The following is a 144,179-nucleotide window of genomic DNA, read 5'->3' on the forward strand; positions in this document are numbered from 1 at the left end:
TTAATGCATTAAATAATAAAAATTGTGTGTTTAACGTTTCAAAACCAAATGGATTGGTTGGATTTCTCAGGCAGGGTTGGGTCAGTGACTTCTCTGAAGGCATATTAAAAATAACAAAATAAATTCTTATCTGCCTTCTCTCTAATCAAGCCCATGCTGTCACCAAATGGAGCATCTCTCGCCATAAACATTTCTCAGATGAAATTCAATACGGCCACCTCTCAATTCATATTCAACGCAGCTAAACGTACATAGGCAGGAATCTAGATAGGGGAATATGAATGTCACAGGGAACATTTTAATCATTTGGCAGGGTTGGAAGCCCAATCTCCAAACATCCACATTTTGACACACAATCTCCCTCTCTCTTCCCGCCCTCCCTCCTCTCTATCCTCTGGTTTCATCATCTCATCTCACACCCTTCGTGTCTCAGGGACCTATTAAATTCCCCCTCCCAGCTTCACCAGTATGCCCCCCCTCCTCACAGTCTCTCTCTCTCAAATGTCACCTTCATTTTTCTGTTCATATTCTCGGATTGGCACTCCCTGTAGATAGTTTAATTTTTTTTGCCTCTCACCACTACTTTCACTGCCCACTGTGCTCACTGTGGTCTCTTCTGCAAGCTCACACTCGGCTGATGGCACATAGCAGGGGATGATGAGGCCTTTTTTTGTTTGTTTGCTTGGTTTTATTGCAGGTGTAACGGTGTGCATGCATGAACCTCTATAAGTAAATATTGTTGTGACTAATGCCATTTCTCCTGTATTTTTTAAATACATTTCTAATGTGGAGGTCATTTAGGAACAAGGATTGTGCTTGATCTTAATCCCTTCAATAATCAACAACAACAAAAAAATTTTTAAATTGTATCCTTGTTCGCCCCCAACTGGATCCAAGTTTTCTTAGCTACAATCTCATGTTGTAATGGATTAACTGTTCTTAAAAAAACATACAAACCATACAAATGGTTTGTGTTAGCGTGTAGTCTCGCAGGCTTGCACAGTTCTGACTAAGCAGAAGCCCTGTGTCACCAGGCCTTGTGGAGTTGCTAATACAGTCTGGTTTTGACCTCCACATTTAACAGTGATGCTAGAAAAATATTAAAATGAAAAGAAAAATGCCATCTGAAATTGCTTTTCTTATTTGACTGCAGCCTTTTGTAATTTCAGCACTGAAATTAATAGATTTTACATTGTAAATTCTTACTTTAATATCAATTTACTGTCATTTTTTTACTCCTCTTTTTTTACCCAATTTTCTGACATACAGAGGGAGGGGTTTTTTTTTTTCCCATGTCCTTTTATTGTAGCAAAAAATTTCTGTGCCTCGCTGGGTTCATGTTCGAATCCAAAGATTAGATAAAAACGAGGAGATAGCCGATAAGATATAACCTCGCTCTCCTGTTTTTTGTCGCGCTTCTCTTTCTGCAGGACACCGCTGTTGTTACCACGTGAGCCTTGTTTTGCCGAATAAAAACATATATCAGTGTACGGAGGCAGTGATACATCTTTCCGTTAATGCCCCTTGATAATGTCACTTCACCGCTATAGAGTATTGTAGCTTACCTTTACTCTCTCCCACCTCTCTCCGACACACAAACACACACATGCACACTCACCGCAGGCTTTGCAGACTCCAGCTGCTGCCAAGCCCTGCATGAGGGCATAAATTGTTAGGTGTTGGCCAGTAATTCTAAAATGCAATCTTCTCTGTTCCTTCCCTGCTATCTCTCTCTCTCCCTCAATTTTATTCCCTCTCTCTTCAGTGTCCCTCTATTCTCTCTAAAGCTGCCTCCTACCTTGTTTGTCTCTTTACTACTTGACCTTTCTTTCTATATCCCTAAATGTATGCTTCTTTGATTTTGGTTTTGTCTCTCTGTGTGTCTGTCCCATCTCACTCTGTTTCCCTCTGTCCACTTCCCCATTATCTCTCTCTCTCTCTCTCTCTCTCTCTCTCTCTCTCTCTCTCTCTCTCTTGCTGTATTAATGATAGCAGGGAAAGGTCACATGATAAACGAGTGGCAAACAAATCAGTGTGTGTTAGACTATAGCTCTGTTATCACACTGCTGAGTGGAGGCACACACGCCACTGAGAGACAACAGTGTCCCCATTCTGGACGATTCTGTGTTACATTTTTGCCAAGTGCGCGCGGTGAAATAAAGCACACAGAGAAAAACAAATGAAAAAAAAAAAAAGAAGACTGTGGAGTGGGATGTGACTGGAAAGGGAGAGCTAAAAACTGACCCCAAACAAAAATGACACAGTAGAAAAGAACGTGGGGGAGAACGGTCTGATTAAAGCATGTGAAGAAAGTAGGAGCATGAAATTAAAAGAGTGTAGGAGAGGTGAGAGGAAGGGGAAAGACACTCCTCCTGAACACACCGCCACCTCAACACCCCTGAAGAAATGGAGTCAGGGAGTATATGAAAGAGAGAATAAGAATGAGACAGAGATAGCAGGGAGAGAGAAAGACTATTTGTCTCCTCTCTTGACACAGTGGGATGATAATGCATTTTAATGACAAGACCTGCGACTGGTTTTATGAGGGGACTGACACACACACACACACACACACACACACACACACACACACACACACACACACACACACACACACACACACACACAAGCATGCTCACGCACACAACAAGGGCACGGGAGCAATCACCCCTCACACCCTCCCCTATTGCTCTCTTAGCACATTCTTCGGTCAAACACCAAGGAAGCAGCTCACCGGGCTCGACATCGCTCCCTGTTCAGAGAGACAGGCCAGGAGGGAAGGAGTTCACGGTGAGAAATCAGCAGGAAACTATGGGAGAAGGCAATTTAGAAGCAATCAGAGGGAAATTTGAGGCGGATTAGGCTGAGGGTTTATAGGAGCGGGGACCCGACGCCGTATCCATCTGTCTATGAGAGGCCTTCATCAGCAGTCATCTCCTGGCTGGCCAAATCAATCTCTCCTCCTCACTTCTCTCCTCTCCTCCTTTACCTCCATCCTATCTACCCACTCCGCTATGGTTCCCTCTCTTCCACTTATCTCCCACTCCCCTCTTGTCCCACTCCCCAACATTTTACACTCAGGTTCAGTCAGAATGCCTTATCAAGAGCAACCTAAAGAGACACAATACTAAGCAGCCAGTGTGTTGCTCAAGAGCACATCAACAGCCCTGTGCCCCGCTGATGCGCTCGAGAGCACATCAAAAAGCAGACTTTCAACCGGTGATGTGTGGGCCGATTTCCACATGGCCTCTTTACTATAACTGCTGCCTTTCTTCCATTCCCTTAGTGAGAAGAAAGAATCAGTGTATGTGTATGCACACGCTTGACCATACAGGCTAGATGTGTGTGTGTGTGTGTGTGTGTGTGTGTGTGTGTGTGTGTGTGTGTGTGTGTGTGTGTGTGTGTGTGTGTGTGTGTGTGTGTGTGTGTGTGTGTGTGTGTGTGTGTGTGTGTGTGTGTGTGTGTGTGTGTGAGTGACTTAGTATGAAATCTGCGGAAAAGCACAGAATGTACCTCAAAAAAATAGTAAGAGCCGCAGTAGATCTCTACTTCGAAATGAATTGATTCAGTCTCCAGACACTATTCGCCCAATTTCCTATATTATCTTCTCTCTATCATTTACCATACATCCGTTATCATTGAGACTCATTTATGAGGCCTATTTCATCTTTAGAGAATTCTCAGATGATAGAAAACTGATCTCTTCTGCTTTGGTATTACTTTTGACTGTGGCCCAATCTCCGAGCGGGCAGAGTTGAAATTGCTTTAATATTCTCTCAGTTTCAGCGTGTTGCTGGCATAGAACTTTGTATTACAACAGCACAGTCATAGGGTTGACTAACAAGAATAAAAAAAAAAAAATCCAGTTAACTTTAAATTTTTAAACTTTATAAGGTGGACCCCGTGACCTCGTGCAACTGAGTGCTCATGGGCAAAGCGTTCAGGTCTGGCGGGCCGATGCCCGGGCCGCTCACCCGCCAACGAATCACGTCTCTTCGGGTCGTGAGCCCACAGTGTGTGCATGTGTGTTTGATTAACCTCTTACATCAGCTGTTGCTCCAAGCACTCTTTCTTTTTTTAATCCTCCTTGTTATGTGAAACACTGACTAACTGACTTTCTCACTGTCCAATATTAATTGGAAATGAAAATGGAAAAGAAATAATAATACAAAAAAAAATAAAAAATGCACACTTCACTGAACTATGTTTAGCCATTACATCAATCCTTTGTACATTAAACATCTTTCTTTTTGCTTATTGGCACGAAGCATAATGCATTTCTGTGACTTTTGACACAACAGCACGTATTTTTCTGTCTCAGTTCCCATCTGGAGCTACAAAACAAGAAAGTAGCTCGCGGTGAGGCGTCATGAACAATGTTTATCCTTCTCTACATGAGTTCAGCTAAATGCTGGTGTCATTAGCAGATGTTGCCTCATAGCTGGGAGGCACTGGTGAAGCCTAATGGTTAGCATTAAACTGCTAACGAAGCGCATGTGAAGCCATGCATACATGACATTTATTACATTAAACAACAACACCCGGGTGCTGCTCAGAGCAAGACACTGATCCCTCGTTGGATAATGCATAATTACCCCAGATGCAAAACCTGTATGGAGACACGGTCAGGAAAAAAAAAAAAAAAAAGCTTTCACACAAGAGCAGAGGATTATGTATACACAAACATATATAGATGAGTTAAAACAATTAGATCACACAACTTTAAACTACTGTTCAGAATATTTGCGGTATAAAAATATCAACAATATCCTATTTGTCTCAAAAGTACAAACACAAAAATATGTTACTGGCTTTTTGAAATTAAAATGTATTTAAAAGATCTTCAAAGCATACATATAGTGCCAAACTCAAATAACACATGGCTGTTTTCCTTTTATGAGTTTGGAAGTTTCAAACTTTCTTATGAAAATAATGAGAAACTTTGAATTTGACTGTTTTTATATGCTCGACTTTATGCTGCCCCTCTTCTGTATGAAAAATAACATTTAAAATGTACTCAGAGCCACACGCTATTAAGTAGTAAACATTGTTCAGTTAACACACACACACACACACACACAAAAAGATCCAAAGCCAGCAGTCATACAAAGACTTAAAGAGATCCCTGTTTCTTTGTATGCCTTTGGGCTAGAGTGATAGTGATCTCCTGCTGAGATGGAATTAGCCATAAACTCATTTGCAGTGCCATGACCCGGATTATGTGAAAGGTGGGTCACGGAAGATATGACATTGTTCTTATTAATATTCAATAAAACAAAGGAGGGTGATACGCTGCAAAATCAAAGGCTCAGCAGGTGGGGACTCGTCCAAGTTCTGTTAGCGGTGGAGACGATAATAATTACGACGCTGATTATCACCACGACAAGTAGTGAAATAATAAACTTCAATCTTTTCGATCAGGAAAATACAAACGGTAAAAATCTGTGGCACAAATCCTTCCTGGATGTGTCTTTTTTCAACAGTAACAAGGAAAGTTTTTTTCTTTCTTTGAGGAAATGAAAAAAAAAAGTCCTATTTTTTTTTTCTCCCCACCTTATTCGCAAACCAACAAATCCAAAAAGTTAGCGGTATACCTTCTGAAAATGACAGTAACATGTGCCACCTCTTAAATGAGACAAGTCCAATGACTCTGAGAAGCAGATTGCTTCCAGTCGAGTCCTGCCTACAATATATTTGCGGCGCTGCGTTTTCATTATTAAAGAATCACCGGATGTTTATGCGAGACAGAGGACGGAAAATAAACAGAGAGGTAGGAGGAAACAGAGAAAGAGTGTGCATAGCATGTGGAGGCCATTATTTTTGGCGTGCTCCAAGGCTGGGAGAATTAGAAAATATCATTCTGTCAGGGTGATTTGATAGTGCGATGAAAAATGTCAGAAGTGGAGATGACAAATCATGGTGCTGAGGAGAGGGGACTGGGAGACAGGGGATGTCATTTGTCATGAGTGCCATTTGACTGCACCCCACCTCCTCCCTCTCCTCCTCCCTCCCTCCCATCTGCCTCCTCTTCCACATCTCACCCTTGTCCCTCCCCTCCTCCCTTCCCTCCAGCTCACTCCTCAACTTCCTCTTCTTCCACCTCCTTCGTCGTCTGCCCGTCTCTCCCCTCCCTTTCTCTTTTCATTGTAATGATCTATTTGAACACATTCTACCGCCTCTCATCTTTCTTCATCCTCCCTCTCGCGCGCCCTCACCCTCCCCGACTCGCCCCGAGATTACTTCAGTTTCCCACCTGCTCACATTAACAGCCGTACAGTATGCCTAACTTCGTAAAAAATTTTTTTTAACCCATTTCTGACTCAGCGCACAGGAAGAAAGGAATTCGATTTATTTGCACGTTTTGTTTTCTCCTCCTTGTCTCCACATCATCTTGTGCTCGCTCCTCCCACTTCTTCCTCCTCGCTAACCTCCTCCTCCTCCTCCTCCTCCTCCTCCTCCTCTCAGTAATCTCTGTTCTCAGTGAATGGAAAGGGATTCAACTGGCATTCAGTGGAAAACACACATACACACGCACACACTTGAACAAACAGAAACGACGCACACACCTACACACTTCATATAAATACATACATACACACACAGCTGCGGTCAAAATGTCAAGCCTGGTGACATTTAAGCATTTTATCTCCTGTGCCGTCTGCTTCAGATGTTGAAAAAGAGGTTAGAAATGTAAGCTGCGCCATAAACATTCAAATCAAACAGTCTTCATAAACGCTTTAAGGCCGCCGGTGAGATTGCGAAACATGAAAATAATGCGACAAGCAGCAATTGAGACCAGAATCCTTTTATGAACGGCTCAGGACACTCAAATCAAAAAACCCACTGTATTGCCATCCTCAGTCATTTCCAATGATTATTAGGAACACTTAAATCATCCACACTTCTTTTTTTTTCTTCCTGCTGGTGATTGTTTCTGTGCCCCTCATTGCCCTCAATTCACCCTCTTTCCTACAGTATCTCCTGCCCTGCCTGACTAACCCCTCCTCCTCCTCATTTTCCTTTCTTGGCCCATCAAACCCCTACTTCCACTGTAGCCTCAAGGTGCTGTGTATCTGTTTGTGTGTGTGTGTGTGTGTGTGTCTGTGTGTGTGCAAGAGAGAGTGATAGAAAGGAAAGAAAGAGCATACATGCATGCATGAATACACGACGACTTGGAGGCGTGCATGTGTGCATTTCCCAGTGAGTGTCTACGCGCGTACACGTATGTATATCTGTGCATTTTTGCATCTAATGCAGGCAGGCAGGAAGGGTGTGGGAGGGGGTAAAAGTTGGGGTTGCGGGGGGGGGGGAGCAGGGTGGGAGGGGGTCACTGCTTTGTTGGGTCTGGCCATCCTCAGTGTAGCGTGGGCTGTAGCGCTGTCCAGGGCCTTAATGCTGGGGTAATTAAGGAACAGCTTCAAGGTTGCATGGACACAAGACAATCCAAAGCCTAATGAAGTATCGATCGGCCGCATTGGGGCCCATGCTTGGACTAAGGCAAGCTGACATTCATTTAGAGCAGGGCCACTGCAGAGAGAGCAAACACACACACACACACACACACACACACACACACACACACACACACACACACACACACACACACACACACACACACACACACACAAACCACAAAAGCAAGCTGATGACAATATAAGAGACTCAACGGCACTCGGTTTTAATCACAGGGGAAACAATGAAGAGCCTCGTTTAGAGCTGCTGAGTTTATCTGCCTAGGTGTGTGTGTGTGCACGTGTGTTTCTCTCCATCTCCCTCTCACACTGTTAACAACCAATAGGAGACTGAAAGCAATCTCCCACTGAAAACAGTACTGATTATACCAATGATGATTATGGTGATAATGATCGTCCTGCCATCAGCACAGTCATTACTGTCTGTTGCATATAAAGAAATGTGTCACACCTTACAATCAATGTCATCACCATTTTTTTTTTCAAACAGGAGGGTAATAACCCAGTTCACACTATCTCACCCTATTATATTTATATTTTAATTTTCTCACATTTAGAAAAGTCTGACAACCTCATTCTGAGCAATTTAGTCTCAGCCAACACATGATATCCATGTAGGAGGTGCACAATGTTTGGATATCATACTGGTGCTGTTACAACATATGTGAAAAAAATATAATGAAAACACTACATCTTTCCCTGAGACATTTTTTTTTCACATAAAAACTTGTGTACAGCAGCCGGAGTCCGCTGCGATTATGTATGATAATTCCTGTACTATACCTTTAATTCAAGCTTATGCTAACAGCCATATTGATCTGCAAAGTTCATTTTACTTCCAATAATAATTGTCAATTATGTACATCATATTTGAATAAAATTTGTGTATAACAAACTAATTTTATGGCATTTAACGGCACAAACACCAGTAATCACAATTTTTTTTTCCACCGAGCATCAAACTCTGTGACCCTAAATGACTCTGACTGCATGCATGGTTTTGAATGGCCGTGTGTGTGTGTGTGTGTGTGTGTGTGTGTGTGTGTGTGTGTGTGTGTGTGTGTGTGTGTGTGTGTGTGTGTGTGTGTGTGTGTGTGTGTGTGTGTGTGTGTGTGTGTGTGTGTGTGTGTGTGTGTGTGTCCATAAGGTCCACTGTTCCACAGTTCCCACCTCAGCCAGAGGCTTGGTGATAATGTCTCTGATTGACATATGTTTGGATTCACATCTATTGGCCTACTTCTGCGCTGATTGAAGACTTGACTTCTCATCTCCAGACAACTTTATCAAGGCAGTAATGGTCAGACAATCAGACTGACAGACAGAGACAAAAGAATAAAGAGGAGAGACAGAGCCGGAGACACAGAGAGGACGAGCTCAACATGAATGATCTTGATTATAATGGGTATAAGTGCTGTTTTTCAGGAAAATCCCTGATGCAAAGGCTCTAAAGCTCCCTTTCTCTTCCTTTCCTCACTCTCTCTCTCTTTTTTCATGGACAGGCTGACAAACACTCATAATCCTAAACTACGCCAAAAAAATGTAAAAAATCCACGAGCATAACTTTGCCATTAAAACATTCATAATTGCGAAAAACTGCCCTGTTTGCACTCGTTTACTCCCACGACAATAGAGCTCCATGTTCAGTGCCTATTATTTTATGTCCTTGAATTCAAATATATTTAAATGAGAGATGTTTAGATCCACTCCTCGCTGGCTAAACAGTCTATTGCCGAGAGCTGCTCAAAGATGGGGTACTGTCGTCCAACTTGTATCCATAACCACGATTTTGAGGACGTAACCCCACTCTCACCCCCGCAGTCCAAGCAACTTTTAAACCTGCAGTTAAAGCGCTGACTTCACATTATCATGCCTCCCTCCCACCCCACCCTCCCTTGATCTGGCGGCGTACTGTGAATTTTTGAGCAGCGCCAAAATGCTCTCATTTTAACTGATCGCTCCAATCATATGCAAATGTGGCAGGCAGGTGGGGGGATATCTTTCAGCGGTAATTGGCGGTTTTCTAATGGAGACTTCGGGTGTCAGTTGGAAATATGTTTTAAGCCTTAATGAGTTTTGACGGGTCAGATCAGAAAGTGCCTGGCGTGCAACTGTGAGCATGCACGTGAGCGTGAGCGTGTGTGTGTGTGTGTGTGTGTGTGTCTACACTGCCATGCTGAACCTGATGCATTTTTAAACAGCACCAATTACCCCACATAGTGAGTTTTACTGAAACATTTTTATTGTGTAATATCTGTCACATATAGAGACATCAACATTCATTAGACTCACAGTCACAGCCAGGTGATATCCAAGGTAATCCAGAACAAAAGGGGCGAGCAACTCAAAATGGATGCTAAATGCAACCGACTCCGGAGGGTCAAACATAACCTTTCATATGATAATCACATGCACTCACACCAACTGCATGCAATTTATTTCTGATGTTTCATAAAAATGTAAAGTAAGGATAACAAAAGCATGCAGGATTAGAGTGTCTTTTGAAAAGTGAGCAGTTTGGTGTTCCAGAAAAATGGGACGGAACTTGTCATGAGTGTGAATCATGCCTACTAAAAACCAAGCTGCTATAGAATGACTCAAATATATCTGTCTGTTTCTGTCCCTGAAGGAAAATATCCATAGGCTAACCACGATACAAGTTTTGCGAGAAAACATTCAGCAATTATTCATTTTGCATTGATCAAAATGCAGGGACAACCGAAATCTCCCATTAATATGCATGTGTCGCTATCCTTGCAATTTACAAAGCAACTTATCATTTTGCCCAGCAATAAAAGTGCAGCAGAGGCAACAGATTGCTTTGACACTCCAAGTGGTTTTAGATTTATTGTGCATAATAAACACATGAGCAGGTTTTGAATGAAATCATCCAATGCATCTACATCGAGTTTTACTTTATCTGTAGTGGGTGCATGTATAAACGAACGCCTGAGTAGACGGCGGTACATCGGCACTCCAACAGGTCATAAATCATGTGAATTATAAATCACGGTTTGTTTGGACGTACAGGAGGGGGGCTGAGGAGAGAAACTGCTGTCCAGTTTATAAAAGTGTGCATTAATAAGAGATGTCCTCCTGGGTGGTCGTAAATACCGAGACGCGAGGTGTCAGCTGATGATTTGGGTTTGGAGTTTCGAATAGTGACTGATTCTGCAGAGGGAACGGCTGCTAAAGTTTCTTCTAATCTAAAACATGACAGTGTTGGACGCCAGGGGCAGCCCTTTCACAGATCTGCACCCCAAGGAGAAAAACAAGGCGGCTTATTGGACTCGTTTATTGTGAAGTTCAGTGTCATTGTTTCTGAAGGGTTCGCGTATAAATCACAAGGTCAAGAAACCTGTTCAGTCGGGTCTTTGTACAGTGAATAATCCATCAGTTTACCATCAGTAGAACATATGTCACATCCTCTTAGCAGTGTCTCATATTTCCATAATTAAGGAAGACCATTTTCCTTAATAATACACACGTTTTTTCTGAAATACTTGAATATTGTAAATGATCAAGCAATATTGTTGAGAAAAGACTTAGTTTCTTTCTTTATAGCATATAAAGAATATATATATATATATATATATATATATATATATATATATATATATATATATATATATATATATATATATAACACAAATTTCTTAATTTAGAGATACATCCACGAATAGACACTACTGCATTCTGACAATGTCTTATTAACAAGCAGGTAAATCACCATTAAGATTGATTTTTTTTTTTACATTTGTTTTAGGAAAGCCACCAGTGGTACATTAGCTATACTTAGTAGCATATGGAAGAAAGTTTGTTTGTTTTTTTAATCGAAAGCAGTGCAAAACTCAGAATATATATAGATAAAACAAAACATAGCTTGTCTTTGTCAGCAGTATTTTAGTTTTCTTCTTGAGATTAAAAACTTTGAGAGGTTTAGAAGAAATGCCAAAGTTCACAAATATGGCGGCTTGCCCAGTAAATGTTTAACAAGACAAAAAATACCAAATAAAACCCAAGACTCCTATTTAAGCAAAAATCCTCCCCTGTGAATATACATAACAATAACTGTAAATGAAAAACTGCTTGATATTATCCAGACAAGTTGGAGAAAGCTGAACGCGACAGCCTGCAATCAAATCCCTCTGTGCAAAGGAAGAGTTAAAAAGAATGTATTTAGCAGTACTTTGCTAAACAAACCTCCATGTCAATTTATGCCATGTGAAAAAGTAGGACAGCATAATCCTTTAGCACAAACCCAATCTGGGAAATCTGAAGAGTACGTGATTAATTCTTCGGTATTAATCATGTAATTCTTTCATATAAAACAAAGCTTAAGCCTTATTTGCTAAGATATTTGACCTTGGCGTAGAGTTAAGACATTACAGCTTGGATTTAAAATGCATCTAAAGATTAAAAATGATGGTTGACTATTACTGAGGATTATAAACCCAAGGAAAATTGCTTTTTCATTTTGAAACAAAACTGATTTTAGAAGGGAGCTGCGGGGTCAGGTGGTATGTGAGGTGACAACTTCAAGTGGGATATCGCATACTTTCTGAGAGGTGAGATTTGAGAACGTGCTATGTTCGTGAGCGTTTTATTTTTATATTTTTTTCATCATAATTTGCCCCCTGCATTTTCCCTTTTTACCCAAGCATCGAAATTAAAGTAATACCCTTGCAAGAGAAACAAGATTTGTTCTAAATTTATGCTTCACTGCTTCAGGCTACGCGGCACCTCAGACACACAGAGTTTATTTGATCTCTGCTCGTTGAGGGGAAAAAATCCTTTATGACTATCAAATGTGTCTCACTCTTTCCCCGTGAATCTTGTTTACCGATGCTGCCGTGTGTTTATCTGTGAATGAAAATGACTCTGGAGACACCATGCACTCCTTTGCCCCAACAACAACACATATTTCTTTCATTTCATGGTCTTTACAGAGAGCGGGAAAAAAGTAAAGTGAAAGTACAAGGTCGTTTTCAAAGGCATCGGTTTTATAATTCATGCTCAAGTTAGACGCAGGTCTTCAACTTGAATCGGGGGCCTTACTGAATGTTTTATTTAAATTCATTGGTCAAACAGTCCATATCACGGGGACCTTTCAGTTGAACCCCCCCCCCCTTTTTTTTTTCTAATCATATAAATTAAATAATGAAACTAATAAAATAAGTAAACAACTTCCTTTGCTACTCTGAGAGAAAGTAGTAAAGTAGTTCTGTGCAGGGGCTGCAACTGTCAATAATGTTATTGCTGTTAAACACCCACACACGAAACCACACTCATCATAACCTGCCTGTGATCAGGCCGACTGCATGTTGTATAAAACCACAAACACACACGCATGCATGCATGCACGCACACCTACACACACACACACACACACACACACACACACACACACACACACACACACACACAAACACACACACACACACACACACACACACACACACACACACGTAATCCATTTTATGTCAATACCATCTTCAGTGAAACTTGCGTTTTCATAAAAATGGCCAGCAGCGGCAGCCTGGTTTTTATAACATGCTCTCATTCATCTATTTCACAACATTAACACTTTGAAAAACCTCAATAAACTTTCACTTAATTCAACAGCATGCATTTTCCTTGGCTCCTCAATCGATGTCTTGAACATCGTTGCACATTAAATTTTTAGTGTGAGTCTGTATTTACCTCAAGACCAAAATAAACAAATTAGTCCCTCAGTGTCAAGGTTGAAGTGAGAATATTCAGTCATGTATCAGTCTGGACATTCTGTTTTTTTGGGGTAGGGGGTAATTATATATTGCATCCTAAAAATTATGAAATGACCAAAGAAAAAGCAGAATGTGTATAAAGTTTTATTGTAAATTCAAAGTAATGCAAGAATAATCAGAGTCAAAAAATATTTTCTAAAGTGTTTAGTTTTGATCATTTTCATTAAATCCTGAACTTTAGCTCATGGCACATAAGTATCTGAAATAACTGTTGAGTCTGGGGGTTACTTGTTATTAGGACCGAAGATTAACGTCTGAATCTTTACATGAACATATTAAATTTAGCTCAGCATTCAGCTGATGAGTTCAGTGATGACGGATAAACATCCTCCTCATCATCATCATCATTTTTCTCCATCTCTTAGAGAGCAGAATAAACAGCAGGATTAAAGATTATCTCCACTGGTTATACTGTAAGGCTCCACTTCCACAGATGCATGTCAATGATTCACCTACAAGTTCCCAGCTTTCTGTTGAGAAAGCAAGAAGAACCTTTTCTTCGTTCAAAATGAAGCCTGCTAATTTCCGCTGATTTCAGCTTCAGCTTTCAAAGTCGTAGCTTTCTCAGAAGCAGGCGCTTGACTTTGAAGAATGGGCATTTGCGGTGTAAAAAAGCAGGCCCTGGCCTCTGAAGCAGCTGAGCCCAGGGGACGGCTCGATACGACACGCACAAACAACTTGCGTTGACCTTGGGGCTCTGGGCAAAAGGCCTTCAAGGTGTATGCAAAAGCTGCGCAGACATCTCAGAGAGAAGGGTCCGCTTTTGAAGTGGATTGTGTAAGTACACGTGTGTGTGTGTGTGTGTGTGTGTGTGTGTGTGTGTGTGTGTGTGTGTGTGTGTGTGTGTGTGTGTGTGTGTGTGTGTGTGTGTGTGTGTGTGTGTGTGTGTGTGTGTGTGTGTGTGTGTTTCAAACGCAACCAAGGATACCCATAGGCCTGAATCCTATGAAGCTCTTTGATATGGGCATCTCAGAGTGTTTATAATTACAAACAAACCCGATCATGATTAAAACATTGCTACAAAGCACAGAGGTGGCCGGGGAGAGCTGATCTGACCTGTCTGCTCTGTGTTGATGTGTGCGTGTGTGTGTGTGTGTGTGTGTGTGTGTGTGTGTGTGTGTGTGTGTGTGTGTGTGTGCGTGCCTGTGTGCGTCATTTCCATTTGCACGTGTACCTACTGCATGTCAGTGCGTGTGCTTTCCATCGCAGAAGCAACAGGGGCCTGAAGTCTCGTGTTGACATCATCAACTGTCACCAACGTGAAGGCGAAGCGTAATGACATCTGATCATCATGTTGCACCTGGAGGGCAGGCAGCCAACAGCGCTCGTGTCTCTCAGCATGTACATTAAGCAAGGTTGTGTGTGTGTGTGTGTGTTTGTGCGTGTGTGTTTGTGTGTCCATGTGTGTTTTCATCATGGCCATGTTTCAAACAGAGCATGTTTCAAAGGGAATACTAATCCTCAGAAATGAGGCGTGAGATCAATATTCCCATGTTTAATTGGATGCCGACTGATTTGGTTGAGAAATAGTCGGCACGACATCCCTCTGTCACGGCAATATGGGCCCACAAGTCAGCCAATTTGACTCTTGAGGGAAGCGTGCAAGAAAAAGAGAGAGGGGCAGACGGGCCGACGGGCAGACAGACAGACGGACGCAGAAAGTGAAAAGAGTGGAATTGAGACTTGACTTCAAAGTGTTAGGACGTTATGATTGCTCCAGCCATTTAAGGAGTGGTTTGGGGAGAGAGGAAAACCTTAGGGGGTCGTCCCATCATCATATGCCCCACTTGCCGCTGTGATTTGGTGATTTTTGTCCGGAAGCCATGTTTTGAGAGGAGCAGGAGGGACTTCATGAGGGAAGGTGGGAGGGGGTGATGTGGGGGAGCTAAGGAGGGAAGCAAGGGAGAAAGACAAGGACAGAGGGAAATAAGGAGTCGGGGAAAGAAGATGGGTGGGCGGGCGGATGGGTAGTATCCCGGACCACTGTCAAATGGTTGAGGTGTTACCATGGTGACAGTAATGAAGGGTCTCAGGACACCCTGGGGGTATGGAGGAGGAGGAGGAGGAGGGGCTTAAGCAGGGGTGGAGGAGGGAGAAGTGGAGACTGACGGTGAAGAGGATCAAGGCGAGGAGTGGGGGGGGGCAGAAATTGAAAGGTGGAGAAGGAGAAAATGTAACAGGCCTTCAGGCTTTTTTTTTTTCCAGACAAACTGACTATGTTGACACACATTATACTACATCGCTGTCATGGAAATGTACTCCATGATGTTTTGTTAACATCAGACGTGGCATAATTCTGTTGTAAACTGTTCCGAATAAAGTCTGATGTGCTTGCAGCTCTGTATATAGTGCATTTGCCACACAGCAAATTGAATAAAATCTCCAGTGTTATTTTGTGTGTGACTAATCATAAATATGTATGCAAACAGTGAACGAGATTTGGGCTTTCTATAATCTTAACCCTCTCTCATAGCATGGCACTCTTTCATACAAGTCATCCTTTCATACCTACGAGATGTAATTAAGACCAAAATGTTGTCACAAAGTCTCACACTTTCTTTTGTAAGAACATTTTCCTTTCAAAGATATCCCTCTAAACAGCCCACTCATTAACACACTTGTTCCTAGAAGATCTAATTTTAAGGCTCTGACCTTTGGGCACATTTGGAATTCAACTTCTGTATTATACATTATACACCAAGGATTGACATTGCCAATCCTGTATTTGCATAAAAACAACACAATATGACAAAGTAACAAGCGAAATGTATGCAAACATGTGCACACACTCACGTGTTCATGTCGTGATCTGACAGAAACTGATCTGAGTCAGATACAGTGTGTACAAGGTGGTAATTATGTGCTGCAACTTTGTCTGCACCATGAACTCTGGCTGCAGAGTTAAATGGGCCGTTGGTGAGTTCCTCCATGTCAAGAGCGGTAATACGTTTTAATGAGCCTTCTTCCCGGGGTGAGAGACTAAATTTCAAATTTTGGGCAAGAGTTGAAAAAGATCAGGAAACTCTGGCAGAAAATGACTTCTGTGATTCCAATTACATTAGCACAGTAATGCTATAAAAAGAAAAAAATAGAAAATTCTCACCATACAAAGTTAAGCAACACACAATTCGGTTAAACTCATAAGCAATTCTTACTTTTATGTCTAAATTAGCTCAGTTCATGCCATGATCGCTTAATGTAAAGAAATATGGTGCAACTGAGAGGAAAAAGTTAAATTCAGTGTTTTATTGCAGTTTTTGGAGCTCATTCTGATGATTTGATAGCAAAGCAAAATAAAAAAAAAAGAGGATAAAACAGTGATTTAGAATTCACACATTCAAGTGCAACAAACTTTTGATCAGCATGCCTGTAGAGGGAGATTAAACCCTCTAGCTTATAAAGATTGCATGTAATAATTATGAATGTGTTCAAGTACTTGTGTCTTGAGGATAAATCTAACAGATATATATTAAAACAAAAAAAAACATTTTTTCTTTTGGGGAAAAAAAAAGACACACATGAAATACTGTGCATTTTTATGTGAAATACTATAATTATATGGGTATTCAATGCTGCCTGTAAAACCTTCTAAGAGCCAATAATCTTGCCCTGGAGGTGATCTTTAACTGAACTTGAGCTGATCTCACCGTGTGTGTGGTCTCAGTAAAAGTCTAAACAGATCCACAAAGCTCTCTGCAGCCTGAGATCCTTCATCGCTCATCGATGGGCTGATCAATACGTGGACATGTGGGTATTGACTAGGGTAATGATGATAGCTGCACAACCGCACAGCCACACGCGGTTGCGCACACACATATGGAAATACAGTATTTACACACACAAAGGCGAATATACGCACACATGCAAAAGGCAACCTGGAAGCAAAGACGCTTTAAGTTCAATAAAGGTCCTTTATGCGTACATAGAAGTCAAGAAGTGATATGCAGGTACAGTTTGAGTGCTTGTCTGTGTGTGTGTGTGTGTGTGTGTGTGTGTGTGTGTGTGTGTGCGTGTGTGTGTGTGTGTGTGTGTGTGTGTGTGTGTGTGTGTGTGTGTGTGTGTGTGTGTGTGTGTGTGTGTGTGTGTGTGTGTGTGTGTGTGTGTGTGTGTGTGTCATAACAAATAAACAGCACTCCTCTCGTCAATGGTTATTATAGACTTTCCAAGACAGCGCTTTATTTGCTCTATAGTGACCCTGACATGGCAGTGAGTGACATTCATCGACTAGCTGACCCAGACTGACTCACACTGTAAGACAGACAATTTGACGCCATTGTTCTTTTTTTTTTCCTTTTTTCCTCACTTTGATTTATTCCAATTGCAATAATAATGACAGACTCTCCCAAAAGTAATTTCTGTTTTTCAAGACACCATTTAAAACCGTTGGCTTCGGCTGTGAGTTTGGACCAAGAACTGGGTCATGGGTCTTTATCTGGCAGGTCTCCAATGGACAAAGGAGGCAATATATTTTAATGAGCCCCAGTCCTATGATAAAAGATTAAATTACTCATTTGTGTTATGAAAAAAAAGTTTAGAGACCTCTGCTCAGACTCGGGTCAAGCATTGTTTTATTCTACTTGGCGCGCTGGACTTTAAAGACCAAAGCTCCTGGCACCGTCCAGTGAGAATGAATCCAAATCACTTTTCCATTCAGGCTCAAACAAGCCTTAAACGTTAAAAAAAAAAAAAAAAAAAAAATCAAATAAATAATGGTGCTTCACCCTGCAGAGAAGTATTGAATTTAAAGGAAAAATTGAGACATCCGCAGGAGTAGAAAAAGCAAAACATGCTTGTGAGGTGCAAACATCAGCGCAGATCACCATTCCGAAAATGCCCTCACAGCCAAGAGGGGGTCGCATGGTAATTCATTAAAATAATCTCAGTTTGTCTTGATGTTGGTTTGAGCCGTGACACACATCAAGGCATTGTTCAGGGAGGCCCAATAAAAGCAACACTGACTTAACAGGCAATTGTGTCTGTCTTGCTGCGAGCGCACTCTTAGTCACGGACAGTGAGTTTATTGGGCGGATCAGTGTCAGGAGCACATGCACACACACAGGCTTTAATAAGCCCACACTTTAATTTAGGCCCCGTCACTACAATGAGGCTTCCAACATCAGACAGCAAATTGTTCTTGTTCAATGAAACAACACACACACACACACACACACACACACACACACACACACACACACACACACACACACACACACACACACACACACACACACACACACACACACACACACACACACACACTTCCTGTCTTCTTGTCTGAACAGAACGACTGGCGGACAAAATAAAAGGAGGGAGGAAGGGGGGACAGTGAGTGTGCAGCCGTGTGTGTGTGTGTGTGTGTGTGTGTGTGTGTGTGTGTGTGTGTGTGTGTGTGTGTGTGTGTGTGTGTGTATGTGAGAGAGAGAGAGAGCGCGCGAGAGAGAGAGAGAGAGAGAGAGAGCATGAGGAACATATATATATATATGTGTGTGTGTGTGTGTGTGTGTGTGTGTGTGTGTGTGTGTGTGTGTGTGTGTGTGTGTGTGTGTGTGTGTGTGTGTGTGTCAGTTGGTGTGATAAGTGAATGTGTGTGGGGGGGAAGAAAAGGGGAGGGCGGGGTGTCTCTACAGCCTCTTGAATATGTTCAGTTAAATAAGCCGATTGTTCTTTAAAAGCTTAATCAAACCCTAATTAGCATAGCTGTAATTGCACTTGCCTAGTGGCTGTGGCCCATTGACATGGATTCCCATGTTAATTATTGTAATTGCCTCACTAATGCTATGAATACTTCAAAGTTATGCAAATTGTAATGATGAGTAATCCACCAAGTGTTTGAAATGGCTGTCATTATATACACATGCACACACACACACACGCACACACACAGTCGGCGATCTGTAAATTGTTGGATGTGTTCCTTTCGGATCAGAACACACACACAGCGGCACACAGGTGAACACAGAGCAGCGCACATATGCATATCCACACACAAGTGGAGGAGCGCACACACTGGTTAATACAAAGCGACGTACACGCCAACATTAACTAACTTGCCCCCTGCCCACACACAATCAAACTCTCAGATCAAAGTGTTAAATCATGAAGATGAGAAGCTCTCTAAGAGTCTCACACTTCAAGCAGGGTGGTGGTTGTATTAGTACAAAGAATTAATGAGGGCACACACACACACACACACACACACACACACACACACACACACACACACACACACACACACACACACGCACACACAACAGAACAGAACAGAGACGCAGCGTGTCGGACTATTCTATGTACTAATTACCCTTGGTTCATCTCTCTCATCTCTCTTACTCACTCGCTCCCTCATGCACGCGCATTCACACATACACACACATTAATGAAGGCCTGTTGACTGCTGTAATCCCATGCTAATACTCCAGGGAGTCAAATCAATGTGACCCCACAGTCTTTGTGCATAAAGCGGCACAATAATGAGGTTGGTGCTGGAACGCTGGCGCACACACACACACACACACACACACACACACACACACACACACACACACACACACACACAATGCACACACACGCGCACACACAAGTTTTTGGTAGAAAGGCTGATCTCTCTCTCTCTCTCTCAAAGTGAAGATTAATGACTCAGTAAATGAAGGATCTATATGAAAGAGTGTTCACATGGGACGGACAAAATTTGAAAGTCTATTTGTAAAACAAAACCGTAGTGAACACTGTCATGCTGTTGTCAGAGTGTAGGGCCCTTCCAGACAGATAATATACTATTTAAGCAGATAAGACAATGAGGGAGAGATAAGTACAGCAGGTTATCTACGGAAATCTTTTTTTTTTTTTTTACTGGTGAGATTGTCCCATTTGTAACCCTAATTCTAATCTATCTTATCTGACAGGTTGATTTTTTTTTAAGCATACTTCTTCTAACTATAAATCTTAAACAGTTTAGAATATCTATAATAAAATCAAAAAACGACCAAAAAGTAGAGAAATAAACCTTTAGAGTCATGCAGTAATTACATGGATTTCTCAGTACAGTCAAAAACACATTGAAGAACAGTCAGATATTTGAAGGTATTATTGAAAAATGGGAGGGGGATCACTCATTTATTGTCGATTGCTTTTTTTGACAATTCTACAGCCATGAAACTCTAAATAAATCAAGTCAATCCAGCTGTAACGGGGAAGAGTTTTACTTGATAAAATAATTAGTTTGACAGCTAACTATCTGACAATGTTGAATAGAGGCGAAATGGAAAGGCTGAGGCCAATGTCTGGTGCAAACACCATCTTCTCTAAGCTGAGATGCAATGTGCATAAAATGATTAAAAAAAAAAAAAAATTCACATATGTCCATGTTCAGACAAGCATTTCTTTCACATGTGCCTGTGTCATTTTGATAGGAATACATTTGACTGAGCCAAGTACAGCCACATTTACATAATGCGAGTTGTTCAGAGCACTAGTGATTTGGGCACTTCAGCGCCAAAACCCAACATGCTTGAAAATGAATGTTTGTTTCAGAGACCAAAAGGCAGCATGCTAGATTTTTACTCTTGGAAGTTTACAAAGCTGTGAGAGTGAAGTTTGAGAAAAAAAAAATGTCTCCATTACTATGTATAACAGCTTTCCCATCAAGTGCTTTAATGTGACTCAGCAACCAAGTGTTTTCTGATGTGTTCTCTAAAAGAATGTCCGGTTATATATTTTCAAACGAGGTAAAACTATGCAATCAATCACCGTTTGAGAAGTTGAACCACGTAATAAATCTTGAAATTATGTATGTTGGGTTATTTCATTGAGTTTCAGCTCCCAGTTTTAACCTATTTTCTGCTTTTTTTTTAATTCACATTTTCCTGTTCTTTTTGCATATTTCCATTAGTGTAGTGATGTAAATCACTTACAAATGCCCTGTCAGTCAAATGCGCTAGATGTAATTAACATTACCTGGTTTTGATATATAATCAATTCCATTTAATCTAATTATTTCAGGAAGGTGAAACTCTAAATACCACAAGTAGCAAAACCATCCTAAATGTGTTTTAACAGGAGCGGTCACTGTGGTGCTTACGGGGACAGAGAGGAAAGTGGGGACACACACACACACGCGCGCGCGCGCATATTCACACACACGTATATGGCTTCAACTACACACCATCGCACACACACGTAGACACTTGCCTCACCCACAAACACAGTGACACAGTCCACGCAGACAGCTCCCAGGAGAGTGCCACTACAACTTCCACCACTTTATTATTGGTCAATTTGGAGGCTTCTTTCACAGGGGTGACATGGCTTAGGAGATGTCACAGCCCAACCAATCAATACCACTCTGAAGGCTCAGGATCCGCGGTCAATGTGTATGCCTGTGTGCACATGCGTGCGTGTGCTTGTGTGTATGTGTGTGTGAATTGCTGAAAGCTTCAGCAGCTGTGGCTGGACTCTACCCTTCTGACCTGTTTACCGGACAGTAATTACATGGGAAGAGACGTCCATCCAGCTCCTGCTGACCAGCCCGACTAATGAAGTAAAGCACAGAGAGATAGGCAAAGATAAGGGCAGATGGGCAGACAGGAAAGACAGACAATACAGAGAGCTGTACCTCTGTGTCCTTGTGGTGCTGCTATGGCAGATTTATTTGTTTGCATATATGTGCATGCGGGCCTGTATATTTGCATATGCCTCTGTGAACGCGTGCACATCTTGAACGCATTGTTGTGTGCATGGTTTTGTTTTTTTTTTCCTTGTTGCCTTTGGCAGGATAGGCCTGACTAGAGGATGAACAAGCTTCACAGCATGTAAGCAATCCCAGGCGTGAGTTTCCCTGACAAACCTATTGATTCTATGGATTTCCACCCAAAGTTGCGATAATGATACATCATGGGCGGATTTGGCAGGACAGACTGCTGGTGGAAGAGGTGGCAAAGCAATTTGCAGCTGTAAAGACCGGGGGGGGCTCTGATTACTAATACCCCCAACGAAACAAAAAGAGAAGGAGAAATATATCCCTCCATCTCTCTGTCCATCACTCTATCCCTTTCTCCTTGGGTGTCTTGTTTCCTGGTGTGTCGATATGGATGTATGAATTTGTTACAGAAGGATCCAGCACAATGGATTGGCTTTGCTGCTTTGTTAAGGATAAGGGGTGTGCAGGCATCATAGACTTTGCTGTGTTTAACGTGTGAGCAGCAAGGATGGAGCTCATAGATAAACCGATCGTACGCATTTGTGCCGTTTCTCTGTTCCAAGGCTCAGAGCATCTTATCTTCGGAGAAGAATCCTGAGGTGTTTTGTAATATTAAAACTGTCTTTCACTTTTTGGCTGAAAGGTATTTTAAATAAATGTATGAGTTCTTCTTTTGGCGCTCCTCCGTGTACAGTACCGTACATCAGCTGTAAGATTTAACAGCACGTACTTTTATGAGTTGTAGATTCCACAGTGATGCAATATGCTCGGTGTAGCAGAGCACGCTCCTTTAGGATATTAAGATGAAGGTTTCCAGGTATTACACAATGTGAGCTGCAAGTTAAAGGTCCATGTTGTGTTTTTGCTGTTTGTATCTCAGTTTCCTGGCATGTCTGAAACACAGGCAGTTGTGCCGAAGCACGGGGCCAGGTTATTTCAAGTTTATAATGTAATTCTGGGAAAAACCTTACAGTATGGAACATAATCCCCAAGAGTGAAAGTATACCCGAACGATTTTTAATTCAGAGTTGCAGAACAAAAATAACTATCTTTTAAGCCTCTTAAAAAATGCTGAAAAATTAGATTTGTGATGCGCCGGTGCATAAACACAAGTTTGCATGAAAGGCAATAATTTATGGCCCATATTTCACTCTGATTAAAAACCTAAGCAGCGATTATAGTGACTAGTCAGCAATCTTCTCTGACATCAAGGCATGTTTTTTTCCTCATTCTAATCCACTACATTATAATTATTCAGTCATTTCAACTTTCATAGAGGAAAAATAATAATCTTTTGGTTATGCAAATGATTGGGCCGGTGAAAAGGCCCTCCTTGGCAGATGGCTGGTATTTAAAATGGGGAACGTGGTCATTTGGGTATTTCTGTCGAGAGATGGATCTTTGATTTAATGAAATAGGGGCTTAGGCTCATTCTGAAGAATATACAATACAATTACGTTATAACCACCATCTCTGATTAAGTATGTTGCCGGTGTGTGTGTGTGTGTGTGTGTGTGTGTGTGTGTGTGTGTGTGTGTGTGTGTGTGTGTGTGTTAGTGTACCTGCACATACAATAATGGGGGTTTGTGTACGGGAACGCTGCATCTTACTCCACAACTGGTGACCCACATGCATGTGTTCAATCATAAACTGCTCAGTATCAGGTTGCAATTATTGATGCATCGTGTTATTCATTAATTCTAACTAACATCTGCAGTGTCAACTGTGATTTATTGTAAAACAGACTATACCGTAAGGTGCAATCCACAAACCAGAAGTCATATCTTTCAGCAGTTTTATTTTTTAACTGATATCATTTTAAATTACAAAATAAATTTATTATGACCATTAAAAAATGTAAGTGTGTGAGATTTTTTTTTTTTTTTTGTGAGGTGATAAAATTTGACCAGGATTTCAGTGTCTTTCCAGCTGATAGTCCTCGATCGAGCTGATTTTGAACCCTTTCATTTATTACTCAGTCATAAAAGAACACACAGTCTCCAGCCCCTTTGTCTTTAAAAGAGTGTCTAGCTGCCAGTCGGGTATCCAATCCCCAGCCGTTACGGCCAAATCAGGATAATAACACCTCCCTTTAAACTAAATGACCGCAGCGTGGGACTGCCAGCTAAAATTAATTCCACCTCTGACCAGAGGCGAGAATACCCCACTGGTTAACCCCCTCTACAAACTCACACACCCATAAACACACACTTAAGCTCCTACATGCTCAAGCACATGCACACACACACACACACACACACACACACACACACACACACACACACACACACACACACACACACACACACACACACACACACACACGCAAGTACTCACATGCACACGCAGGCAGATACATGCATGCACACAAGCACACATACTGAATATTGAGTAGTCCTTATTTGCTCTCGCTGCTCACTGTTCAGTCTCGAGCACAAGCCTCACAAGTCAGCAAACACCACGCTGCACCACTTGGCTAAACTGTGGTGCATTTGCACAAAAAAAAAAACCTGTTCATGGCTGATGGAAAATATTCTTGATTACAATACTGCAATTGCTCAAAAGTTACAAGTTAAGTTGTCAGTCATACGTTTGCCTGACAAGGTATTATGTATCTGCTTAGTACATAGCCTGTTAAAATGTGTAAGTTTGAACAGAACACTTGATACCACAGCATTAGCTCCCGTCTCCAATATTGATTTACAACATCAATATAGGCTGGCTCCCTCTTAATACATTTAAACTCTAAAAACAGCAATATGTCACAGCTACTTGACTGAGATTCTTCAAAATAAACACAATGTTCCCCCCCCCAAAAAAAACAAACATGCATCATGCAGCGTTTTATTAAAATGCCAGAGTTTTGCTTTATTCTGGCTTGTTAAGTGACCTTTCGTTAACTTATATTTAAGTGACATTCATACTCCTGTCTCAAGCCACACTTTGTCTTTGTTAGCAAGGCCCGCAGCTATTCAACTTCCCATGTTCGTCACGCTTCGTGGAACCATCACGCCATTGGACGCTCTGCATTTTGCGGCCTTTAAAATGTTTATGTGCAGACAGGTGTAGCAAGTGATCAAGATTCATTGCTGTTCATTTGTCTTAGAAAAAGCTGAGGAAGGAGGTCCAGCTGCTGCCAAATTTGCTGCAGGGTTCAGTGGTTTTCTGATGAAGATTTAGATGATGTGCTCTATAAACATAGATCTATGCATAGTTATATATAGCAGAAAAAAAAAATCGCTAACAAAGTCATTATAATGTACAGTATATTGTTTGGAACCATGACTCTAGAATATGTGTGACCATTATTCTGTGTGACTGTTGTCACAGTGAGGGTGTGGGCGAGTGTGCATGTGTGTGTATGTGTGTCCGTATGTGTTGTTTCTAGGGCAAGTCTAAACTCTGTCATGTTGATTAGCTGTAGGTGTTAACACACTAGATACTGCCTCATCTCATTCTCCTCCTGACTGATCAATGTCACTCTCTGTCTGGCTCCTTTTTCCTCTTCATCACTCCCTCCGATCTCTCTTTGTGTCCAAATTTTGCATGTATTACATTAGGCAAATCTTTATCAGGTGTAGCCTTTTTTTTGGTTTTGTTTTTTGTCAGATGTTTTGCTTGATTTGAGTCAGGCTGTGTATGTGTACGCACATTTCCGGGCACAGTCCTGCGGTGTGTTTTTCAGCTTGTTGCTAATTGTTCCTGTTCAGCTGCCAGTGGGTTGCAACCATGCAGGCATCAACAGATTGGAGGCTCTCAGCTGCCAGCCTCCCACCAACTGCCTTTGTGCCTCTGCCACTTGACATCTCCATTCGCTGTGTGTGATGATGTAAATAATTACACTCAATTAGCACTTAATTAACGATGCTGAAACAAAGGGACAAGTCCCTGGGCGCCGCTCATCTTCTCTCCCTCTCTCTCTCTCTCTCTCTCTCTCTCTCCCTCTCTATCCCTACACACACACACACACACACACACACACACACACACACACACACACACACACACACACACACACACACACACACACACACACACACACACACACATCAGGGAAAACAAAACATGTCAGCTTTTGACAATGTGCCATCTGTCCTCGAGCCAACAGATAGGCTTAGACACACGCGCACACAGAAGATACAGCCCCTCAGCGCCCATAAGACATGCAGAAACACTAATCGGGTCCTTAGGCGAACATAATTACAGCTTGCCATGTTAATTACCTAACAATTAGCAGCCGTCTCTTCCAAGGGGCAATCAATGAATTAGCTTGTGATTCCCTTGTTGAGATGCCAGGCGAGCCCAACCCCTTTCTCGCGCTCTTCACTTCACCCACTTCAACTCAGATACTATTTCTGCAACGCAGATACTGTACCTGTCTAATACATATGGGCCGAGTGCCGACATGGCACAGAAAAAAAAGGAATTAATTCACACTTTGCCCAATTAGCTTATTTTATATCCCAAGGCGAGCTGTAAAACCATTTTGCACCTTCAGTTAGCAAAGTGGTCAAAAATTTCATTTCTCCTTCCCTATACACACACCAACCGCCTGAGGGCAACAGTTTAAAATTCAATGTAAAATAGGCGGAGGGGGAGGAAAAAAAAAACGTTAAAAAAATAATCACAATAGGGGAAATTGGACAAATTGGGCATCTTGTATCACTCTTTGTCTTTGTAATTCCTGCTCGTTATCGGATGAATAATGAGAACATTTTGTGGCTGTGATGCCAAATATGAATCTTAATGCCAATTGTGATTGGAAACAAATTGGTGAAGCAGGTGCGGTCCTGAGACTAATGATCAATAAAAAAAAAACCTCATATTTCATCATTTTTAGAGGACCCCAAAACCTATCAGTATGAAAAATGTGCACCCTTTACCAGAGAAATCATCCATCACTGCGCCTATTGAATTTCCCATATTAAAACTCCAATATGGAAGTCATATAGGCTGATAACACAATCAGATTGAAAATTGAGAAAGATTCACCTCCTGCCGATAAATGTATATCACGCATTAGTGCACTTGGATGGTTGCTTCCTTCAGGGAAAAAAAAAAAAAATGAATCTGTTGACCTCTTGGAAGGTGAACAAACCAGTTGCTTTTTTTTCTTGTTGCATTCAAACACAATCAACCAGTACCAGTAGGCTATAACTAAAGCACTCACAAAACATCACCATATGTGTATGTGCGAGTCAGCAGCACATTTTCTAAGGTAGTATTTGATGTATATAAGTGAATTGTAACCCCTTTCTTTCGCCCTTATAGAATTTTTTATTCCTGCCATTATTCTTCATATTGCGGTGGATATTACTGTGGATATTAGAGCACTGCAGATTGGCCTTTAGCTCCTTTTATTACTGAAATCCTCAGGCTGGCCACATGCGTGGGTAATTCATTCATCCTGATTGCCTTGTGTTATATTTACACATCAGTGCTATACGAGTGAGCCAGCCTGCAGTGGCAGCTGCTGATGGCATATTGTATAGCATGAAATCAAGAGATGAGTGGCATATGCTTATTTATATACGTTCTGTTAGGAAGGGTTAAAAACATAATTGGACTAAAGTCCAAGATGGATTCACATTCTTCCTCCCTCTCTCTCTTTCAACGTCACCCTTGCAGACCACAATGGCCATGCTAGGCCTAGCCACAGACGGATCTCTAATAGGCCTGGCTGTCTCCTTCTTAATTTGCTGAAATTGCAAAATCAATAGGTGTAGTCGTAGCCGCCCGCTCCCTGTTTTAGTGGGAAAAGATAAAGTCTATGGGAAGGCAATCTTCACTTTCAATTTGCTCCCTGTTCAGCATTGAGGCCCAAGTGCTTATCACTCTACTTAAAGTGGGTTAGGTGGTGGACAGGCAAGGGTTTCATTCCAGAAAGCTGGAAAGACACACAGACATACACATTGATAAAATACAGATAAATACAATATTATAAATTATCGTCTGTTTCTAAGTGTGACTTGAAAACAGCATATACACACTGGAAGGTAAATAAACTACCTCCTTTTATGGTTCTTGCCTCGTTTGTAGATTCCAGATTTATGGATCAAACTTCTCCTCTTGATAGTACCGCCCCACCTATTGCTCTCTCGATGTGGAAACTTTAATGCTGAGTACCTCAAGACTTTTCTGAACTCATGGAGGGGGGGGGGTCCTCTAATTCCAAGCTCACAAGGATTATATGACAACATCTTGGTTAAATCCCTCACTGTTGGATCTGCATGCAGCAATTTGCTCACTGGGATTGTAGTTTTCCATTAAACATCAACGCTCCAACTCAGGGACACGCTCAACAGTTGACTGTTGTTGTGCATGTCTAAACATCAGAGCACGCTTTGATGCATGTGCTCGGAGAGATGGCTCTCTGGATGCACATTTGCCAAAGTGTGTACATGGTGTGTATTTGTGCATGTGTTCTGAGATATGTGCTCTCTAAGCAGCTCTTGTCAGTAGGATCTTTTGTCTCAGCGAGCCTGTTCGTCCTTTCCTAATCTCCCCTTGATGCTGCCTTTACCCATAATCCTTTCTTTCATTAACTGCCCTCCAATACAGCGCCACCTTTATTGCAGTCTTTCACTTTCTAATTGCAAAGAGACAAGAGCAGGGGGAGGTGTGTGTGTGTGTGCGTGTGTGTGTGTGTGTGTGTGTGTGTGTGTGCGTGTGTGTGTGTGTACACTGTGGCAGGAGGCTTGGGTGGGTGGCGGATGCATTGAGAGCATCTGCATAAGAAGTTGTGTTTGTGGAGGCCAGGCCACAATCGAGAGGGAAAAAAGGGTGTGGGCGGGGTTGGCTTTGTGGTTGATTGCAGAAATAATTTCACATGTTGTAGAAAAGAGCTTAAAGAAAAATTTTAATCTGGATATTAAGAACATTATATGTTCAAGTTAAGGGGGTCAGCACCATGGCTGCTCTTGGCAGGAAATCCAAAGAAATTAGAAACAGGATTTTGATGATGAAGATGAGGCGGTGGGGGGGGGCTTGTAGTATTGTAGTACTGCTATTATAAGTACAATCATACAAATTCGTGGAATTTTCTAATTACTTTGTGACTTCAAAACATTTTTAAATCATCCCACATCATAATACAATAAGCAGATTTACTGGAGGAGAGGGGGAAAGAGCAGCAATGGAGAGCAGTGGAGAGGGGAGGGATGAAGAAATGTTTCCAAAACATCCACTGGTGGGTTGCATTTAAAAGCTGTTGTTTTTGTGTTGTTAGCACGAAGAGAAGAAGATGGTGGCAAAGGAGAAGAAGTAGAAGAGGAAGAAGAAGAAGAAGAAAAGAAGAGAGGACGGAGGTGGGAGGGAGGAAAAGAAAAAGAGAGGGGTGAGGTTCAATTTTGAAAACACTTGTACTGATGCATATTTATGACCGCACGTCATAAATGCACTTTATGATAAGGCAAATAATTCACACAGCGCATCACAGACATCACTTTAACATATTCTATAAGCAGAGTTAAAGACCGCCTTGTTTGCCGTTTCCTATTTCACAATAACCCCCTCCAACAATAGCCCCCCCACCCTTCTGTTCTCCCCACCTGCTCCCCCCAGCCTCTCTCTCTCTGTCTCTCTCTGTCTCTCTCTCTCTCCCTGTACAAATGAATACCGGCCTCAGCACGGCCTTATACTTGGTTACACACTGGCCCCTATTGGCAGTCTTCTTACCACTTGGATAAATTTAAAGTGATACATGCAAATGGGGATTTTTATAAATGGCCAGGCTATTTCTATTTGTTTTTTGGGGGGTGAACGTGTTTTAATATTGTTACCTTGAAATGTAATCTGGTGTATTTTTTCCATCGTCTTTCATTTGTTTATTTTTTTTCTACAAAGGAGAAAAAGAAAAATTAATACCAAACCAATAGTATGAAGATATTACAGTGAATGCGGTGTATGTGTGGAAAACCGCACATTTATTTCATTACACAAAGTATTTTATAAATCTGTCTGAAATGATGGAATAGTTTCATATTGATTATCTTTTTCTCATTCTGTCATTTTCTCATTTTTTTGCACCCAGACATAAATATTTGTTCAGGTCTGAGGGAATGAATATCACTGTCAGAAACATGGAAATTGATCTCAACAGTAATATCCCTCAATTAATGTGGGGAGTTCTCTTTTTCCAGGGAGGAACAGTGTGTCAGTACATTTCTGCAGCTAAATACATGATTATACTTAAGCCCCTGTAGTTAGGTGTGCCCAATTTCCACACACTAACACAGAAGGAACACAAGGTCACACACTGAGAGAGTCGGAGAGAAATGAGCAGAAATGGAGGACAGAATGAGGGCCGAAGAAATGAAGACAGAAGAAAAAGGTATATCGTGACCACATTTTCAATACACCTTCTGGGTTAAAGCCATTTTACAAAATGGATAACTGAGCATGAGCACGCAGCCTGTCAGTTATAATGTGTCCAACCTGAAGCGTGATCACAGCATCTTCTCTTCCTGATGGTCAATCCGTGTTTAGCATACAAACTACACTTCTTTATTTATAAAGTGGGAGAAAAAAAAATCTGATGATGGGGAAACATATGTAAGGCAATGTCAGGTATTTATAATACAGATGAAACAATTAGTCAACCAATTAAATGAAGGAATCAAACAAATTATGCATATCTGTTAAATTTCTAGAGCTAACAAATGTAAAATGCCCCTTGTTCTGCAATTTCAACTTATAATATGAAAGGTTTGAATTTTTGTAAATTATTGAGAGATACATGTCTGTTTTAGAGTTAACCTATGTTCTACAAATGTCTGCATTTCTATTTTCCTACACTTTGTCATCTAAATGGTTCATCCTAAACCATATATAAGTGTGAGCTCAAGTCTACTATTTTGAGAAATGACAGAATAAGAATTGATGTTAATTTTCAACAATTTTAATTCACTGGATTACAAAATAATCAAGCATTCCTATCTAGATGTTTTAAACATGAACAATGTTTCAGTGTGATTAAAAAAAAGCCACTAAAAAGACATATTAAAATGGTTACTATAATAATATCTTACATTCTATCTGGCTTCTTTTATCTAAATGATGTGAAAAATACCAACATTTCTTTCCAGAAATTGTATGTTGAAGAGCAGCATTCTTATTTATCCGACTACTGTCTGTAAGATTGTTACTCGAGTTAAAGCATATTTTCAGAAGAGAATGTTTTATTACAATACTAAACACTATATTTAATAAGAGAAGTTTTTTATATATATATCTTCATCGTAAACATTATCATTAATATTTTTGTACGTTACAGTGAAGATTTCTGATTGCAGCACGCCGAAGATGACCAAAAAAAAAAAAAATGCAACCAAAGAAAGCAGAAGTTGTCAAAAAAGTATTTTTTGTTCATGCACGGTGCTGATATTTGTCACCGTGTGCGGAAGTGTAGCACACGCACACAGTTATTCCCACATTCTCGTACAGAACAAAAAACACCAAATGTGTACGTCAATACAGCTATATATTTTGTTTGCTCTGACAGCTTTTCAACTGTTACTCTTCCTTATGCAAATGAGCCGACTCTCTTCCACTCTCAATCGTGGTAAAGTGATATGAACTGCTGAATATAAATGATTGGGAATGATTGATGGACCCTCCCACTCGCCGCCCTCCACAGACAGATAGAAATCCAGACAGACATATGCATCTCTTTTCACTCCTCCTTTGCATTTCTCTCAATAGTTATCATCAACTCTTTCTCTCTCTCCCTCATGCAGTTTAAATGAAGTCAGTCTTACTGCTAAATGTGAAAAATTCTAAACACCAACAACCTAAAACAATTAGTTTCATAGTTAAACTTTGAGTTCTGTATTAGCCTGACTGTACAAGAGCTATAGTAACTACACCTTCAGTTTCTTGCACAGTAGGCCTCAAGTGATCCCAAAACTGCCTCTAAATGTAGAATTTCTTCATAATTAATATGTTATAACTGTTGCAATAAGAGACGGGATCTTCCAGAGACATCAAAGACATTTTGAAGACAAGCTTCCAAGAAGTTAAACGTCAACTGTATAGACTGGAGGACACCACCGGTATGCATGAATAAATCAACTCAATGGACCATGAGAGTTTTCAATAAGTCATTGCAGCCATTTTAAATCCCTCAAGGTGTCAACTTTCCTCCACGTCGAGGCTGAATGTGTGACAAGAAACTGCTGAAAAAAATCCATCCAACTGGTTCGGCAACATCCCGATTGACAGCGCAACTCACCTCACTGTTCAGTGCATTAAATTTAACTGCTTCTCCACCGTATCTGTGCATGCACTTCCGCGCTCTGTCCTGACAAAGCAGCAGCTCGCTGTGAAGAAACAACACCCGTGCTCGAGAGGGCCACACTCTGCACAGTGGCCTCTTTAAACATACACAAGAGCGAGAGCGAGTTTACAATCAGGAACTAACAAAAGCACACAGCCCAGGCTGGAAATGTACAACTGCTGTGGACAATGTACTGAAAAAATAATAAACCTGCATGGTATAACAACGGCATGCCGGCGCAGACAAACACCAAATATCTACAAAAGAATGTATTTACCCGACTGTTTCCATCCGTTCCCTCTCCCCAATGCCCGACTGGCCAGGTGTGTGTATGTCAGTGTGTGAGCTACTGTTGGAGGGTCTGTGTGTGATTTCTTTCAGACAGGAGACTGGAAATGGGGTAGAAGCCATTACGCTGGGAGAATCACCCAGAGCACCCCGAAATGAGGGGCAGGGGCCTGTCAACACGCATGGATGTGTGTATGTGTGCGTGTGTGTGTGTGTGTGTGTGTGTGTGTGTGTGTGTGTGTGTGTGTGTGTGTGTGTGTGTGTACAGGCAGGGTCCAGCCGGTGACCTTCTTCCAATGAGCCCCCCATGATTTATTTACTGTGCCCTTATCCAACCTCTGCCTGCACACACGCGGACACACGATTTCTAGTATTTCAGTGATAAGGGAGAATCTGCAAATGTGGCTTTTTTTTCACTCGGGACAGGACAGGCAGGAGAAAATGGTGTTTGGTGCGAAAAGAACAGATCTGTCACCCTATCTCACACTGCAGTAGCATCTTATTTTCCTCTCCATTTCTCTGCTCTCTGTCCTCTTCTCATTTTAGCTGCTTCTCCAGAGCCAATGTCTGCCTCTCACCCTCATTCTCCCATCCTCACCCTCCCTGCGCCTTCCCCTCTCACATTTTGTACCGCCTAGACTGGCGAGTCTTGATGCCATCTCCCGCTTTCACTCTCTCTGTTTCACTCCTTCCTTCTTCTTCTCTCTTCTTGTCTCTCACTCATTCGTTTCCTGTCTCCCTCTCTTTCTCTCTCTCTCTTGCTCTCTCTCTCTCTCTCTCTCTCTTGCTCGCTTCATGTGAGGGGGGGTTTCGCTGTCGTGGAGTGAGATGAATTTCTGATTGCTGTTGGGCAGCACAGAGTGCTCCTATTGGTCGGAATAAGCCAGGGAGGAGAGGCAAAGGCTGGAAAAAAAAAAAAAAAACAGAAAAAGGACAATTTTTTTTTCATTGGCTGCATATGACCATAATTGCACCCCTTCCTTTTTCTACCCCCACCGTTTCCCTCTCTCAGCAGAGCAGCAGCATGCTATAATTTGAACCACCGGAGCCAATTATGCAGATTAGCTTGCCCCAGGTTGACCAATGACCTTCTCCCCCCCAGTTTACATTTGTTTACAATATGCAAATTACCACTGGGTTCAAAAGCACGCTGGAGGGTGTCAAAACACCTTTAGACGAACATTGTAATGCAACAAAACCGCCTCACCCCCCCTCCAACAAGCAGTACCCCCCCCCCCCCCCCCCACTCACACATGTGAGTGAACATGTGCAAATGAAACAGAAACGACTTAGCAGGAGATGCTGATTGATGAAGTGTTTGATGAAGTGTTTGGGGTATTTTGTGCAATGAAAACTTAATATCGCAGGGTAATGACCTTAACTTCTGAGTTTACACTGTAAAAAGCAAAATTAAAAGCACTTGAAGTCTTCTTTTTTTTTTCCTCTTCCCAATATCCTTTATTCCTCTCATCTCGCTACATTATCTCATCCTTCACCCCCAAATTCTTCAGCCGTCTGTTGCTCTCCTGTTCATTCTCATTTCAAGTCCCTACACCAAGGCCTCGCTCACTCCATTCACACTCCTCTCTTCTCGAAACCCCTCCGCCGACACCCCGCCTCGCCCCCCCCCCCCCCCAGTTGGTACAGAGATGGAAGCTAGTCTGTCTAATTAGCTGTATGGTTTACCTTGGCTCAGTGGGGCCTGGCTGCCTTAGCTGGGTTTAAACAGGGAGATGGACGGGCTGAAATGCTGAAACCCTAGACTGTAATTAGAGACAGGCTCACTGAGGGCACACCACTGCTGACACAGAGCCTCTGTTCCACCGTGCGCACACACACACACACACACACACACACACACACACACACACACACACACACACACACACACACACACATACACACACACACACGCACTTGGGGAAAGCTCCAGCGTCATACACAAACACACAAAAACATACACATAAACTGTGTCAAAACAAAAGGTGTTGGGCACTAAGTGCCCATACATGCCCGGTCACTTGCGTTAAAACACACATGCATGCAGAGAGTTGGCGTGCTCTCCAGCCAGCAGACACATTTGTCAGCCACTGACACTGTGACACACATACACACACACACACACACACTCTGGTCCGAAATATACGTGAGTACTCTCAATATGGTTCCATCTGTCTTTTTCCAACTCATATTTTTGTGGTTTATTTTACTTGTGGTGTTGCAACAAGATGTCCCCAAACACAGCAACAATTATGTCTTTTCCCCTCACCTCCTCTATTCTAGCCTTCTCACCACCACTTGTTCCTTTTTTTAAACACTGTCTCGAGCTTTCCCCCCCATCTCACCCTATGATTTATTACTCCTTTCTTCTGATTTTAATCCTCCCTCTCTGTGTTACGATTGTATGCTTTGTGGTGGGGCCCATTTCTATTTTCTCCAGTTGGACAGATTAAAAAGACACACCACCCCGCAAATCGGCCAAAGACAACACACACAGCCAGCGCGGCACATAAGAGCGCGCAGGCACGTCTGCAGTTGGTCTGATTGTGCTGGAAGTGTTGTGTTTATTCCCCTCAAAGTTAACTTCATCAAAACAAAGGAACAAAGAGACAGAGCCAATCAATGAAATTCATTAATGAAAACTGAAATGCATTTATTCTTTTCTAATTACACGCATTGTAGCTCATAATTGAGCGGGGTGTATCAGACTTCAGATTACTTCACACTTATGCGTGTGTCGCTCTGTTTGTGTGCAAGTCCTTTTTTGTGATGTGTGTGTGTGTGTGTGTATGCATTCAGAGAAAGACAGACATACAAAGAGTAAGAGATGCAGCTGAATGTGAAAGGGAAAAAAAATGATATCAAGTGGGGACGACTGTGGAAGAGGGTGAAATGAGAGATGGAGAAAAATGAAGCAGGAGATTGTGTTAATCAAAACAAGTACTACTGGTGTTATACTGCCCCCTTTTGTCCATGCACTGAACGACATCTTTTGCAACTGAGTGTGATGAGACCTTCTGTCCCACATCTTTTTAACAAATGCCATTCATACAAACCAAACAAGGACACTGCATCAAGACAACATGCATAACTTTGATTTCAGTTCATAGTTTGACAGTATAAACTGGATTCGGAGTTTATTGACTTCCCAAAGGAAAGATCTTGGCAGAGAGCTCAACAGCGGAGACAGTCATCACTGAGGAAAAATGTGTGAAACAAAAGCAAATTTGATTTGATTTTTATTTTTTGCTATACTTCTTGCCCTTTTATCTGTCTGAATATGTGGTGTTTTGTCATGAAGTCATGTCAGCACAGCAGCCCCTCTGTTACATGTCATTACTAAATTGTGATTGTTGTTTCCGAGATTAAAGTGGACTGTTATAAAGAGAGCATGTACTTGCAGGTGTCATATCCCTTTAATGTGTTGTGACAACGGCAAGGCACTGTCATCAACAATGTGCATACAGAAAGTACAGACACCTCATATTCTTTTAGGCACTGTTCAACCCCCAATCAAACAAACTATGATTAAAGAAAGGTAGATTGTGGCTGTGTGTGTGTGTGTGTGTGTGTGTGTGTGTGTGTGTGTGTGTGTGTGTGTGTGTGTGTGTGTGTGTGTGTGTGTGTGTGTGTGTGTGTGTGTGTGTGTGTGTGTGTGTGTGTGTGTGTGTGTGTGTGTGTGTGTGTGTATGGTACGCCATCTGGCCCTAACTGCCCTACAATAACAAATGTTCCAGCCTTCTGATTGGGCAATTAAAGGCAGCAGGGGCACTGTGTTGACGTGTGAAAGTGTGACATCCATCATCTGAAACAATCGGCCCCTACCAAGCAGACACAGCGTATGTGTCGGTCTGTGTATGTTTGTGCGTGTTCATGCTATAGGCTCCTCAAACTACCTTTGGCCCCCTGTGTCTCTATAATAATGCCATGAAATCAAACACACAACTCCATATTCCCAGGTGATGCACAGTAGCCAGTGGCATCAAAAGAGACACCCCCCCCTCCCCACACACACACACAAAAAAGAGGCGAAAAAATCAATAACGATCATGTGACAAATCCAGGAAACGTGTCAACTAACTGCAAATAGGGAAATACATAATTGTGTAGAGACATGGAGTGGCTTGGTCTCCATTTTTTTCCCCGCAAACATGACCATATTTACGATTACACAAAATGTAATCAGTTGAGTAGCTGATCACCAAAAATGTTCATCCTGCCATAAAGAAATTATTTTATTAATGTCATGGATTCCCACCAAGGTTGTGCCTCGTCCCCTCTTCTGTCCGTGATCTTCATGGACAAGGTGTTGAGGTGCAGCTGAGGCCAGCAGGACATCGTGTGGAGGGGCTGGACGGTGGTTTCACTGTTTCATGTTGAGGAACGTTGTCCTCCTGGCGGCATCACACGAGGGCCTCCAGCGTTCACCTTCCTCAGGTGAAGGAGTTCAAGTATTTTGGGGTTTAATTCACAAGTGATGGGAGAAGGGATCGTTAGATTGGCACAGATTCGGACCGGTGGCTGCAGTAATGCAGTCACTGTACCTGTGTATATGGACCCCCGGGGAAAACAGACCCGGGGTTCAGATTCACATTGAGAGGAGCCAGCAGAGGTGTTTCAACCGGTTTAGGATGCCCCCTTGTCACCTCCCTTTAGCGGTTTACCAGACACATCCGACTGGGAGGAGGCCTCGAGGTCGGCCCAGGGCTCGCTGGAGAGATTAGATCTCCAGTTTGGTCTGGGATCCACTCTGGGTCCCCCCAGAAGAGCTGGAAGAAATTGCAGGGGACAGAGATTCTTTGCTCTCTATAGTTCCACCACGATGGATGGGTGGATGGATGGCAACAAATATCAAAAAGACACTGATTTACCTCCCAGGTGGAGTCTTTCTCTGTTAAATTTGCATGTTTTGCCAGAGCCTATGTCGGTTTTTCCCTGAAAAGCTTGGGAGACTGTTGCATGTGTTAGTTCAGTGATTGACTGGCAGTCTGTGTTGGGTGTAATATACCCTTCACTCAATGGTAACTTGGGAAATGTGAATTAAAATGGCCACAGCTCAAGTGACTTGACCATACAGTGGGTAATGAAAATGGGGAGAGAAAAATATATATGTTTCAGGCTTTTTACCACATCTTTGACTGTCAAACAAATGTGACTGGAATGAAGTAGGATCACTGTTATGAAAATACTAGACACATTTTTATCCCAAAAAATGTTTATAAAACTGTAAGATTGTAATGTTTGCAAGGTTTTGTAAATGTCATCACATACAGAAACAGACTCTGGGACTCTCAGCTGCTGTTACCCTCCACAGTTAAGATTAACTATGAACATAATGTGTTAAATGCAGAGGTAATTTCCCAGAAGGGCAAATGACATTTTTTAAATATCTATAAAGAATTGAGAAAAATCTAAGCTTGAGAAAGAAAAGAAGCTAAAGTTGCTCATATGGCACAGCATCTGTCTTCTGTTTCCGACATTTTAAAACTCTTAATAAGATAAAACACTTTTTTGTAAGATAACTGTGAGATTGCTCGTGTTCATAAAAATGTGGGGGGAAATGAACTAAGGACAGAGATACTTGATCATGTTATTTGTAAACATTGGTTTAATACAAATGATGATATGTTTGAAGACTTAAGGTTGCATTGTAAACAGCTGCCTTGTGGGAAAAAAAGGCTGTGGCGACAGAGGATTTTTTTCGTTTGTTTTCTTAAAAAGAGAAACAACATTCTACAGTCAACATATTAGGCTAACTCGCAACCATCCGAGCAGCCCTGCCAATCTATTCAAACCTGTCAACAAGGCCTCTCCAGACCTGGCTTGTGCCGGAAACCTCCACGATGTGTGACAGCTGAATCCATGAGGATGGAGTGACTTTCAATTTGCAGCACTCTGACACAAGACGCTGTGGACGTAACCGTCTCACTAGTGTTCGCTGAAATCTGCTCACCTATCGAGTTCAAAATTAACACATTTTGTTTAAAAAAAAAAGTGATGCAGCACCTCAGGTGTTTTCTTGTCTTATCTGTGTAAATCTGTTACATCATGCAGATCCGCTGTGGAGAGGAATAGCTTATTTGATTATAACCGCGCTCGGCAGCGATGATAAAGGACAGGCTGTCTGCAACCTTTACGACTAAAGGAGCTGTTTTTACAAACTTTTCAACAAATAAGAATTGTCTGGAGCTGAAAAAGACGTTTAACCTTTAAAATGAAGATAACATTGGGGTTGCATTTATAAAGTTTCAAAACAAAAATTAGAAAAAAAAACAAAAACCTATACAAATGTCAAATATTTGGAGGTTTTTAACAACGTTAACCTTTTTCCAGTAGATCCAGTCTATCGCATCTCTTTTAGCCATTTTCTCTTTGTTTTCTTTTGACATTTTCTATTGTTTTAAGCCATTTTCGACTTCCTAGCAGTTTACGCTGTTTTACCTTAGTTTTAGCCGTTTACATTTTTTTTCTAGAGGTTTGAGTTATTTTAATGATTTTGATCTACTTTGACAATTCAAGACATTTTCAAGCTTCTCTTTCTGATTTTAGCTATTTGTGTATTTAGCCATTTCTAGCCCTTTCTCCTCAGGAGATAAACGTCCCAGATAAAAATCTGTCTGCGATTTAAGAAATAATCTATATAATTCTCTGAAAGAATCCCGGTGCCACTACAGAGGGGATAAAGAGTCACATGTCTCCTCAAAAGCCACTGCCTGCAGACCCCTGGTAGTCCATCAGTGTAGCAACATTGCATGATGAATGTTAGAAGAATCAACTGTGCAAAGCAGTGAAAAGAAAAGAAGAACCCAACAGAGATCCACAAGAGGAAGGCTGCAGCTCTGATGCCTGCCACATCCTCTGATTGCTTGGTTTAATCTTTAGTCTGTGGTGCATTCAAACCTCAATCAACCTGCACCAAAGTTTGTTTGAAAGCGGTCCCAGGCTGAGATTATTTGTACTTGGTTGGGGTTCCGATGGCAAAGTCCACACTTCCACAAATAGTGCACAGTATTTGAGCAAGACTATTTGAATATGTTGCATAACCCTGTGTTTTAACTCGTGTTAAAAGGGGTTTTTAATTACAGATGCTTTCTAGTCATTGCATGATAGCTTGCACGGTATACACACACACACACACACACACACACACACATATATATATATATATATATATATATATATATATATATATATATATATGTGTTAAAAAACATCTCCACTTGATTACTCCCTCAAGTAAGTGTGACCTATAAACAAATTATGTCTTGAGAGTAGACATGTATTTAAAGTGTGTATGTGTGAGGGGAAGAGCTTTCAGAAAGAAAAAAAAATCTAAGTAAATAAGTCACATAAGCCAATATCATTAATTTGACAAGCTTCATCGAGGTCTTTGGTATGCAAAAGATGTACTATATTTAAAACAGTCACATTTCTGGTTCAGTGCATTTCCAAGTCGGACTTACACTTTCTGCAATGTAGAAATGAAACTGGGTATCAAAGCAGAGCCTTAGTCTTAGTTGCTGATTGTCTAGCAGCATAATTAATACAGCAACTAATCCAACATGCCATCTAGTCAACCCAGAAATGTCCAATCACATTTACTGTTTCAGCTGAGGTTTGAAGCAGCTCAAAGCCTGAGTCCACAGCAGCGGAGCTTTGAGACCACTGAGTGAGGCACTAATCATGACACCATTAACTAAGAAAACATTGGGAATTAGTCAGATGAGGAAAAGTTGCGCTTCTCCACAGAGGTTTTGTTTAGTTAATTCCCTGTTGACAGCCAAGTGCTCCACTTGCCTGGAGAAAACTTCCTTGAGAGGGAAAGATTACTTTTTATCCCTAATTAATGCAGCTTATTTGCATAGCACACCAAGTCATAATATATGCTAATGTGCATTTACATTGGAGAGTGCTGCATAGGCAGTTAATGTGCCCTCAATATGTCAATACAATTTAGTATTTTAATATTATTATTTTAAGCACTTATTATGCACAAGCATGCTATATATAAATACATATAGACAGACAAACACATTACTTAAGTAATATCAGGACATAGCAAATATAGTAGTAATCTTTATATTTCAGTTTGATGTGCTTGCAAGATATTTAAATCACATTTATTGTCAACTATATTTGTTATGAAACAACATAGAATGGAAACTATGTTTCCAGAAACTGGAATAAACTGCACAGTACTAACAATTTTATTTTATATTGTAAGTAGTTGAGTGCCTTACAAAAGTACAAGATAGTTGCGTATGCAAGTGTCACGAGACCATCCTGGAGACCAAAGATTAAAATAGATAAATGAAATGAAATTAAGGCCAAGGCTGACCATTACAAATCTTTCCTTTACTACAAAACAACATTTGACCCCAGGGAGAACATGCAAACAATTAACCAGCAGGTTAAAACCAGGAACATTCTTGCCATGATCCAACAGTGCCATCCAGGACACAGACACAAGTCTTCAAAATAATGTCTGTGGTTAAACTTTTTACAAGACGCTTGACAGTCCAAAGCTCTTTGCTTTCTCAGTATTAAAACAAGAATAATGATCATAAGCACAGTGTAATTGAAATTTCAGATGACAACTGTGACGGTTGTGCCCGCCACCGTCGGGTTCCCTCACAGAGGTGCGGAGTCAGGAGTTTCCAAAACCATTACTTTTATTTAAATAAATGAAAAACCACAACCTCAAAACTCTCCCACACAGACTCTGCAATCCTGCATGTGTCTCCTCCGCCTGCCTGCCACCCCATGTGTCTGGGCGGTGAGGTGACACCGGCACACCTGATTCACATTAGGGGCTTCATCACCTCTCTGCCACAACAACGTACTTTACAATTTAATTATAATCCAGCTTTCATGCTGGTTTCTCCGACTTAAACAGAGACAATCCCACACTCACTCCCCATTCAAACCACTGTGCAAATTTAGAGATATGAGATGACTGAGTTATTTTCAGATGTTGGATGGAAAACAGAGTACCCAAGGAAATAAAATGCAAACTCCATACAGAAAGACCGATCCTCTCACTGTGAGGCAAGATCGCTAACCACCACTCCAATATTTCAGTATGGATGGTGTCCTATTAGTTTTGAACACAATACATTTCACCCACTTTGGCCTGACACTGAATTCTTGTCCAGCAAGCACAAGTGTCACAAGGACGAATATCTACTGAATCTCTACCACCAAACAGGTTGCCTTCCCAGTATCGGTGTCAAAGAGAATGTCACAAAGTTCATATATACCTGTCTAAAAGCATCCAAATTTAAATTGATAAGAATTGCAGTGACATGCATAGAAAATTGGGCGACAACAGTGTAATCCATAAAAATGGAGACAAATAAAACGGGGAGGACAGAATTGTGGGTTGTTAATGCCTAATGACTCATTCTATTCATTCTTGTTTCTCGATTCCAGCTCAAATTAAGTGGATGCAAGGTCTATGATCTTTCCTTTTCCTCTGGTCATTTGCAAGCTTCACTTATCTTGCGCCGAGTAATTTCATTTGGCTTTGAGTGGCTGAGAGAGGAGAATAACACCAGATGAGGCCAACTTAAAAACCCGGTTTCTCAGAATTTCCTGTCCCTCTTATGGATATTAAGAGCTGTGATCTCAAACAAGTGAGGCTCTTATAGGCCATTTCAAATGGTAAAAAGCTAGAACTTGTATTTCTATTTTACACAATGAAGGAAAAAAAATAAAGGCAGAGATGGGGAAGCAGCAAATCCAGTACATGAAAACAATAAGTACTTTCTTTTCAATATGTGGTTGTGCTTCCCAGGTAATTGAGTTTGTCTAAAAGATGGGGAGATTGAGAAAAGAAGCAAAGATGATGGAGAGGAAAGAACAGGCCCTTATTTTACCAAAGACGAGGACAGAAGCACAAGAACAACAGCCTACCGTTTTCTCCTCAAGTGCACTCCTGTTTGATTACCACGCCTGCCCTCCTCCGCTTCTCTTCCTGCCTACAAGCAGTGATTTGTGTGCATTCCGGAGCTTTTTGGTTTTAACACCAGGGGGTCTGAGCCACAGAGGGCAATGTGCATGTGACCGTGCATCCACGACCGAGAGCATATGGACACACTCTCCCTGTGCATGCTTACACAGAAGCATGACCGTGTGTCCATAAAGTTTTTCCGTTCTCACCCATGTGCCCAAGTTAGAGACCATATTCCATCTTCAAAACATATGGTAGCACCATCAAATGAGTCACCCCTTTCATCTGCTTCCACTGCTCTCAGTTACTCCAGCTCCCGCGCCTTGCCTAATGGATTTTCAAATGCAGGTACACGATTTCTTTCAAGACTTGACAGGCATTTTTCTTTGTGTTTAGAGATGAGGATCAGGCCCTGAGTGGTTCGCCGGTGATGGTGTTGTTGAAAGATTCTGCATACAGAGCAAAAGCATTTTTCCTGAACTTGTTTGAAAGGCCAAATGTGAGGCTTGTGCATGTATATATCCACATGTGGCCAAACAAAGGCGATAAAAGAAACTGAAATGCTTTTTCAGTTGTTCAGTTGTTGTTTTTCCTTCATTTTGAGGTGTTTGTTTGTAGGACAGAATAGTGCATTCAGATTATGTTCCACCTAGTACTCCAGTAATGTTTTTTTTGTGGGTTCCTTGCTTTAATGTTTCATATCAAAATGTATTTGATCAAAATGTAAATTTAAGACATAAGCTCATCATTGCTCGGGTCAAATTCAGCTTGTTTTTTTGGGGGGTTATTTTTGATACATGGAGGCTCATTTTGAGATTTTAAATGAGCCTAAAGATGAAAGAAACTGATTGCTTGGGCAGTGTCTAGTGTTTCCTCACACTGGGGTGCTCACATTGAGCTGGGGACCAGATCAGAACCCACACATCACATGCATGCTTCACCTTATTGTACAACCGCTTTTCAGACACATTACAACAGAATGGTGTCATTCAGAGGGAGCTCTGTCAGTTATTTCACCCAATATATTGCTGGTCTCTAACTTTTTTTCTCCTTTCCCAAATAATGACAAAAATAGTGGAATATTTAGCTGAGGATTATCATTTACTTTGCATTGAAAGAAAAGAAGACAAGGATGTATTTGTAATTTGCTTATACTGCAGAAAGACCTGGACTATTTATCAACAAAATGATTTCTAGCACTATTGGTAGGAGTAAGTGCCCCACAGTTCCTGTAAATTACTGTGCACACGTATGTTCTAATAATTATTGCAAAGGCAGTTTAACAAGCCATTGTGAAATGGCTGTTGTTGACATTTTTAATTGCACTTTCAGTTTTGTCTTCCCACACGCTGACGAGCGTGCAACCAAATAACCAGCAAACAGCATCCAAATGATATGACTTAATTCTTTTTTTACTCACTTCAAATAGGGCTGCACAATTAATCGATTTTTTATCAAAATTTTGGCTGGTATAATTAAATTAACGTGCAATATTACCATTTGAAATGTCGGCTTTGATGCATATTAAATCAAGCACTTTAATAACCAAACCATCAATCAACCACTGGGATTGAGCGAGCAAACCACAATATGCCAGAAGCAGGAGATGTCACAACAGACATTTAGAGATGACCTGTTCAACCACTTTGAAAAAACAAAAACATCACAAAGCCACAATAAGACACCTATTTTAGCAGCTGTTTCATTGCATTTGGTGAGTTTTCAGAGTGCATCTTTTTCATTAAGAACAAAAAGACTAACTGAGCCACGTTTCATGTTGTTATTGGTAATGCTTTGAGATTTGATGTATAAGCATGTATTGTTGTCTTTTCAACAAGCAGCTGGTATCACAGTGGGTTTCCTAACCCGTCCCGATGCACTCAATGAAAGCTGACAACTCACACTGCAGTCGGAATCTGACTTGTTCACACTGCAAAAAAACAACACAAATAGCTTGTTGTAAGTATTATTGTGGCGTCATTGTTTCCCACAGGATATTAGGAAACTATTGGAGCTGAACTTCTCAGACAATGTAGGTGGGGCCAGAGGCAGATCACACCGGAAGTAAAATTTGAAGAAGAAGCACATGTACAAGTACGAGTACCAACCTATAACATTTGCATAACGCATACTCCATAAGCAAAGGCGATGCGTTCCTACAAACCACTATGCCCACCTTCAACAGCCTTGAAGACTTCAGTATACTACTGCATCTACAGTACGCATAGGGCAATGAATAAGAATGGTTGCTCCCACCCAGAAAATTAAAAAAACTTGAACTAAGCACACACATTTCAGCTCATGAAGAAACGACTTTATAAGGCCCTATAAAGTCCTACTAACAAAGTTGCCACCCTGAATTTGTGTGTTATAGTGCTCTGTGAACAGCTTAAGTGCAGGTTGTAAAGCGCTGCCAGTGATCACGTGGGTAACGAACTGGCTGTTCATTACAGACTCAATAAGAATGATTCTAAATGCTTCTGGACTGGTCCCATTGATGGATATTAAGGCACCCAGACATTTTAGCCCATTATGAAAGTCTGATTCGACATGAGAATAGACATAACTAAAGCTAGTCATATTAAAATTTGGAATTTGGAGCATAGGTTTCTCATAGATGGGATTAAACTTTACATTTAAAAATTCTGAAGATTAATTATTAAAATGTAGAAAGTGGCAAACACTTATAGGACCTGCTAAAGAATGTATGCAATGTTATGATTTTTATCTTTTTATTTACACATTTGTTCTTCTCTCGTTTCAAAATATTTTAGAGGAGAGCTGCTCTCCTCAGGAAAGAGGGGGAAGTATATATTGCTGATTGGATTTCCAACTATATTGAAAACTTCTGAAATACATTACACAAACTTAATTTCATACTATATAAGGTTGAAAAAACTGGCATTTTTTTGGTCTTGATTTCTATAATGTTTCTTGACGACAATTGTTGTTTGTTTTTTTTTTGTTTGTTTGTTTTTTGATATTGCCACAACTCAGAACTCACCACAACATCACATTGACTTTGCTTGGATCTTAACATTATAATTGAATTGAGGAAAATAAGCAGCAGCTATATTTTTTTGAACTGTTGTCAACCGGTTCACTTCATAAACAAAGTGGTTACATTAATGTTACCAAACTGAATTAGCCATTTATGCAGTTTGCTGCAAAGCATTGAGAACAGAGTGAAAGTGTTTAATGGAGAGTAAAACAACAGTTGATGCTGCAGAGTTCAGATTATTTACCTGTAGCTGTGTTGTTGTTGTTTTTTTTCACATTTGCAGCTGACGGATCTGCACAGTGCAGCTGTGGGTGGGTGTGTGTGTGTACACACTGAGGGTGACGGAGCGGTTCAGAGAGCAAGAAGTCCTCCAATATACAATAATGCATATTTGTATTATGAGACCCGTGAAGTTAATTTCACTTCATTTTGAAACAAAGGCATAGGCACCATAGATTATGCAAGGACATCCTTGGGGTTTGATTTAAAGGTATAAATAGAGAGATGCAGCTTTGGTTGAGTTGTATGTGACCTTTTCCTGTGCAGGATGAAACCACAACACTAAAACAGCTCATTTTATTGACCCGTATAATCTGTAGCTGAATATAGCTGCTTTGCAATTACAATCCAAATTGGCATATTTACTTTTAATTCTATTTGCACTTTGACAGGTGAGTCAGGTGAGTTTATTTGTCTCAGACAGGTGAGTTAACTGAGAGGTAGAAATTCTAGTTGCAATCAAAAATTAATTAATTGTGATGAATAATTGTGATCTCAACACTGATCAAAATCATTATGATGCTCCTTTTGGCCATGATCATTCAGCCATAAATTCAATCTTGGTCGAGATTTGCTTCAATAAATCTGGCACAGACCCCAAGGACGTCAAATATGTGGTCATCTTTATTGTCTTCCTTTCAGAATGACAAGTGAGAAGTACATTTGACATCACAGAGGCAGAACTGCAGAACATGTGCAGATGAGCCATCATGGCCTGTGAATGTATAGTATGAAGTCATTATGGTCAGCATCAGATCAGCTGTGACAAGCCGACTTGACGTGCCAAACTCATGTTCGAACCTGGATATAATGGAGTATGATTTCCAACTGCCCTCTCCGAGCCACAATGGCAATATCTTCTAATTAACAAGAGAGCACTGACAGCCTGGTGCCACCTCCATTTGGTCCCCACTTGAAACAAGTGCCATGTCCTGAGGGTTCCTGTCAGACCTAGTGCTCTGTGAATGGTATGACATGTCCCTTCATGTCTCCATTCATCTCTTACTCCATTGCCCTCTCTTTCTCTCCCCTCTCTCCCCCTGACAACTATTTTCTTCTAATCATGCTCAGGAAGAAAACGAGAGTGTGTTTGGCTGAAGGGAGAAACAGACTATGTCGACAGTGCGTGTATGTGTGATGAGAGACAAGGAAAGAGCGAGGAATGGCGAGAAAGAGAGAGTGACCAAGTGAGCAAATGAGAGACAGGAAGAAGGAGAGAAGGAGATGTTCACAAGTCATCCTCTCTGTGTCTCTGTACACTGGGCTTCATTATCTGTCTGGCCTGGAGAGTGATGTCTTCCTAAACCAGCAGCAGAACCAGAGCCAGCAGTCTGCACCACCGCCTTCACATTGCAACATAAACCTCAGCTACAGCTTTCAATTTAAACAGAGGCTGAGACAATTAAAACCTCCAGAGCTTCTGAATGAACACTAGGGGGAAAAAAAAGGGGAGGGAGAAAAAAAAAAAAGTCCTTCATACGTGCAATCGCACAATGAACATTTTGTGAACACAGACACACTAAAACAGGGATTACTCGAACTAAAATGGACTAAAGGCAAGAAGCTGTCACCCTAATGAAAGCCTGGTAAGGGGGCTAGGAAAACGAAAGGAGCTGCCATCCTAATGAAAGCCTCATAAAGGAGCCAGAAAACCGAAATAAGAAAATGTACAGCATGCATTGCAGAGCAGCCATCTAACAGATGTGAGCACATCACTAATGAAATAACTGGACTGGTAAAATCCAATTAATTATACAGAGAGCGATGTGGTTTAATACGGAACAAGGTCTGGACTGCTTAAAGAAAGGGTGTTCAACATTTTTATGAAGCTGGTGGGGAAAAAAGATTGCAGTGTGACGGACAGTGGTGTTTTGGGTCATTTAACAGGGATGTCAACCCTCAAATAATAGCAATTACTCCAGTCGATGAATAAATGTCTTTAAACTTTTCAGAGCCTTTTGAATCTCCAAATTGCGCCCGTTTACTAAATTCCAAAGACGAGCTATGTTGATTTGTATGATGCCAGATGCAGGTATCCTGATATCCTTAATACGTCACATATATGTTATGAATTGAATGATGAAACACTTGATATAAAATTAATATTAAAATAACGTAAGAGAGACTGGTGTGAGCCGATAAGTGATCATTAATGAGAGCCTAAATATAAGTAGAAGTATATGCATTAAATAAAATAGGGCAGGAGTGTCAATGGAATTTTAGTTGAGGGGCTGAAACATCCCAATTTAATTTTCAGTGGGCCGGACCAGTGAAAGAGTGCCATTATAACTTTTAAATTTAAATTTCAAAGTGTTTCTCTGTTGTGGCGTCTGGAGTATACATGATGAAAATAATCTATACATCCACAAAACCAGACAATTATGACAGAAAATTAGCACAATCTCATCAACCAAATTTTAATGAAACCTTCTGGTGCAAAATTCATTGAAATGTTCAAAATCTCCTATAGTTATTGCACTATGCATGTTGTTACAAACTCACCCTGGCGGCATGAATTTGAGGCGAGTTTGCTAGACTGAAAAAGTCATCATTTCCCAAAAACCCATTACTGAGGTCTACCACAACTTAAAATTATATTGATCGAAAGAATAACCCAATTGTCAGAATATCCTTATACCGAAAGCGTTAGAGAAAAGTGTGTGATAGAAGGTTTGTTTTATATTTGTACCAGGTGGTTAAAAGAGCAAAACTACAATTTACTGGAGATACAAAATATTGGGCTTGCTTAGGATGTCACAATCTGACGTTTGAATTATCCAATTGAGTGATCATCTGTTACTGTGTAAACCCCCGTCTGTGGTGTTGGGGTTTTTTTTTTTTTTTTTTTTTTTTAACTTGACACCTTGTCTTTAACTACTTTTGCAGAAAAAAAAAATACAATTATGTGTCAGCTCGTGTCCCACTTTCAAGTTTGGATGAGTTTGAATTTTACTCTTCCATAAACCTTGGACAGCCTATAATTTTTTTCACATTTGTGACACCGAGCAAACTGACACTGCAACTTAAATTTAACGAAAAGACTTTTGTCCTTTTGTGACAACTCACTCTCAAAGTCCCCTCAATTACCCTTCACTAAACCTGGATTTACAGAAAGACATTTGTCACAAAACTGCAAAAACATCCCTCGAGAGCTGAGGTATTTAGTGTGTTTTGCTAAATCTGTGTGCCACACCACGGGAACCGTCTCGTAGTTTGAGGTGCATCACAATCAGCCTAATTGGACAGGTGTTTGCAAGCCATAATGATTCTAAACCGTTGTGTCAGTAGTAGAGCCCCAAAACAGCACGATACCCCTAAAAACCTGCTGAAGGATTAGCGCCATGGTTGGGATGCGAGGGAAGGCTTTTGCATGTCAGGGTTGAGAGAAATTAAGATGGGTTAGAGAGAAACACAGGGAGAAATAGAGGGAGGGAGATTAAAGAGGAGCAGCAATCACAGTGTGGGGTAAGCCACAGTCAGCTCTTGTCAGCCACCCCTGGTGGGAGTATGTACCCCACACAGAGAAACAGAGACAGACATTAACACTCCACTCAACCTTAAATGACTCTCATTTATGCAAACAAGTAAAAAAAAAAAAAAAAAAAGACATGGCAAACAGCAGTAAACTAACACTTGCTTCTTTTGAACAGTGCACTCCAATGAATAATGTAACACAGAACCAGGCATTGAATGTAATTGCATTGTCTATACTAAAAATCTTTTTATTCAAGGCGGTATATGATTTTATTAACGGAGCAAATTCTTAGGTTGGAGACACTGCAGGTGAATTTTTTTGAGCCAAATAAATCATTGATTGTCAAACTTCTTTGTTGATCACCTCACTGACTGCTGTAGTAGGATTTGCATGCACATTGGTGTAGTGGTTAGTATCGTCACCCCACCTTGGCTTGGGTGCATTTCTGTGTAGGGTTTGTATTTTCTCCATGTGCATGTGTGGGATGTTCCTGGTGCAAAGTCCAAAAACATGCGTTTGAGGTTAATTGATAACTTTCAAACACCCAGAGGCGTGAGTGGGTTGACAGTCGGTGTTTGCTGTGATGGATTGACGATCGGTCCAAAGATTACCCTGTCTTTATCAATAGTCAACTGGGATTGGCTCCAGTGGATGGATGGAAGGATGGATGGATAATGGATGGAGTAGGAATTTGTATGCCCCTTTTTTATTACAGCCTTCAGGTGCAGCATAAGGTAATACATAAGTCCTACTGAAAGGGTGAAAGGTTAAACAAGGAGATCAAAGTTGTCTTCCAAAGGTTTCAAGCTTTTCACTTATACACACACACACACACACAAACACACAAAACAGTCCCTTTCTTCACCAGTTATTGGATGAGGCACACAAGCCTGAGGTGAGGCACTCAATGAATAGATCCTTATTGATTTCACCTAAACGGCACGTAGTGTAGAGCCAATTTAGCCTCTCAACAACTCACTCATGCAACATCTCCGCTACGAACAACTAACCCCTACTATGAACCAACACACACACCCACACACACTTTTAATCTTCAATGCACCACGAGCACACACACATGCACACAGTGCAAACCCTCTCCCACAGCACTCCAAGCTCTGCTAAATGACCTCATGAAGTAGGGTGAGGCTCTTCACACGTCTACCAACAGTGGTGGGGACAGCAAAATATCCCCTCATTGATCGGTTGACAGCCCCCAAAGGTCAACAAGGTAGTGTTCTCAGCAGGCTGAATGATCCACATCAGGCCGTGGTGGCAGCCGGTGAGACAGTCGGAAACTGATACTTAAATGAGATGAGGTAAAAGCCGGCGCACAATTTCATGGATAAGACAGTATTTTCCTTTTATGTAATTTTATTTTTCTGACTCATGCGTCTGGTTTGTTTGCTTAACATCTCCCAGCTTGAGGGTTTGCTTTGATTTTTCTTTAAACTGGCAGATCTTTTATAATGTGACACATTTGACAATTTTTTTTATTCAGTTACTGATCACATAATAAAAAAAAAAAAATCTATTAGCCTTGACTTATGTGGCCTTTTCCTGACAAAGCCTGTCACAATTTTCACATCTCCTGATCATGATTATTTGAGCTGACCCCAGTTGTCATAATTGTTTCCATCCATTTGTATAAAACCAGCAGGATGAAACTAACTTTTTTTCGTGATGTCTCCCACCGTTTCAGATTTGATGAGCGTTCTAATAATGACACCCAGTTTATTGCAAAACCCTCTTCGATTACACCACAGTGGTGAATTAACATCGCTAACTGTTTTGCAACTTCAGGGAAGTGTTTTATCAGTCTCTCTTCACTTCTAAAGTGGCATCACATTATTGGAAGCAGATTACTCAAAGGAGAATTTGTGGTGGCATCTTTGATAACCTGCTTCATGTGGCTTCAGTTGCCTTGTCGTAATGACTCGCAAAAGAGCAGCACTCAGAACGTCTGACAGCATCGAGCCGAGCATGCGGCACAGCTTCAGAGCTCATCTGGTCTAACTGATGACCTGAACCTGCTTTGCATAAAGTCACAGATAGATCTTGTTTCGGGTGAAAGAATCTCTGACATGAAGTACAGAATTTGTGGGTCAAAAGTGAATGAGTGGATGAACTGTGCAGACATCTCCAGGCTCAACTGCTATTTAGAGTCGTGGAGATGCACCAATGCAACTTCATTAACTGTTGGTGAACATAAACCGAAACATGTCGCGGATGATAAATTCACTTTTAGACCAAAAGCACTGATGCCAACGCAACAAAAATAAATTGTAGCGTACAAACAGTGTAGATCAGGCATGGGCATGGTGACCTCTGGCATCTGGTAACCCCAGTGTACTTGATACCCAAAAAGTAGCTCTTAGGTCACATAGTGTCTAATTTCAATGTTTTAAAGAATGGAAGAAAGAAACATTTCTGAATAATGTTGCTTATGATCCCAAATTAGAACGATTTTTCTCCTTTTCTGCTCAACATCACGACACAGATGTAACACACTCATGCAAACAGTGTTACTAAATTCAGAGAACAAAACCATTCAAACTTAAATTACACAAGTTAAACATGAGGTTGCTGTAATGGATGTCTCCAACATACACAACATGAAAGCCAAGTGGCAGCTGAGAGACCCATTAGGGGTTTTTAGTATGACTGCTGTTACCGTTTTCACAGCCTGGCGTCATTTGCACATGATTTAATGAAAGAAGATTCACGGTCATGTGTAAAGACACTGCACTCTCGTCTAGCACTTCTCAAGCGAGAGGTTGCAGATCTATCCCGTCGCTTTCAGACGGCTGCAGAGACGTAATGGTCTGAAAGACAAGCTTCTCACACCGTGTTAAGCAAGTACGGACAACAGATACTGTAACAATCACTTTACCACTTTATAGATCCATGCAGACTGCTTTACCAATACCAACATTCCTGCTCTGGCAGTATAAGCAATTTTTGAATGCCAATTTAAAAACAGACACTGACTGGGGGATGATTCATTAAAGTGGTTTATTTACACTTCAGGCATCAGTCCATCATGTGCTCCAAGCAATAGCAGCAGATTGACACTGTACCAGCGACAGACGTGTTTGTGAGGCATTTCTCCTCAGCACAGTCTCTTTTACCAGAATGCCATCCACTCACTCTGCTCCAGTTCATTTGAATGAACTTCTAACTTCAGTACACCTCTTATGTCCTATTGAACCCGCTGTCAACCCAATATGAAAGCTTGTGGCAGGCGAAACAACCAATGATCGGTCGTCTGCACATCAATCATGCAATCAGCATCAGGCTACTTCATAATGTTCTTGCATATGAATGCAGACGTATGGGGAAGATATGACGTCTTCCAGCCCTATCAGATGGATTTCTGAATAATTTTCTCATAATTTCAGAAAGAGTACTGTATAATCACATGACCTGCAAGCCGCTTTTGTTCAGGCTTTGCAGATGAACATTTGACATCTAATTCACCATTTTTTTTCTAGGAATTAGATTTCATGGTTTCCCAGGATGTATTCATTTCTTTGTGTGTGTGTGTGTGTGTGTGTGTGTGTGTGTGTGTGTGTGTGTGTGTGTGTGTGTGTGTGTGTGTGTGTGTGTGTGTGTGTGTGTGTGTGTGTGTGTGTGTGTGTGTGTGTGTGTGTGTGTGTGTGTGTGTGTGTGTGTGTGTGTGTGTGTGTCACTAGGGTAATTAGGAATAGGAGGGAGGGAGAGATCAAAGAAGGCACTTTACACCCTCCTTTTCAGTTCTGATATGAGCGTGTGTGTCTGCAGGCGTGTGTGTCTGGGCGCACGTGTGTCTATGTGTGTGTGTGCAAGCCTGTGTGATGATCTCCTCCAAGCTTTGATGCTGTAAGCTCCGCCGGTTAATGTACTACGGATAAAAATACTACACCATGTAATCTGGCATTTATCCCTTGAGAGCAGAAGCCCAAAATGTGACACATGTCAAGAGGAAGGAGGAAGGGAAGGCGAGAGCTGAAGAACGAGTAAAAGCAAGGAGGGAGAGAAGGGGAATAATGGAGGTAAGAGACCATAAGTCTGTGTTTCTTCTTCTGAGATGATTCAAAAAGGTTGTCAGCGATTCGAATTGTGCAGTGCAGTTCTCTCTAATTATTGGAAATTAATTCAGCTCGGTAAAAATACAAAAGGTAGTCGGATACCCAGTTCCTGAGAGATGGATAATGGAAGGCGAATATGCTTGTGGAGTCGGCAGAGTTACTGCAACACACAACACCGGAGTTCCAAAATGAATTGAGTTTCATTTCACTTCTCCGGTGCCGTTTGTGATGGGATATGCATGGGTAATTATGGCACAAGTGAGGTTTTGCAATTTCACACAGAATTCCAGTCAATTCAAAGTACAGAACCCCCCCCAAAAAAAAAACAATTCTTATTCAGTCACAAAAAAAAGTTAAATTGTGAATGAGTTACCAAATAGAACTACAATCTTAATAATCCATGCACTTAAAATGGAGGAGGCAGGGACTATTTGAGAAAAAAAAGTATTCTGATTTGAAAACACAATGTTTTTCCTTCTAAAAATTATACCATAATGACCCCAGCATCCTGTGTCTGGCTCCATGGATGATACATTATCATCAGTCTAATAAGCATGCACTCATTGTTTGATATAAAGCATAAAAAAAATAAAGTTTTAAAGGAGTTTGCATATCACTTGCAGAAACCATGATGCTGTAAATCGTATCATCAAGCCATCAACTAACTTATTTTGGGATTTTCCATGCTCTCCACACTGGTGACAGCCTCCTGTCATGAGCTTCCAACAAATTTGTGGTGATGAGATTCAGGTGTGTTGGAGCAGGGAGACATTAAAAACATGCAGGACACTGGAGGCCATCTACACTTATCATCAACATCATGTCAGGCTTTCTCATCAATGTAATAAGAAGAACGGGGTTCTTGAAATATAAATAGTACATTCATTTAAAAGGGTTTTCAATGACAACATTACTAACTACTGAATGTTCAACACAGACAGAAGCTCAATGTAGCGTTGGTCAAACCACGATAGTGAAATACTGAGAAGTTAAAAGAAAATGTTTGGCGTTTAGTAGCAAGAAAAAGCCAACAGACGTAACAAATTTGCACGTATTGCCATATATCGACTAAAGAGTACGAATTAAACCCGTATATTTATAAATATAAGAAGTTCCTACCTTTTCAAAGTGATGCCTCTGCAGCAGGACGTTAGTAAATATTAAGTCGCTCTTCATTGGTGTTTTTGTTGATATTGCAGGTGAAGCTTTGTATTTCCAGGTAGTTTTAGTAACTTCGACAAACGGTTATTCTTGTTTCCCTGCTTTTCCCCCCCACTTTTTCTTGTAATTCTTCACAGTAATGCCAAATCTGCAGCAGGGCAGAGTCGACCTCCCAACGTCCTTCGACCAAATAAACCCACAATAAACATGAAATACAATGAAACTAACAATCATACCGTCTTCACTGTGCACGGAAATATAGACCTAATGGGCCAGGGGCGGATCCAGAAGATTGCTGTGTTGCGACACAGAGGGGACCAAGAGTTGAACTGAGGGGGCACCAAAAGTGAGAATTTAAAAAAAAGTATTTCGTGTTTAGACTAGTAAGGGAAATTAAGCTTTTAGCAGTTTAGTTTGTAGCTTGCAACATTTCAAGTGAAAATGCATCATATTTGCATTCAATTTGCATGGGTGCTATTGAATTTATTTATTTATTTATTTTAATGAAAACACATATACATGCGCACAAAGAAAAATACACTATAAACATCAACGATGGCAAGTACACGGAAATGTGTATGGACAGACAACATGTCACATTTCGATTAAAGGCGACTCTCAATTATGAAAGTACCAAGTCCTGGGAGAATATGGACTGGGACACTCTGGAGGCCGTCATTGTTGTCCTTGTCCATCTACTGGCACATGTGCAGAATTCACTATGGCCATGGTGCACATGCACAGTAACAGCATTTCAGAAAAGTTGTGTTTTCCTCCATCTCCACGCTGCATTTTCCAAAAGTTTCCAAGAGCCTTTTTTCAATAAGTTGTGTTTTTAGTGGCTCCGAACACCATTGTCATGTCATTGTACCCTCAAAACACAACAAACATTTCCTGTTTTTACTCAAAAAAAACTTTGTCGTAGAAGCAGGGCCTTAAAAGTTCTACTGTGAACAAAAATATTGACTTGCTTTGGATATGATATTAAAATTTTATAAAAGTTGTTGTGCATTTTGTTAAATTCTGATATTAGATCATTTCAAATTAGTTTTAGCTTCCAAGAATAGTTGTGACTCTACATGTGTTGAGAGCAGAAGTTTAAAAAAAAAGTTGGGTGCTCGAATGCCAGATGTCCTTATGATAATTTGCTGCTCAGATCAATTGGTAATAAAAAGCATACCTCTCCACGGAGTTAAACACTTCTATTCTATTCGGTAAATCTTGATCTATAGTCTACTACCTTTGTTTGACATGGCTTTACAGTATTAGTCATTTGAATTCATCTTGACTACACCCACAACCAATTAGGTTATAGAAAATGTATTTCAATTCATAGTTTTAACATGAAGTAATTTGTTTGAACCCACAACATTTCTGATGAGGCAAGAGTGCTGACACAACTGTGCGACCAAATTGGAGTTTCGTTTTTTTATAATATGATAGCAACATTTCACATTTTTTGATTGCCAAGAACAAAAGACAAATATGGAAAGCCAATTAGATTATTCTCCATGCCATCATGGAAGCTCCACACTTGGAGTAAACCCTGAAGACCCTTGGTAATTCATTTCTAATTTCCACTTAGAGCTGCATTTTTCTTCTGTTAATTTAAAATATTTGCTTTCAAACTGCCTTGAGCGTCTTAAGATATACAGTGGCTTGAAAAAGTATTCATACTACTTGAAATATTCCACATTTTGTCACACTACATCCACAAATATAAATGTATTTTATGTGATAGACCAACACAATGTGCTGCATATTTGTGAGAAATTATTTAGATTAAAGCATATTCATGTGTTGACTGAACTGTCAGGGATTGCAGGTGGACCCAAACGCAGACTCGCCAGGTGGTATAAAAATTTTGTTTATTTAAGAAATAAAAGTCCAGGGAAACCAAAATCCAAAAGCTGCAAAGTCCCAAAACCAAACAGGTAACACAAGGGAACCGGGACAAGACAGGTTGATGAAATGAACTGACACAGAGAACGGGAGACTTAAATACACCTGGAAAGGGTGGCCACAGGTGGAACTCAGATGGGTGCACACAGAGGGAGAAGGCCATTGGTTAATTGGAAACATGAGGTGAGACACACAGGGGCAGTCACAAAGACCTGACATGGACAAGTCAAAGTCCAAATCTTAATCAAAGGAGAATCTGACTGGAAGAGTGCTGTGATTGCAGCTAATGAAGGCACTAGAAGGTGTTGACTCAGGGGGTATGAATACATTTGCTTTCCACACTTATCAGTTTTGTTTGTGGAAAAAAAGAAAGAAAGAAATTCAAACCATGTATCTTTTTTTCACCCCACTTCATAATTATGCAATATGTTGTGTTGGTCCATCTATCACATAAAATCCAAATAAAATGATCTGCATTTGTGTTTGTAATGTGACAAAATGTGGAAAAGTTCAAGTGATATGAATACTAACGTAACTATTATTACTTGCAAAACTGGTAAACCCTTTGGAATGTTTACAATGGAATATTCAAATTAGGAACCAAAAAGACACAGTAGCAGCAATCTTTATTATTTGCTTCAAAAACTTATAGTCAAGAAAATGTATATAGTAATGAAAGAGAAAATAAAATGAATTATCTGTAAAGTTTCTCATCTTTACAGTTCTTACGTGGTGGTCATGATCCAGATTTGCAATGAAATTCATATAGCTTTTTAGATTATTTGGGAAATAGTGCTCCTAAAACATATAATGATCTAAAAAACGTTGGCACTGCTATTTCCACATGGTTTATTTCAATGAAAACCGGCTACAACTACTACATTAAATTCCCAGCACATTCAAATTCATTGATGTTCTCATTCAGCGGAGCGTCGGCACGACCGTGTTTTAAAAAGCTGGCAGGTAAATAAATGAGCACGGAAGTCCATCTACCTAAGATGGAAAGGCCTAGTGTTAATGAAGGGGGAAATGAGCAAACGAGTGTGTGAGCGAGCGAGACAGCTGTTGGAGATAGCGAGGGCGAGATTGAGCAAACAAGTGGGGGAGAGTGAGCTTCTGCGCTGCTACCAATCGAGGAAGGGAGAAGAAGATAGTTAGGGATGAGGACCATACGTCAATGGGCCCTAATTGAGCGCTTCTCCTTCGTTCTCCACTTGCTCCTGACACATCGCCCCAGGGCCTATTGGGAGAACACCGGCTTCACGTCACGTAGAAAACGAGAGCGATGGATGATGAGGGGAGCAGAGGATGGAAGTTGTCATTTTTTTTTTTTTTTTTTTTTTTAACTTCCCAGAGTTCTCGCCCCCAGCCCTCATGACTCACTGCAGGGCTGATGTTTCTCCAACTTTTGAAGGGCTGGAAGTTGCCACCTCAGCTTTCTCTTTAACACTGTAGCCTGGAGGCTTGTGTGGCTGTCATGTGACCACAAAACTGCCGGATCAAAATCTCAATAGTGAGGGACAAACACAGGAAAGAGAAGGACAGTGATGCTCTTGGGCACGTAACCTGCAGCAATAGGAATAAGTCAAAAGTGCTAAGATACACTGCAACCTATAAAAAAAAACCAAGGCTTTTATGACTGTGTATTGATTTAAAGGACTGTGGCATCCAGAGACGGCTGGTGTGTGTCGGTCCACTCCTCGCTCTTTCTGGAAATTCCCCTTTGCAACAGGTTGGAACCAAAATAGTTTTGCTATGAAGCAACTATGCAAACCATGTATCAGAGTAATGTTTATCATGGTGCTCAATCACTCATTTGAGTAAAAGTATACATTTAAAAAAACATTGCTATATATTTTAGTGGTTGCACATGTCTTCCTACATAAACAAAATAAACTGCAAGCCACTCTTAAGAAGTTTAGTCCAGCCACTGCTGGTTTCCTGCATTTCAAGTGGCTGCTTTAGTAAGAATGAGATTCAATATTCACATGCAGATATTTCTTTGTCAAGCCTTTGCTGGTCAAACCACTACTAAGAATAAACACAGAGTTTCAACCCAGAAATGCTGTAGGATATTTTTAAGGTGACCAAAATAGAGTTTATTTTGATTTTCCCTCTTAGGTCCTTGAAATACTGACGCCACAGGATACCACATCTACAAATGTAGCAAAAAAAATAAGTACTAATAACTAGAACTAACTATGTGTTTTCTTATGTTTTACAAGAGGATCGACAAGACAGCACAAGGCATACTTAACTTAAAGCTACTTTCTACCTGTGCATTCTTGATGTATGGAGCCGAATTGATACTCAATTTAATTTAAAGAAGAGGGAGACAATTTGTTTTCATTAACCTGATCAAAGAGTGCATTCTCACCTATATGAATTATAATAAGAAATATAATCAAGTTACAGCATTTTTAATTAAAAGCTATGCAATGTGAATGTTCAGTGTGTGTGTATGTGTGTGTCAGGCCATTTGTGCAATGAGAAGCAGGTGGAGTGTAGAGTAAGGTTGAAGAGGTGCATGAACGAGCAAACTCACACACCCATGTTTGGACACACACACACACACACACACACACACACACACACCCACACACACACACACACACACACACACACACACACACACACACACACACACACACACACACACACACAAAGCGCTTTGTTCCCCCGGGTAGACCACAGAGCCGTCAAAACCACTCTGATTTTGAATTAGCTCTGATTGGCTGTCATTGTAGTGCCCCACACAGCTGAGACCACTCAAAACCACACACACACACACACACACACACACACACACACACCCACTCTCACACACACGATGCATGCAAACGCGCACAAACAGACACACACACACACACAACACTTTTATGGTCTGAGCATCATGTTTCACTAAACTGCTGAGTTCTCTAGGCTGTAACTATGGGCTGTTTTAAGAGCTGTGGTTGAGAATAAGTGTGTGTGTGTGTGTGTGTGTGTGTGTGTGTGTGTGTGTGTGTGTGTGTGTGTGTGTGTGTGTGTGTGTGTGTGTGTGTGTGTGTGTGTGTGTGTGTGTGTGTTTGACAGCAAAGACTGCTTGTATGCAGTGTATTCAGATTTGTAGATCATGGGGCTGGATATGAACTTGTTATGTCTCTTTCTTGCATTGGATATTTGATGTGGACTAGGATATTTCAAGCTTCAGAAACTTGTTACATACACACATTCATTCCTTATGTCTTTTCACACTGTTCTTGTCACCAATGTTGACTTACACTGTCTGGTTGAAAAAAGTTATTTGCAACACTCTTAGTCTCTAACTGGTAGAGTTTGGCCCCTGCAAATATTAACTCGTCCAAACTTCCTGTTGTTTTCATAGATAAACAGTATATTGAACCACACATTACTGCACCGATATACTTATATGCGATCATAAAATGCTAAAAAAAAAAAATACCGACTGATGAAACTTTGACTGTAAAGTCACAGCACTCCTTGAGAGAAATTCATCTTAATTGAATGATTATACAGATTATGCATGAATGTCACTCCCACACCACAAGAATGCTCAGTAAGTGAAATGTGCAAACGAGGGTCCAACAAAAGCAGATCCACCCTCTTCCACAGGCATGCCACAGAGCCAGCAAAGACTCATGTGGCTAAATCAGCAGGAGGATGCCGGTTTCTGCTACCTCAGTTTGAGTTGGCCTTCCACCCAAAAAGCCTGCTTTTCTGGACACAACATTAAAATGTGTCTCAGTAAGCATCATTCCCATTCCCAAACTCGACATGGTGGTAGCAGCAAAAACAAGCAGTGAGAAAAAAAGATGTGATGAAAAAGAAAAAAAAAACTATTAAAATTTTCAAACCAAAGCTGGATTCCGTCTTCAGAGGCCTCAGGATCAGGTTTCTCTAGGAACAGCAGGCCATTTATACAAAAAATGTGGTTAAAACAGAACACTGGGCTGTGACAGAGAGAAACACACATGTGCAGTAACATGTGTGTATACTGTATATTTATAGTATGTATGCAAGTCTGTGTGCACATGTGTATATTTGTACTTCTTATGGTGGGGAGTCACATTGTGGAGACTCAGTCCTTTTTTTGGGACAAATAGCAAACCTCTATAACCCAGACCATTAACTTTTAGTATGGAAATTATAGTAACTCAATGTAATGCCCTCCACAATGAAAGAAACATGGCCATCACTATGTGTGGTGCACTTTTCACCTTTATGAGACGTCGTCGTGGTCCCCATTTATTATTAGTGGTACATAACTACCATCTAGTGGTACTATATGTAACAACACGTCTATGGCGATCTTTTGCTCACTCTCACGTCTCAATCCACTTGAAGTCATTTCTATAAACTTTTGTGGACACATTGAGCGGAGAAGTAAAATTAGTTGTGACAGAAAGCTGCCCAGTTTGAAACAAGAGTGATTTTTGTTTCACTGGCCACGAAAGAAGAGCTGCCACATTATATCTTTCTGTGCTGTGTTTTCAGGTTGGCCTCAACATCTGTGTGCAGAAAACTTATCTCATCATCACTCTAAGTACAGCATATCCATCATGGGACCAAGATTGCTTGACCATCTGGTTCATGGACTGTCTTAAAAGCTGGTGTGACTGCAGTCTCATTATGTTGTAAATCTCTGAACTTGTGTCTTTGTTAGATTGCACCTCAAACACTATTAAATGATGGACACAATGTTACAGTTCACCTGTTTTGTCGGCCTCTAGAACAAAGGAGTGTTGTACTTTCTGTTGAATAACGTGACTTTCTTGTACAGTTGTTATTTTGGCTTTGAATATACTGACATGTTTGCTTTATTTCTTTTGTGCGTGTGTCTTCTTTTTTTATTTTATGGTTTTTTTTGTTGTTTTTTTAGATAAGATTTTTTAAAGCACAATTGTTATGTACATCCATAATGAAACATTTAAGCAGTTTAAGTTGGTCAAAACAATTTGGAGATTTGCCAGAACCACGATGAAGAAAAATCAGCTCACATTTCCGTGACGGGCAAATTACGAAAATGTTCAACAGCTGAATATCAAGATATGTTTCAATGCATATGTTGATGGGAAAGAGAGAAGTAAATATACCCTAAAACATTTCTTTGATAATTGGTTTAGAGAAAACAGGAATCAGACAGAAATGTATATTACTTGAAGAAGTATTTCAGACTAATTTCTCAAATCAGCCATCAATAATCAGCTAAGAACTTTTGTTCCTTCTTGCTACTAGAAACAATACTTTTGCTTTCATCAGTCAGATAATATCTAACAAAAATATGTTAGACTTGTAAATACAGCCTTGCTCGTTCGGGGCTAAAAGGTTTAACCTTTGTGGTTGCTTTAAGAACATGTTTGGACAGAACTGTGATTTCAGCAAACACGTGAAATCTTGGCTCGCACTTTGGCTGTTTTTTCCATCATGAGAACTGAATGTGGGTTGAGTGCCAACGTCAACATATTAACCATGTATAGCACCGAATAAGCAGCAATGAAAACAAAGAGGAATCCCTTGGGTCAACATGATGGACCAGAGTAAATGGTTTTCAGGGGGAAAACACATCTCCATCAAAGTTCAAGGAAAATCATGTGGGAAAATATGTCTATTCTTTCAAAGCCCTTCCTCGACAGCGATGTCAGTAACACTCCTTAAATCTTTTGTTTGGATAAATGTAACCAGCTGGCGGATAGTATATGTAACAGATACATTGTAGATGCATGAGGGAAGATTAGTGAAGCATGAAAATGCAACCCACTGATTTCAGGAACATATACAATTCCTTCGAATTCTTTAACTTTAGCATAGGTTAAAAACAAAAAAACAAACAAACTCCCTTTTGGATTGATGAAAACCGGAAAGCGATTATTATAAGTGTTTTTTTTTTTTTTCTAATATGTTTCCCGCTCCACTAGAGGTCACTGTCTGTACGCTTTAAAGTCAACCTACTGCACGTGTCCTTTAAAACAAGGTTTACTGCTGTGAGGGTAAATGCAGTTCATGGTTTATGGACTCGGATTATTTAGAGTAAAATGACAACACATCCGGTTCACTTGAGTCCATTTAGACATCGATCTGTGGAAAACTCCTCATCTATGGTTTCACCCAAGGTAAGGCATCAATGTTGACGAACACCGAAACTTGGCTCCTTGACCTGAAACTGTCATTACATCCCATTACTGACGTACCTGTACAAGTTCAAGTATTGTTACTAAATTATTATTTTTTGTTATTTGTTGCCATTTTTAATTGGAATGACTCACTGTCATCTCAAGGACACCCTGCAATAATCATCACCATCAGCACTCCTGACTCACAGCCAGAAGGTTCTCTTTTGGTGCATTTTGTGTGCATAAAATATATCTGTTACATAAAAAAATGCCTCTCCATTGCCACATTGTATTCAATATTTATATTCAGTGAACTGAATTATCTGAGTATGTTTCTGGTGAATCCTCAGTCTCCCTGTTTCATGTTGTGTTACTTAGCTCCAGCCAGCCAGGGGACCTATAGGAGCTGGAAACCTTGGACTCTTGATTTTTAATTAAATACAAACATGAAATTATTGTTTCTGGCAAATCAGAAACCGACCAGCTCTGGTGTACTGCAATATCACATAGGCACATATTCATGGCCATTTGTTTAATCAGACCCACCACACAGAGCATATAATGTCTATTGAAGTCTCTAGCTGTTAGGCCAAACCTGTCCGCCCTGAACCTTGAGGACCACCAACCTGGATTTTTTTCATAAGGTGCTCATGAGGCAAGAAACGATTAATTTTGCACTGCTTTTTCAAAGTGTTTCTGTGTAGATGTCGCTGATGTGGAATGACTACAGTAAAGGGCAGAGGGGGAAAAAATGTGATCATTCAAGTGAAGGATCCAAGATATGGCCAAACATTATAACACGGAATTGACCTTGCATCATACTTAGCACAGTTTCGTTCATCTGAAGAAACAGGTAAGCACATGCTCTTTGATACCTGAATATTGTTTGAGAAACTGTGACAAGCAAACAGGTCAATAACAACCTCAGAGCTTTTAGAAAAACAGCACAGAAACAACAAAAGCAGGAGCAGGAGAAATGCTACTGTCTGAGATCAATTTGGCAACTTTCCGCCCATATACACAAGGCCACTTATTCTTATTTCTGTCTTGAGTATTCAGACTTAAAGTCTGAAAGCTCTTGAAATAATTAATCTAGTTGGTCATAAAACCAAAAATAATCCAAACTATCTGTTTTGGTTTTTGTTTCTTGTGTGCTTTTGTGTTCTTTTTGAGATTCTGACTTGTCTCTGGCTCCTTGTCTCCTCTCCTCCTGTCTGATTGCTGTTCCCTGCCTTGATGTCTTTCACCTTGGCCTGAGGGTGTGAATTTCTGCACCTGGTGGCAGCAGGGTATATATTGGGCGTGTTCTGTATGTTCTGGTTGTTGGTTTGTCTGTCTCTGGTTGCCCGTGTGGGCAGTGTCTGGGATTGGAGTTTCTAGAATCCCTGAGTGATCTTGTTGACTTCAGGTTTTTCCTTACTGGAAATGAAAATGAGCTTCATTACAGCAATATCTGACATATTGAATCCTCCTCTCAGCCAAACCTAAAAAGATGGCATCATTTTACTTCCAGTCCTTCTGATTTGTTAGTGGTGGAGGAATGAATCGCTCTTGAAAAACTGAATTAGATCAAGTTTTATCTCGCCTGATCATGTGGGCCTCTTGAGGCATTGCTATATGTGAACATTTTGTGCGTCGGGTCCAAATCACCAGTGCTTTCTACTTCATTTAGACTCCTTACATCATAGGTTTCAAAGTTTTATTACAGAGCATTAGCACTCATTTGTGATGAGAGTAAGTCATCAAGAGGACGTCAGCAGGCTACACTAAGACAAAAGGAGACAAGAGGGGAAAAAAAAGGTGGAGACCTTTTTGGTCCCATGACAAAATGTCTTACTCAATCCAAGAGTCTCAACAACAAGAACATGAACAAGAAAAATCATTTTGCTTTGAAAATGGTGCAATGGTGAATAACACTGAGAAGAGGGACAGTCCCTCAATCAATCTTCTATATCATTATAATAAACTCCATCAAAGGGGAAACCCGGAAAACCAGACAAGCATACACACTCATTTTAGCACCTGGACCACCAACTACTCAAATACATTATTTTTTTTTTAACTCAATGAGGGAACCTTTAATTTATGGGAAACTTCATGTAAGCACAGGAGAACATGTTAAATCTGCACGGGAATCCCCCCAAAACAAACCTTTACTGAAACCTACTCTCTCTGACGTGAGTCTAACTCATCTATGCCTCTCCACCAATGCAAATTCATTCAATTTAAAATTATGGCAATGAAGAGCTTGGTGATTCTTTCAGTCTTCTCTTCGGTCTTACCCACCACACAGTGGTATGATTGGTAAAACCGGAGTTTATTTCCTGAAACTCTGGAAATTAATGCAATTTAATAAAATGTATCCAGATTTGTGAGAATCTGTAATACAAACAAACACTGTACAAAAAAAACAGCTGAGTACAATTACAAAAATGCATTTCTTCCAGATATAATCCAGATATCACCTGACAATCAAAACAATTTACTTATGAGGTTGTGTTACAGTATGCCCATCCAATACCGAACACAAAAGTGAAAACAACAATGAAGGAAAGATAATCTGTCTTTTTCTGCTTGAGTTTGACAGTATAATGGTAAACATACTTTACTTGTCGGTATATTTACACAAACAGTAATAGAGCACCTGCTCATGTAGACATTACACTCCATGTCAAACAAAACGAAACTGGGTGTGTGCAGTGTCTCGTACGTAACACCACTCCTTGGGTCAGTGACGACTCGTTTCCTCATTTGTGATGACACCACTGTGAAGTGGGTGTGCAATTGGTGAATGTGCACATGAAAAGGAAGTTGACGGTGTGGGAGACTTATCAGTGACATTCCTGGGAAAAGAAATTCACTGAAGGCGGAAAGAAAACCAGCATCTACTTCACATTCCAGGGAACAAGCCAAACCTGTAAACGGTATTTTTTTATTTTTTTTAAAGCTTTTTAAAGTTCTGGGACCTGTTGTACGAGAACTGTGACAACAGTAAGCAAGTTTCAAGACCTGACCTGGCACCACTATTTTTTTTTTTCTTTTTTCATTAAGGATCTGGCTGAAGACAATGTTTATTACTGGTTGCTCTCTTGGACGCTTTAATGAAGACTTGTTTGATGGACTATAAGTTGGTTTTTGACTCCACATACAGCAGCGTCAACCGTACACCAGGAGAGGGCCCAGTTTGACAAGAAATCATGTTTGCCTTTGCGTTACAGTGTTACTATTATTGATTACTTTTCTGGTGTTCATTTCTGTTGTGCTTTGAATTGGAAGTGTGCTTCTAAGTTTGACTTTGTTTAAAGTGCTTTCAGAAAGAAAAACAAATTAAGGAACTGGAAAGTGTTTTGGGAAAACTAAAACTGTATAGAACTCACCATTGTTAGTGAAATAAATTCAGATACACAAGTTTTTACCTCAGGCGTGAAGTCATCCGTTCACCTGACAAAGATAAAGCAGGTTGCTCAAAGAGAATGAAAACCGGTCTGGTTGCTCTTGCATGAGGGACATCTTTTGACTTGCAAAGAGACAGGCAGGAAGCAAAGCTGTAAGAGAGCCTTTCATATCGGCGGATCATAACAATGTTGAAAAGCTTCTTCAAGTTTGTGGCATTATTTGGTCTCGGTGGTATTCTTTGTTTTGCTGTGGCTGTATACTACAGAAACAATGACACAACACGGCTATACCCCGTGTCAGATGGAAGCAAGCAACATTCCAGCGAGATACATGGACCTGTCCAGAATCTGTCAGGAAAAGCCAGCGAAGAACGGCCAGCAAATAGCAACAAAACAATCAACATTTCAACTTCTGGGAATAAGTCTCTGGGACCTTGCCCTGCGAACCCGCCAGGACTTGTGGGTCCTCTCCGGGTAGAGTTTAACGTGATCCGGACTTTGGACGATGTGAAGAATGAAGTGAGTCCTCTTGAAATAGGAGGAAGATACAAACCACCAGACTGTGTCTCTAAGCATAAGGTAGGTGAATAAGGAAAGAGGAAAATTAAACACAAAGAATAATTGTGGAAAATTTGGTAAACGTGTTTATGTGAATTCAAAACAATCACTACAATACAAACATGATTAGAAAAACATTCAGATTTGTATGATAACAGGAAATAAATCAAACAACATTGACTTTCTTAAACATGAACACAAGCACATCACAAGCAGGTGACATTAGCCTGCTGCTAGTTTTTGTATGTCATGTAATATCCACAACCTTCTTAAGCTTACTGATGTTTTCTATTGTTTAGATTTCATCAAAAGGTTGTCTTTGTTTAACAAGAGGCATTTATGTTGTGGTGATCTATCTTAATTCTTATCTGCTTAGGTGGCAATTATTGTTCCATTTCGAAACCGGCATGAGCATCTGAAGCATTGGATTTTTTATCTCCACCCCATTTTGAAGCGGCAGCAGTTGGACTATGCTGTATATATCATCAACCAGCATGGAGATGGAATATTCAACAGGGCCAAGCTGTTGAACGTGGGGTATGTTGAAGCACTGAAGGAATACGACTATAACTGCTTTGTGTTCTCTGACGTGGATCTGGTTCCCCTCAATGACCGGAACATTTACAGATGTTATGACCAGCCAAGACACTTGGCTGTGGCTATGGACAAGTTCAACTTCGGATTACCCTATAATAGCTTCTTTGGTGGGGTTTCCTCGTTGTCGAAGCAACAGTTTGAGAAGGTTAACGGATTCCCTAACACCTTCTGGGGCTGGGGTGGTGAAGATGATGACATGTACAATCGAATCATCTTCAAACAAATGTTCATTTCTCGGCCTGACTTCTTGACTGGAAAATACAAGATGGTAGTACATAAGAGAGATTTGCATAATGAGGCCAATCCAAAGAATCCTGACAAACTGGCACATACACGGTGGACCATGGATCAAGACGGGCTCAATACCCTGAAATACAAAGTCCTAGAAATCCAAAAGGACCTGCTATATACTTTTATCACAGTGGATATTGATGCTCCGCCAAGCTGAATAATGACATTCACCTCTGCTGATTTTTGGTGGATTCGTCTTCGCGCCTCGATACCTCTACAGTGGTTAGTGCTCATGTTTATTCTCCCTCCTGGGTTTTTCAATATTTGCTGAGAATCCAGTTTGGGGGATTGAGATTAAACAAAGACTTCCTTGTACATGTGTCGGGGTCTGTGCTGATGATGGTGTGAAGGCAATGTGAACTTTTTAAATATGAAGAACAAGCTGCTTTAAATCAATCAAGCCTTACATAAAAAGAATTATTGGGGAAAAAAGTGAAATATTTTGTTTCAAGCAATATGTATATATCTCAAAAGATTCACCTGAATCATCAACCTGAAGACAAATATATTTTCCTTGATTTGTGGTTTGTTAACAATTGTAAGTCACTGTAGTGTGAAAAGTTGTGACAACTTGAAAACATTTTGCATTGAATTTTGCTACTTCAGCATTTAAAATTTTTTTTGTTTTGAGGTTATTACATATAATGTGAAATTGGCATTATGGACTGACTGTGGTGTGAGGACATGTCTGGAAACATGCTATAGGAATATGAATGTGCTGACTGTAAGTGGAAACTATTCATAAGAGGAACCTGGACAATGGGAAACCTGTAAAAAAAAATTTATTATTGTTTGGAAGTTGCTTGCCTCTGTATTTACTGTTTATAGTTTGGATTTTTGATACTGCTTGGAAATGTTGAGGGTGATGTTGAGTCAACCTGATTTTGGTCATTTTGGGTATCAAGAGCATTAACTCATGCAATACTGGAATTGTGTCTTTTTTTTGGGGGGGGGGGGGGGGGGGGGGCACACAATAGAGAATATCAAATTTTGTCCGACTTGTCATAAATGTCATATAATGTATCATTTACATATTGTGTAAAGAGCAACAGCCTATTTTGTTGTATTCGGTGGATCTAAGCTTATCAGATAATATATGAAATAAAGTTTGATTATATTGTCATAAAGTGTAGTGTTCTGTGTTCTAATGTTAAAACCGTCAAGAAAGAAAATCTAGCTCTGTGTGCCAAAGTATCTCTTACTTGAGTAAGATACTGCATTTCACAGCTACAGGTTGTCTTCAGAGTTTTGTTCCTCGCCACATGTGGAGTATTTTCTGGTAACAAGTATATGTGAGCATCTCAGGGGGTCATAGAAACATGACCCGACAGCCAAGCCAAGCAGAAGACACTTTAGAAAGCCTATATGACAGCTTACACATCACGCTTCAGTACATCTATACATACAGTATGTACAGGCCTACAACAGGCCCAACCTCCAAATTAATATTTTAGCATTGTTGCAATGATTCACCATAAAGTAGTGGTTTGCAGGGTTGCATGCAAGCAAACTATAATAAAGATAGTATGATGTTAAACCAATTTGTATCTGGTATTGATTCTTAAAAATTAAGAAAGTTTTTTTTTTTTTTTTACTTTTTACGAAAAGAAGTTCGGAAATTGTTTCGCGCATCACAAAAGATCTCCATACTAAATAACTCCATATTAAATAAGTCCTCATTTCAAGTCAATGTACTATTCATCAGACTGTGATGAACATTCTCTCCCGTCTTGTGATTGATAGTTCCGTTGCACATTATTTCTCATGAGCTCTCAATCACGTGTGTGATATGATCAGTGTTGTCACAAGAGTGATTTGGAAGTATTTTGTAATGAGGGTCATCTCATGCATGAACTTTGACCTTACTTAGACCTTTTTTAAATTCATTAAATACATTAGACTTCTGGATACAAGATCATGCCCCTTTTAGAAGAAGCCTCCATATGTTACAAAATTGATGAGCACCCCCTAAAAACCTACTGATCCACTCTGCAATTTAGTTTTCAGGGCTAGAATAATGAATTTAGATTTAATTCAGCTCATCAATACCTCCTCTGCTGCTCCCCGTGCATAGCCTGTTATATGTGGAGTGGCACTATGTTTTTGTGTACAAGAAATGAATACCAACCTCAAATACCAAATCTTTCACTTTTCTCAAGCTATAAAAATAGGCTAAATGTTTAGCGTCAGTTCAGGAGAAAATAGATATTCATGTTTTACCGAGTTGGGCTTTGCTTTGTGTCACATTACACTGCGTACTGTTGTCCTCACACAGAGTCAAATCCTACTTCTGGTAAGGAAATATTTACAAGTAGGGACTTTTCACAGCATTGCCTCGAGCGCTAATATGACATCATACAAGGAAATGTGAGAAGGTATTAGGAATGAGGACAATGCAACACCTATGAAAAGAAAATAATGGTGTTCAGGGGTGTTCCCATGTGGCTGTGAAGGTGACATACCTTCAGCACACATCCATGCAGAGGATGTGTGCTGAAAGTGAGAGCAAAGTATTTATATTTTTATTCTTTATCCTGTTGATGGTATGCATGGGTAAAAAAAAAAATTTAAAAAAAATAAGCGAAATGATGTCTCCATATTTGAGTATTTTCAACATGTAGGTTAGTGGGTGCTCATTTGTCTTACTGCACCAGTTCGACTCCAATCGCGTCTCTCGCACACTGTGTCACAAACCCCCCCCCCAACCCCACAAACACTCGCCCATCCACTTCCGTGCCCAGCCCCCTTTTTTCATTGGTTGACCTAGTGGAGTTACTATGGGAACGGCTGTGGAGAGGCTGCCATCCAGAATGTGGGGTACAGCTTTTGAATGGTGTTCCATCTCTCTCTCTCTCTGTCTCTCTCTCTCTCTCTCTCTCTCGCTCTCGCTCTCGCTCTCGCTCTCGCTCTCTCTCTCTCTCTCTCTCTCTCTCTCTCTCTCTCACACACACACACACACACACACACACACACACACACACACACACACACACACGCCACATGGGTACACATTCATATTTGAGGGCCATGAGAGGTGAATTAGTAAGAACTTGAAAATTATACATTGGGCGTGTTTACAGGTTTTGATTTATCACTTGTGCAATTATCCAGCCAGGCCCAGCCAGCTTAGGGATTCATTCTGATTGTGGGAAGTAACTGGCACTCCCATCACTTCTTTTCAAAATCAAAATAGCATAAAATGCCTTTAGACTGTTTTGTTTACACCACTTTAACACTTGTGAAAATATGACATTCAACTGTCACATTCATTAACAAACAATAGCAATTGTATTCAGGGTTTATACTAGCTGCCCTCTCTTCCTTCATTACTAACTTTCCTAGCGTTTTCATTTTGCTCATGTGTCCTTTTAGCTCCCATTTTAGCCTTAGATTGTCTCCCGCAGCTCAAGTTTTAGTCCAAATAGGCACTGGCATGTGAATGCTCCATTTAAGCCCTGAGGGTTGCAATATTAAGAAAATATTACTTATTTATAACTTGTGCTGATTATTAAGACATCAAATGTTGAATATACATACATGCTGAGTCAGTGTGATATTCTCTAATTCAGCTGTTGTTACATTAATATCACTATCACTTGTAGCAGCCGTTCTGGAAAACATACACAAACTAAATAAAAGCTTCATTTATAACTAGTGCAGCCAAATAAACCCTTACTTGAACACTAGAAACCTTATTCTCCCCTATTTTTCTGTGTACTTCACCATGACTGCCTCCCTTGTCCTCCTCTCCACTGCTTTGTGTAAGAACTTTGTTGTTCAGCACTAAAAGCTCCCTGTTGTGCAATAACACCAGATTTATGCATCAAAACAAACCCTCTCACAAAGTAGCAAACATGACTCGCACTGAGAAGGAGATCCCACATACACAGCACCCAAGCAGCAGATTAATGATGAGATCAGCTGACACGGGCACACGCGCACCAGCACGCACCGTTCTCACTGTCAGCATCCTGTGCTTTGATGTGGTGGGGCTGTATGGTCTTACGTAAGCTTTTTACATAAACCTCAGTGTGCAGAAACAGAGAGAGGGAGCTGGATAGAGTTGGGAGGGGGGGGGGGGGGGGGGATACGACGACTGCTGCACCATTACAAAGGGGATTCGCACTGCACCAAATCCTCCTCCCACTCCACATGCATCCACACACACACACACCCACACCACGACATACAGTCAGAGCTTTTTTTTCGAGCAACATGTGTCCTACTTGAACAAGGACAACATCTGTGTCATTTATATTGAGGATGCCCAGGAACACTCAAGCAGGTTTCACGTCTCACGTGAGCATCTGTCTCCTTTTGTCATCATGCTGAGCCGTGTGTCCCTGTCTCTTTGTGTGTCTCCTCCCTCGAGAGACCCAGAGCAGACGATGACACATCTATCAGGCTTTCAGCTCAGTAGTCAATAAAACATATTGATCATCTATTACACCCTAAGCTAAACCAACCGGATCTCTAGGTGCAGTAATCCAACAGAAACGCCACACAACAACAAAAGCAGCTCTCCTTTTCTGAGATGCTCTTTGGGGATTTAAGTCAGCGGGATGTGGGGGGTGGAGTGACACATGGAGGGGCACGAGGAAAGAGCCATCTCACAACAGTGTAATAAAAGCTTGTATTGTTGTGTAAATGTGTTCACAAAGAGTCCAGAGTTCCTGTATCAGCGCAAATTGTTTTATTAATTAAAAAAATGAAAAGTGGAAAGATTTCACACTGTAAACAAATGGTAACAAAATTAAGGAAAATATAATGTGTCTTCTTTTTGTCACAGCAAATGATCACACAACAGCCTAGATCTTGAATTCAGAAAGAAAAAGGGAGAAAACACAGGTGGTGGGTTCAGGGTTGTGTGTATTCCAGTGTACAAGGTCAAAGTACCCCATGTTAAAAATTCAATTTTCTCTGTGTCATAATGGGAGGAAGTGGAGGATCAGTCAACTCTATGAACACACAGACTTTGGCAAGCCATAAAAACAACAAAACAAGAAGGATGGACAATTTGAACAAAACTTGCTAATCACTGGATGCTTAATGATGAGTCCACCACCAGTTCATGGTGTCCTCCCCTCGGTTAACTTGAGCATGTATATCATTTGACTGGTGACACTATGTTCTCTCATTCAATTAATTAAGTGGTGACTTTTCAGGTTTTTCATTCTACAACCAAAATCACAACAGTTTCTTACATACCAACGATTTCTAACAACGATCTTTTTCCATGAGATTACACGCTTTTTCCATCAGATCACACGCCTAAGTCAGTCAGTGAAACGAGTGACTGTGACTAAATGCAGACCAAATCAAAAAGCATTGAGCACAACAAAAGCAGAAAAAAAACCTGAAGCAACTATTCTCTGACTGCCCTTTTGGTCTGGAAGCATCACTATTACAGATCTGAAGTCACATCACACCATTTGTCTGCCAAACGACAATCAAGACATTCAATTCAATTCAAGACGACAGCAATTGAGAAAACCATCTGAAACTGCTGCAGTGTTGTTGATCAACTATTGCATTTTCAAATGAGCAGGAAAAATGTAGTAAACTAAAATGACCTTCCAAGTGTCACTGCTAGCCTTGTGGTTTGGATTAGAGAATACTCAGGTCATCTTTTTCTACAAAGAGTTGATGACAATCCCTTAGAGGGAACAATGTTCTCCTTGTAACTTGTCTAATTATATCAATGACATAGGCCTTATAGGATTTCAATACACCCCCTCATTTTTTTAAAACAACTGGTGCTTTGCAAGGCGACACACACTGTGCAGCAGTCTGCTTGCACAGTACCTGCTTTCTTGCCCCACAAAACAGGGACAACAAGGAAAAGAGACTCACGAGAACACGTACTGTATATTGTATATAACAAGCTACATTCAAACTCAAACAGAGCTGTGGTGATTCTTAGAAATTAAGTTGCAAAATGTTTATTAGTTCAAGATCCAGTAGAAGAACGGCAAAAGGCTCAGTTCTGATTTAGCATTACTTAAGAAAAAAACAGCCTTGCATTAACCACTGTCTCTTTGAAACTACCTGCTATATAAAAAGGATGCCTCCTTGTCATCCTCACACATCAGCCTGCACAGTATGCTAGCAGAGAAGAACAGAAAGCGGAGTTGTAAAGCTGGTGCAAATCACAGTTTAAGATCCGTGCAGAATGATTCAGTAGGGGTGAACCTGTAAAAAAGTACGTTATCCAGTGAAGAAGACAATACTATCTGGAAAAGAATGGGTTTGTCCTCAGAGAAGAAAGTTGTCCAGTGCAGCTACAAAGACGATGCGAAAAACTGAACAGTGCCTGTAAAAGATCCTTCAGCATTAGATGATGTTCCCTGACCGTTTGTGCCTTGGACCTGTGGCACTGCATGCCGAGAGCAAGAGAAAGAGGTGTGTGTGTGTGTGTGTGTGTGTGTGTGTGTGTGTGTGTGTGTGTGTGTGTGTGTGTGTGTGTGTGTGTGTGTGTGTGTGTGTGTGTGTGTGTGTGTGTGTGTGTGTGTGTGTGTGTGTGTGTGTGTGTGTGTGTGTGTGTGTGTGTTTTAGTGCAAGGCTTCTCCCCAAGTTGAGTATTGCAGTAGTTTTGCAGGTTGCTGTTGGTATTCAAACAGTTGTAAATCCCAGAGATTGACATCTGATTCATGTAGGAGGGTACACGTGACGTCCAAACGCAGCAGATTGAAGCCAAATTCAGTCAATTCATTAAAAAATAAACAGAAAAGTCTTTAAAAAATGGATGGGACCACTTAAAATAGCAAGAGAATATTGTGGTCATTTTGAGCAATTTTACTGTGCAATTGATGCAAAGTCGGAGCTCAAAGTGTTACAGATTCCAGGTTCCTGTCTATATTTGCATGTAGAATCCTGTCATCAGTATTCAAAGAAAAATAGATGATCCGAAATATAAATTAGAAGCAGCCTAACCAAAAAAATGTGTGATTCTTTAGGCTGTTGATCTTAATAAGTCTCACTCATACTGCCTATGAATTAATGTGTTTTGCTATAACTTTGGCTCTAAAATCAGGGGATCGGGAGGTACTTTTTCACAGGTTATAATAATAATAATAATAATAATAATAATAATAATATAAACTTATATAAATAGAAATGTATTGGATTAGGTCCTTATGAGCAAATTGAGTTATGCTGTTTAGAATTCCATTGGGAAAAATGGGAAAAAGGTGCTCAGGTTTCTTTTACAGTCGCAGTAGCTGTCAAAGCTTCAGCAGGTCAAACATCTTTCCTGGAACTTGCAGGGTGAATGTGTCTACTGCCAGTAAACAGATTGTCAATAATCAAGCTCCAAAGCTCCAGTCAGGGTTGTGAAATGTTAACCCAGGTTTTTTGAGTCTCCTTGTGACTTTCTGAAGTGAACAAACCCGCTTATTCAAGTCTTGCCCCACATAAGCCCCCCAAAAAAAGAAAGAATGGGAGCTTTTCAGATTTTAGAGTTTTAGCGGAATTGTAGACTGTTAACTCTGCAGTTCAACATTTTTCGTAGTCTGAGAAAACTTTTGGCTCCACATAAGGAGCAGTGTTGCACTGAAGTCCAAAGGTTAGAAGGTGAGAATTGCCCTTTACTTCTTGTGGGAAGTCCCTCTGGCTGTGCTGCTGGCTTTATTTCCAGACCGACGAACGGGCACCTTGGATACAGGGATTCTGGTGCGAGCAGGGGCGGGTGCTTGGGTCTTTGGTGGAGGGGATTCAGCCTCGAGAACAGAAGACAGGGCTGACTGGCTTACTGAGTGGGGAGGTGGAGTTTTACTGCTGCTTATCGGGATTTTCGAATCCCGGGGAAGGCTGGCGCTTCCTTTCATTGAGCGAAAGGAGGATGATGAGGAGGAGGATGGAGGACTTGTTTGGGAGGTTGGGCTCATTCTGTATTCGGTGGATGGAGAAGGAGTACTGTTTAGCTCTTCATCTTCCTCTTGATCCTCTCCTTCCTCCTCTGGATCATTATAGAGGTCATACAGGTGGTCCCCTGAGCAGCTGTCACGTGACAGAGCCATCTTCTGGTTACGCTGTAGCCCGCTCTCATCGGGTGTTGCTGTAGGTGTAGCTGAGGGTGTGTCCCAGTAACCCTCATCACTGAGCGGCTCTTTCTCACCCGGTGATGTCGGGAGACGACCATGTGCATGAGGAAGGGGAGGTTTGGCTGTGCGGCTTGCTGCTCCACCAACTATTGGAATCTTACTGAGCCCCAGTGCCTTCACCTGGGGTACCTTCCTCTCTATGCTCCTGGAGGCTGCAGGGAGGTGGCTGCCAGTAGGGTTGGAGCGAGGGGGGTATGTTGAAGTAGGAGTGGAGGATGAGGGCTGATGTGATCGGGGTAAGGCTGGGGAGTTGTCTCTTGTAGAGGGCAACATGTGCCAGAGCCCCTGCATGTCAGCATCATCCACTCCTTCTGGACTTGCCATTTCCTCCCCTCCACCCATGTAGGCCACCACACCGCTCCCAGCTGGGTGCTGCTGTGGTGGAGGAGGTGCACGGATTCGGGCTGGGAGAGAGGCAGATGCTGAGTGTGTGGAGACAGAAAACATGGGTTGGGTCAACTGAGGTGGCATAGAAGGTTTAGAAGGGGAACCACGAGATGCTGTGCTGGTCATAACAACAGCTCTCCCAATGCCTGCTCCCACACTCCCCCCTCCTCCGCCACTGCTGCTGCTACTGGTGCCACTGCCCCCATTACCCACCGGCACTTCTTCATCTGCGTCGGCAATAATGTCGCCACAGCCCGTCAGTGAATCAAAGCTCTTGAGGGATGTGACATCAGTGAAGAGTAGAGAGCAGAGGCGATCTACCGAAGGCTCTGAAGGTGGGTCTCCCGTGCTGCACCGATCCAAAGGCGGTGTTGCAAGGGAGGGTGTGAGACTGGAAATTGAAGCTTTGGCTTTTTGCACTGAAGGATGAAGTGGCGAATCAGTGGGTGTGTAAGGGAAGGGGGAGTCTGGCTCGCCAGATGGCCCTGGCATGACTACACAGTGTTGGGGTGTCATGATAACACTAGTGGTTGCTGTCTCTGTTGCTTGAAAGTTCAGTTTTGCTTCTGCATTACCACAGCCCTCTTGAAGATGATGCAGAGGTGGTTCAAGGGTGAGAGTAATGTCTTTTACCTTTTCAGGGTCTCCGGAATTCCCGTCCTTCTCTTTCTTACCTTCTAACTCCTCTGCCTCTCCTTCGTTTGTTTTGTCTTTACGTCTCCATCGTATGCTGCTAAAAAAGCCCTTCAGGCCCCTCCCTCTTCTTACAAGCCCCGCCCTTCCATTTTCACTTGACCTAAAACTCCCACGTCGCAGAAGAGAGAAGAAACTCAGCGATTTACTGAGGGACCTCACCGGCCCCACCTCCAGGCTTAGTTGGCCCTCCCCTCTCTGTCCATCAGCATCGTTAGATCCCGTTAGTCCATCGTGGGTTTTGCTCCTTACAAGCTCCACTGATGCAGCCGAGCTGTTCCCATTCAAAGAATTCCCACTCTCAGAATTCCCATTGTTTCCACTGTTTGCAGCCGCTTTGTTCCTGAAGGAGAAAAAGCTGGCCATTCCAGAGCCCGTGCGCCGCTTTCCGAAGAGTTTAAAAGCAGCTTTGTTGATCTTCCCGGTTGGCTGGGGGTCACACTGGGGGACCACAGGAGGCTCCACACACTCCGACTGCACCTCCATTATCCAGCGCTGTGTTGCTTCCACTCTATCGTCTTCCTCAAGCTCTCAAGCAGCCTTTCTATCCTACCTCCACAAACACTCACCCTCTCTCTCTCTCACACACTCTGGTTATCTGGCTCCCTCTCTCTCCCTCCACCCTGCTGTCTGGTCCTCTTTCACTCCCACTCTGACTTGCTTTAACGCCTGCCTGCTGGTTTTCTCTGTCTGCCTCTCTCCCTCCCCTCCCGTTCTCCCCCCCCCTCTCTCTCTCTCTCTCTCTCACAAACACACTCATGCATGCTGGGTGCTGCTCCTCACTGTATCCATGGCAACTGGGTGGGCTAAGCAGCTTTCGTCAGCGTTGGCGGGGCGCCAGTGTCTGTCCTCCACTCCCTCCCCCATCCTTTTCCCCCTCTCTTCCTCCACCTTGCCTGCCACAGATGCCCTGCTTGCTCTTTTCTTTTTAAATGTTCATCAGTCATGGAGCTCTTCCACCTCAATATGTTTATCTCTGTGTTTGTAGCGTAGGTCTTCCGAGACAAATTAAACAACACATACACACGCGCGCACACCCTCCAGTGCGTTATAACGGATTAGACACGAGTTTAGTATGTTTATGTGAGCTTTCTCAATGGGTCATGAGACCCAGTGGAAAGTTATGAGAACAGCTTGCATACTTGTTTATATTTGACCGTTTTGCATTTCTTTAGATCTTGGGCCATGATGGCCTGAAAAATGTATCAAGAAACCAGTAACCTTTGTATGTCAACAATTTCCTGTTTCATCCGGTGAGGTAAATCACATCTAAGCTTTGAATAAACAGTGGCTTTACATGATAAAATGTATTGGCATGGCTTCCCTCATGAAGGTCTTTTTGCATTTGTCTGACTTTTTCTGTGTGTGCGAGTGTGAAAAAGCTCACAGCAAATGAGAATAATCGCATCAGATTCTTCAATTAGGGGGACTCAAATACAAGACCTGCTGATCAACAGTATAATCAGGCTTAAGCTGGGATATGGATTTAGAAACAAAAATATTCCAGTATTGTTGTGCTTGCACGCACGCACGCACGCACGCACACACACACGCACGCACACACACACACACGCACACACACACACACACACACACACACACACACACACACACACACACACACACACACACACACACACACACACTCACACGCACACACACACAAATACAGCTTGGGCCAGACATATAGGCCATATGGCCTGGACCCCTCTTCCATATGGATGATCAGGACTGGGCGTCTGGAAGCTGTGTCAACACATCCAAGTGGCCTGTCATCCCACATCAGTTTGCATTTGTTTTTTTGTTTTATGTATTGGAGTGTACAATGTTGTTGTTTTTTTTTGTTTTGCTCTTCTGTTAGCACACACCTTGGCAACCAGCAGAGTTTGTTTAGGCATCTAGAACAGTTAACTGTTTACTAGCTGGTGGAAAAGACACAGCTCAGCTTCCACTTGTTGCCCTTTATTACTCTCTTATTTCTCATTTCATAGTTTAGAATAAAAATGTAAAATGCATTTAATCTGTCTGATTAAACAATTTTATAAATGTAAAAATTAACACGCATGGGATTTATGAGCCTTTTTTCAGCATAAAACTAGATCAAATTTAAATGATTTTAAATCTGTTGGTGTGTCTCAAAGCTTTTTAAAAAAAAAAAAAAAAAACATCTTTACTTACATTCACGAACACATTCACACATGTGCTCATGGAAGCACAAATACAGACACACAGTTTAACCATTTTGCAGACATTAGTTTGGTCCACTAGTCCGTGGACGAGTGAGTGCTCTTTTTGCAGCTTAATTCATCTACACAGCCCTTTATGTATCTCCCTCATACCCCGACCCAATTTCAAACCTCCCTCTCTTGCTTCCCTCCGCTTCTCCTTTCCAATCTTCTCCTCCTCCTCCTCCTCCTCCTCCTGCCGCCTCCTCATCAGTAGCTTCAGGCACAGACTCTCCTCTTCCAGCCCACTGCTATCAAACAATGTCTGCATTCATGAGCCCAAGGCGACACAAATACACCCACACTTCCACAGACGAGCTCACACCCACACAAACACATCTTAAAGGGCTTCCCCAGAGTGAAGCGATGAAGCATATCTTCCTTACGCTTGTCCCTCAATGAGAAAGACAATCTGTCCAGCTTGCAAAGCCAGGCTGCTTGCCAGTCTATCAGCTGTGCAGGCTTTCAGGTGCATCACATATTGAGGCAGCACGCCCCACGGTCAAGCAGGTAGGGTTCAAACGGATGCACCTGAGGCAGACTCAGAGCAGCAGATGGTTGGTGGATGGATGAGTGAAGACTGAGGACGGAGTAGCCTCAGCTATCAAATGATCAGACAAAGGCTTTTGTTTTTGCTCCGAGGGTGGAAGTGTCCATTATACTATTACTTGAGGCATTCAAATATCTGTAAATTACCAAAGCAAGTGTCCACAATCTGGCAGTAGTAACATATCATACGATAAAGGCCATTACCATAAATCTTGCTCTGTATATCATGGAATTTACAGAGCTGCAGTCACAAGGATTTAATAGGAAAGTATGAGAGCAAGTTACACTTTTAAATATGTATTGCAAATTAAAATATAGTTCACCTGACACCTCCCCCAGATTCACTAGTTCGGTGCTTGTAAAAAGCAACATGTGCTCCCTTCACAAGGCTAATTGTTCAGTTCACAGTTTTTTACACTACAACAAAGAACAAAGATTTATGCATGCATCCAGCAGGAGCAGGCACAGAGTCTAATACCACCCCTCCAAAGCCCTCTCTGTCTAAATAGGGTTCCCATTTCAGCCCCCTGAGTGAAGCTCAGCACTAAGTGGGACAATTAGAGGACATTTCTTTCTCCGTATCACTTACTCTCACTGTGGCGTCTGCTAATAGAGCTCTGTGTGCATGTGTGCACCATTTGCTCAGTGAATGCACTACATATATTATTTTTAAGTCTTTATCCTGGGCCAAGAAGAACTTCACGATGCTTTCTTTTTTAAGTGCTTAAATGTTATCGTGTGCGTAACTGACAGAAAGCAGATTTGTGAATAATTTACTTGGGTTACTTGGCAAAATGATAACGCATTAATGTTACAGAGCTCCAAACATCTCTAATGCCATAATGCTGACTGATACAAAGTGTCCACATTTCATGCTTCTATTTTTTTTGCATAGAAGGAAGCATGGAAGTTTCCAGTTGCTCTCAGTCTGCGGATAAAAGCTTGGTGAGGCAGTTTGTTTTTGTCTTTACTGCCCAGTATCTTTTACCGTAGGGGAGAAGGGAGAACAGGTGGTGTCCAAGGTAGGTGGGGTCATTTGAGATGGGCGTGGTGTTCTTCTGAAGTCGGAAGGTGTCGATGCCTTTTAAGAGAACTAGTGTGGACCAACCCAATGATTTTCTCAGCCGCTCTCACAACCCGCTGAAGGTTCTTCCAGTCCCCTGCAGTGCCGCTGGTGAACCACACCATGCAGCAGTATGCCAGGAGGCCCTCGATGGTGCTTCTGTGAAAGTTCAGCAGCAGAGGTTGAGGGAGGTGAGCCTGCTTTAACTACCTGAGGATGCAAAGTCTCTGTTGTGCTTTCCCCACCTGGTAGGAGATGTTGTTGGTCCAGGTGAGGTCAGCAGAGATGTGCACACCGAGGAACTTGAAGGTCTCCACCCTCTCTACCTCCTGTCTGTTGATGCAGAGTGCTCCATGCATGTGGATCAACTGAAATACACAACCAAGTTCCTCGGTCTTGCTTGTGTTCAGGTCCAGGTTGTTTCTGATGCACCATCCTACCAAGTGCTGGACCTCCTCCCTTGCCAAGTTTATTATTATTTAAAGGAAAAAGCAATAGTAATATTAGTAATCTTTTCCCAAGAGCTTGTCTCTGCCATTTTGACCGAAGTGATTCAATGAGGTGACTTACATGTGCATGTGTTAGGAGAGATTTGTTTTGTCTCAATGTACAAAAGTTCCTAGGGGTCTGTGATGCCAATCTTCATTTGTCTTTGTGTAACAAAGTCAACAGACACCCAGAATGCTGTAAAACCAGTTTTGTGTGAATCCACTCCACAAAGCAGATATGCACCTGGCATATTCAAAATAATCCAAGTCTTTAAATGCAAATCTTCGACTCCAATGGCAGGCAAAAGGCAATATATGTTTTGTGATTAAAAAATACAACACTCAACTCTTATGAACTACTTGTATTGAGTTACTCCAGAATAGTGTGAGTGTAATATAATATAAATGAGAACCTTTTCAAAAGTTCTTTTTGTGTAAAAACCATGGCTGAAGCTGTACAAAAGGCCAAAACAAGAGTCAAGTCAATGATTAGTACTATGCACAGAAACACACAAACCTGCAGTGTGGTCGTTGTTAATCTTTTACTTTAACACTGACTGTATTACACCGCCTAGCGCAGACATGTGCAACTTTATTCTTCACAGTAGAAGATCAAATGATTTGAGGTGTTATGTGTTTCAATGTGAAAATTATTGAATGCACGCATTTTGATCAAACAGGTTCAATTTTCACTCGCTGAGTTGGCACACACACACGCACGCACACACACACACACACACACACACACACACACACACACGCACACACACACACACACACACACACACACACACACACACACACACACACACACACACACACACACACACACACACACACACACACACACACACACACACAGTTTATCTTAAGCCAGAGCTGCAAAGACCTTCTGTCCTCAAACAACCTGACCAGCAGGGCCCATGGTGGTGATGATGGTGTGTGTGTGTGTGTGTGCGTGTGTGTGTGTGTGTGTGTGTGTGTGTGTGTGTGTGTGTGTGTGTGTGTGTGTGTGTGTGTGTGTGTGTGTGTGTGTGTGTGTGTGTGTGTGTGTGTGCCCACATTATTAACCCCCCCCCGGATTACAGTCTGTACTCCTTTGTTACTGGTAATCAGGGAGTGGTGCACACTGTTCTTAAGCTGTCTAAGCACAGACTAAACAAACACTTTCAAAGACTGCATTTTCTCTACAGCCATGTCCACGCATTTCACACACACAATCACAGAGAGAACACTATGCACAAAAGGAAGACTAATAACGAATCCACGATAAAAAATTATCTCATTCTGTCTTAAAATTTTGAAGAAACTTATTTTTTAACAGATCGCTGACAAATTTATGTTTGACGGGAATAAGAACAACACAAAAGAGTGCAAAGCACAATATTATTCAAGTTTAAAGAAAGTATTTAAGTTAAAGGAAGCATTAAACAGTCACACCACACAACCTTGTGCACATGCATGTCAGCATGCATATCTTATACGTATCTTTGTGCACATATAGACTTTTGCATGTAAGCTGAATGTGTAAAGTGAAGCACAGTATAACTGCTTATGCTAAGAAATCTTGTACTAGAATGCCGTGCAGCACTCGTCTGAATGATTCAGAGCCTTCGGAGAGCCCTCGGCAGCTTTTCTCTGGAAGTGACTCCTCAATGTTTAATGGAAGGTAATATGCACAAGTAGGCTACAGAAAGGCCACTCTTGACACAGACAGCAGAGACATGGTGTTATGGGTGGCGTATCAACACCCTAAATAGAAGGCACGTGTCACCGAAAAACCACAATATTGTCCTGAAGATGCAGTCATTGATGCTAAATCATGAAAATAACAGATACTTGCAAGTTGTAGTAACTAAATGAGGCCAATAAAAAGCTAATAGAAAGGCGAAAACTACATTTTACCTTCTTTGTTGTGTGTGGATACACTGCATTTGTTAGCCTGCAGAGGGTGTGCCCCATGTTTCAGCATGAGTCAGCTGGGACATGCTACTGCTCCCCTGGACCCTGGACCGGTTAGAGCAGGTATAAAAAATACATGGATGGATGAATGGCGTACTACGCACAAATCATTGTGGCTTTTTTCATTGCAGTTAGAGAGCTCTTGAAAAAAAGCTGTATAGGCATCATTCAGCATCACCAGCCTGTCTTTTACTCCACATAAATAACGACTTGCTTATTTGCAAATAGATGCTGATGTGTCTGAAGCCGATAGCCACTTAGTCTGATTGCACTCTGGATGTACATGTAGGCACAAAACTGAAATTGTGGCATTTATTGAACACAGTGATGTGAGTGTCGTTCCGAGGAGGGGGAAACTTCACCGTTGCCCCTGCTTGCACAAAATTCATAAAGAATTTAAAAGCTGGCTGCCTGCGTGAAACACGAGAATGAATGGAGTTTTCACTTTGCAATGAAGAAAAATAACACCCACCACCCAGCAGCTCTGTAAGTCCTGATATCCTCCAGGTTGGACGTCTCCTGCAGTGAACATGTTGTGTACACCACAACTAATCCAATGAAGATCAAATCTTTTCTGAGCTCTGATTAGGAGCAAACTTACAACTTTAGCCGGGAAATAACACAGATATATTATTGTCTCAATGTATAAAAACATACATATGTTGTCAAATATGAGCCTCCCTCCCAGAACTACCAGACATGAAGTGTTACAATGGAGAGAAATGTCTTCAGAACTAAATGCATCCAGGGGAATCTTAAAAAAAAACATATGAAAAATGTGGCCAAAATAAGTCAGTCAACTTGAGATTTGATCTCCTCTTTGACACTATTCAGACTCACTGACATCAGACTCTGGTTATTCCCTGTGCATCAGTGCCAGCAGCCCCTGATCAGGGTCAGCTGTCATAAATAATAAGTCCTTGACTTGGCGGATGAATGTGACCAGTGGGATTTGGAGATCAGTGCGCATTAGTAAGTCAGATCATCTGATCAATGTGAGACGTAAAACAGCACGAGATGATCGATGAGGGTGGCAGCTGGCAGGTGAACATCTTCAGGGTCTGTCAGCCTGGAAACAGTTTTGTATTTTGGTTTTGGCACGTTATATTTATGATCATTTAACAGACATAAACCTTTACATAGCAGTTGTTGAAATACTTGGAAATTAAAAAGTATATAATAGTAATGTGAAATCTATCTGGTGAAAATCAGAAATTTTTGTTTACAGTTTGTCGCGAGAAAAACTTAAAATTTTATTATTTTAACATTTGACTTCTGGAAATGATTGTCTCTACATTATTGCATGTCACTCTCCTACTTGTAAAGTGAAATTTGTATGTTGTTAAAGAGGTATTATGTAATATTTTATGTGAAAAAATGTTGTCTAAGACATCATAAAATGCCTCAAATCATCAAATCAGATTAAATGCACTAAAATCCATTTGAATGCACTAAACTAAACAAGCTCAAACAAATGTCTTTTTTTAAAATTTTGCTTTGTGCTTATTTCTTAGCCATGTATTATTGTATTGTATTATTTGCAAACAACAAAGTATATTGCCTTACTAGATGTATTTGTATATATTTAAATAAATAGGACAAAAGGTTACAGTAGTGCATATCTCATTGTTTATTTAACAACTCATATTGCATGAATGGAAAACATTGTGTGTGGGGTGGTAAACTGGAACGAATGCACTTTAACATCTTTGAACTTATTGAGTGAATCAGTCATTGGGCCGACATGGTGCTGAAAGCTTAGCTAATGTGTCACAGCAACACAGCATTAATCCAGCTGTGTGCACTCTACTCTAATAGTGTCAATTTAAAGTAACACAAGTTATTTTCCCCAGTAACCCTGCTACTTTTGAAAGCAGTGTTTAGTACATTTGTGATCTTTAGAGATGTGCACAGTAGAATTTATATGGAAATTTGAATTAGTTTTGATATACAGTATATATACATATTTATTATTATTATTATTTTACCAGTCTGGTGTTTTCTCTCTCAATTTTCCATAATTTGATGTAAACAAGGGAACATAGACTGGGTTCTAATAACGAGAGGGCATTTATATAATCTGTAAGTTAATTTCAAATATATAATCCTTTGAATTAACCTAAAGTGTCTGGACATATGGAACATTCTCCATGAAATCACTGACAAATATACGGCTTATTATATAAAGGCCTTAATAAGGCCTATTGTAATGCCATGTTTTCCTCTGTTCGCTCCCTCTCCCTGTCCTTGAAACAAAAAGAAAAAACCGTAATCAATCCTTGTTTGCTGTTGTTTTTCCTCTCCTCTCTTTCCTTTTCCTCCATAGACCCAGAGCAGCAAAATGATAACATGAGCTTTTGATGCAAGTCCAAATGTGTGTGTTTGTGTTGGACATTATTAGGAAAAACAAGTGCATTTCTTTTTCTATTTTTGTACATTTCTTTTGTCATATTTTGGACCTTCGGGTCGCCGGTCTTGGTAGGTGTGCCCTAAACCAGACTTTCAACTGCCATCTTTCAACATGTCAAATCCGATGTTATATTTCGTCAGTCTGTCAGATGAGAGCAAAATCAGCTCAGCAGCAACAGTAGATTAGGTTGGATTCAAGCCTCTGGATGAAATTCACCGTGTTCAATGCCAAAAGTTGTGGTTTATTGTGGATTTCGATAAGTGCTGTGAATATCCAGGCCACAGGGCTTAACAGCATGCTGAACTAGTTTAGTACAGCACATTTTGAGTCGCCATTCATTACAGGAGAATTTGGGGAACCTAAACTGACAATCCAGAGAACCACCAATTAAGAATGAGAATCTGTCAATGAAAAATATCACATCTCCCTCAAGAAAAAAAAATTATATGGTTGATTGGTATTTCAACGCTATTTGTTTATTCATTAACATCACTGTTGTTATATACTGTATAATCTGGTTAATACTGGATCCCTGCTATAAGCTTTAAAACACTTTGTCAGTGCGATTCTTTCAGACATACAGCCATTGCGTGAGCACTGTCAACATATTTCGTGAATACGTAGTTTTTATTCTGGCTTTGACGAAATTAAACTTGTTTGATTTTGCTTCACACAAATAAAAAACGCTTTTCTTTCTTTCTGTAAACGCAATGTTAAAAGGACATCACATAACTGAACAAATCATCGGACGCATTATGATAAGTTTATTCTCATTCTCCATAGTGCTTTTCAACTTTCATTAAAAAAAAAAAAAAACAGAGGCCTTTTCACTATAGGTGCAGTATACGCCACGTTAGGCTTTTCAAAGAGATTTAGACTATACAGACTTCATCCAGTCGACTCGTTCTGCAACATTATGTAATCAACAATTAATCACATCAAGAACAACAGCTTCCCCGTGAGCCCCCGGCCCCACCCCCCTCGACTCAGTCGTTCCCGTCCCTCAGCATCCCACAATCCTTCCCGGGGTTTTTCAGCAGGTCATGCGAGCCACTCCGAACTCCAGGCTGACAACAGCTGGCTCCTCTTTGGCCAGCTCGTTGTTGTATGTCCCTTCCAGCTCCCCGTAGCTCTGCTTCCTGCTGTCGGTGCCGCTGCTGCCCTCTACTGTCCGCTCCGTGTCCGTGCTCTCCATGGCCTCCTCGCCCACCTCCTCCTGCCCCTCGTCGTCCTCCTCCTCGTGACGCTGCGCCTCCTTGCGGTTGACGGGCGCCCCCAGAATGAGGGAGTCGGGACGTGGCGGGAGGGTGCTGGAGCGCTGCTCTCTGGTGGGAGGAGGTGCTGGGGGGTCCAAGGTGGTGACGGGGGTCACGCCCAGCTGCTGAAGCCTCTGAATATAGAGAGAGCATCACAAGACGATTGTTTTTTAAAATGTTCTATTAAGACCTAGTTAAAGAAGCACATAGCCTGAAAAAAGACAGAATGTCCTGATTATTATACTCATTTATCTTATTTATAGTGTCTAAACATTTCTCGGTTATCTGTGTCTTTTTTTTGACGTTTTCTATAAATGTTTACATAACCCTCTTTTGGAAAATGAAACTGATGTGTAATAAATAAAAAAGCAGCTCCAAACAAAATAACTCCACCGAACACATCTTTGGATAATGGCTGCTTTCTTCTTCAAAGTATTCAAGACTCATGATCTGGTGATTAGTAACAAGAACAGCTGACCTTCTGTTTGGTGCAATCAACATCCTTACGTCAGAGGAAAAATCGCTAAACTATTTTGGACTAACTTTGTGCATGAAGTTAATCTGCATATGAAGATAACCGTGCTCACAGTTTCCAGCGCTTGCAGCGTGCTCTCTGCCTTGCGGCTGTTCTCCCTCAGAGTCAGAACGGTTTTCAGGATTGACTGACGTGGGTGCATGGACCGATCAAACTGGTGATACATGTTCCTCCAGAACCTTGAAGAAAAGAAAAAGTAAACAGAAGAATTTCCAAAGAGCTAAATGTTTTGCTAACAGATCAGCAGACTAAAAACGGGTGTGTCTGGACTGCAGACTGAATTTATTGGTAGCCAGGAATGTCATTAAATCAAATTAATTTAATTAAAGTCATTCCTTTCATACAGATTTTAATAATATTTAATATTATGTGTGAATTTCTATTGGGAGTGACTGCGTCCTACTTTCTAAAAACAAAAGTGGCCCAATATTAAGTATTGGCCTGAGGAGAGTGATAAACTAAATGAGAATGCAATTGTTTTACTAATACAAATTCCAGAAGAACCACAGAAGGATGGCGAGCCTCAGTGATGAACAAAGATACAATAATATCAAATCGTCGTTTTTCTCGTTTGAAAAGGAACAAGATGAAGTGGAGAAGTTATGAATATGGTCATAATATTAGTAAAGATCACAGTTAAAACTAGATATTTTCATGACGACACATCTAATTAGTTTGACATTGGGACATTTTGTAATAAACCTCTCGTGGTTGTTTAGCGCCATCCACTGAAAAACAGTAATAAAAACCGAAAGATTAAAAAAAAAAAATCTGCATCAACTTTTGTAGATGCTGTCGACTTAACAAAGAGGTGGGTGGTACTTACTTGAAGTGATAAGGCAGGGTGGAGGGCTCCAGCACAGGATGTGCTTCAGAGTACGCCGGGCTGTAGAACGGATTCAAGTAGTTTTGTTTTTCACTCATCAGAAAAGCCCACAGGGAGTGAGTTCGCTCTCTCAGCCTGGAAGACACGACGACATATCACCTCAGTAACTCCACAACCTATTAAATAAGAAACTCATTTGTTTTTCTGTATTATCATATTCAGCCTGCTTTCTATAAACAATGGATTTTCAGTCATGAGATTCTGTGAAGCTCATTCGCGCATTAAAAAGAAATGATTCACTTTACTTTTTCAGTTTTGGACTAAATTCAGCCTCTTTTAACGCAGCTGTGGTAATTTCCACCTTCACCTCGAGTCACATTCCAGACTCCAGATGTAAACGTTATCTTTAAATATTTCATATGATGCGTTGTAGTAAAACGATTAATTATATCCTGAAAAATGTTTTGTTTTCTTTCGGGAATGAAAAATTACAATAAGCTAAATTGTTGTTTTGCTTTGCGAGGATTATATCTGAATATATGTGGGTGTGATTGAGGACATCCACGCTAATCATTCTGAGGGGGAAAATATGTAAGCATCTGTCTCATCCACGCTAGTTTCATTCACTGATTGTGTTTTGAAGCATGCCTTGTGAATATAGCAGCCACACCAGTATATTACTTTGTATTTGTTTGTCTTAGCAGCAGGTAATAGATAATGATGTTTGGTACAGTTCAGTCTGTTTGAATGCACAAAGAAACACTTTTTTTTTTTTTAAGTCAACAGATGCATCACACTACTGTTGTTCTTCGTGTCGCAAAAACGCAAACCCAGTAAATAATTTGACACAACTATGTTAAACAAAGGCCGCGGCACGAATGTGCCCACTTACTGCAACTCCTCCCTCTGCCTCTGGTTGTTGCCCAGGAAGTTCCCGTACTGACAGGAGTGGACGTGTTCGTGGATCTGCAGCAGGAACCACTCGCTGAACTCAAAGGCCTGGGGAGGATGAATAGCAGGTCATAAAAAAGACGTTCTGCAGCTGGTAAAACACACAATACCGGTCCATGTGAGAGAAGCAGCCGCAGGCACGCCGACATCCACGCACCTGTGGGAACTGCTCAGTCAGCTGCCAGACGCTCTCCAAGAACTGAGTGAAGATGGGAGACACTTCCTTTGGATCCCCGTCTAACTGGTCACACCTGGACATAAGCAACCGAGGCACAGTCATTTAGAAAGGTGGTTTAGCATAACGTGTTGAATCTCTAATCACTGTTATTACGTAGAGAAAGTTATCATTAGTTTATCTCGTAAACATCTAGGCCGAGAGAGGACGGTGGCCACATGAAGGAGAATAGACGATGATTTCTAGGCTGTACAAGTAAAGGGAGAAGAAAGGCAAAGGTTGGGGGGTTTTAATCCACCCCCCCATCTCTTTCTGACCATGCATCCTTGGGCAAGACACTGAACTCCCAAGGTGCTCCCAGCAGTGTGTGAGAACTGTGTATAGCTGCATCACCATCATTGGTGAGCAAGTATGTGCGTGAAAGGGTGAACATGAAGCTCCTCCAAAGTGTGTTGACACTGCCCAAGCTTTAGAATCTACATTTACATCCACTTATCAATTAATGTTTAATTTGTGGCAATATAAGCTCGTGTTGCTGTGCTCAGCCACAATTTGGCCTCGTGGTTGTACGGATGAATTATGTGTGGTCTTCTCAATGATCAGATCGCCCGAACCTGATCTCAAAGTGATCAGGCAAAACACACCTGTCTGCAAATTTATGACCAAAAGAGATCCAGTCTTTCTCAATCAGTACCTGCAAGACAAATGTAAGCAGACAGCAAGTTTAAAGTAACAGGTACAAACACAGCGGGAGATTAGATTCACATCAGCATCAGCATAATCTTGGGTCTCTGTTTGTGGCTGGTACCATGAAGCCCTTGACAGTGCGGTAATACGGGTCCATTAGCAGCGCCCCCAGGGAGCACACTTGGGCCGTTCTGTCCCATCCGTCTGAACAATGAACCAACACACTCGCCCCTTCCACCGTCACAGCCTGAGGTCGGGAGAACAGGAGAGGAGGAAGGCAGTAAAAACATAGAAAGGGCTGGCAGGATGAGTGGGCGTGCGTTTTGAAATAAAAGAATCCGATTGGAGAAGACAAATGTACCTTGGTGAGAAAGATGGCTGCATCTACGATCGCCTTGATGTGCCGCAGCCAGCCGCTGCTCTCTAATCCCACCAGGTAGTCACTCATGGAAAGAGACCGAGTGCCGACCACTAAGAGACAGGAAGCGATTCTGGGTATTGACCAAAACGTGTGTACGTGTGTGTGTATATGTGTATGTGTGTGTGTGTGTTTGCATGTTTCACCTTCTAACAGTTTCTGCAGGCTGGACCTCATTACGTGGATGTTCTCAATGCCAACAAACTGGAAGCGGATGTTGGAGTAGTTGTCCTCGTTCTCGTAGCCTTTACCGGCGGCCCGGTTAGCGAGTGCGTTCAGCTGACGGGCGGAAAAACAGCAAAGCTAAGTGGCAGAACTGATGAATCGTCAAAAAGTTAGAAAGGTCCAGTTGCCGTTTAAGACACAAAACTAAACGAGAACATTTCTGATGAAATATTACGAGCTTGCCGCCCGCTGCTGACAAGTTTTCCCTCCATTGCGTTTGTGTCAGTGACAGAATAACAATAAAAACTCTGCTCACCACATGACGAGCCCATTTACATGCGCAAGACATGTAAAACATTCAGTATTTTAAGCCTTCAGCTCACCTTTGGCCTCGTATCCATGACATAAACGAATCGGCTGTTGTGATTGGCTTTGCTGATGGCCTGCAGCAAGCTCTCGTCCTCCAGGCAGCGTGCACTGAACCCGGAGAGCGGCTGGCTGCATCGACACACGGCTGCCTGAGATAAGGATAAAGGCAAGGCAGCAAAGTCCTTAAAATATCAGTTCACATTTTAAAGGACTTAATGACAGTGTACGTATTTCTGGCATTATGTTAATGATCAGAATATAAGTGATAAGTGTCTGCGCTTTCATCAAATGTAGTCAATCTGAGACAGTGGTTAGTTGTTAGTGGTTGTGAGGTTTAGTGCAGCTTATGTGAAGGTAGAAGAGAGGGAGCGGCTCTGGGAGAAGCATGAGATTGTGTGCAAGTGAATTAAAAAAAAAAGCCAAAACAAAGACCAAGCAAAAAAAAAGCCAAAACAAAGACCAAGCAAACAACTTGATTGTCGTTATCAAAGTACCTTCTTCTCTTGGTAGAAATATGTGAGGACTGGAAAACGACCTTTGCTTCTGAACTTGGAGCTCCCCACGATGATAGGCTTACTGGCAGTGATGGGAACATACAAGTCTCGAGGATACGTTTCACACACCTGGAAATACACGAGCACATTACATAGAGGTTCACTCACGTTATGTAAAACACAAAGGCTGATATCTCTGGTTTTTGGAGTATCAGTGCAACGTCTGAGGTTTGAAGCCACAACAATGGAACTGAATGATTATTGCTCGTAGTCATGTGCACTTCCCCTTTGACCAGTAACACATTGTTTTTTCCCCAACAGGATTTTACATTTTTGAGTTGCTCTGATTAAGCATCACCCAGACTGGTGATGGTTGCAACAGGATAAGCAAGAAAACAAGCCAAGTTTACAGTCCAAGAATACTAATAATTTGATATGCCAACGCCTTCAAAAGGGTGCAGCCGGAGAGATGCTACTGCTGCTTCAGTAGAAGCACTGGTTCTGAAATGTACCAAAGTAAGAGTTTGTTTTTTGAACTGCGATATTTGTCACTTTGCAATGAAGACTTTTCCAATCTCCATGTGTAGAGGTTACAACCGCTGAGGAGCTAACTTGGAGAATATGAAGCGTAGAAAATACAGATATTTGTGTTGAAATATATAAATTAAAAGTAAAATGTCGTCAGAAAAATCTGTGCAGGTACAGCGATGAAGTCACTAACAGCATCTGCCACAAAGGGTTAAGACGTCATGTTGGAGCTGGAGAGAATACTGTCGGTTCATCTAACTAAGGTTAGGGTGACGCGCCATCTTGTGGACAAATATGAGCATTGTCGGTATGGCGGTGGAATACAACAGGTTTATCCACTTTTACCGCCGCCACTCCATCTGTCATTACAGTTAAACTCGTCACACAAAAAACAGTCCACACAAAACCTGTATAAAATTAGTCTATTTACATATTATGCGTAAATAGCACTGAGCAGTTTGTAGATATGTACAACAAAGGCTGGGTAAACATAGAAATGACAGACACTTTGTTAAGAATATAATTACCACTAATTTTATTGACATGTGGAATTTATGGAAAATTAATAATGAAAAACCAACAACTTTGCATGTTTCCAAAGGTATCCAAATATCAAAATTATTGTAAAAGTATGAAAGTGATCCAGCCTGGGTGGTTTTGGACATTCCCCCCCCCCCCTCCAAAAAAAAAAAAAAAAAAACCGGCTCTGCATCCTCTGTATTTGAATATCTACCTTGTAATGTCTGTTGACATCCGTGAGCTGCCACTGGTCACACGGGACTCCCATCCTCTCGAACTCCGACCCCAGGTCGATGAGCTGCCATCCTTCCTCTCTCTGCTGGTCGTTTTGTTTGGGGTTGTAGGAGAATGCGTAAAGCTCCTCATAGCCAACTGCATGGAGAAACACAGAGTGAAGATACACATGTGTAAATAGAGCCACTCTTTTTGGTAGTGGCTCCCTAAGGCTTTCACGAAATTACACCGAAACATATGTTTTTTTTTTCTTGTTTTATTTTATTACACACCAGAGTCCTTTTCAAAATTAGTTTGATCATGAATAATGAATTGGCTTTATAAAAAAAAAAAAAAAAAAAAAAAAAGACAATAACTACAATAGGGAAAAATGCTAAAATGACAAGAATTTCTAAAAGAGTTTAAAATATAATAATAAAAAAAAAAGCAAAGACAGGAGATCAAATTGCCAACGTGTCTTAAATGTCCTTCCTCCCTGTGGACATAAGACTCTATAACTCCTCTTGGTAAATTGTGCTTTGATGATTTCATTCATTCTGTGTGTATATTAGCCATTGTTAAGCCTTGCACATATTAATATTTTAAAACAGTTATTATTCTGTGTGGGAGCAATGCATAAAGTAATTTCCTTCTGGGATTAATAGCATATTTCTATTCTATTCTGTTGTGTCAAAATTATTAAAATGCTGGAAAATAACACTGAAACTGCTAAAACAGCTAAAAATTGAATGTTTACGGTCTTAAATTGTTAGTGAATCATCATAAAGGCGACATATATTACAGTTTTTGAACCTGTTTCAAATCTACTGTGTAGATAAAACTTTAGAAGCCGTGTCAGCCTCATTTTAAAGGTTTAACATGTTTTGCGGCTCCAGGCAAATTTGATTTGGTGGAGAGAAGGAAAAAAAAATCTTGCAGACCCTACATGGAGCCAATACGCGAGGAGATGATGAAATGAGATGAAGGGAACCGTGCAAACACATATGGTAATAACAGTCACATGACAATACATTGCTCTCAACACTCTGAGGCGAACGTGCTGCTGAACTCACCCGGCCGCAGAAGACGCAGCAGCGAGCTGTAAATGTCGTGACAGTCTCTTTCCCTCTGCACCACGAAATGAACAACCCTGAAGTTGCGACACTGAATGACCAGAGGACAGCCGGTTGTGGTCAGAGAGAGCTTTTCCACAGAAGCTATATGATGATGCAAAATCTGCAGGGAAAGATTATTAGATAAAATTAGGTAAAAAACAAAAAAAAACAATGATGTTTTAGAGAAAAAACTCTGCAGAAACAATGCAATGTGAGTAAAATGAGTAAGAAAAGTGGCTCAAATATGAATGGAGTGAGAAGATGTGTTGACGTGTTCTTCCACATTGGATAGGAAAAAGTTTCGACTAAAATCCTGGACTACTTTCTTGAGCAGTTGAAATGCACAGCATTACCATATTTACAGGTATCAGTCATCAAGGCAAGAGGAACCAGAAAGACGCACATTCACACATTGAGCACTGGGGGTGTTGAGCGAAACCCAAACACTTTCTGATCTGACTGGCTGTTGAGAGAAAACCCGTGTGCAGATGTTGAGAACATGCAAATGGTCACAGCAAAAAAAAAATCTCTGAGTGGAACCACAACTAGTCTCAGTATGAGGAAGCTTGTTAACCACCAGCCCATCGTTGCAGCCTGCAAATAACTCCTGCATTGGACAAGAGCAAAAATCTTAACATCATGTTGTAGAAGATAAAACTCAAAACAAAGAAAGCAGGTTTCCTGTCTCAGCACATATGGCAGGAAGGATGGTGGCGGTGGGATTGGGGGAGGGGGGGTCACGGTTCAGGTTCAGGTTCTGCTGCACAAGGCATTTTACACCACACCAATATTTCCACAATGCACACGCCAGCAGTGTAGCAATCGACATACTGCAGAACTGATTTAAAAGAGTGTGAAACCTGGCAATGGAAGTCGGGAGACAGAAGTGAGTTCAAATAATAGAAGTGATCCACCAGTGATAAAACAGGACAGCCCTCTTGTATTCAGGTGAAGGCACAAAGTGCTCATATACTTTAATTACATGCAAAAAGACACCTGATAACTGCACAAGTGGCTACTTTTACAAAGGTTTTGAAGCACCACCAACTTCCTCTTACCACATTACACGCTTGCATGATTTCTCCCTCCTAATGCAAACCTGCTCAGCTGCGACCGGATTGCAACACATGGCATTTATTTGGTAACAAAACATTCGTCGAACCGTGGTCAGTCAGTTCCTGCACCCCGGGTTTGGGAGTTTCACTGAACAAAATGCTATTCTTAGACGTTTTTGGCAGCCGCAGCAAGGCTTTTGCCGGAGGCGACTGGCAGCCTGAGACTACATCAATCCTGCCAGAGAGAGAGTCCATAAATAATATACTGCAGAGTTAAAAAAGTTCATTACCAGCCGATTAGCTTGTCAATTTGTCTACTTCAAACTACATCTTATTATCGATAACTTTTGGTAAAGTGCCACATCGTCCGAGATCATCTACTGATATTACATCTATTCCATATTGCATAGCTGTGGTATAACATAGCACCTTGGCACCAACACTCACTGGAGGACACCACCGGTGAAGTGTCGAGTGTGATTGCATCCTTGAGCAAAGAACTTGAGAAAAGACACGACTTCTTTGTGAGACACGATCAAAGTTTCTTTTTTCATGAACAATTAGTGGGATAAAATTGTTTTTGAGCACCACCGCTGGGAATAACTGATGATTGTGGTGGAGAGCTGCCGTCTGTTAGACTCAGTGAAGGCAGCTACATTTTCCAGCACCAACAATCCTCCTCGAGCAGTCACTCACCCAGATCTCCTGTCCGGCGGCGGCCGAGCCGTTAGAACTGCTCTCTACAAAGATGAGGTGTGTGGCTGTGAGGTACAGTGTGCCATTTGTGGATTTGTTGCTGAAGCGATCCAGTAGCCGCACCTGCTCCACCTGCAAAAAAAAAGAAAAAACAGACATGGGAGGTCACGGGAGGTTGCTCCTTTGGCTGAGGGTAGACAGAATGTATTGGGGTGGGGGGGGGGATCCTTTTCATAGATTTGACACTGAATTAAAATGACTGTAAGCGGCACTTGGCGAAGCTTTCAGCTGGCGCATCATTTAATCCTGACCACCTGGCTCGCACTCGCTGCCAGATCCATTATAATTGGCGTCACAATTTATTATCGTGCGCTGAGGGAAAAACAACTAATGTTGGCTGTTGCAAAACAATGTCATGAATATAACAAATAAGCTTCCTGTACATTAGTTCCACCGGTTCTCACCACCTGGAGACAAAAAGACAAAAACAACAACATTTGACTCTTCCTTAAGTGCACAAACTGTCTCAATTTAGACACAGTAAGTAGAATATTTACTCAAGACCTACATTTCCACATTGGAAAAAAAAACAAAAAACGACACTCCAGTAGTTAAATTAAGTACGAGGCCTGACTAGGCAAAAAAAAAAAAAAGTTCTGCCCTGGAAAAAGTAATTAATGCATGCAGCTTGTTTTTTATTCAGCTTTCTTTAAAAGTCAATAAGTGTCTTTGTCTTTGGCTGCTCCCTTCACCAGAGGTCAACACAACACTGCAGCTGGCACTGCAGACTGGTTCTCCCACACTGATGCATCAGAATAAATTACTAGTAACCTGCGCTGCCTTCAGTACAGCGTCACCAATTTCCATCCCAGAGACCCACTTGAATAAAAAGTACTTTACTCATTACTGCTCCAACAACATGGTGCTGGCTGCTGGTTTGAAAACTGATTCATGCCACTGCTCCACGGATTGTCCACGTCTATGATTCATCCTTTTGGCCATGCGTTTTGTTGACTCAGACATCCTCTTCTTTGTTTCCGTTTTCCTGTTGTTGTGAGATATGATGCAATGACTGAGCCCATCTCCGTCTCCTAGCAACCCGAGGGTCACAGCTCCACCGTAAGTTAGCTTCTATGGTTATACAGGAAGTCAAATGTGTGCCAGACTGAATAAATGAATTGGTGAAAGCGTAAGTGAAAAGTGCTTGAAGCCCCATCAGACAAATTAGAAGATTTCTGTCGCCCTCAAAGTGAAAACACATCTTTTATTACCGTTGTATAAAAACGTATCCTTGATTCCTAATCAAACAAGTAAGCAGGACTTACAACAGCTGGAATACGGCCCATCTGCACACAGTCACACCCACCAGATCTAATCACGTCTCGATTCACTCCCACAGTATAGTCTACACTTGACTGTGATGCAAGGTTATACCAATACCTTGGAAATGTTCTTGCAATAAAATGATGAAAGAAAGCCCGCCTTTTAGTTTACACACCGTGACAAATACACACAGGAGAGAAGATTACGCCTCATTAGCCCATGTTTTGCAAGCTGGAGAGGATCACATGGAGTAAGCTTGGCTGGTTAAAGTAAAGCCGACCAAAACGTAAACAATTCCTCTGACTTTGCAGTCCGGCATAGTGGAGTTAAAGTAACTATTCAGTGGAGTGTCAAAGTGCTGTAACAATCCATGCACTCTGAACCTGCATGAACACATTAACTGCAGGTACATCAATACTTTTACATGAACTTATTCTCACTTTAAGAAGCGTTGTAGCTGACACCAGGCCAAAGGTTGGCTGTCAGAGAAAGACAATCTCCCTGCACACACATTTCCTTAACAGCATGATTTAAACTATGTGAACATATGAAGACAAAAAAAAAAACAAAAACCTGCAACTCATCATTTCAAGCAATGAGTAACCACTGCCTTAAGAATGAACTTCACCTTTACTGCTGAAGTCATCAGTTTTGTTGGTTTTGCCTCAGATTTACTATTAGATGTTTGGGATAACAGACCACCTCTATGAATGATCAGATTACAAGTAAACGAACACTTCAAGTAACACAGTGATCAGCCTGTCGAGCAGGTCAATCAACGTGCCAATATGTTTTATTGTAACACTGATCTGTTGGAGTTGTGTCACATTGAATTCAATAGTGTAATGTTACTCTGATCGATTTAAAGGGTGTGTGGTTGAGACAGGGGAAGCTCTGCTGTCAGCTGTACCGGGAAACGTCCACCAGCTCATTGATGCTCGTCACGTATGACACTGACGACACCTGCTCGCCGCCGCGAGATGATACTGCTCCACGTACATCCAGTCTGAATCCTGATATGTCACGATCTGAACCAGGTTACAAAATCCAGGAAATGAAAAAGGCCGAGTCGCTCACTGAGTCCTATCCAGTCGCAATTAGCAGGAAATGTTAGCTACCTTCGGTGTTCGGATATGCTCCATTTCTCCGGCTCCAGACGACTGTCAGCGACCGCAAAGCTTCACGCGAGGCCTCGCGCTGTCAGCCGTGTCATGGAGGATATGTTGGACTCAAATGTTGCTCCGAACGAGAAGACTTTTTTTCTTTTTCCGGGAGCATCCGATATATTGTTTTTATTGTCAATCGCTCGAGATCCTCATCCGCTTGAAGGCCGCGGAAATACGTCATCAAGCGGAGTGACAGGATTTTCAGAATAAGCGCACAAGTGGACGTCAGTGAACCTTTCCGGACGTCACATCAGTCAGACGTCTGCAGTCTTTCGGGGGATGACCCCAGATTCATGCATTAATTCGCCCCCAATTGGGATGTTTTATTTTGGCACACTGAAACGTAAATTATTCCATATTTGCGCACGCGCGATCCGTCACGGGACGAGCGGGGACGAAGGGAAACGTAGTTCTTAAGCTTTACCCATAATGCACTGGTAATCGGGAAGTACCAGGCGGGCAATAGAAAATTAGTGGCATGCGTTTGACTACACAGTAGATTTTATCTAGATAAAACGATCTAAAAGCACCAAGTGAGGCGGCGAAAACACGACGACGTACAAGCGGAGTGTTTTACATCCATGTGGAGAGGAGTGGAACAAGTTACAAACATGTTTTAACAGAAAACAACACCGCGTGCATCTGAGTTAGCCGACGTGTTAGCAGTGATGCTAGCTTGCCCTCGTCTTTGTGAGTGGTTGAAGTGCACTTAGTCGAGGTTGTGCCTTAAACCAGAAATGTCTGGCTTTAACTTCGGATCGGGAACTCTTGGTTCCACCAACCCGGGAGGAGGGTTTGCGTTTGGGGCCGCCACCAGGTAATTACAGACTTGAGTTTGGCGGTTTCGCTCGTGTTAGCCTAGCTCGACGTAATCTGCAGTTTGGCAGACAACCTGAAAATCTGCACAAATTCGACGTGATACCTGACTTTGTACTGTTTATTTATGCACTGCAATTAGGTGACCATTAATCAATGACAGATCGTTTCATGGTATTACGTTCTAAGCTACATTTGTTTTTATTGAATCTGCCTTCCAGCAGAATAAACATTGTATTTTGTTACTTGTTTTAATATCTAATATATAACGTTATTTACACACTTCCATGTTTCACATCACATTTGATTAATAAAAATAAATTGACCATCAAGTGCATTATAACACGTAGTAAATGAGGGCAGAAAATGTGTCCCATCCTTCTAGTATCTCTTAGTAAATACAGATTTCATATTTGCATTTAAAATAATTTGTCATGATTTAAATAAAAGGAATTATAGTATGGATGTTTGTTTTTCCCCACTTATCACATTTAAGCTTGTATAAATGTATACACTGGACGGTTGGGTGAACAGACCCTAAAAGCATATCAAATGTCCGAAACGTTGGGGAATATGTTGCTATGTCGTTTAATACCGATTCGGCTAACAGTTTCTTAACAAATAAATAAATATAATAAACTTTAGTCGAGTTGTTCACAGTGTCAAAGAAAATGATAGTTTATGCTCTACAGGTAATTTGTTTTTCTGTATTTGCAGTTTATGAGGAATATCACAGAGTGCTGTAAGAATCAGTGTGGATGAAACTGTTCCTTGTCTCTCCTCTGTCTATAGTTTAGTACTTTGGAAGAACAGTGAATTATATGCCTGACACTGCTGCCTGTTTTCCTTCGCAGTGCGCCTCCAGCCAGTACTGGTGGCTTCTCTTTCGGCACTGCTCTGGGTACAGCAGCAGTGACTCCCGGTGCCACCACCAGCACCACCCAGTCACTGGGCCTCGGAGCCACTCTCTTTGCTCAGAAACCGACTGGAGGATTCTCTTTCAATACACCTGCCTCAAGTAAAATAAAAAAAATTACAAAATTTTGCAAGCGGTGAATTTAGATTTCCAAATCATATGTATCGAAACTGTTGTTATTCACTAATGGATTTTATTTTTCTGATTCAGGTGCTGTTGTGCCAACTCCTGGCCTCACATTAGGTGTGTTTCAGTTTTGATTTGTTTAGGTTTTTGTTTTTGTTTTTTAAATTAAGATTTTGGTTAGCTCATGATAACCTGTTGATCTTTTTTTTTTTTTTTGCCTCCTCACAGGTGCTCCAGCTACTGCTGCTGCGACCACAGGCTTTAGTTTGGCCTTCAACAAGCCCACGGCCTCAGCAACACCCTTCTCCCTCACCACCAGCACAACATCTTCGGCCGCCCCTCCTGGCGCGGGCCTAACATTTGGGTCTGTCCTGGCATCATCGGCTCCACAGCAGCCTTCTGCCTCGGGCTTCACCCTCGGTCTGGGTGGCACAACGACCACAGCAGTAGCCTCAACCATCCCGTCATTGGCCGGTGGGCTATTTTCTAGCTCCTTATCCACAGGTGAGACACCAGAATGGTCTGTACTGGTCTAAGCATGAGTGGTTTTAATAGCAGAAGGCACAAAATGTTAAAAGTTTGTGCAGATTTTGAGTGCCGTTTATCACGGGTTCGATTTTGATGGTCTGGTACAATGCTATATCCTTTGTTTCCTTGGTGTTGCAGGTCTGGGTCAGACGGCTCTTGGAGGAGGGGCTGGCTTAACGTTGGGCTCTCTGTTGGCCACTTCCACTGCAGCAACTGCTGCCCCGGCTCCAAGTGTCGGCTTGGGTGGCATCGACTTTAGCACATCCTCCGAGAATAAAAGTGATGCATCATCTGGAGCCAATGCACAGTATGACCTTTCATCATTTATCTTTACTGACCATAACCAGTTGAATGTGCCCAGAACTATCCTGACTGACTTGTAAAACAACTTGTTTCTCTTGCTCTCTCAGGGACAGTAAAGCTTTAAAAGATGAGAACCTGCCACCAGTTATTTGTCAGGATGTCGAAAATTTTCAGTAAGTATCGAGTTCATGTGTATCTGTCAGTTTCTTCTCAAGTCTAAAGTTATTTTACAGGATAACAAACAAACCTCTTTTCAAACTTCTTCTAATATATAATTTTTTTAAATGTCCTTTTGCAGGAAATTTGTGAAGGAGCAGAAACAGGTTCAGGAGGATATAAGCCGGATGTCGTCGAAGGCGATTTCTAAAGTACAAGAAGACATCAACAGCCTCAAACAGCTTCTGTCCGTCAGCGCCAGCGGGCTTCAGCGCCAAGCTCTGGCCATCGACAAACTGAAGCTCGAGACAGCGCAGGTAGAAACCAATATACATTGGAGCACTTTATTATGAATCCATAATATGGTCAGAAGATCATGAGGAGGCATTACAGTGGTCGTCCTTAAATCCAACCAAGAAAGATGTGGCAACTCTACTGGTTTAAGATGTCATCCACAGAAATGTGATTCTAAAGAGGCATTGAAATTCAATGTTATACAATCATAGATGAATTAGAATAGAGATTCAAATGAGACAAACTTAATCATCAATATTATTAACTTTTAATAAATCTCATGAACTGACTGAAAAAAAAAAGATCCTTCCAGTGTGTAATACAATCTGTCTTCAGACAATTGACTGTTGGGTTTTTTTTTTTCCTTAAGGAGCTGAAAAATGCTGACATAGCACTGCGAACACAAAAGACACCCCCCGGACTGCAGCACGAGAACACCGCGCCATCAGAGTAAGTATACTCCTGCTGTATATTGTGCGTGTTGTGAGACGCTTCATAGCCCACTGAACAACCTTTGTTTGCTTAATGTGGTGGGTTTTAGCTGGTAAAATATAAAGTTGACTTGCTGTGTGTTTTAGTTATTTCCGGAGCCTGGTGGAGCAGTTTGAGGTGCAGCTGCAGCAGTACCGGCAGCAGATAGAAGAGTTGGAGAATCACCTGACCACACAGAGCAGTGGCTCCCACATCACGCCTCAGGGTAAGACGGACTTTCTGACTTAAATCGACGTTGGTCACTACATTGTATTTTTTTGTTTAAAAAGTCTTGACGGCAAAGTGTTTTAGGTACATTCTTGATCACAAACTAGATTCACGTAAATGCATTTCTGTCTTTGATCAATGTGTTGTTCCTCACTCTTTTTATTATCATTTGTCAAATGTGCTCTCAGCTCATGACATTGTTTATGTTGCCAGATCTGACCTTGGCCATGCAGAAGTTGTACCAAACATTTGTTGCTCTGGCTGCACAGCTTCAGTCTGTCCATGAAAACGTCAAGGTCAGTACTTCTTTCTCCAAATACATGTGGAAAGTTGTGATTTTTTTAAAATTTTGTTTACTGATTTTCTGAAGTAATTAAAGAGGCTTTTTCTCATTCTATTCTCACCTTTTATGACTTTGTCCTCGTCTTTTTTTTTTTTTTAATCTTGTGTAATAGATTTTGAAGCACCAGTACCTATCCTACCGCAGAGCCTTTCTGGAAGACTCTACGGACGTCTTTGAGTCCAAGCGTGCGTCGACCAGGAAGTGGCAGAGCGCGCCGCGAATCACAACCGGGCCCGCCCCATTCTCAAGTGTGCCCAACGCTGCAGCTGTGGCCATGGCAGCCACGTTGACCCAGCAACAGCAGCCAACTCCAGGTCTGACTGCCTACAAGTTCTAGAAAGTTCTCCTCCTTCACCCTGTTTCAGGAGAAACAAAATCAAATTGGGGAATCGGCAGGGCAAGCGTGGCTTTGATTAACCAGAAGGTGATCAAAAATAAGCAACAAACAGCCTTAGCTGGTGCTAAGCTCACTGTACTCGTAAAAAGAGAACAGGAATTTGTTTCGTACTTTTGACGGTAAACCTTTTGTGCTGCCTGACCATCTAACTATGGCGGGTTAGAGACGTTTCGCTGATAATAACAGAGTGGGGGAGTTTAATAGATGGCTCCAGTGCAAAAAGACCACCAGACTCTGGTCGGGGTTGGTATCTAATCTGTACCAATAACAACAAACTGCTCCATTAAATTTCTCTCCCGCTCTTCAGACCTTCTCTAATAACATTCAAGAGCAGTCATGGGACCCACTCCAGAGATTATATATTGAAGAATATCTATCCAGAACTTAAAACCAGGATCTAGGATTGTGGTTTATTCTTAATGTGGGCCTGCCTGCTGAGCATTGTTATATTGTGGAAATCTGATCATGAGAAAATTGCTGTGACTTTTTTTTTGTCCTTTTTAATTATAAATAGTAACCATACTCTGAATGATTAGTACAGATATGGTGGATTTGTAAAAACATTTTGTACACTGGAGCCTGTGTGTGCAATCACTTCTCCGGTCAACGGGTCGCATTGACAGAGGAGCTGCACTCACAAACCAAATGACTCTGAAACCTGTTTATAGAGCAGAATTTATATGAAATATAAATAGCATTGCTGTTGCTCAATATAGCATTCAGATTATAGTGTTTGGGTTCTTGGAGTGCTCCATATTGGCCCAAAATGAAACATTTGAGAGAAACCATGCTTGAAATAATCAATGTGATTTAAAAAAAAAAAGAAACAAAATATTCATTGATTAGAGAATACATGTGATCATTATTTAATAACTAAATTATCTGATAACTTATTTTTCTTCTGGTTGAAGACGTATTACTGAGCATTACTTTCCACAGTATTAATGATTGGCATGGAAGAAGAATCAACTTTATGCCACATACTTCTAATTCCAATAAAAGTTAACAAGGTTTGTTCATTTCAACTTGAACTACATCTGTGATCACTCAATTCAAATCTATCAAACCCTTTACGACTAAGATAAAAAAATAGTGCCAGTGTTAATTGTTGCTACATCTCTGAGGTGTTTAAAGTTTTCAGCCTTTTTTGTAGGCTTTGGTTTGGAGGCCACTTTACTGGCACATCAGGGCACCAACGTACAACAAACAAACTAAAGCTACTGTGTATATTGGCATGTTTCTGCTGTCTTTTTTTTTTTTTTTTTTTTTTTCTTGTAGAGATAAATGTGTGTTAGATAATACTTGATTCAAAAGTTTCAAAGCAATATTTCAATTGGACCAGGTGGCAAAGGTTTAAAACGTCAGGTTTCACTCACACATTTCCACTACAGACATCAGAAGTGCTTCGACTGTTATTCGAATCTGCCCACCGATAGTTCCACTAATTCAGCGTGGCATATTTTTCTGTGCCATCGAGGAGCGATCACTAAACTTATGTGCCAATTTGCCAACCCATACTAGTCCATTTCTCCATTAATGTACCAGGAAGGAGGTGGGGGAAAAAAAATCTTCACACGTTTGATGGAGTCGTATGGTTATGTGCAGGCCACCTTGGTGCCTGCTCATTCGTAAGGCCAAATATCAGATAATTCTTAACGTAATTGTTTGTGTTTCGGCTTTGCTGTGCTGGCTGCCAAAATAAGCTGTGTTAAGGTATTGATTCTGATTGATCGATTCTTAACTGTGTTAACCCCAGATTTCTGACACTTGGTTGCATTATTATTTATTGCTGATCATATTTAGAGATATTTTTATCTACGTTGCCAAATGTAGGTTAAGGGTCATGCAGACTCTGCAAGAACACAGAAATTTGTTCTCTCTCGCCGAGCTGAGAGGAAATAATGAATGAATTCCCTGGTCCGAGACCCAGTTTGGAAGTTCTCGCAGCTTCCACTCCATTTCCTGTTTGGTCAGAAATCTCAAGTGTGTGTGTTGTTTTAATGCTGAAAACTAACGTTGTTCCTGCTCATGCAGAGTTTGCATTCACCTTTATATTCAAGTGTTTAATTTACTACTTCGATAGACTCAAGTTAATGATGAGTTGATGCACTTATCTACTTATTTATTTAGTTGTTTGTTTGTTTTACTTTAATGTGCTTTAGCCTTTACTCGGGTTGGAATATTGGGTGGAGGTCAGCATCGCAGCACATTCAACACTAACCACGCTATTGGCTTATGAATGACCGATCAAGCAGTCAGTGAGGTGGTCGGTTGTGTCGGCTGCATACGACTCCGATTTGTGCCTCTATTACATGAAGGTGAAAGGTGCCAAAACACTCAGGATTGAAAACACAAACACTTTAATTACCTGAACTGCAAACTTGAGCTATGAGATTGTTTTTAATTTGTTTTTTTTCAATTACCTTACTGGGTTTCGAAATGGAAGCAACACTGGTAACCTTGTAAATTATCCCTCTTCACTTAACGCCAGCCTAAATAAGCTGTGTGTGTGTGTGTGTGTGTGTGTGTGTGTGTGTGTGTGTGTGTGTGTGTGTGTGTGTGTGTGTGTGTGTGTGTGTGTGTGTGTGTGTGTGTGTGTGTGTGTGTGTGTGTGTGTGTGTGTGTGTGTGTGTGTGTGTGTGTGTGTGTGTGTGTGTGACGAGGCTTGAGAGCAAAAGAGCTGTAATCGACCTTTTCACGCGGAAGGCCTGTTTGCGTAATTGATTGAAATGGCGTACATTGTTTTTTTCCGTTCAATAGAAACACATTAGTGCTGGTTTGGTTAAAACGAGGCCATACCACTGTTACTTAATGAAAACTGTTTGACCTAAGGGCTACCGTCAGTGCACCAGGGCTGGATCATTTCACCTTCAGCTGCTCTCACCTTGTCAATTCTGCCATTTCTTTTTTTTTCTCTCTCTCTCTCTCTTTCCCCTCAAGGTGATGATGGTTACCTTGGGTATCTACTTTTGCTAACAGACTCATTTCCATTGTGTAGTTTTTTACTCTCGCGTGGCGGTACATTTGGTAGATCACTTTGGAAGAGAAGAATGATTAATCTGCTGCTCATGCTGGTCCATTCGTACCAGTCAGACATAATGGTGCCAAATGAAGTGGACAAGTCAATGTGGTGGCATTGACTGTCGCCTTTTATTTTATTTTAACTTTTTTTTCTTTAATTGAGGGGGTGCTTTTATTTCTCACCATTTAATGATGAAATAAGACATTTAGACATTCATGTTGACACTTCGAAACATAATGACAAGAAGGATGTAGTTTGAAGTAATGCCAAGTGAACCGGGGTTGATGCTGCTACTAAACCTCAGCCCAGCTTTTCCTCATCAACCCAAAAGTCAAAATGTTGTGTGATAAATTCATTCAGAATATCTCATCACACTTCTTCCTTTTTCTAGATTTTAGAAGAAAAGGCAAGGAGAAAAAGTATTTATTCACTTGTTCCTTTGTAGACATTTCTGCTTGTAACCTTTACAACAATTTTTGCATTAATTTAAACTGTCTTAATGGCGCATGGGAACAGTTTGCTTGGTTCCCATATAGCTGACTAAACTCCTCGACTTGCTGAGAGTTTTGACTGTCAAGCTGCTGCTTTGGACATTCCAGACCTCCGTTAACCTACACTTTGATGCAAATTCCAAACTACACCACATGGTCTTCCACAGCTGTACAGTAACACTTGGTAAAAGATTGAATGAAGGATTGCGAAGGAAAACTTTTTACTGTCACTGTAGGTAGTATGTCTGCAAATGCTGTATTTTATTTTTTCAACGCAACAGCAGGAGCCATCCCGATTACCTCTTTTAGTTTTATGTTTTAATAGTGAATTAGAAATATTTAATGGTAGGAACACTGCCAGCTCCCCGGTTTAACTAAGGTGCTTCACTTGAACTATGAAGTTGAGCTTCAGCACAGGAGTTGAATATTTGGTCTGCTTGGTATTACAAACCTGAATGGTATAGACTCATGTGAATGTCTATTTAATATATTTACGGTACATCCTGATTGACTTGTTTGTGCTTTTGGAGATGTATTATTATTCTAAGTTGTCTTTTGGCACCATCAGTATTTGATAATCATGAATCTCAACCCTTCAATCAAATGACTTTAAATGAACGCCCTTGCGCCACGTCTGTGGCTGTTAGCCGACTCCCACAGGAGAACTGTACCATATCACTGAGTTGTCTTTTATTTTAACTAGTTTACACTGAACGGCAGCCAATAATGCCATTCACATTTCTTATCTAACTTGAGTGCTTTAAATTGTGCCAGAGTGTGTTTAAACCTATCTATCCAATGCCTGTTGATATAATATATCTAATATATATGGTGTGCCTTTTTAAGCTATATTCAATAATTGTGTGATGCTTTTTTTTTTTTTGGCCTATGCTAGTTCATTCACTCTCAAATCTAGAACATTTGGAAACTTGTCGAATGCAGTAGCAGTTAGCAATTAACAGCCCATTCTGTTCCAAGCCGTTTGTTTTTTGTGTTTTTATGTAAGTGGAATTGCATATTAAATTGACAATAAATCGGTTTTTAAAACAAAGAAAAGCTTGTCCTTGTTTCTTTTCAAGTGAAGTTGTTGTAACAACACAGACCGATTGGAATTCTCAAAGTTAAATTACTTTCAATCCCCCCCCCACCAAAAAAAAAAAAAAAAAACCAGAACGGGAAAAGAGACAAGTTTCAGAGTGAAAGAACTAGCAGTATTTTTCTACCCGTCAGTTTGTGGATTGTCAGCCAGGGGTGGCAAACTCATTTAGGTTCGATGGAAATGCGGTTATTGGGCCGCAACATGCCGAGATATAAATGATGGCAAATGTATAATTTTGTTGTTGGAAAGACACTGAAAATGTTCACATTTATGGTTCATCTGTTGGCCAAAGCCTGTCAAGTCTGTAATGGCATAATTTGCAGGCTGCAGCATGAAGTCTTAGTTGTCATGATAATGCTTCTTCTGCTGTTCACTTCTGAGTTGAGACAATACAGTTTTTCTTTGCCATTTCAACACTATATAAAATGTAATCCCCTATCCGAGCCATGTGTTTGACACCCCTGGTATAAAACTTTTTAATACTACACTCTTTAAGTGCTTAATTGTGCACATGACGGGTACAAGAATGCAAGTTTAGCTTATAAACTGCCACCAATTCAACATATTCGACGAAGATCAAGGCCTGTAGAGAGAAACAGCAGCTGATGTCCTCGTGTTTTTCATAATCTGAGCAAAAGCAGAGTCGCCATCTTGGGATTATGTTCTGACATTTCTTAGGCAGGCATCTTTTCAAGTAACCCTTTTTGATTTAGAAATTATTTGCTCTCTCTGTGCCTTAGGGACCCAGGCACCCTTGGGGGCAGGGTTTGGAAACCCCTTTGCCTCTGCAGTGGGCAGTAGCTTGGGCTCTTCCACCCTCGGAGGTATCACCTCTGCGTTTTTTGTTTTTTTTAAAAATATGAATATATCTTGTAATTATCGCTCTTCCCTTGCTTAGTTTCCCCATTTCCTTAATGCTACCCGGTCCTTCCCTGTGAAACAGGCTTTTTGTTTGAGGGTTTAAACTCCTGTGTGAAAGTTAAAGGTCAATGGTGTGTTTGTGTCTGGGAGAGTGATACAGTTGGAACTAAGCTGCCTTGCCCCCCCCCCCCTCCCCCTCCCCTTCCACTCTTTCTTTCATGTGCAAGAGGTCAAGTGCGTTCACACCACATAAGACTTGAGCCGACCCTTCCCGAGGGTCACTTTATCTACCGTGACATGTGACAAGCCGGGTAACTTCGGGCCGAAACATTTCACCTGAAAGTTACACTGACGTGGCGCGAAAGCGGCAAATCCACATCAAAACGACAAATCCACCTGACGGTGTGAAGACAAGTGGTCTGAACGCACACGATGCGCGGGTGCGTTTTGTAGTCGGGTGTGTTTGGTAACCTGCCATCCCCCTCCCCTTTGGCCTTTGCTTTGCTTCGCAGTGTTAAGTCTTTTTGTTCAGCAGTATCCAGTGAGAAGCAAAGCGTTGTGGCGATCAGGCTTTTGCGTTATCTTTGTTTGTTTTTTTTGCACGTTTTTTTTTTCCCCCCTCTGGCCTCGGAATGTGGGCCTCCTGAAGCACTGCTGCTTGTGTTCGTTCCTGGTGCAGGCCGTGTGTGTTTTAGCCCAGTCTCACTCCCGTGTCACTCTCTCCCACAGGTTTTGGTGGTGGGCCAGGATTTGGTGGGGTGGGGACTGGGGGGTCTTCTTTTGCCTTCTCCTCCACCAGTAAGCCCACAGGAGGCAGTCTGAGTGCAGGTACATACATGCTGTATCTACAATCTAAACCTGGTTTTCCCCCCTAAAAAAAATGCCAGCATTTAGAAAAAAAAAATAGATGCAACAATTAGATTTCATAGTTTTCTGCTTTCAGATCAGACCTATATCCGTCTCACGCAGTGTTTAACCCAACACAACCACACATGTAATTCAAATGTTTCGTATTCAGTGCTGTTGGAAAAAGTAAGTGAACTGCTGTCAAGTTTTTCAAAGAAAGCTAATTACTTAGGAGATGTAAACCTCGAAACAAGACAGATGTAAAGTGTGGGGCCACTCAGAATTATAAAACGTTTTTACCGTGTAGTCACAAGCAGCATCTGCAGAAGATCTGAACTTTAGCTCTCCATAACTCCACAGTCGGGCAAAGTGAAACAATGGCGGTTCTCCTAAGAAGTGAGTGCAGAATCACTCAAGCCGAAGAAATGCACTGTCGTCTTGAGGACTTTAAAACAAAAAAACAACAGAAAATCACTGGTTCTGATTGAGACGGCTGTGTGCAAATCATATAACAGACATGGTTTAGCTACTCCTGCTTGAAAATGAAACGTGGCGAGATGGTTGAGGATGATGAACACACAATGCGAGGATGGCAGAGAACTGACATCGCAAAGCGACATAACATCATCCTGAGGTGGGGCGTGGTGGAGGGAGCATCCGTTTGGCATTGCTTCGCTGCCTTGGGCCGTCGTCGAGCGCAAGGCAAATTTCCGAGTTAACCGGGGCGTCCGACGGGACGATAGCAGGCCGACTGTTCACCAGCAATCCCACCTCGCAGAGTGAAGCCAATAGAGATGCTGTGGAATGACCTAAAGACAACCAGGCATCCTCAGAATATGGATGAAGCAGTTCTCAGGGAGAAAGGTCCAGAAGTCCACCTCTGGCGTTGTCAGAAGCTACCCGAAGTCCTTGCTTGAAGTTTTTTTTTCTACTAACTTTACTAAAAAAAAAAAACATGGATTCACTTACTTTTCCCAGCATCACAGCAAGCATTGCTTACGCATGCCAGTAAAGTACACGATTACTTTGCACATCTTAAATTACCAAGGGCCTTTGATTGGTAGCCAGTCGTCAGTGCTGTCGGTACAATTGCTCTTGAGATTTCTCCACATCTGAGGTTTTGTACCAGGTGGACTAAAAAAAAACAAAAACAAAACCGAATTCCCTCAGCACCCCGTCCCTCGCGCGGAAACCCGTTTCTTTTTCTGATGTTCTGCGTCTTTCCGCTTCAGGTTTCGGTAGCGGCGGCAGCTCGGGCTTCAACTTCAGCAACCCCGGCCTCAACCCCTCGGCCGGCCTGACCTTCGGCGTGTCCGCCCAAGCCCCCGCAGGCTTTGCCACAGGAGTGCCCCTGCTCCAGCTGAAGAAGCCCCCCGCGGGGAACAAGAGGGGCAAGAGATAGAAATGGGAGAAGATGATGGCCGTGTGACAGTGCAGCGGACCAGCTTAGCGTTTCGGAGCAAAGCAAAGCAAGGTCTCCCAGAAGCATGCAAGCAGCAGCGGAATGCTGAATGAGACCTGGAAAAAAAAAACCTTCCAACTACAGCACAGAGTTACTCGGTAAATACAACCTGGGGGGGGGGGGGGGGGGGTGGGGGGGGGTGACATGAAGTAAAAATATGTTTTGTCAACCCACCAGCACCATCTTTGTTCCTGGTCTATGTTAATTTGATACACAACTTGTCTTTCATCCATTTAAGCATTGAAAAATCCAGTAAATGTATTTCTCTCCAGATTATTCAATGATTCAGATTACTGAGAAAAATGTATCTTTCAAGAAAAACTGAAAATGTTCAGGAAGATGGGACCAAAACAATACCGTACACGAAGACTTGACAGAAAAGGATGAGATATTGGTTGTTTATGTAGATTTAAGTTAAAGTTTGTGTTTGCCCCATGTCTTTGCCTGCACTCCCCGGTTTCTATGCCATGTGTTCGTGGGAGTGCCGGTTGAAGACAAAGTTAGCAGATTGTTAAGTTTTGAGATTTGTGGCGTTCAATCTGAACATTGTTGAAGACAGTCGTGTTATTTGTTCTTCAACAGTTGATTTATTTGACTGTTAATCCTATAACGACAGTGGACTTTTCCTCAATTAATGACTTGGCCCAAGTCTGGTCCGGAATAGGCTTAGGGAAAGTAAAGGGAAGGAAAGTTATGGGATAATCGGTGTTTGGGAAGAGCAGATTTCCTGGCTGAAGGTGTCAACAGGCGATCTATTTTCCTGGAGATTTTTATAGACACAGGAATGTCCGGGGTGTGTAGTTGGGGAAGCTTTATTTTTATATCAAGTAGAGAAACAGGACATTGGAGAGGGGCAGAAGGAGATAGTACCATGGGATAGTCCATTATAAAGTCCACATAACCTGTGGTAGGGTTTTTTTTTTTTGTTATTATTTCAGTCCATCCTTATTGTTTCATAATTACTTTTAGACACGTGTTTGCCCTTGTATACTGTGGAAAGAACTTGTGATAACAAATGCTTTGCTCTTTTTTCTCCATGGCCCCATTAGATGTTACATGTGTTGAATCTGAAAGGGATTTCACAACCATATTCTGCTCTGCTTTATTTCATACACGCGCTCAGAACAATGTCGCACTTACCAGTGTATGTGACCTGACAGTGATTGTGTGAATGTGCATGTCTGACTATTGCACAAGTGCAAATGTGTCTCTTTTTTTGTCATTCATATTCTTTGGAGCATCAGAAATGGCGAAGGGGGTGTTGTCATTTTTAAGAAAGGAAAAATAAAAGTTGTCCATATCTCTTCAGTTACCAAATATTGGTTGTTGTAGGATTGTTTTCTAATCACCAGTCTGCTGATCCATGTATTTTCAAGAAGCTGATTAATAATAAAATCTTCCACATGATGTCGTGCCTGTCAATAAATGTGTGTTGACACAGAAATGTTTCCCTAAATGTTTGACAACACATTCACCGAAGCACAAGACTCTTGATCACAACTGCACCAGCATTGTCGTCACCTGCATTAGATCCATTTTTCAAAGTTCTGGCATGTTTGTAAAAAAATGTAAAGCTTTGTGCAGAAAGAATTCATCAATGTATAGACACTGATTGAAACAGAATTATCAGTTCCAAGAACATAAGCTTTAAAGTCTTAAATAATTTCTGGTCCATAATGTTTAACGTATTGTATGTTACTTTAGTGCTTGTTGGTTGCCTCAAAAGGCAAAAGATTACTGGGCAAAATCCATAATATAATGACCGTCACACTCGTTTTGGTCCGGAGGCCACATACAGCCCAATTTACTAACTTTTTTAATATCGTATTTTGTATACCTTCAAATCTTTTACATTTTTTTGGGCACCAAGAGTCACAAATGCATTGTGCAAAAGTGTACACTTAATGCAATGTCCAAAAAAAACCTGACGGAGTTGACAATTTTTAGAAAAGATAAGAGCCATTTCAATATTCTCCCCTCGATGTGTATTAGTTCCAGGTATTAGTAGCCTTCATCGTGCAGGTATTTTACTGTACACTCAGGAAAGATTCTGATGTTAGTAATGCTTTGCCAGTAATATACACTACTCCCGAAAAGTTTAGAACATTTGGCTTTTGGGTAGAATTTATGCAAATTGTAAAAGGTTCATGCTCCAGTGATTTCATATCAAAGTAAAGCATTTATGTATACATTTTATATAATGTATGTATAATGTCTCAATAACTTGTCATGTGGCCTCTTGAGCATCGAGTGCACATTTAGTTTGTGGTTTGTCTGCTAATATTAGTTAAACACTGCATTCCACATAAACGTTATTGAAGATAGCAGTTGCTTTTTACACAAAAGTTAAAGCAAATGTATTTGAAACCTCTTGCTTTTTTAAGTGGATGTCGTTTTTCTTCCTAAACAGCAGGGGGCTGTAGTGCGCACGTAAGGGGTACGCTGATCTGACGAGAAGAAGAACGTTGTTGCTAGGTGACCGTTCAACAATAGACTCTCTTCCAGAGTGAAGCGTTTTATGTAGTGCTGTCAAAAATAACATTAATTTAATGAATTTATTTGAAACGTTTAACTCTTAAAAAAAAGAAATAGCAAAACAGCAGGTTGACATGGTGGCTGACCAGTAGCCACCAGACTACTAAAGCTGGAGGAAATACTTGAAGGAAAAGGTAAAATATACATTTCTCCTCTTTCTCTCTTTCCCTGGCGCTCTTGTATGTAGACTGTGTGTGTGTGCGTGCTCTCCCTCTCTCCCTCTCTCCCTCTCTCTCTCTCTCTCTCTCTCTCTCTCTCTCTCTCTCTCTCTCTCTCTCTCTCTCTCGTATGTGTGCGTGGATTTTACAGCCACTCTGTTCATATCAAGTCTAGAACTTTGTAGAAATATTACAATTCTCAAAGTCGTGGACCTGCACTCCAACAAAACCTAGACTTATGTTGGATGTTTAATAATTTATTTAATTTTGGTTTCATTATTTTTGCTAATCTTCGAGAGAAATAGCATTCACGCAACGCTAAAACGACATTATTAAGAATAGTTTTTGAATTACATTTATTTCCTCACAGTGATGGCAGAGTAGATGTGCGCTCCATAAATTAGTATTTCTGCAGTTCTGTCAGACGTGCATACTATTATTAACCTCATTTTTACAGAGAAACCCTCATGGAGCTAAACAGACTTTGAACAAGAACAAAAAACAATTTAAAGCCCCTGTAATGTATTTGAGTTAAACTGCGCTACTCAGTGTCACCTATAGATGGCACTGTGTCTTTTGTTATACGACTGTGTGTGATTTGAAACAAAGAGACCGAAGAAGAAAAGAACCGTTTGTCGTTCAGGATACATAATTCTCTCGAGTCCAGTATATTACAGCCCCACGGAGGAAGATTTGTTTTATTACATCATAAAGACAAAGATCGTTCTAAACACTCCGGTCGCGCTCCGAGTATTCCAAGTGGGCGAGACAATCTGGATATTGTAAAAATAGGCAGGTAATTTTACAAGCGATCTGATTGGTCGGTAGAGGGCGCCTTCATTCTCTGCTCTGGAGTTAAACGGTAACAAGTGAATCTGCTTCACAGTACGGAAAGCCCAGAGTTAATCCTGAAGTTACTGCGAGAAAAGAAAATCCCAAGTCGTAATATCGGCCCGAGGTTGATTTGTGGCAACATATATGTTAGTTTACATGCACGTGCCGTGTTTTACACTGAAGTCACGCTTGACTACGCGAGATTTGGAATATTGAGCGTGAAGAATATAGACCTGAATAATAATAACAATCATTATTATTATTATTATTATTAAAATTATTAGACCGGGGATTACAGGGAGTTCTGGTTCCCCTGTTCTTGGAAAAATCTGAATAATGTGAAACTGTCGCCTTCAGTCCTCTAGTCGGTGTGACTGTAGCTTCAGTAACTCCTCAAACTAGAGCAGAAGTTTTAGATGAATTATCTTTTGTTTGTTCTGTGTGTGTGTGTGTGTGTGTGTGTGTGTGTGCGTGCGCGTGTGTGTCTGCAGACTTTCTCCTTGCCAGAAAGCTTGTCATGTTTTTATTTTCCTTTGTGCTTCCCCTCTACAACATCCATTCTGTTAATTGGACTACCTTGCAATGTTTCTATATTACAGCATTACAGCCATGCCGCTTCCAGACAGGATCTACTGTGCCCAGCAAATCAACATCCCTCCCAGGCTGCCAGACGTACTGAAAAACTTCACTAAGGCAGCCATCCGAACACAGCCCAAGGATCTGCTGCAGTGGTCTGCAGCGTGAGTCTTAATCTCTGTTGACTGTGGTTTGGCTAGAGGGCAGGGATTCATATTATTTTGTTGTATTCCAATCTTATATTCTCTCGTAGCACCATAAACAATGTTCACTGCGTCTCCGGGCAGAGTCACTGTATGAACGGCAGGCCCTTTTCACCTGAGAATGTCTTATCTTTGCATTGACTGGCTGTAATTAGATCCCAAGGGCCTTCCATGTTACTGCAGCGGTTAAACTATCTGACACTTGTTCAACAAAGAAAAAGCAGGATGGAAGCCGAGGATGATATTAGAATATAAAAATGTGTTGTTGTTTTTTTCATACCCCTCGGGAAACTGTCACATCCTCTGTTATTTTCATTGACCTGTGTATTTAGGCTGTATGCTGTTTAGCAAACCCAATGAAGAGAACTGATGCCACATCTCTGTTGTTTGCAAGGCGTGAATTTGTTTCTAAGTAACACATGCTCTGTTGTCTCAGTCATGCTCAATGTCATGCTTCCTATAAATTAATTAGGACATGTTATTTGAATAGTGACGTGAGATAAGCCGCAGTATGACTGGGACACTTCCCACAAACAAACTGCAACAGCTGCTGAGTTACTCACCTGAAGGGTATTTACAAGACGCCATTAAACAATTATCATCACGTTTTGCACAGCCAGCTTTTACTGCTTTACACAAATAACATTCGCACCGAAGCAGCGTCAGGAATGACAGGCAGGTTAAAAGTTATACTTCACATTTAGAAATATATTTTGGCTCTAATGACTTAAGTGTCTCCCTCCGCAGATACTTCGACGCGCTTTCCAAAGGAGAGCCTCTCCCAGTCAAGGACAGGCTGGAGATGAATGTCGCCACTCAGAAGACAGACACGGGACTGACTCCAGGTCTGCTGAAGATCCTTCACACGCAGGTATTCTCTCACTATACAATGCCAGCTTCATATTTTATTTAAGTCCTGTATGGGCTTTGAAAAAAAAACAACCTTAAAATGCGTGTTCTGTGTATTCATTAGTTTATTATCTACATATGCTGAGTATTATTTGTCTTTGTGTTCCTGCATATTTTAGAAAATGCATTCCTCACGTAGATCATCAAAGTTTCATATTATTGTAAATGCATTTCACCTGGGGGCATTTTCTTGTGCTGTATTCTGTGTGGTGGATTCATTAAATGCTTTGAATAATTGATATTTAGTTAAAGGCCAGCGCTTAAGTAACATTCCTTAACCTTGTGAGAATTGTGCTCATCTCTCTTGTAATATTAGTATTTCTGCCAAGCTTACATTAAGGAAACTTTTGTTAAGTCAACGGAACTTAATATTTTTTTGTATTATTGCTTGAACATAAAGGCTGAATGTTTGACTATGAGTTTACACGCCTCCCAGAGTCTTATATCCGTCAGTTTATTTCAGCAAATACAAGTCGTTTGAATCCGGTATAGTGATGTGGATCATTTGATTTTTGTCTTTTCTCCTCACCCGCTACTTTCACCACCCAATCACAGCTGTCCCTGAGGGAAACATGCAGCAAGGAGGAGCTGCAGATCAAGTGGCAGGCTCTGTCCCTCCCCGTGGATCAGCTGAAGAACCTGCTGTCTCTGGGCAGCTTCAGCTCAGACATCCACTGGATGGAGTTCTTCGCCCTGGGCTGCAGTGCCCTCGGAGGGGTGAGGAATTACACAAGATCTAGATCTAAATGCTAATGCCACTTCATACCGCTCCTTTGGAGCCCTAAAAACCTACTAAGCACAGCTGGAGATCCTCCAGCAGCCCCGCGTTTGTTCATCTCACAGTCTAGTCTCCAAGTGTTCAGACTACATCTAGACATCTGTGATCCGGGCTCCTCCGATCAGGGTCCCCAGGCTCCAGGAAGACTGACTGGATAAATCCTCGACTCTGTGAATCTTTGCTGTGCTGTTAAGCCAATGATTTTGCTTCTAAGATGCAGATATAAGTAGTGACTGATCAAAGCAGTTTTTTCTTTTCCTAAAGCATGGAGAACTTTACAGAAGATGGCTTAGTGTCTGCAGCAGCACATGCAGCGGAGCATTAATAAGATAATGTGCTCAGTGTCAGCAGCTCGTGATGCAGGCTGTTGCTCGTCTTCACCACATGATGGCAGTGTTGTGTTAGACTAACTGCTTGCTTTATATCTGCGCGTGCATGGTAAAGTGTGTGCGTTTGCTCGATTGTCCTTGAATGAATTTCTATTTGTGAATCCGTTTTTTTTATTGGGTTTTATTTTATTTCTTTATTTATTCATTGGAAATTTTTTCTAAGTCAAATTCCTGAGGCGGATTCTCTGCGACTGTGAATGTACTTTCTCAGACCCTCCTAAGTTCTCTGAAGTTTGCCTGTGAGATCCTGACAAAGGATGAGGAGGGTGGTGCCGCCAGGATTCCATTCGACACCTTTGTCAAACTCTACACCTACCTCGCTCACCTTGAAGGGGACGTGCCTCAGGAACACATTGACAATTTCCTCCAGAGTCTCGAGCCACAAGTGTGAGTGACATTTCTTTTAACTGTGTTATCTTATACATGTGTGCATGTATGCATTTGCGTTTGTGTTACCATGTGTGTATTCTTCTCAGCTGCCAGTATTTTAATAGACATTGTGGACGTAGGGGTAAAAAAAAAAAAAAAGCTTTTTTGTATGCATCACCAACAAATATGCCACTCAGTTCTCTCTTTTTTTCCCCCAAACAGCATAATTACTTTCCTCATTTGAATCAGTCCCCATTGAGGCAGGCTTTATTTTTACCCTTTTGTCAGTCACAGAGGTCATTTGATATCGACAAAGTCTTAACTCAGTAACAAATAGACTTATCTGGACTCAGATGACCTCCAGTTGTTTTTTTTATCTTTGCTTTTTCGAGACGTCTTTCTTTCCATCCTTCTCAGTCAACTGGTCGTCTAACAACACACACAGAGTTTAGTTACAGTTCTTGTGCATACGTCCAACAACTTAAGCTTAATGAATCAGCCCCAATTCCAGAAAGGTTTATACATTTAATTAAATATAAAATGTAAGTACAAACTTCATGCAATGACTTGCAAATCTCATTAACCAACTTTCCTTCCCAGGAAAACATAGTACATCTTTTTTCATGGTTAAAGTTAGGTATTTCTATTCAGATTGGGCTTGTACAATGGATTCCACAGTTCGGCTGTTCCTCTTTCGGAATAACTTTAATGAAAAATGCAGAAAAATACATTCAGAACTACTTTAAGCAGAATGAATGCAGTCTAAGTTAAAGGCTGATTCAGGCCTGTATGGACCAATATTTCTGCCAGTCGGTGTCAGTTGGCTGAGAAGCACGGACAGTTTAAGAGCTAAGCCAGGTCCTCTTAGCCTCAGAAGATGCGATGAGATTGTGAAATTCACTTTTGTGAAAATCCCCATGCTGCTGACTGCAGAGCTGTTGCAATGATGCACTGGTTATTCTGCCCGACAGCGACAACCAGGCCGGCATGATTCAGGTTTCCGACTTCTACACCAGCGAGAAGTGAGGGAAGGAGAGACAGACAGCAGTGGACGATGGGGAGGCAGGAAGGAATACAAGCACAAAGAATGAATAAATAATAATAAAAAGATGGTATTCAATGAACAAATGGGCCCAGTAATGCTCCTTCAAGCTGCAGCTGTTTGTTTCATTACCAAGAAATTGGCCTCATTAATTGTTAGCGTCAGACTCAATGGCTTATTATTTGTCATTGTTCATTTGAACGAGACTGCTTTTTGAATCAGGCGAGAATCTTTTAATGACTACCGAGAGGTGCACAAAGCCAACTTCAAGAAACTGTCAGGTGGAGTGTGTGTGCGCATTTTATTTCTTGTTCCTTTAAGCCAAAGTTCATTTATCATGCAGACAACCTATGAGGTTGCAGCCATGAGCAGTTGGCCTCTCTACCGGTGTATCCATTTTGCTCAGCAGACAGAAAAAAAGAGGAAAGCAAGTAAGCACCGAGGGCACAAGAGCGTGATTTTCAGAGACTTATGTTTTGTTTACCCTGCCATGCAATATTTTAACGAGACAAGTGCAAACGCACATGCAGAAAGGGTTTATTATAAAAGTCAGAAAGAACCCAAAAAATGTCATGCAAGGGGGGCTAGAATTCCTAGAGTCAACATGCTTAAATGAAAATCTCATATGCATCCCCTCTGAACGTCAGCACAGAAATATACATTTAAACGAAACACGGAGGCACAATTGCATGTGTCAGTGGGAGTTTAAGCTGTGGTAAGTCATAGAGGGAGAACATGACTCACTTATATTTTGCATTTGCATGTTTATCTCTCTCTCTCTTTCTCTTTCTCTCTCTCTCTCTCTCTCTGTCTCTCACACATACACACACGCACAACCACACTCAGTTTGAGAGTATTTCATCAGGAAGGACAGGAAACAGGATCAGTGGGAACTCACATCACAGGCACAGTTGGCAGCGGGTTTTAGAAGTGGAGGCTACACTCACACATATACACATGTACCACTTTCAGGATTGCAGCTGTGGCCAAGTCAAAGGGGATTGGAGGACAGATAGAATCTGTGATAACCTGATAACTGCAGACTTTCTACCCGTATGACAGCACAGAAGGAATTTTGTCAGGGCTGAAAACTCTGATCTTCCTGCAATCCTCTCTTAAAATAACTCAACATTAGTCCTAATTCGTATTTTCTGTGTGGAGAATTTTGATTGGGATCAAGTGATTCAAGTAAGGATGTGATAATAACTATGGCATGAAAGTATTCTAAATGCAACCATTAAAAGAGTTCTTAGCTTTGCATAATTTACTAATTAGCCTTGGGATCATGCATGTGTATGTGGATGATCCAACTTGAATTGCAAGGTTGAAATTTTCAGCCCGATTGATATTTTATTGTTAACGATTTCAAAGCAGTCAAGCACAGCCTCTTTTGACTTTATAGTTTATATTTGTCTGGGAAAGCGAGGGACTTTTTTTCAATCAAGATCGGGAAGTTTTTGATTTCAGGGCCATAGTTTTGTCACCACAAAAATTCCATTCTTCTAATTTGGTACTTTCCACTGACCTGGGGAAAAATGTTGACTGGTAGAATATTGCCGCCTGGTTGCTGCTGACCAGATTTGGCATGCATACTTCTCATAACCATAACTCTCATGTCTGTTTATGACTGCTTGAAAAACTACTAGAAAACATGGAAATCATTATTGCCATTATTTGAGAAAAAGAAGTAGAAACCCTCTTTTTTTTTTCTTTTACATGGAAACGACGCCACACTTTGTTTTACAGTTACACTGTTTCCAATAAAATCCACAATTTCATGTTAAATTTTGATTGTTGATTCAGGTTCAGTGAGTGTTTTATTTATTCATTGTATTTTTTTACTGTTGCCACGGAAACTTATTTTACCAAACTGTAATGATAATAATTGTTAAATTATCATCTTGCCCGGTCTTGGATACCACTTAACAACTGTGCACATCCTCCTACAAATACACATTTAAATATCTCAGTTTCACAATGACAAACTGCAAAGTGCGACTCTGAATTGATCTAATGTAAAACCGAAACCACTAAAACTGACAAGTGTGAAAGTCTGGAGACATTACTTAGACCTCTGCTGCTGGAAAATGTAACTTCCCATTCACATTGCTCTTCCAGAGGATCTTAGAGCACAGTGGTCGCACTCAGAGCCCCATTGTTTTCGGGATTTTAAGGGAGAAAACATGATGTCATTGCAAAGATGTCAGTGGTTCAGGAATGTCCGCTGCAGGGTGGACCTCACTGTACAGCCTTTGGCCGTTTCTTCAAGCTTTGCTCATAACATCACATCTCCAGGGACACGACGAATGTTGCAGAGCAGCGCGAAAGAGACCGGAGAAGAGAGAGCGGACACAAAGGCTCCTTTCTGTGTGTGTGTGTGTGTGTGTGTGTGTGTGTGTGTGTGTGTGTGTGTGTGTGTGTGTGTGTGTGTGTGTGTGTGTGTGTGTGTGTGTGTGTGTGTGTGTGTGTGTGTGTGTGTGTGTGTGTGTGTGTGTGTGTGTGTGTGTGTGTGTGTGTGGAGAGCAGTTCAGGGTAAGAATTGGGGAACACATGATTCTTGCAGTATCTTGAAGTTGAAGAATATGGATATTTTGTCAATCTCATAGCGAAGATTGGTTTAATTCAGAGCTTGGCCACTTTCATATTTGAGGTGTTTTTTCTAGAAATTGCTGGTGACTTGTCTAGATAACAGATGCCATAATTAGGTGGGTAATCAGTGTTAGTTGAATATTTGTACTGTCTCTCCAGATGTGTATATGTACTTGAAATGTACAGTATGTGAACTATGCTTAACGCATTTGACATTCTTGTGTTTCAGGAAACTACAAAACGGCATGATAAAACCTCTGGACTTCATCCATAAGGAAGAATGGATGGCCTCAGCTCTTCCTGGTACATTCAGTGTTGCTAGATCAAGCCCCAGAGCTGAATGATCACCACAAGGATAGTTGTCTGGATAATTCCATTCATATCAGTGTGGCTGAAAGACAGAATCATCAAAAAGTACCTTGTTCATGCTTAACAATACATTTCTTAAAGGTTGGATTTCTCTTGAAGACCTGAAAGCACAATCCTCCACCGCTACATTGACGGGCACCTGTCAAATGCATTTTACTCTTTAATCCTTATTATCTTCATGGGACTGTGATCTTGTAATCTCCAGTGTGACGCACATGGGCAATTGTGACATTAATTATCAGAGTTGTGCTTCTTAATTTTTGTCAAACATTTTTTACCAGGAATACATTTGCTTGGTTACAGTTTGTATATATCTGTGTAATGTTTTTATGACTATTCATTATTAATGCTGATTTGTGGTTGGCTTCCAGCCTTTTGTGGAACACACTAAAAATAAATGAAGCTGATTCGAGCAGGCTGTATTTTCCGTTGTTTTTACACACATGAATCCTGACCCTAATTAAGGGCCATTGCTGCTTGATTAAAATTATTTAATTACCACTTATGAACTATTGAATTTATCCTATTCAACAGCCAACAAAAGCGTTCTCCAGCCCTCGATGTGAGTGTTGCCCTTAGCCTCTGAAGAGCCGGTGTTGTCTGTCCAAGCCTCATTAACTGATTAGGCAATAACATTGAGAGTTTCTAATCAAGCCATTAATAATCCGCATATGTCGACTTTGTGATGAAGACCGGAAAAAAAAACCTTCGTAGGCACAAATAACCCTGTTTAAACCCTGGCATAAACACTGGATTTTGGCTAAATTTTCACTCCCATCACACACACACACACACACTCACATTCACAAACCTAACAGTTCAGTGCTTGTGTCCAGAGGAGAGTCAGAGAACATCTTTGTACCTGCTATATGCCATAAAAGAGTGTTCTGTGTGGGTGTTTGGGATGTTTGTGGCTTCAAGGGGGATAAATAAATGTCTAAAAAGGGGGAGACCTCCAGGAGCTTATCGAAACCAACCAGGAGTAAATTTAAGTCTTTAAGAAGTCCTGGCCGGGACTGAAGTACATTCCTCAATACAGTAATGTTCTGTTGCAAATGAGCGCACGTCTCTTGGTGGCCATAGGTATATATAACGAAAGACAAAAAACACTCAAAGAACAGCTTTGAATGTATTTTAGTAACTTGTGGTGTTTTGGTGACCAGTACTTGGAGCTTTTCATTAGTTGACTCACACTATGTCATGAATGAGGGACCCAGTATAAGCCACACCTTTTACATGACACGCACATGTTCGCAGTGGGCCTCCAGTCAGCCTGGAGAGATTATCTCTGTGAGGGATTTGTATTTTCCCTCTGAATCCAGGATGAGCTAATGCAACTGGCTGTGTAAGCGGTGGCGTCGCTAATGTGCCACTTACAGAGTGTCTGCATCACATAACTACATGTGTGCATCACTGAGTAACAACGCCTCCACAGCAAAGTGAACACAGAGTCTCTCACAGGTGGCCACTGCCCGTCTCTGTACTGTATAGTGCCTCATGTTTGTATTGTATCAGCAATAATGGGAAGGCATTAGAAATTGTAATTGTAATCAAAGAGAGAGAAGAGAGAAGTGTGCAAACCGCTGCACTGGATGTCGGCAGACATCTGTCACTCCGTGTCCTTGACTGAAACATGAAATCCACAACAGCTGCTTGGTGACTTATTCCTCGGAGCTAAAAAAGAACCCTCACAACATTTGAAGAGTTCTTAGCTGAAAGAACCAGTGTTCTTCTAAATCAGCATTAGTCACATTCTCCCATTTTATCAGGGCCAAATGGAGCCCATTGGCCTCACATTGACAGGGAAATAAACTACAGAGAGCACGAGTGGTTTATTTGAATTCGTAATACGGCTGCATCATTTAAAGTGAGGTGGGGGGAAAAAACAGTTGGAGCAGAGAATAACGTAAGTAAGCGTAATCTGAAAAGAAGCATAGCTGAGCTTTTGTTTAAATGTTGCCACAATACCTGCAGTGTTTTGTTTTTGTTTTTGTTTTGTTTTTTATAACAACTTGCAGAATGGAGGCAACCAGAGTTTTGATGATTTCTCACAATTTAATGGATCATCATTTCTGTTTTGTCCCTCAAAAGACCGGTTTATTGCAAAACAATATTAGCCAATTTCTTTTTTACTGGAAGCAGCTTTATCCTACTGAACAGTTCACAGAGTAGCACTACATGTACAAGTGAATGGATTACAATGGAAAATGTCGACACTTTGATTAGAGTCATATTGAGTGTTGGGATTACAGACATATTATGGAGAACAGCTGATTTTTTTAAATATATTTTTCCTAATTTAAACTACATATATTCAAGAGTGAAAACACAACTTGTTTTGCATCATCTTGCAGTTTAAGGTCTTGCCCAAGAACACTTCAACACCTGCACAGTTGCAAGATGTACTATTAAACCACCAGTTGTCTCATATGACACATTGATTTATTTGAAAGACGCCTTCCAGCTGACTGCTGTGGTGAAACATGACAGGCCTCTGCCAAACCTGCTGAATGGACATTAATGAAGTGTAGGGACTTTGGCAAGAAGATATTTATTATTCTACTCAGGTGCCTTGACCCAATGTTGTAGCGGTTCTGTAGTGTCGTGGTTAAAACAAGTAATTCTGGTGCAAAAGGTCTAGTTATAAAGATAGAGCCCCTGGCTCCAATATTCAGTTATCTAACCACAACACCACAAAGCCACCTCAAGGCAATGACATATTGGTTTTTCCTATTTATTCAGCATAGCTATAGGGCATCTTAGCAAAACTGAAAGGATATAATTTAGGTGGATATTGAATGTAATCTTGCACATGCTTTTATGTTCACCACTACAATAGAGAGGCATATATAAGATGTATATGTATTATGCCTTTTTCAATTTCTTCAATTTCTGTTATCAATCTATAGACTGAAAGGAGAAGATAGAAAAATCGCCTTGAATGGGATTGAATAACTACTTTTACTCTCATTACACTGCAAAACAGACTTTAACTACTATTAAACACGCCAACTCTGCTACTGCATATTGTGGCCTCTTTGGGGATTTTTGTGTTGTTTCAAGTATATACAGTAGGTTTTGGAGGCAAAACAGTAAAGCCACACAATTCATGGGCATCAGATATCTGCTCCCACAACATCCATTCAGCACCAGGCAAGACTGGTTCAGCTGGTGTATATGGGGGCTGTCATTTTGGTTTTCTGAGTTGTTTTTTTGAGAACGAATACAATACCTCTATTGGGGATTTAAAATATTTAATAGAAACTGCTTGTCACATTTGAAGCAAAAACAACAATTGCAACATGGCATGGCAACCATATTAAAAAATATATCAAAAATAAATAATTGATTATATATAGATCAACAAGTGAAGCAAAACCGGACACATACTGATAGTTTAGAACCCATAACAAACAGGTGAGCTCCCTGCAAGCACAGTTTACCCTAAGTAAGACTATAAACTGCACAGGCCCCGACCAGTGTTTGAACCCATGTGGCTTTTAAGGAACAGTGTAAAATGGAAATATTACAATGAACTTGCACCCTTGTTCCCCCAACAAAGGCAGAGGGTTTGAATTTCAAATGATATATGATCGGTTTTTACCACTTCAGCAGCCCCAACTCCATTCTTCTGTCAGTCACATTTGCCAATGGACAACTGCCACACAAGGTGCTTGACTTCCTTTTGGAGAACTTTGTCATTTCACTTTACCCAAATGTCACTTTGACATATGGACAGGCCAAGATGGATTGAGCCACCAACCTTGGCTTTGGATGACCACCCACGCTACCAAGTGAACCACACTTGGCAGAAATTAATTCATCCTTGTCTCAACCACAAATGAGGTTATCGTGTTGTGTTTTGTTTTCACACTCGTGTCCTTGAGCCAACTGCAGCTGAGACAGAGGGTATAGAACGTCATACGATGTATATCTCTATAAGTGCTCACAGTGACTGCCACCCTCACAGCGGTCGACTGGTACCATAGAGATGAAGGAGCCACATGAGAGCAGGGCTCTCAGCTGGGTGTAGATGAAGGTAGAATAATAATAGGGACACACTGGGATTGTTATCCACTTAGTTTTTCCACAGCAGGCGTTGTCAGCAAACTGACATTTTTTAATTACTGTGATAACATAGATTTTTCACATTTGGTCACTTCTGTCTAACACGACACCTTCACAGTAAAGCCCAAGCATTTTTTTTTTTTTTTTCTCGAATTCAAATCAATGTTCCTACAAAATTTAACTTGAGCTAAATAAACAAGCCTTCAGGTGAAGCCTTCTGACAGTTCCGTTCCAAGCAATAGAACAAAATCTACTCACTGTGCATCGGGACTGGCTGGTGACCAACACAGTGAACGTGACAAATGGAAAGAGAGATGGCTCAATAGAGTCTGCCGATGCAGATAATAATAATTTGTCTAAAAAAAAAATATTGAAAAGGATCATGGAAAATGTAACCCATGTGCCACAATCATTTTAGTAATAATCACTCCATTTGTACCCAATTTGCCTCATTAGCATGAAAAATGCCCCCCAGGCTTTCATGGTGGTGATGCTTTGTAGACAATCAAGTCAAGTGACTCATTATAGGCTGTCACTTTCAGGCTGGATTTTCCCCACTATCATGTTGTTCTGATGGAATAGACGTAGGCCACAAATTCAAACAGATAAGGGTTTTTAATAGAGAGCACAACAAGAAGTATGGCATTTGATTCCTCTTGCTTGAAGGTGAATTAACACACTTTTGCCACAGGTGTTATAAATTACTTATTTTGAACAGCAATTGAGATGAGGTAACAAACACACTTGATGAAAACCAACATTATTTATTACCTGGATTGACAGTATTCATAAGAAATTTAATTAACCCTTTAGGCCAGTGATGTTATTGGGAAAAGTCTGCATCTATCCCTGTCCCCTGCCTAACTCATGCTATTAAATAATGAATTAAGGATTCAATGGTCATGTTAAAACAGAAGGCATTCCCATGTGTATCTATTAATAACAGAGCATTGCATTTACATACAGTGTGTTGCATTTAAATATAAAACAAAAACAACACAACAAAACAAAACTATAACCAGTCAGATCCACGCCCAAATATTAGTCATATATGGGGCAGTGTTTGCCGACAAAAAAATATCAAACTCAAGTAATCAAAAGTCTGTAGTCAATAATTTTTCAGAAATCCATTGAGTTCTTTTTTTTTTTTTTAAGTAGAAAAGCTTAATTGTGGTCTGTTTAATGCTGTTCGGTAGACCTCGTTTAATTAAAAACACACTATAGGTGTTTATTTATGCTGACTATGTAATCCTGAAGTCCAGAAATACTCTCAGATCAAATAGTGCTCTAAAAGGTTTAATACTAAAGTAATACATACAAACAAAAATACATTAAACCACAAATGGTCCAAATCCCTCTACGAATATTCCAGGATTCATTAAAATCTTTATTTTTATGGGCTTGGGTCCCACAAGAGTTCATCTGGTGTTAGGAAACACACAGGAAAAGAGAGAGACGGAGGGTGGAGAAAATCGGGTGAGGGGAGGGAGAGGTCCCAGTCGCGTCTAATCGGATTAGGGGACTATAGGTTAACAAGCTGCCATCCCTCTCCGCCCTACATGGGACAGTCGTGTGCGACACACTTTCAGCTGTAGCTCCACTTTTCTTTTTTTTTGTTTGTTTGTTTGTTTTTTTCAAAGTCTTCTACAAAGTAATTGACATCCGCATCCTCTACTCTAACCGGATATCTCATTTCAACTCTGCGCGCTTTCGCTTTTGGGACGCGTAAAAGCGCACAACTCTCGAAGGATGTCTGATGGTCGCGACTTGTTATGAAAGTACATGCGACCCCACAGGTCGAGTATTTTATGTAAGTCGCGCTCTCGGGAGTAATGTAATTGACTTGTTTTGTTTTGTTTTGTTTTTTGTTTTGTTTTTTTTCTCGTCTTGGAAGTTTGATTTCTTTCTTTGGAGAGACAGCCAGTTCCATGCTCTCGCCTCGTGTGTCCGGCTGCACTCTCCCCCGCGGACGGTGCCTCGGCTCGGGGGTTAGATGGTTCTGATCACGGACGACAGGGATGGAGGAGGCGCCTCGTCTGTCCGGGTCAAACAGCTCCAGAACCAGCAGAAAGTCGGACTAGTCCATCCCACCATAACCGAGGAGCCTGCGTCCAACTCCGACGAGGAGGACTACCTGGGCTCCTGCGAGGAGGAGGAAGAGGAAGATGACGACGGGAGCGAGGAAGACAACGATGACTTCGAAGAAGTTGACTTCGAAGACTTGGATGACTGCCGGAGCATCGCGTCGGACGACTCCTTCTATCCTCCGGACGACGTGTTCGCGGACTCGGAGCGCACCCCGTCCCCGGACAGCCCGGAGCCGCTGTCCTTCTTCCAGGCGTGCTGCACCAACAACGCGGCCATCGTCCGGATTATGATCCGCCACGGAGTGACGGAGGAAGAAGTGAAGCAGTCTGACAGGAATAACAGGGTATGAGGCGCAGAGACCCGTTAAGTAACTACACACTAACAGACGCATTCACTTTGACACTGGCATCATCACTTTCATAGTTTTCAAAAGAGATTTCTTATATTCAGGCGCCAGATTGTCTTCAATCACTTATTATTTGTATTACAGGTCACACCACCTCAGGATAGAATACTCTCACCTTTGTGTGCAATAAGATTTGGGAGGTATTGGAATAATTAAGCCTGGACTTATTGCATTGGCGCGCTTTCCTTTTTTCAGGCCTTACGAAAGTATCTGGTCTGACCTCTCGTGTCTTTAATGTGTCATCTGGAAGTCAGCATGGCTTTCATTAATGTAGAAAGAGATTTAATAGGCTCTCAAGTTAAACATGGTCACAAAAATGTACTTTAAAAACATCACGTTTCTTTACATATCTCTGGTCAACTGAATTATGAACCTGAAAGTTTCTGTGTTTACACACACACACACACAAACCTGTACTTTGTGACTGGTTTGTGTATGAATGGAGGATGACAGGCCTCAGCTTTTTGGGAGAGCGTGCAAACTCCAGCTCATTAAAAACACAGAACTCTCTCATGGTTAGAACACACCATCCTCTGTGTGTGTGTGTGTGTGTGTGTGTGAGTGTGTGTGTGTGTGTGTGTGTGTGTGTGTGTGTGTGTGTGTGTGTGTGTGTGTGTGTGTGTGTGTGTGTGTGTGTGTGTGTGTGTGTGTGTGTGTGGTTTATTTTCTTCAGTTTGATGGGTCTGTGGGTAAACACATTATACAGCAAGGGGATGATGGCAACAGTATGTCTATGAGCAATTACACCAGTTCTGTTAATTACCCAAGATACACTTTAAAGTCATAAATTCCACAAAGGGGATGTATCTGATTTGTTACGTAATGAGGTTTTGCTATACACTTTCACAAAACTTTAACAGGTGGTGTAATAAGTAGGAAAAAAACTACTTTTTGAATGAAAATACAGTTCATTCCACGTTGAAGGTTAGTAAGTGTATATATAATTTCACTACATTGTGTCACACGTGGACAAAGGCATACATCCACAGTGATTTAAGACAAGGTTATATCAAGACACTTAACTAGTAATAGGATATGAATAAAATCCCACATGGCATAGATATATATATATATTGAACAATATATCTTACTTAACAACACTTTTTACCTGTATTCTGAAACATGGGCAAAGCTAAATGCAGTATAAGGTTCCACTTTCACTTTTCCACTATTCACAGGTTCTGTTCCAGTGAAGAAGACTGAACTTCACTGCATTTTTTAAAAATCCAAAGGCCCTGATTGTTCACAATTCCATTTAGCTTAAGATTAAGATTACCTCTGTTGTTGTTTACGAAAATGTTCAGCTGTTTTCCGACACATGTTTCTTCCACCTCTTCTGCCTGCATTGCATGATCATTAAGAGGAACATGACAAGAAAGAACATTCTCTTTTCTTCTCTTTTGTTGATCTCTCCCCTGATCTTGTTTGAGTATTACCAGTTACTGTCCGTCTCTCAGATTGTGAGGACACGCATGTATTTTCTTGTCTCCTTACAACAATATGACAAGAGCACACGCATGTGTTTGTGCGCATGTGTGTGTTTGTGTAACAGTGAGAGATGAGGGCAAAGATACGGAGGATGTGTGCTTGTGCATTCACTATTATCTTTGCTGTGCCATATGACCTCAGTGACAGGGACACAATGCGGGCTGGTAATCATATGAATGGGAAACACATCCTGATACAGTCGTCAACATCCAAATATAGCAGACAGCTTGAAAAAGTGGTAAGGAAAGACAAAGAAGGGCAGAGTTCCTTGGTTGGATATGGCCATGTATAGCATTTTCCTCTATTTCCCCTCACAACCATCAGCATTTCACGGACTAATTTACCCTGCAATAATCAGCAAATCTTAGGCAAGTGCAACAAATATTACATCTGCAGTATTTGAAACTATTCCCGAGCACATGCTGTGGGAATTGTGCCACTCCACAGAACATGTGCAACTTTGCAGAATTTCTGCCATATGCAAAAGTATTGGTTAGCTTATTGATATCATGATAAATGCATAGCACAGCTGCAGATGTGTGGCTGTGCAGAACTCATTCAAATGACATTGACTTCGTTTTTATTGGTCTCCTCTGAGAAAGAAGAGAGAGGTCAAGCTCAGAAACAGAATTACAGCCCGAGGGGTAGTTTTGTGTTTTGCATAAAGGTGCCTCAGCTAGGTGGGTGTTTACCGGCTCAGAAGATTAAAGTTGAGGCCATGTTTAAAACACAAACAGAAGAAATACCTCATGGTGGATTGTTGTCCTGCAAAAAGTCAAAATCTCAGTGTCTCATCTGATAAAATTCTCCAATTATACTCCAATCAACATGCCACATTTAAAACACTTTTACCAACACGGTGAGATTTTTGCTTTTCAAAATCCAGAAGAAAAGTCAAGTTTACTCATATATAGTATATGTATATATATATATATATATTTTTTTTTCTTTTCATAATGAGTTTTTAAAAAACCCTCAACAAACGTAGTTAGTAAAATTCTGACGAGGCCAGACAAAGAGCTGCAGTGAACACATTAACCCTGCATTTTAATTGAATGTTTTATATATTGTTTGAGAATTAATTCTTGTTGCCTTCGGGAAGACGTGTCACCGCTCACGCTTGAACATTAGTATCATATATCATTGGATTCCTTTTTTTGCAGCAGCATTTTTAAGAGGCTTATTTATGCTGTTTCTAAACCCCTATTTTGCGTCGGCTTAGAAAAGCTATAAAATTGTACTTTCCGCTGCCTCGTACACATGTTGGAACTTGATGAACTGCAAAGGATGTTGTTAAAGTTGTGGACTAAACAACACCCCACATGAACAGTCTGTCCTCTATAGGTTAGTCAACATTTTGTTTGAATTCCTCTGGTATGTGATTAAAACTGTAGTAATTATTCATGCTGTCACTGTCAAAATCCCCATATGCTTTGTAGATACTCTCATGGCTGACGTGATGGATGAGATTTCAACAAAGTATTGGCATTCTCATGTAAAAGATGAATGTAAGCCAGTAACCATCAGATTGTCTCCTTTGAGTGTTGATTGTTAGAAAATGCACGTGTTAATACCAGGAACCAGATTAATATATCAGTGTCCTCGGGCTTATCTGACCCTCTTTGGAACACTGTGTGTTCCCTTTGCAGTCAAGTAGATGAAACTGTCATTCTCACATGAAAATTCAATAAAGACGCACACGCACATCCACCAAGCGAGCGAGCGCGTACACAGAATCCACTCAGCTTAAATCAGGCCACAAGCCTGTGCTGTTACCCCGCTCTCTCTCTCACTCTCTCGCTCTCACTCTCTCTCTCTCTCTCTCTCTCTCCCTCATACACATGCACTCAAACCACACGCACGTTTGTCCTTTTAAACACAATCAAATTTTCCAAATAGGTTGAAATCATGTGATAAACCAGGACAGATACAGTACGCTTCAATCGTGCCGCCCCAGACTGGAGCCGGCGATGGCAGCCCCAGTGTGTCAGACAAACGGGGAGAACAGCTGACCAACTGACAGATCGACTGATAGGCCGACAGCCAGATAGACTAAATGAGGCATAGGCGGATAGAGACAGAAATTTGGCACCGCAGATGGTTGCAAGCCCAATGCTGCTAGCGATATACAGATGAGTGGAAAAATCAAAGCGACAGTCATACACATCTGATTTGATACAGCCGTGTGAACGCTTGGCTGCAGACCGAGCGACATTAACCAGGCACTCTATCGACAGAAGCACGGCCTAGGACGGCTGTGTCAGTGGTGCTTCTGTAGCATGTGATGAAAGGCCATCGAGAGGGAGTTAGCCTATACGTCCGTGGACAGGAATATGTGCTGTGAAATACACGAATGAATAAAGCATCTCGCTCTTGGCTTATGCAAGCTGCAGAGATTCAGGTGTCTCTCTGTGATTTAGAAAAAGACCAGCAACCTCATTAAAAGTGCAGAATGTTTGAATAGTAAATAGTTAAAATGGTTTAGTTAAGAAGAAGTAAATTGCGAAGGCGATGCCCTTGTAGGCCAACATTGGGAAAGTGAGCAGGTTTTTAAGCACATTTCCTCTAAATTGGGGTGCTATCCTTGCTTCAGTAATGCTTTTGTAGTGCTGCTTGTTAGATCGGACTTGCCAAGTTTTCCCACCACAAGCTCAATGAGTAGCGTCAGAGAGCTTATAAGGCACTCCACTGGGGTAATAAGGCTGCAGGAATAGAGCTAATATCTGATCAGTCTCATTCATTATACAGCCTTTACTGAGCAAGAGCTGCAAATTGGTTATTGGGTACAGTCTCCTCACAGTGTCTGTGATGCACATCCCATTTTCTTCAAAAGTAAATTAATTAATCCCTTGCCTGTTTGAAGTGGCCACACACACACACACACACCAGTGCAAGCGTATTTTCTTAAAACTGGCTGGCAGACATCTTTATAGTCTGTTTTTAGGAATTTTAGGGGTTGCACTGGTATTGTGTCATCCTATTTAGCAGCCAGTTTATAGCATGCCCACATTGACTGTACATCCCCCCTCCCCCTTCTTTCTGTGTCTTTCTGACTGATAAGGCTAAGCCTTTCTATTCCTAGCACTGGATATTCCCCAGATTACTTAGTGTGTCCATGTGTCTGTGTCTTTGTGCCTGTGTGTCTGCGTCTGCGTCTGTACAGGCTAATAATACGTCCAGACCAATATTTTTGTATGTGTGTGTTCAAACTTGACTACCCATGTCCCAGTTATTTTTTTTATTTTTTATTTTTTTATCAATCTGGAATTAAAATGAGCTTTCTTTAATTGTTCTATATTTAGAATAGGACCTCAGTATTTCATATAGATAATTGGTGCAAATTGTGATTACTGAAATACATTTTCATTTGATTTGTGTTTTTTTTTAGCTTGAACTGAACTTTTTGGAAAACATCCTGCATGTGTTTGATACCAGCTGAAATAGCAGTTGGTGTGATCTTTGAGAGCATAAAGATTTGTGATTTTCTTTTACAAATAGGCATATGGTATATTATTATAGACTCTATCCCAATCAAATAAGCTAGAATGTACTTTTACTTTATTATACAATAAGTTTCTGTAGAATTATAGATATTATGGTTAGGCATAGAAAACGATCACTAAATCAATACAACTAAATCTGCTGATCACAGTTTGAAAGTCGGCCATCCTCCAGCGCTTACATTTCACTGTACCTCAATCTTTTTACACATATTCGCTGACGACCACTCATCTATCTCTAAAAGCACCTATTCAGACTATTTTTGGGTTGTTGTGCTGCCAACTAGGGTTATTTTTATCTCTCCATCCTCGGAAATAGGAATATAATTTTTCAAGCACATGATTGCCTTTTTTAAGTGGTCTGTTTATGCATTTGTATCTGCACATTTTAGCTGTTACTCTGATTTGCCACTGTTCTGTATTTGCAGCAGCTACTACAGTTTGTGATAGGAATGTGCTGAGTAGAATCATCAGGGAGGAAAAGGTAAAAAAAAAAAAAAAGGAGTTAAATACTTGTATGTATTTATGCGTATGTGTGTGTGTGCGCGTGTGTGTGTGTGCATGTGTGTGTGTGCAAGGGTCACAGGGAAAACAGGACATACTGAAATTGCTCCAGACACGCTGCAGGGCTTTCTGCTAATGTACATCACAGCAAGGCTGGAGGCTTGCCAAGAATGTGTGTGTGTGTGTGTGTGTGTGTGTGTGTGTGTGTGTGTGTGTGTGTGTGTGTGTGTGTGTGTGTGTGTGTGTGTGTGTGTGTGTGTGTGTGTGTGTGTGTGTGTGTGTGTGTGTGTGTGTGTGTGTGTGTGTCTGAGAGAGTGTGAGAGAGACACAGACAAGGTCTATGTGAGTGTCTCAGCAGAAAGAAGTATCTGAAGCCGTGCCCGTGTAAGTGAACCTTTTCTACACAGTCCAGCAGTTACTCTGCAGAACCTTTGTTCACCTCTTCCTTCAGGGCGGACAACATTAAGGTGACTACATCTCCAGCCGGCTGACAGCCCCGACTTGTTTTAGTTTGCACTTCACTTTGTATTACAAGAGGAAACTAAATCTAACGTACACGTCCTGTGAAATGCTCTGAGGCGTAACTTAACAGAGCCGCAAAACTAAATGCTAAGCCAATACACTTTAATGGGAAACCAGGTGTCTCATACATATTAACACCGGTGAAGACAATGCCGAGGTAATACTGCCAACATATTGCTCTGCCAACAGAGCTATATGATTTATCAGTGTTACATGTTTTGGGATGTGTTTGCATGTGTTTATTGTCCCACTATTTCTGCTTTAGGTCACCATGATTAGTGATCAATAAATGTGCATATAAATGGAGTAAATTGTCTGTAATCATTCAAGTTTCGTCCTTCCCACCCTACAGTTGTTCATTTAACCTTTTAGTTAATCAATGCTGAAAACGGACAACATCTATGAAAAATCTATTGCGCTGAATGACACAGTGTGCTTGGAAGCCAGGGCTGAAAACTTATTGTGCAAAGAATGAATTAAATTCTCTGAGTGCTCCAATGAAGGGAACGTCCTGTTACTGAAGCAGGTTTATGAATTCGGTATGTTCCAGGAGTTTCAACAGCGAAACCCACACTGACAATCTGCCTAATTCGTTCAGCACAGACTGCAGGTGTTATTTAATATGCAAAAAATATTTTATGAAAATCACCATGGGTTCATATATTTAATCATCCTGCAGTCAAGGTTCTTTTTTGGGGGAGATAATAAATTGGATGTGATAATATCCCATTGATAATAGTTCTGTTCAGTCACCATCCCTGCAACTAAAGATATAAAGCTGCTCTGGCGGTTGGCGTCAACTTGATCATGTTCACACCTTAAGAAAACACATCTTTTGGACCAACATCACTTCAAAGCGAGATATCGCGTTCTTGTTGAAAATACACCATTAAACTATAGATACTTAAATTATTCCTTGATCACCTCATCAGGCACCTGCAGAACAACACTTGGAAAGACGTGTTTTGTAGCAGATGCATCGACTGACTGCATGTTTTCAGTGACTCCGTCTGGTCGATCCTTTCTGCACACCTGGTTTTGATAAAGAAAGCAATCCAGAGTCCCAGTGTGGGTCTGCCAGCTTGCCCTTCAACAGCCCATCGTGAACAACATGCTGCTTGTTCAGTCACTGCTGTAGTTCTACCCATGTGCTGCACCCACTCCACTCAAGTTTGGGTCAGTGGAGCTGCGGCCTATCCCAGTGATGGTGGTACAATGGATGCAGCTTGTCACAGTTACATTTGAAAGTACTATTAAAAACAACATATTGTCCATTTATTTTCTTTACTGCGGTATCCAACTCGAGGTCACTGGAGCTGAACCCAGATAGTTGTGGGTGACGGCATGTAACACTGGACAGATGTGCAGTCTACCACAAGTCAAACACACAGTCACATTCACTCCGAAGGCAAAGTTAGACTCGCTTCAAACATCGTTTTGGACAAGGAGGACTTTTGACATTACTTTGACAAATGGGTCCCAGTATTTCAGAAGTATACACATGCTGTAACCCTGGCAGCATAGATCTATACTTCTGATAAAGACATTTCCGAGATGAATGTAAAACCATGTATACACCCATGTGATATGTATATTAGAACTCTGTGTCTGAATGGCACTCGCTCTGCGTGTCAGCTTGTTCGTCTTGGCTGAGAAACTGTGCACCTTCCGGAAAGTGCACAGCAACTTTTTACAGGAGTTTTCCAGGCTCGCACACTCCCAAAGTCACATAAATTCACACTCGCACACTAACATTTGCACATCTGCCTGCGCGCATATAAAAAGCTACACACATATCCGCACGCACGACCGCACAGACACACAGGCACAAAAACACATCCAACCACGAGTCCACAACAACAGCAGACGTGCAGACAGCTTGTTTTTCCGCCCTGTTCCAGCTTCTCTCAGTGGAAACACAACAGATGTCATGTTTGATCACAGATATTAGTTTTGGAAGATGTGCAGAGGTCCGCTAGCTTTGTGGATTCCTACTGACACTGCCATGATTGCATTTCTCTTCATGCTACTTCCTTTATGTCAGCACTTTACTTCAGTTTCGCTTCACCTTTATTTTCTTTTACATCAGCTGTTTCTTGCTGATTCAAACCTTATGCCTCTCTCTCTTTTTCTCCGTCTCCACTTTCCGCCCTGTCACTTTTTTCCCCCTACCAGATAGGGCTGCTGGTTGCATGTTACCAAGGCTTTGTGGACGTTGTCATAGCGCTGTCCCAGTGTCCGTACCTGGATGTCAACTGGCAGGACAGCGAAGGAAACACGGCGCTCATCACAGCTGCACAAGCAGGTAACAAGGGACACATTGGCAACACGCGGATACAACACAGACACACACACACACATACACATACATCCAGTTTGGCTGTGTCTGTGTAATGAAGACACAGATGAAGACACAGATGAGCATAAAGAACACGACTCGCTCTGCTCATTCTTTAGCAGAAGTAATGAGCATGATGTCCGACCGGCCGTATGGATGAGGAGCTCTCGCCGTCAAAATACGAGTGCATGTTTGTGACAACAGCATGCGACACTTTTCTTCTCTGTGTTCATTTAAATCATTTTGATTCAAAAGAGTTTTATTTATAGATCATGAATTCACTTTGCTTTTAAAGACTAAGTTTAAGTCTAAATGTCCTGCTTTTTATTCAACTTTGTGTGTTTTTTTCAGTTTTGAGTAAAAAATGTAAATGTACATAAAATAGTGTTATTCTGTATGAAGCCTTATGTTAATTACACTTCATTATATTATATTTCTAAAACATTCCATATATTTATTATTTTTAAATGTAATAAAATGTTTGAAAATATTATTCTATTAGTATTGAGAGATACCACAAAGCTGCAACCTAAATATAGATCTAGAATATAGATCATTATTAAAAGACACATAACCTACATTACATTGATATAAAGTTGGGTAAAAATATTAAAAACAATTGAGTGCTTTAGATACTTTAAGATGCACTGTAAGGTTGACAATTTCTATTTAACGAACATGAAACCAACATAAGATTTTAACAAACAAGATTCTTTTTCAACACAGATTAACTGACTGACTAATCAAACATGCATGAATCTTTATTTTAATAGTATCTTTCAAATTTTAAAATGCAACTCAACATGCATCAGAAACTAAATAAAACATATAATAAAAAAATTGGAAACACACACATATTTGCGCAGGCATACCCACATACAAAACACAAAGTTAAAGGTTGCTAGAAAGGTAGATACATATATTGAATTCAAAGAGAAAGGTTTTGGAACTAATTGTAATCATTATCATTTCGTCTCTTTGTTGTTCAAGGCCACATAACAATCACCAACTACCTGCTGAACTACTATACTGGGCTGGATATCGAGAGAAGGAACTGCCATGGCTTCACTGCCTTGATGAAAGCTGCCATGCAGGGCAGGCTGGAGTGTGTGCGCTCGCTCATGATGGCCGGTGAGGAAAGCGGTGAACGTCCAAAATCAAATAGATTTAGGAAATAAAACTGATCATGCTCCTGTTTTTTATGGGCGTGAGAACAACTAATTATCAGAAAATTAGCAGATATGAACACATTTCATTCACTTTATTTGAATGATTTTATGAATTTTTAAATTTTTTTGCTATTGACTTCTGATGCTGGACTGGAAGTTCCCTTATCACAATTTAATTCTGCCCAGAGCAAGTACAGTTTTCAGTACAATAAGCAATTTTTGCTGCTTCATAAATCTGTACAGTGAGTAAGTGAGACGTCTGGTGGCTTGTGTTGCCCTGAGGGCACACTGAGACTGTCCACAGACTCCCTCACAGCCTGTCAGGTCATTTCTTTTGTCCTGCATTTCAAAAAAGAAATAAATAAATAAACAAACAAACAAACAAAAAACACCTTTAGTTCCCACCGTCTCATTCTTCAGCTTTTATGTGTGTTTACTGACTCTTTGCTCTGTCCATTCATCATGACATTCAGCTTCATCTTTCTTGCTGGCTCCCACCAGGAGCTGCCCTCAATGCGAGGGACTTCGGCCGCCACCTGACCGCCAGGGAGTGGGCTTTGTTCACGGGCCGTTACGAAACCGCCTGGCTGATAACAAGGCTAATGGAACGGCCATGTCCGCATCAATACTGCGATACATACAGGTAAGACCTTCAGCGTTACTCTTCAACCTATGTTTAAATCACTCTACTGGGATTTATCGTTTATCATTTTTCTGTTTCTGAAATTATGAAAAAAAAAAAAAGTATCTATGCAATTCTGTCTTGTGTTGAATTGAATTGCTGTCGTTCTATTATTTTAAAAACTTAATTAAAGAACTACCTCGAAATAAAAAGCATATGAAATACATTTGCATAATGAGGATGCTAAATGAATTTCCCAGCGATACTAGCTGGAATTAGTATCGTTCACTAATGTTTTCCTACACTCTCTTGTATCAATATAAAGTACACTGCAGAGAAGATTGCAGAATGTTAATTGTTCTGCTTTTCAATCTACCACATACAAATTTCCTGACCGTTTTTGTCGAGATGTTTCTTCCTCCTGCTACTGGTTTTTGATTCGCTTCCACTGCAAAGTGATGCAGATTTCACCTTTGTTTTCAAGTTTTGGACTTGTTGCAAGTCATTTTGAAACAGTCCACCTTTAGTAATTAGTCATCATCCTGAACTTTACCTTAAACTCTAGTTTACTGGCTAATTGTATATAAGTATATTAGTCATATTAGATTCATTCTCTGAATAATCAGAGCTTTTGCGTGTTTTACAGTTGCCTTGTAGTGCATTGATGCACTGCACTTCCGAAGAGTTTCATTTCTTTATAGAATATAATACCAAATACATTGTTGTTTATTCGTACTGTTGCTGCAAACATGTATTTCTTAGCTGTTGTGTCCTCTTGGCCTTCATCCCGTCTTCCTTGGTTTTGTTGACAGTGCATCATAAAAATTTCAGATAGTTTGAGCTCAGCCCAGAGCTTTTTAAATGTCCCGGGATCTATTTCGTATATGTTTCAGACTAAACTTTCTTTCTATTATTCTCTAAACTCCACATCCAGAAACTATGTTTTTTTTTTCTTTTAACTTATTTTTTCTATTAAGGTTGTCTTTTAACAATTTTGGTGGTTGGGTATAACTTATGTACATAATCAAGTTTTCAGCTTTGCAATGAGTCAAGTCCTCGTAGTCCGGTGGAGGTGACGGTGATGTCATCCTCTTCCTGTCTTCTGTAATTTGTCTTTTTTTTTTCAATTCTTTTAAAAATACAGTTGTGGCCCTTGCACTCATAGTTTGTGTGCGAGTCTCTCCATTAGATGAATCTCTTCCACGGCGAACGCCCAATGCTCCACCGTCGGGGGTATTAGTTTATACCATAGTCTTGTGATCGACTTTTTACTTTACCACTTCTTGAATTACCTCACCTGTCACGTGTCCCAAGCATACTGTGTATCTACCGAATTAAGCTGTACTGGCTGGCTTACGTATTATTTATAACTTTACATCGTCGTGCGACAAAACTAAGTGAGGTTTTGATGTAACCTTTAGCTTCGGGCAACTCGCGTTTTCTTCTCAGATGCTTCCCTTGGACAGCTCTACAAACCAGCATCTTGAGAAGCTGTCTGATGAACGCTGTCACTTCCTGCCAGGTGGTTGTGTAGAAAATAAATAATCCTGACTAGCCTTCAAGCTATGTACTAAATATGGGTGTTTCTCAACAGGTCTTGCCTGACAGATTCGTTGCACTCTTTACTCCTGCTGTTTTATGGCAGATAGGAGGGTTTGAATATGCAACCTCAGGTTGAAAAAAGAACAAGACGATAAAAATTGTCATGGTATCGTGCCAATGACCAGGAGCCACATACAGCCCTGATCACGTAACAATCTTTAAATGATAACAAATCCCAAATGTTTCCGCAGTTTTAATTGGAACAAGAAGATAAACATGCAGAAAACCTATTGTGAAAAATCTGTCATTGCTTTATAGAAAAATTAGTCTTGGCCTCAGTGTTGTGATGTTTTTTTGTTTTTGTTTTTTTCATAAGTCACAAGTGAACAAATTTAGAATGGCTGCATGTTTGTATGTTTTTTTCTGTTTCGTAATTGTTACAGTTTTCAACATAGTCCTTGGACTCTTTTAGCAAACAGTTCAACAGAAGACTATTAAGATTCTATCGCTTACATTGCTGTAACTTGCTCTTCCAGTCTGGAGTGGCCTCCGCTGGCGTCCCTGGTGGCCAAAGCCCAGGAGCCCCGCGGCTGTCTGAAGCGCCTCTCGGACACTGTGCGGGACATCTTCAATATTGCAAACGTTACCAACCCTGAAGACGAAGGTGTTATTGACCACATGGTGTCCATTACAACCGCCATGAGGAGCCCTTTCATTGCCATAGCATGTCACACAGTGAGTAATCAGGCTACATTGCAGCAGCACTATCAATTTATTAATTAGACAGCATTAGATAGTCTTAATATAATTACACCGACCTGCATGTCCTTCCCTTAACTGTCTCACAACATTTTTTCCATTCATAAGCTGTGATAAGGTGAAGCAATGACTAGAGCCACTCTTTGAGATAAGGCAGCATTTTTAAGGTGAAGAGTCTTTAAAAGTTGCTCTCCTCTGCATTATTTCTCACATTGTCTGCAAATACTCACCACAGCCATATCGAAACGTTTTCCCTTATCTTCAGATAAAGCCAGACATTCTCATACCATGTGCAAATCACCCTCCATAGGATAGAAAGTTGCATTGTTATATGTATCATTACTGAAGTCTGAGCTACTATTTATGAGGGAACAGATGCAAAAAGGAGAAAAAAAATTATAATGTTGTGGTGAAAGGATAAAAGTGGCACTAATTTATCTTTTATCAAGAAAAATCTGTATTTGCCCTGGATTACCCCACAATAATTAAAGGATATAATTAATGCCAAGCTTATCTTAAAAGCAGGTTATTAATTCAAGATTAGCAATATTGCAAAACCAACACAAAAGGATGATGTAGTCCCATTTTTGTATTAAAAAAAAAAAGAAAACAAATCCAGAATTAACACTCGTGCTACTGCAGCACCACTGATACTGTGCTACTGATGTCATAACCTAATACTGACGAGAGAGTTTTGTTTCAGGTGTGTCCCGACAGTCCTCCAGCTGTGGGCAAACGGCGTTATGCCGTCCCTGAGCTCGTCCGACAGCAGCGCGCCAAGGAGCTGCGCTCCATCAACCCGGACAGGGCCGACAGCCACCTCAAACTTTTCCAGAACTCTCGGGTCACGCTGGTGGCCAAGAACTCAGCAGACCGCCGGGCCAGTCTCCAGGCCCAGAGTGTGGTGCCCCGCCACAGGCGCTCCAGCCTGGGCATGCTGGCCTTCAGCGAAGCCCTGGAGCTGCGGAGAACCAGCCTGCTGCCGATGCACATGGTGCTGAGGAGGAGCAGCGTCAGGCCAGGCTTCACCATCCCCAAGGTGAGGGTCTCCAAGGCCCCCACGCCCACCTATGAACCGGAGAAGATTCGGAGAAAGAGCAGCGCCAAAGATGGAGGAGGGCACCTCCTGCAGATCCCAAAGTGGAGGTACAAGGAGCTGAAAGAAGAGAGGAGGAAAGCCGAGGAAGCAGAAAGGAGGAGGCTGGAGACTGCAACCAAGAGACACATTGCAGCCGGAAAAAGGAAATAATATCATTACCTCACAGGATGTCATGCACACCACACCAAGGCTCCAGGTGAGCTGAGAATCACCGACTGTGTTCCCACACGAGGGCAGAAAAAAACTTTGTCTTGAAAGGAGGGAACGCTGCCTGGCCTCTAAAAAAAATGGCTGCCACTACTCTGACAGCATGACAAGTGCACAGTACCCAGTGTCCTTTGCAACATCACCCTGCAGATTTGATACTTGAAATGTTTCTTGCTAATTTATTTTTTTAATATTTATTGATTTTTAATGTGGGGGACCAGGTTGTACTTTTTTGTTACGCTTCAGGTGCTTATTGCAGCAGTAGTTTTCTAGTGTGTTACACTGTACTGGAGAAAAAGACACTTAGTAGCTCACACTTCATCAGACTATCCCCACAGCAGAAATAGTCATGTTTCTGCATTTAAAAAAAAACCAAAAACGGATGCAACTTATTGAAAATAAAGTAGAATATTTACTTTTAAATGCTAAATACCATAGAGCCTGACTGAGAAAGATAAAGCTATGTTTTGTACAAAGTCTAAAGGCATATTTCCAGATATTCTTGTTTGCTTTAATATTGGTAAACCCTTGAATGTATGTTCCATATGTGTATAGATTTTATAATAGAGATTTTAATGCTTTTTAAAGGCAAATGTATTATTATTATTTTTGAAATCAGTGTAGACTTTAACATGCTGAGATGATAATATTTTTCAGTCTTAAATTTTGAGACCAAAACCAAAACATAGTGAAACTCTGAAACCAAATGAGAAGAAATTGTTTTTGTCATGTTTACAGCACAAAACCACAGTAACACTGAATACTTTAGCAATAAACTATCATGTAATAATTGGGAGGTGTATGTTTGGTGTGTGCAAGGTACAGTATGAAATAGAAACCTGTGCTAACAGTGTCTTAATTACATTGATTTGTGTGTTAAACACTTTGTCTTGTTGAATTTATGTTGCCGTGGCAATGAGAAATCTTTGCATTAGAGGTACGTTGAGAAGCAAGAACAAAACTCCTTGTCAATTGAAGTTCTGAGATGTGAGAGTGAGGCTCGGATGGCGTAACAGTAAGGGTAACACTGAGCGATAATCCGTAACATATGGACCCTCTGATAAAAACAGCAGGCCTGTTATAGAGGAAGGGGTCGGTTTCCCATTTTAACGCTAAAACAGTGAAAATAATGGGCCGAAAAATAACCGTGATTTAAACACGCAGTGCTGTGGAGAGAGCGGTGATATAACATTGTCTGGAATTCTGAGAGCACAATTTCACGGTCCTTACTCCTCGTGGCCATTGCAGCTTAAGTGCTATCAAAGAGTGTGTGTCTAATATACATGGTGATGAGTTGCTAAGGGGTTACAAGGGCACTGCACAGCCACATCATTTCTTCAAATAAACTTCATTGACTTCAGAGTGGCAATGTGCTGAGGTGCTGCCCGGAGGAAGTCATTTGAACGTGACAAAAGATGAGCAAACTGCACATTTACTCAAACTCTGCACTTAAATTCGCGACTGGCTGCAGGATTAACATATTTGACATTAACACGAGGAAATGTTCCATATGGAAATTTTTCTCTTTTTTTCCTTCTTGTTTTTGCTGGCAGCACAGTTTCATGACCAACTGCTTAGTGCAGTACGCTATGAGGCATCCACTGTTTACTGACCATTAATAAAAACTATATTCGTTTGCAGGGGGGGGGGGGGGGGGGCTTATGTGTTAGTTTTTTCTCAGTCAGTCAGGATTTTCTCAAAGAAGTGAGTGATTTCTTGGGAAAGCAGAGATGATTTCATTCCACTATAGAGCTTTGTTTGTGTAGGTCGTGTTGACTTCAACACATGCAGAGGAGGAACTGTATCAACACTGTGAACGTGTACAGTGGAGGGAGAGAATCTATTAGCCCTAAATGCATCAGATAATATTTAGGTCATGATTGTAGCGCAAACAGCTGTTGGCTTAGATTGTAACCTGAGATTATGAAGCTCCATAGGCACGGTCAGCGTTTCCCTCTCCCTACCACTTTCCTCCTGTTGCCCTCCACCACCTCCTCCCAACTCCACGACCCAAATCTCTCCCTGGAATTCAGGAGGAGTGGAAAAATAAACGGGGCAATATGGGCTGATAGTATGATGGCTATTATGTCATGCTGAGTGATGCTGCAGGCTGAGACAGGTTGACCTGATTTGAGATCAGCTTCTGTCCGGCCTGTCAAATTAATGGGGGAATCCTAATCTGAGGCCCCCTGCTGGTGGGATTTGGTATAAGACTTTCTGAGAGAAAATACATAGGCTGTATTGTGTATTTCTTTTCATCAATTAATATATTCAGTAATTACTTTTCATCAATTAAGAAGTCGTGTCACTGAGGGCCCCTACATATAATTCTTCACTGAAGTTTAAGAGTGTAACGACATATATTTTAATATGAATCAGCTCTCTTAAACTCCCCCATGTAGCAAAATATGAATGACTGTCTTGAGATTAGATAAAAGAATTAAAGCAAAATGAGAACAGCCCTAAATATGGATACAATGCTAAATGATACCATTTAACATTATGATGAAAAATCATGACTTTTTTTTTTCCCCCAAGAGAATTTATCAGGACATTGATGTGAATGCAAACAACAATTGTTGCCTCCACTTATAATGAAGAAAACATAGTATACTCCATATACAATTGAGCTTTGTTATACATCACAATATCTCAAATACCAGCCGGGCCTTTCTCTGTGGAGTTTGCATGTTCTCCCCATGTGTGCGTGGGTGAAGACTGACTTCATCTTGGACATGTTGCTGGTCCAGCACCAAGAAAACAAAGAAAGACAAAACAATCACACACTAATCTGCACACAACCACCAGGCAGCCTCAAATGCACCTGGAGAAGGACTCCACACAGGGATTACATGCAAACTGCAAAGAATGAGTCCCAAACCCAACTTGTACTTAAACTGGGGATATTCTTCCCTTGAGGCAAGAATGTAACTCACAAGATATTTAGAAAAACAACTTTTTGAATCTACACGCAATTATGTGAACGCTACACAGAAGTAATGACTGAGGCTGTATGTATCTCCGCCGCTGCAGGTCACAGACCTCTGTGTTAGCAAAACTATAGACTGAATGCTTGCAA

At 41.1% G+C, this 144,179-nt stretch overlaps 6 protein-coding genes across 7 annotated transcripts; 4 read left to right on the forward strand and 2 right to left on the reverse strand.

Moving 5' to 3' along the window:
* Positions 1 to 65,328: 65,328 nt before the first annotated feature.
* LOC308144094 (beta-1,4-galactosyltransferase 1-like) lies at positions 65,329 to 68,217 on the forward strand. Its single transcript, XM_080515134.1, has 2 exons — positions 65,329 to 66,441; positions 66,797 to 68,217. The coding sequence occupies exons 1-2, from the start codon at positions 66,049 to 66,051 to the stop codon at positions 67,463 to 67,465; spliced, it is 1,062 nt and encodes a 353-aa protein (XP_080371260.1). The 5' UTR covers positions 65,329 to 66,048; the 3' UTR covers positions 67,466 to 68,217.
* A 6,677-nt stretch (positions 68,218 to 74,894) lies between these two features.
* Positions 74,895 to 76,976, reverse strand: amer2 (APC membrane recruitment protein 2; the record flags this gene model as incomplete). The annotated part of the gene is made up of 1 exon (XM_080515376.1): positions 74,895 to 76,976. The coding sequence occupies one exon, from the start codon at positions 76,974 to 76,976 to the stop codon at positions 74,895 to 74,897; it is 2,082 nt and encodes a 693-aa protein (XP_080371502.1).
* Positions 76,977 to 85,934: 8,958 nt separating this feature from the next.
* mtmr6 (myotubularin related protein 6) lies at positions 85,935 to 97,814 on the reverse strand. Its single transcript, XM_080514712.1, has 15 exons — positions 97,631 to 97,814; positions 95,190 to 95,321; positions 93,397 to 93,559; positions 92,325 to 92,482; positions 91,064 to 91,192; positions 90,584 to 90,718; positions 90,182 to 90,314; positions 89,979 to 90,088; positions 89,739 to 89,864; positions 89,575 to 89,624; positions 88,913 to 89,006; positions 88,697 to 88,803; positions 87,805 to 87,939; positions 87,031 to 87,157; positions 85,935 to 86,577 (listed from the first exon to the last, which is right to left on the reverse strand). The coding sequence occupies exons 1-15, from the start codon at positions 97,652 to 97,654 to the stop codon at positions 86,221 to 86,223; spliced, it is 1,980 nt and encodes a 659-aa protein (XP_080370838.1). The 5' UTR covers positions 97,655 to 97,814; the 3' UTR covers positions 85,935 to 86,220.
* A 322-nt stretch (positions 97,815 to 98,136) lies between these two features.
* On the forward strand, positions 98,137 to 110,128 carry nup58 (nucleoporin 58). 2 transcript variants are annotated; one of them, XM_080514638.1, is made up of 14 exons: positions 98,137 to 98,495; positions 99,349 to 99,512; positions 99,621 to 99,653; positions 99,765 to 100,040; positions 100,203 to 100,371; positions 100,475 to 100,540; positions 100,666 to 100,840; positions 101,188 to 101,267; positions 101,396 to 101,514; positions 101,730 to 101,812; positions 101,972 to 102,173; positions 107,609 to 107,692; positions 108,459 to 108,557; positions 109,808 to 110,128. In XM_080514638.1, exons 1-14 carry the CDS (start codon positions 98,416 to 98,418, stop codon positions 109,975 to 109,977), a joined length of 1,800 nt encoding a protein of 599 aa, XP_080370764.1. In that variant the 5' UTR covers positions 98,137 to 98,415; the 3' UTR covers positions 109,978 to 110,128. The 2 variants fall into 2 exon arrangements, with proteins under 2 accessions (XP_080370764.1, XP_080370763.1); XM_080514637.1 differs by lacking the exons at positions 107,609 to 107,692; positions 108,459 to 108,557.
* Positions 110,129 to 114,173: 4,045 nt separating this feature from the next.
* Positions 114,174 to 117,814, forward strand: ropn1l (rhophilin associated tail protein 1-like; the record flags this gene model as incomplete). Its single annotated transcript, XM_080515107.1, has 5 exons — positions 114,174 to 114,304; positions 115,091 to 115,214; positions 115,808 to 115,969; positions 116,631 to 116,806; positions 117,760 to 117,814. The coding sequence occupies 5 exons, from the start codon at positions 114,174 to 114,176 to the stop codon at positions 117,812 to 117,814; spliced, it is 648 nt and encodes a 215-aa protein (XP_080371233.1).
* An 8,684-nt stretch (positions 117,815 to 126,498) lies between these two features.
* ankrd33ba (ankyrin repeat domain 33ba) lies at positions 126,499 to 141,839 on the forward strand. Its single transcript, XM_080514650.1, has 6 exons — positions 126,499 to 127,287; positions 135,540 to 135,669; positions 136,693 to 136,833; positions 137,373 to 137,514; positions 139,572 to 139,770; positions 140,498 to 141,839. The coding sequence occupies exons 1-6, from the start codon at positions 126,850 to 126,852 to the stop codon at positions 141,041 to 141,043; spliced, it is 1,596 nt and encodes a 531-aa protein (XP_080370776.1). The 5' UTR covers positions 126,499 to 126,849; the 3' UTR covers positions 141,044 to 141,839.
* The last annotated feature ends 2,340 nt before the right edge of the window (positions 141,840 to 144,179 follow it).

This window comes from Blennius ocellaris (assembly GCF_963422515.1).
Source record: "Blennius ocellaris genome assembly, chromosome: 19".
In the NCBI taxonomy this organism is placed as follows: domain Eukaryota; kingdom Metazoa; phylum Chordata; class Actinopteri; order Blenniiformes; family Blenniidae; genus Blennius; species Blennius ocellaris.

Coding starts and splice junctions, on each gene's coding strand:
- LOC308144094 (XM_080515134.1), top strand. CDS start 66,049: ATGTTGAAAAGCTTCTTCAAGTTTGTGGCATTATTTGGTCTCGGTGGT. Junction 66,442..66,796: donor ACTGTGTCTCTAAGCATAAG/GTAGGTGAATAA, acceptor TTATCTGCTTAG/GTGGCAATTATTGTTCCATT.
- mtmr6 (XM_080514712.1), bottom strand. CDS start 97,654: ATGGAGCATATCCGAACACCGAAG. Junction 95,322..97,630: donor AGCATATCCGAACACCGAAG/GTAGCTAACATT, acceptor TTTTTTTTGCAG/GTGGAGCAGGTGCGGCTACT. Junction 89,007..89,574: donor GGTCATAAATTTGCAGACAG/GTGTGTTTTGCC, acceptor GCTTATGTCCAG/GTGTGACCAGTTAGACGGGG.
- nup58 (XM_080514638.1), top strand. CDS start 98,416: ATGTCTGGCTTTAACTTCGGATCGGGAACTCTTGGTTCCACCAACCCG. Junction 100,041..100,202: donor TTCTAGCTCCTTATCCACAG/GTGAGACACCAG, acceptor TTGGTGTTGCAG/GTCTGGGTCAGACGGCTCTT. Junction 100,841..101,187: donor TGAAGCTCGAGACAGCGCAG/GTAGAAACCAAT, acceptor TTTTTCCTTAAG/GAGCTGAAAAATGCTGACAT.
- ankrd33ba (XM_080514650.1), top strand. CDS start 126,850: ATGGTTCTGATCACGGACGACAGGGATGGAGGAGGCGCCTCGTCTGTC. Junction 127,288..135,539: donor AGTCTGACAGGAATAACAGG/GTATGAGGCGCA, acceptor TCCCCCTACCAG/ATAGGGCTGCTGGTTGCATG. Junction 139,771..140,497: donor TTGCCATAGCATGTCACACA/GTGAGTAATCAG, acceptor GTTTTGTTTCAG/GTGTGTCCCGACAGTCCTCC.